General features: G+C 38.1%; 7 protein-coding genes, 3 long non-coding RNA genes and 3 pseudogenes across 12 annotated transcripts; 1 reads left to right on the top strand and 12 right to left on the bottom strand.

Moving 5' to 3' along the window:
* Positions 1-36,258: 36,258 nt before the first annotated feature.
* Positions 36,259-36,819, bottom strand: LOC139132148 (uncharacterized). Its single transcript, XM_070698537.1, has one exon. It carries the CDS (start codon positions 36,817-36,819, stop codon positions 36,259-36,261), a length of 561 nt encoding a protein of 186 aa, XP_070554638.1.
* A 5,934-nt stretch (positions 36,820-42,753) lies between these two features.
* On the bottom strand, positions 42,754-59,107 carry LOC139131111 (uncharacterized). Of its 2 annotated transcripts, none has more exons than XM_070697060.1 (5): positions 58,878-59,107; positions 52,164-52,401; positions 49,048-49,547; positions 46,430-47,039; positions 42,754-45,428 (listed from the first exon to the last, which is right to left on the bottom strand). In XM_070697060.1, exons 2-5 carry the CDS (start codon positions 52,393-52,395, stop codon positions 45,202-45,204), a joined length of 1,569 nt encoding a protein of 522 aa, XP_070553161.1. In that variant the 5' UTR covers positions 52,396-52,401; positions 58,878-59,107; the 3' UTR covers positions 42,754-45,201. The 2 variants fall into 2 exon arrangements, with proteins under 2 accessions (XP_070553161.1, XP_070553159.1); XM_070697058.1 differs by lacking the exon at positions 58,878-59,107 and adding an exon at positions 58,077-58,274.
* Positions 59,108-61,395: 2,288 nt separating this feature from the next.
* On the bottom strand, positions 61,396-71,324 carry LOC139131110 (uncharacterized). Of its 2 annotated transcripts, none has more exons than XM_070697056.1 (5): positions 71,129-71,324; positions 67,763-68,290; positions 66,927-67,506; positions 64,718-64,930; positions 61,396-62,660 (listed from the first exon to the last, which is right to left on the bottom strand). In XM_070697056.1, the coding sequence occupies exons 2-5, from the start codon at positions 68,258-68,260 to the stop codon at positions 62,611-62,613; spliced, it is 1,341 nt and encodes a 446-aa protein (XP_070553157.1). In that variant the 5' UTR covers positions 68,261-68,290; positions 71,129-71,324; the 3' UTR covers positions 61,396-62,610. The 2 variants fall into 2 exon arrangements, with proteins under 2 accessions (XP_070553157.1, XP_070553158.1); XM_070697057.1 differs by having other exon boundaries at positions 71,160-71,324.
* Positions 71,325-74,879: 3,555 nt separating this feature from the next.
* LOC139131109 (TNF receptor-associated factor 2-like) lies at positions 74,880-80,823 on the bottom strand (annotated as a pseudogene).
* A 230-nt stretch (positions 80,824-81,053) lies between these two features.
* Positions 81,054-83,355, bottom strand: LOC139131108 (uncharacterized). Its single transcript, XR_011552051.1, has 3 exons — positions 83,241-83,355; positions 81,503-81,574; positions 81,054-81,155 (listed from the first exon to the last, which is right to left on the bottom strand). It is a non-coding gene; the product is annotated as an uncharacterized lncRNA (long non-coding RNA).
* Positions 83,356-92,908: 9,553 nt separating this feature from the next.
* Positions 92,909-97,087, bottom strand: LOC139131104 (TNF receptor-associated factor 2-like; annotated as a pseudogene).
* A 227-nt stretch (positions 97,088-97,314) lies between these two features.
* Positions 97,315-101,256, bottom strand: LOC139131106 (uncharacterized). The gene is made up of 4 exons (XR_011552049.1): positions 101,104-101,256; positions 100,142-100,303; positions 97,798-97,870; positions 97,315-97,421 (listed from the first exon to the last, which is right to left on the bottom strand). It is a non-coding gene; the product is annotated as an uncharacterized lncRNA (long non-coding RNA).
* An 8,333-nt stretch (positions 101,257-109,589) lies between these two features.
* LOC139131105 (TNF receptor-associated factor 2 pseudogene) lies at positions 109,590-111,171 on the bottom strand (annotated as a pseudogene).
* A 2,923-nt stretch (positions 111,172-114,094) lies between these two features.
* On the bottom strand, positions 114,095-121,245 carry LOC139132147 (TNF receptor-associated factor 4-like). Its single transcript, XM_070698536.1, has 6 exons — positions 120,898-121,245; positions 115,463-115,538; positions 115,028-115,129; positions 114,652-114,813; positions 114,311-114,382; positions 114,095-114,109 (listed from the first exon to the last, which is right to left on the bottom strand). The coding sequence occupies exons 1-6, from the start codon at positions 120,903-120,905 to the stop codon at positions 114,095-114,097; spliced, it is 435 nt and encodes a 144-aa protein (XP_070554637.1). The 5' UTR covers positions 120,906-121,245.
* Positions 121,246-128,038: 6,793 nt separating this feature from the next.
* LOC139132146 (TNF receptor-associated factor 2-like) lies at positions 128,039-128,656 on the bottom strand. Its single transcript, XM_070698535.1, has one exon. The coding sequence runs from the start codon at positions 128,654-128,656 to the stop codon at positions 128,039-128,041; it is 618 nt and encodes a 205-aa protein (XP_070554636.1).
* A 136-nt stretch (positions 128,657-128,792) lies between these two features.
* Positions 128,793-130,685, bottom strand: LOC139132145 (TNF receptor-associated factor 2-like). The gene is made up of 3 exons (XM_070698534.1): positions 130,629-130,685; positions 129,787-129,873; positions 128,793-129,053 (listed from the first exon to the last, which is right to left on the bottom strand). Exons 1-3 carry the CDS (start codon positions 130,683-130,685, stop codon positions 128,793-128,795), a joined length of 405 nt encoding a protein of 134 aa, XP_070554635.1.
* Positions 128,820-134,851, bottom strand: LOC139132144 (TNF receptor-associated factor 2-like). The gene is made up of 7 exons (XM_070698532.1): positions 134,655-134,851; positions 131,467-131,539; positions 131,012-131,113; positions 130,629-130,789; positions 130,085-130,156; positions 129,787-129,873; positions 128,820-129,053 (listed from the first exon to the last, which is right to left on the bottom strand). The coding sequence occupies exons 1-4, from the start codon at positions 134,849-134,851 to the stop codon at positions 130,712-130,714; spliced, it is 450 nt and encodes a 149-aa protein (XP_070554633.1). The 3' UTR covers positions 128,820-129,053; positions 129,787-129,873; positions 130,085-130,156; positions 130,629-130,711.
* Positions 132,673-133,539, top strand: LOC139131107 (uncharacterized). Its single transcript, XR_011552050.1, has 2 exons — positions 132,673-132,889; positions 133,198-133,539. It is a non-coding gene; the product is annotated as an uncharacterized lncRNA (long non-coding RNA).
* Positions 134,852-144,179: the final 9,328 nt, after the last annotated feature.

Raw genomic sequence — 144,179 nt, 5'->3', positions numbered from 1 at the left:
GAAACGCCTCCTTGAAAGGTTTAAGTCAAGGAGATCAGAGCACATTTTTCCTCGCCAGAATTGAGTATAAAGACGTTTTTGTGGAACAGATTTCAGCCTGTTCAGTGCTACAGTTGTCTATGAACCAACAAAATATCCGGTGAGTTTCTATCTTATTGTATATTGAGTTAACAGCTGAATGAGTTTTCCAAGGAACTCTGTTGGCCTTGTGCATACAAGGGCGTCGCCCCTGCAAGGCAAATCTATACGGACAATGACCAAGGACAAAGAACACTCGTACGGACATTGATTGAGTTAATTCATGTTTGATCTAAGACTTATTAGTTTAGTTGCTTTAGTGATTGTATTTTCATGCAACTTTGATTTAGTTATAACTGTTGCAAAGCAGTTAAATTGTTCATGCTCTGTAAGTCAAGGCTGCTTATGCAAATGAGATCTTGTAAACAAAGGTAAGCGTTCAGTCACCGTTAGAGGGCGCTTAATGAGACAGGTCCTATGACTTGACCCACTGATTTGACCTTTGACCCCTGGGTCATTACAGAGTATAAATTTTAGCTTAGTTCTTATTTTTTTGTGTATTTTTCTGATTTATTTTAGTTAATCGTTCCATTACGTTTTTATACGTTCTCTGGAAGATTTGCTTATATTCGAATAAACAACATGATAATTAGATCGGATATTTGCTTCGTCTTATTTATGGAGGAACGCATTACGGAATATCATTCATAGATGACAATTGCGCAGTAGTCGCAGACAAGTCATTTTGAGTCTTAAAGGATTTGTTTGCACGCTACATTTCTCATTAACGGGTATTTCCATTGGACTTGTGATATTCACCTAAGTCAAGCCATGGAAAGTGAATTGTAACAACCAAGGCGTAGTAGCCGTATCAAGAAACAAACAGAAAAAGGTATGGCATTCGCATTGGATACTAAGGAAGCACAGTTACAGAAACTGGCACGGAAGATGAAAAGAAGAAGGGAGAAGATCTCAAAAATGTTAAATGAGGAACAAGGGAGGGCTGCGATCGAGAAGCAGTACACAAAAATGATGGCAAACTGTCAAGAGTTTGTCATTGCAATAGCATTCGTGATACTTTGATCGCCACGCTCCTACAAGTGAAAGACTCGTCCCAAACAGAAAGCCAGTTCCCTGGATTGACATTTCTATCGTCACTGCACGGAAAAACAGAATGAAAGCAGAGAGAGTGTGGAGAAAATCAAGACTAGAGAAACATCGCCAGATTTACAGATCATATCGGACTGATGTCGTGCACCTTGTGGAAGCTGCCAAGAAAAAACCTTACACTGATCTCGTTGACAATAGTACAGGCAACCAAAAACGGTTGTTTCAAATCGTTAGACAATTACTTGGCCATGGTGAGATTCTATACCCTGCCAACTCATGAGAATGATCTGGAACTAGCGAATCGCTTTGCTAAGTCTTATCTTCATCGTGTGAAGTTACTTGTTCACAAGTTTGATACTATACCCACTATTTCAAATGATAAACTTTCAAAGCCTGCCACTGTAGCGAGTGTTGAGTCTAAACTCGATGTTTTAAACCCACAACTGCTGATGAAATATCTAGCATTATCGGTTCTTCACCATTAGCATACTGTTGCTCAGACCCAATTCCCACAAAGATTTTTAAGAACCCTGTTATTGTAAATGCTCTTTTACCACATCTTACTCACATTTTCAACGACTCTTTGCAGTCTGGTTCCGTACCTGATGTATTTAAGTTAGCCGTTGTTAAACCACTCCTTAAAAAGCCATCTCTAAATCAGGAAATTCTCAAAAATTTTCGGCCTGTTTGAAAATTTGTCGTTTTTATGAAAGATTCGAGAACGTATTGTTGCTGACACATTAACTACCTATATTGTCAGCCATCCGTTGGATGAACAATTGCAATCTCCCTACAAGCCAGGAAATAGTACTGAAACCGCTCTTTTAAAGGTAACAAATGATATTTTGCTTGCCCTCGATGATAAGTGTGATGTATTCTTGGCCATAGTTGACCTTTCTGCTACATTTGATACTGTCAACCACACTATTCTATTAAATGGTTTACGAGACCAATTTGGTCTTTCTGGTTATGCACTTAAGTGGTTTGAGTCATATCTTTCAAATCGAAGTCAGTGTGTTCTTATAAATTCCATTCAATCATCATTTCATCCACTTGATACTGGGGTACCTCAGGGATCAGTGTTAGGTGCCATTCTTTTCAATGTTTATACTCTCCGCTCGGTAAATTAGTCGCCATTCATGGATGTCTTTATAGTTTTTATGCTGATGATTCAACATTGCATATGTCTTTCACCAGGGATAATGCCATTAGAATGATTTCAAATCTTGAAAATTGCATTTCAGATGTCAGACTCTGGATGTCTACAAATTTTCTCACTTTAAACGATGATAAAACATAATTTGAACTCGATTCTGGCGAAGCTAAGAGAAAAATATTGGATTCTACGTGCACCTACAGCAATCCGCAACCTCATAACCAAATGTGTGATCTGTAGGAAATATATAGTGAAAGTTTGTGAGCAGAAGATATCAGACCTACCCAAGGACCGCATTACCCTGAAAACCACCGTTCACTCGCACAGGTGTAGATTACTTCGGACCAATGGAGGTCAAACGTGGCCGTGTCACTGAGAAGAGGTATGGGGTGATCTTCACATGCATGGCGATGCATGCGGTACACCTAGAGGTTAGCCTGCTCATTAGACACAGATTCGTGCATCAACGCCATCAGATGATTTATAGCACGAAGAGGCCAAGTTAGGTCCATCACATCAGACAACGGGACTAACTTCGTCGCAGCCAACAAAGAGCTGAAGGAGAGTATCGGGAAATGGAACCAAGAGGCTAGAAGATAGCTGAAACGCCCCATCAACAAGACATCAAATGGGAATTCAACCTCCCAGCATGTTCCCATTTCGGAGGAGTATGGGAGCGTCACATCAGAACCGTAAGGAAAATTATATTTTCCTTGCTCAAAGAACAACCACTTCGTATGACAGACGAAGCACTCCAAACACTATTCTGTGAAGTGGAAGCCATAATAAACAGCCTACCAATCACCAGGCGGTCAGAAGATCCGAACGATCTAGAGGCATTAACACCTAACCATTTGTTGATACTGAAGCCAAAAGAGGCCATGCCACCCGGCTTGATTCAGAAGAATGACAACTATGTATGCCGTCGATGGAGACAAATGTAGTACCTGGCGGATGTATTCTGGAGGAGATGGGTAAAGGAATATCTCGCATTGCTACAAGAGAGACAGAAGTGGCTCGAGATCAGAAGAAACCTCAACATTGGAGACGTGGTGTTGGTCGTTGACAACACAGCGCCGAGGAACTCCTGGTCTATGGCAGAATCACTGAAGTGATGCAAGACAAGAAGGGACTTGTCAGGTTTGCAGAAGTCAAAACCAGAACGACTACTCTACGGTGTCCAGTTGATAAACTGTGTGTGCTCCTGGAGGCCGATGCCGTCGACGATTCACAATTATGACACAACAGCAGCTAAGAGCTTTAATCCTTTATTAACAATATATGAACAGTATATTATTCGCATTTGTTTAGTTAGATTTTAATTTTGACCAGTTTGCATACTGAATTTATAATTGTTCCGAGTACCATTTACACAATTAAGGGACCGGAATGTTACGGCCAAAATTCTCTCTGTTCACTATTTGGAGGAAGAGATTACAGATTCCAATTGATATCAGCGTAAAGTGTGTTGACCCATAACACGTTTTCAAGACTGAGTTTGTTGATACAATCAGTGTTTACCTTTCTATTACACAATGCAATGCATAGGAAGACTCTACGTGGCCTAACAGCCACTAGTGTGGGAAACGCCTCCTTGAAAGGTTTAAGTCAAGGAGATCAGAGCACATTTTTCCTCGCCAGAATTGAGTATAAAGACGTTTTTGTGGAACAGATTTCAGCCTGTTTAGTGCTACAGTTGTCTATGAACCCACAAAATACCCGGTGAGTTTCTATCTTATTGCATATTGAGTTATCAGCTGAATGAGTTTTCCAAGGAACTCTTTTGGCCTTGTGCATACAAGGGCGTCGCGCCCTGCAAGGCAAATCTATACGGACAATGACCAAGGACAAAGGACACTAGTACGGATATTGATTGAGTTAATTCATGTTTGATCTAAGACTTATTAGTTTAGTTGCTTTAGTGATTGTATTTTCATGCAACTTTGATTTAGTTATAACTGTTGCAAAGCAGATAAATTGTTCATGCTCTGGAAGTCAAGGCTGCTTATGCAAATGAGATCTTGTAAACAAAGGTAAGCGTTCAGTCACTGTTAGAGGGCGCTTAATGAGACAGGTCCTATGACTTGACCCACTGATTTGACCTTTGACCCCTGGGTCATTACAGAGTATGAATTTTAGCTTAGTTCTTATTTTTTCTGTATTTTCTGATTCATTTCAGTTAATCGTTCCATTACGTTCTTACATGTTCTCTGGAAGACTTACTTATGTTTGAATAAACCACGTGATGATTAGATCGGATATTTGCTTCGTCTTATTTATGGAGGAACGCATTATGGAATATCATTCATAGATGACAATTGTACAGTAGTCACAGACAAGTCATTTTGAGTCTTAAAGGATTTGTTTGCGAGCTACAGTCAAAGACTGGTGGGAAATTACCACGTGAAAACGTTTGTAATTATGTAAGTCTTTAGATGTATTGACTTTATAGAGAGCTTAGACTAGAGGACTTGAGATCAGACCTTTGACGGTGAACAAAACGGTCGCCATCTTGTAATAAAGTACAAGGTTGTATTAAAATCTACATCTTGGTGTGTCAACTTCAGTTACTGAAAGCATTACGATCCAGACTGGTACCTCAACTCGTAATTCCCCTAACTACGAGCGCGACTAATTGGTATTAGAATCCGGAGTATACTGAAGCAGCACGGCTGTAGGATCCTGAGATCTGGTTGTAGAGTCAACGAGGGGAATGTACGAGAGATGGCAGACCCGGCTGAAGGACCACTGAACCAGCAGCACCAGCGACTGTATGGTGATATGTAGCGGCTCATCAAAGATGCACCGCAGGGGATGAAGGTGAACTATGACCGGAGAGACGAGGGTGGCTTGCAGACATGGACGTCCGAGGTAGGCAATGTGACATTATTAAAGTGGCACTCCCACTTGGTAACATTTTTAAAACACATTTTTTCAATGCCAACGGTCGATATTTGACGTGGCGACTGCGCGCGGATCGCGAGATATCGATAAAACCACGTCATTTCCCGAGTGTATTTTCACATCCCGAAGTTTTACGATCGTTTCTGATTATGACCCAAAATCCCCCGAAGGTTTGTTGTTGTGCTTGACGATTGAGTCTAGAATAAGTACGACCAGCCAACGTCAGCGATGCTTGTGGTTTACCTTCCAGTCGGTTTTGTAATACACGGACTGATTACGTGACGAATGAACTGACAATCATAAGAAGCAGAATTTCGGAATACACCCTCCCATAAAGTGCGACGACAACGTACAAGATGCATGACTTTTCAGTTTTGTTGATTGTATTTTCTGGTATTTTGGAAACCACCATTTTATTAGGATAATACTCTGGAAATGTATGCAAACGAGGCATCTCTCTTTCTTTGAAGTGTTGTTTTATTTTTTTGATGAAGTGCTGAAGTTATATGTGAAGTTATACGTGTGCAGGAGTTTTGGATGTTTTGTTGTTATCTCTCCTCAGTTGGCTAGGAGGCCAGTGCTATTGATCCGTAAGTGATACGATGGTCCTTAGATTTGACCAAATGGCCTGAGGAATTGAGTTTTGGAGATGAAGCGATATTAAGGTTTATCGCGTTTATTTTTGGAGTTTTGAAGTTGTTTGATGATGTTTTTGTGTTGATGTTTTGCTTTTTATGTTTTATGAAGATTTTTGGAGATAGAAAGAGCCCCGCATTTGGCACAGAAGTTGCTATTTGCTACAGTCTAGTGATGCCTATCGGTCGTTACTATGGTTACCCTAAACCTTTGACCGTGATATCAGAATACACCAAGCAAAATTACGTCATCCTTCTCAATGTCCACCACCTTCCAGTTCACTCCCCTTTCAAACAAATTAAAGAAAATTATCATTGATACATGGTAAGATTTTCGAATGATTTTCAGTCGATTTTCCTGAGTCGATTTTCCTGTATTTTATGTAGAGTAGTTGAACTTTGAGTTTGTAATTGATGTATTGTAAGTGATTTTATTGGTATTTCTGTATTTTAGATGTTAGTCTGTCATTTTCAAGGTATACGAATGATGACACTTCATGCTAAATTGTAAAATATATGACTTTTGCGTATTTTAACCACACTGCCTTACAATTAATGTGATTTTTTAAAATTTTAAGTAGATTACAATTGTCAGCTATCGCCATGCTTCGTCACTCGTTTTGACTAGCGAGGACGCTGGTTATTAAAAAGGTGGGAGAGTGTAACGCCCCTCCCTGTAGAGATTTTATCTCGAAGCGTCCCTCACGTGGCCAAGGCGTGTGAAGGTCATTGACTCAGATCGTACGAGAAGCAGATAAGAGATAGTGTGATAGTTTAATTAATTATTGGTTAAGATTTCAATGAGAACAATCGAGAACGGGATATTCCATGGTGTGATCTTATTTAATCTTAAGAAACAATCAAAGACTGGCGGGAAAATTACCACGTGATAACTTTTGTAATTATGTAAGTCTTGAGATGTATTTAACTTTGTAGAGAGCTTAGACTAGAGGACTTGAGATCAGACCTTTGACAGTGAACGACATGGTCGCCATCTTGTAATAAAGTATACGGTTGTGTTACAATCTACATCTTGGTGTGTCAGCTTCAGTTACTGAAAGCATTACGATCCAGACTGGTACCTCAACTCGTAATTCCCCTAACTACGAGCGCGACACAATCACTTCCCCATCAAATCACTGGGTTTGCATTTTTGCCGTTATCAAGCCTTTCAACAATTGGCATCGTACATAGGGCGAGGCAGTCTAGGATCATTTCAGGTGTAAAGCTGTCATAGAAATCCGCATTCTGTCCGCCACATACGTATCCTTGAAGAAAGAAATTGTAAATAAAACAATGGGAACAAATTTTGGGAGAATAGGGTCTTCCAGTTGCTCAAATGTATCAAAAGTGTTAAGTGCTCTGTAGCTGAAAGTTGCAATATTACAAATTACCCATAAAAAGAAGTGAATCTCAAAACATGAAAAGTAGATGAGTTTAAAGACACTGTTCGCGATCCCTGGGATTGCCTTTGTTGTAGTCTGTAAGAGGATTATCTTGGTGATAGCCTTTTGTTTTCCATTGAAATTGTAATCTGCTGAGTAAATTTTCTGATGAGACAATGTGGTGCCAACACAGGCCTTTAACTTTGCTAATTAAAACTGGTCCAACACTACTACAATATCCTGTTCTAACAAATTAGTTCCATCTTGTTAATTATATCACAACATTTGACATGTTGTGTTGAATGTTACGGTAATTGGCACCATTTTACAAGTGGTATAGCCACAAACTGATGACGTCAAATCGCCGTAAACAAACACAGATGTCTTGTAATTGCGGCACTGTGTATTGTGTTTGGGGATTTGACGTCATCAGTTTGTGGCTATACCACTTGTAAAATGATGCCCGGTAATCTGAGGTAAACGATCCGATGTTACCTACAATCGATTTTATGATTTTTTGCAACATATTTCGCACATATTTCACCAAATTATTTTTGTGAGTCACAATTTGGTATGCTGTCACTCATCATTCGAGAAACAGACAGGTTATATTTTGATACAACATCTCCGTATCGACCGTAGAACTTCTTAAATGATTTCACTAATCTACTTTCTGAGAATCCTTGCCTCACTAACTTTTGAGCTAATAGGCTGTGTCTAACTCGAAAGTCCTTATATGAAGGAACATGCCGCCAGTTCAATCAAAATAAGCCACTGGGTATTGCTACACTGTAAGTGAATCAAATTACAGGGAAGTCTAAACTATCAGGGTTTTCTTTGAATCCTTAGTCATACAGATATCCTCCACACGGTAAAATTAGAAAGGAAAGACTCACATTGCACATCACATAATACACAAGGGATATGTATATCCCGGTAAAATGGCTTTTGGCATTTTTGTTGCTGTTCGGGTGATCCAGCGGTTATTAAATATAAATTATGAAAAGACACCGCTATAGTAACTTGTAGCTAATTCATTCAAATCTACTGATTTCATTCATATGCAGTATTAACAACTCTCAAATAAACGTCTCTTCAGACATTTGCTTAAAACAATTCTTTGTTTGAAATATTACTACTAACACAAAAACCTAAGGGACCGTTCAGTTTTACGGCCTGGGGAGCCGGCAAAATCTTGTCGCCGGTGTTCAAAAAATATAGACCCCCCCCCTGCATTTTTCGTGAAATAAAGATGACCCCCCTTTGTCAGACGAAAAAATTTGATGAACCCCCCTCCCGGGCTGAAAAATAACCAAAACCCATATGTCAAATTTACCCGCACGGTTTGGATTTGAACTCCGGTATGCAGAACACTTTGTCCGTGTAGCAGAGATGCCAGTGCACAAACTTCTCAGCCAAATCCATGCAAACGTCTTTTAATTAGGACAACTGTAAGGCAATTTTTAACTTCATTTCCATAGACAACTTATGTCCATCACACTTTTATGCGAATGCCCCTCTTTTGTCTCAGTGCTACCATTCAGGGTCGCGAGCATGTAAATGATCTTTCAAAGATGAGATAGGCACTTAACCAGTTCTACTGTAATATTAGTTGGCTGCCAAATACAGCCCGCTGCCCGCCGGTAAGGAGGGTCGATCATGGCCATGGCATAAAGTGAACTTTATTGTAGGTATTATTTTTTAAAATGTTGTGAACCCCCCTTTCCTACAATTGAAAAAGCGATGACCCCCCTTTCCGGATTCCAAAATTACAATGACCCCCCTGGTATTGCCGGCCCCGGCCGTAAAAATTGAACGCTCCCTAAAGCCCTCGTTAGGTAATTTTGTAAGGCTCATCATAATTGCATCTTATTGTCAACAGGATCTCTTCACAAATTAACAATTAATGTTTAATATGCCACATTTTAATTTCTTTATATGAAACATACATTGTACCCCGATACATTAACAATGCTTTCTCCATAGGCATAGCGACAGGAAAAATAGTCCTACATAGCAAAAGATGCGTTCAATGAATTTTCGTACCTTTCCTAGTTAATCTAGCTGTGGATACGAATCATTGCAGTGATGGTTTGATGTTGGGTGATCCCTCTTTCACTCTCGTCACACAAATACTGAGAAAGAGACCCACTGTAAATCGGAAGTGTGAGAGCGGAGAGTTCTCAGTCACTCCCTCCACACAAATGCTGAGAAACATCCTCTCATTGTAAATTGGAAGGTGTGAAAGCGGAGGGTTCACCCTGTTTTCACAAGATTTTCTAGCTACCATCGGAGTCGCGGGGGGTGTTAGCCAAATTTGCTGTGCGTCAAAAGCAACGCACTGTATCCCCAACCGAAGAAAACAAATGGTTCCTCACGTATACCTGTGGGAGTTTCCATAGGTTAGAATTGGAATTATATATCATGCTACCATGGACGGGAGCTAAATCCACCAATGCTATGTTTTAAGCATTTCTAAAACGGGAACCTAAACGAGCATAGAGGGTTAATGCGGAAGCCAATAGAGGGGAGAGCTTGGAGGAAAATTCTGGGGTTATAAATAAATAAATAAATAAATAAATAAATAAATAAATAAATAAATAAATAAATGGTTGATTTAGTAATAAGTATTTTGCAAAGTTACACAGGTATTAACTTTTTCATCCTCGTTTTCGAAATGCGTCACTGTGCTTTTGGCACTTTGCTATACTTTCACTGTCAATGTAAACTGCTTCACTGGACATCAACCATGACTGAATACAACAATGGGCTGTCAGAGAAATATTTCTTAAATGAAACGGCTGACTTGCTTCAAGTACAAGGCAGCCGATTTGCAAATTTTGCGCTGTACCGTGAATAAAATGCAATGTCAATGAATGTAATACGTGTGTGTGTTGGTGTTAGATACCGCGTGCGTGTTGTCAACTTAACACAAGCTTCAAAAATGCTCTGTCTGGCTTTCTGAATTTTCAACGTTCGATTTGTCAGACGTCCATTTTCGCATTTTAGGCTTACAGTGACGAGAATACCCCAATGAGACGACAGAGACAAATAAATTGATGTAATATAATAGCAATAATCCCCGCCGCAGTCGAGTATACATTCGAGTATGGTACAATTCGCCCGTAACAAAACTTCGTCTTTACCCGCCAGGCGGGGATTATTGCTCAAATATTAGTATGCAGCAGCTGTTGTCATCCATTATCGCTATAGATCATGTAAACCATAGACCCTCTCATTAATAATGGGCGTCCATAAGTAAAGGCAAACGTGAGACTTCCACATGTACGAAACGCACATGAAGCAGGTAACCCAGACGCTGTACATTTCCAGCGATGAGCCACCCACGGTGAACTTTATTAGAGAGCGTTGATTGAAAGTTTTGACATTACTATGCTTTGTTTTTATCATGGTATCAGTCAGTTACAGTCTCTGGAAAGGGAGAAAGATTTAAGATTTCCAATGTGGGCTGTCAAAATGAGATTGCAATACAGAAGTTAGTAAAGTCTTTCAGAAAAAAGGGAAAATGTTCGACTTCTTGACCAAGAGCTCTCTCAACTCTCGAATGCCGCGACTGCAATTTACATATTACATATATACAGAGTGATTGCAATTAAATCAAATGTTGGAAGTTTAGGAGTTGCCACTTGCTCGATTAGTAAGCCAAAGTGGCTTTTCAAAGTTCTGATACAAATCCCGAGAAAGCACAAAGTGTCTAGGGTGACAGTGTTCAACTGTTCTTGCTGTGTTAGGCAGTGTAGAGTATGTACATGCTACTTACATAACTGAAAGTATTTTTGTAATTTATATCTACACAACCATGAAGAAATAAACCGTTCATGCGTATGCGTTGTATATCAGCGGTAAGGGTCACATGAGGACACGTTGCAGCCTGTGATTATCAACAGAACACATAGAAAAAGGTAAATCGGTGGTTTATCCACCGTCTGCGGGCATGCATGGCCAGTTTTAAAAAGTATTTCGATTTTCGGTGCAGGACGCCATTTACAACGAAGCCAAACCCACACAAACAAGGAAAAGTTTGTCGCCGGGCAGTGTTTTGTCATAATATACCAAAAGATGCACCGGGTTGGTACGAGGTGTATAATAATGAGGACAATCTTGACTACATGATAATACCGAGTACAAGATGTAAAATGGCATTAAATCTTTATGAAAAACGTTATTTTATAATCTTGGCTGTTTTTAGTTCTTTAAATGATTGTCAAGCTGTGTATTTATATATGCAGTTTTGATTTTCGCTTGTTGGCAAAGGAACGTTAGGTTGGGAACAGGTTATCTGAACTGATTAATAATGGAAGTCGTGACACGTAAGCTGATAACCAACGGGGACGTTACACCCTTGAGCCCTCGCTAACCCTTAGGCCTACACCCCTAGGAGGATCGGATGGCTGCGTTTTGAACACCATTTCGATGCAGTTTTGACGACAAATGTCACGTGACGTAAATTTCGGTGAAATAACTCTTTTTGAAACACATGGGCAATTGTTCATTTTCACATGCTGCTCTTACGTTGTGGAATGGGCTGCCTGGTTATATTCGTTCTGTATCATGTTCTGAAGTTTTCAACTCTAGACTAAAGACCTACTTTTTGACACTATGTGACACTGTGTAAAGCGGCAGTGAACATTTTGATGGATGCCAGGCGCTATATAAATTTCTTATCGTATCTTATCGTATCATATGGTACACTTTTCTAAAAATGGCTCTGCTATGTACACGTTGCAGCAGCTCTGAGGGTTATATCTGATTGGCAAATTGTCATTACCTAGGTATACATCAACTCCAGGAGTCTGAAACTTTGACTGTAGCGTAGCCTATTGGCTTTTTTGAAATAATTTTACAATGAGTTTCAGCCAACCGATTGGCTGAAACTTTCCGCGAACCCTGCATGATTAACTTTGTGCACAGGGCGGGCATATTGGCAGAGAAAAGCTCTGCTATGCAGCGGCTGCGGGTTGTATATCTGTTTGGCAAATTGTCATCTCTTACGTGTACATCAGGATTCTGAAACTGTAACTATAGCGTAGCTGATAGGCTGTTTTGAAATGATTACAATTAGTTTCAGCTAACCTGTTGGCTAACAGTTTCCGAGACCCAATATTTGAACACGCTCACACGTTTCTTCCCTGCTAAAATTGTGAAATTTTTGCACAATAATGCACAACTTAATTAATTACATACTGTTGTCACAAAATGATAAACAGTTGTAATACGATCAAAAGGGTGTTTCACGGAAACTATATAAAGCTTTTAACCTGAGAGTGCATTGTCATAATGATTTAAAGGATTACAGTTGCTGAATCTTCCTGTTGTTTGCAGTCAGTCAGAACTGGTTTTGGATTACGTCGTGCCTAATGTTTCAAAAATATTTATATTTTAAGGGTTTATGGTAAAACTAAGTGTAAATTAAGGACAAATAGTTTTTGTCCGAAATGTTGTGGGCAAATTTTGTCAATATATTTCTTCATTAAACTGGCCGCTGATACAAAATATGTATGATTACTATGTAGTACTATATATTATAGCCCAAACATGGGACTATGTGCCCGAGGGAAGGTGACCATTTGCCCGACGTAAGGAGGGCAAATGGTCTCCTGTCCCGAGGGTACATAGTCCCATGTTTGGGCTATAATGTTTTTATTACATGCCTCTCTTACACATCTGTCACTCAAAATATTTAGATTTATTGGCAAATGATAATCCAATGCTTTATTTCCATCTTAGACGAAAATCCGTTAAAAAATGGAACGATTTTCATCATCGAATGGCGCAATGATATATTTAAACTACTGTTATGCGGTTTATCAATTTTTTTCTGCAAAATTTTCCAAAACCGGATTTCCTGTGCAAAACATGAAATTTTGACATTTTTACATAAAAAGTTGTCAAGCTAAAAATAGTTCCGGTTCACTTTCAGTCCAATGATGACTATGCGGCCCGCGACGTCATCGACGAGTTACCATTGAATCATATGGAGCGCGCGACGTTCGATATACGAGGCATGTAATAAAGAAATCTGCAGACCGTTTTCTCTGTTTTCAGTGGTCTTCACACATGTGATGGTGAGTATATTCAAATTCCTTTTCAAAGGAATATTTTATACCATTTTCTTGTCCCTTTTTCCATTTGTTTTCATTTATTTTAATGTCTTCCTTTTCTTAATTCCATGAAAGCTTCTTTTAAGTTGGGAAAGACTGACATTTTAATTTTATGCCGATCACATTCTGTCGATATACAATTATGTATTACGGTATGTATTACTCACGCATATTGTTTGATCAAAATGCTAATTTTGATGACGATCTACAGTGACAAAATTCGACTGTTGGTCGGAAAACTAAATTTTATTTGTGACAACAATTGACAGATTATTTTAATACACTGACGATGAATATTTTGAAACACTTTGCGAGTTATATAAGGGGAATCACCCCAACACATATCTCACTTACACATGCTTAATATTATCCCAGTCGAGTGTTACTTGTTCTGGGGGTAACAATCCTGACACCTTTTAAACTGTATACACTGCAGATGGTTACTGAGGTCAACAGTCACTAAACCTTCAGGATGCTGCTTCCTTTGTTTCCAGTCGCATCGCATTATTTTCACTGGGAGTAGCTAGGACTGCTGAGTACAAATATCGTATGACTACCTCGGCGATGTCCACGATATCGTCCGAGGTAGTCATGCGATATTTGACATACACAAGGAATGAGTGGTGCAAGCTACATCTAAACATCCTTAAACGACAATACAGTGTTCTAAAATCTTTTGTGCAGACCGGAATCGGTTGATATCGGCCTACTTTCAAATGGTATGATCCTACTTGCAGAAGTATTGCTTATTCAACGTTTTGCACCTGGAATGTATATATAACCGAACTCAACCAATTATTGCTCAGTAATGAGGTCATGCGCACTGTTTCTTCCAATTTTATTGGCTGTGTATGTTTTACACGTGTACAGTAACCTGTGGACTGGTATAAATGTAAGGCCACGAGGCACATTTATCTTTTTGATCAACGTGTCATAGTGGCAGCATGGCACAGTAAGCATATCCAGATTTTTCTGATATCTCTGATGAAGAGTGACTTGAAGCCTCACAAGCAGCATATCTGAACGAGCTTGCCTTCGAAAGTGTTGATGTCGCAGTGACCAGCTTCCCTTAGGTGAGTCATTAATTAATAATTTCCGCCATTTCCACCGTTTTACACGTACCTTGTTGTTGAACATGCAAGTGAGAATGTATATTAATTATTTGTTTTATTTCATCACAGGATATTCCGAGAGGGCGGTTTGCTGACCCAGTGTCGGACTTCTGCGTACAGGGAGTCGCAAAATTTACATCCTAGAAATATTCGACGCCGTAATAATGTGGGCGCTAAGGACTTATGATAACTCATATTCATAACTCGATTTGCATTATTGGATGGGCAAGTTCGTTCTGGAGGTGAGGAAAGTCGACGGGCACCCGTACCCACCAAAAACTTTACTCTCATTGTTGTTCAAAAGACAAGCCCGGACAAACTTCTTGCCGACAAAGAATTCGTCGGTTTCCGTCAGGTTCTTGATGCAGAGATGAAGAAACTAACAGTAGTATTGAACTAAACAAGAGACAGGCTGAGGCAATATCTGAGCAAATCTATATACTGTGGAAAATGAAACTGCTAGGTGATCATTCCCCCAGAGTTCTTGTTCGCACAATGGTATTCTTCAATGGGAAAAATTTTGTCCTCAGAAGTGGACTTGAATACTATTGCGCGCTTCACTTTGACCAACCTCATATTGCTTTGTATGAACCTGATGGCGACACTCCGTATCTGCAATACGTCGAAGACGTGTAAAAAGCAAATTAGGCGTACTGAAAACACATGAAAGTGCGCCGCAAGGAAGTGAAACATTATGCAAATACCGATAATCCAGTGAGATGTCATGTCCGGCTGTATAAAAATGTTTCGCTGTGCCCACCTTATGGGAAAAAGAATTGATTCTACCTGCAGCCCCTGTGCAAAAACTCGGTGTACAAGATTTAGAGCAGCTGGGATTAATCGCCACTTTACCAACCACAGCTTGACAAGTCTCTGCCTAAACGAAGTTGATGAACAGTTGATTATGGAATGCACAGGACATCGTTCAGCTGGAGGAGAGCATCTTCTTTATTTACAACATTTTTCACAAGTATATTGACTTTTATAATCTCTAAATATGGAGGGCCAATTGCTAAATGTAGAATTTCGATCAGAGAGATTTCACTATTTTCCGATGATCATCGACATCGTTATAAAAGTTTGTCGATTGCCAGATTTTTTATCAGCTTTTTCTAAAAACATCTTCCCACACTAAATATTTGATATCAAAACAAAGGCTAACTTTCATATTATGTCAGGAATAAGTGTCAAAATTTCGATATATTGTGGGAAGGGGTTGAAGACTGAAAAACAGTTATTTTTTATTACTGATTTACTATATTTACTTTTCAAGGAGTTCGTAATTACAAACATTCGAGTTGGCAACAACAGAAGAGGGTGAGTGAGTGCAGCTGCGACCAAAAGCAATCACACAACTGAAAATACAAACGTCAAAGATCGTGAAATGTCCAGTGATGTCAAATCTGGTGTAATTTACTAAAGTTATTTCAATATTAATAAAAGAGATTAAAATACAATTAAATTAACATGTCTGAATGTTTTACTGCGTATTTATTTAGAGGAAGGTCGTTGTATTGTCTCGAGGCGTAGCCGAGGGGCAATATCACGACCGTACCGACAAATGTTCTTTTTCGAGGCATGATGGCAGAAATTTCACGAGATGAAGTCGAGCGAAATTTCTGCTATCATGCTGAGAGGTCACCAGGTTGATATTAACCCTTCCAATATATCAACTCGAAATGAGGTTGCTCTCTAAAATTTCAACCACTAAATTTATTGTTCTATCCATGACGAGTTGTGTATGGTCGATTGGTCTTCTTCATCACCTTGAGTGGTAGGCTGGGAACGACGATTCTTGTACATAGCAGCAAAAGCGTACACAACCACTACAGTAACTGCTACTGCGACACCTATGCTCACCCATGGCGTTTTTCGTACTGTCGCAAAAATGGGAATGAAGACAGAGATCATTTAAGCACGAAACTTCTTGGACTGCTTGTTGTTACTTCGTGTACGTCGTTGCGAACTATTTATTTCGTTTTACTGCCATCTCTTCGAGAACAAACTGGTGTAAATATGTTCACATTTCGGTCAAATGTTTGCGAAACCCTAAAAATACTGGTCACACCACAGAACCAACTGATGTGCATACGTATAAAGTCACCAATATATTTATTATTCCATCCCCCAGCAGGCCACAGGCCTCGGTTGAAAGGTTACTCAATTTTGTTAACGTGAACCTACAGATCGAAGTATCTTGAACGAGTTCCATGAGATTAGATGAATCCTCGATCACTCTGAATGTGGACGCTTCTTTTTCGTAAACACCAATATTTTCACCTGGTATGGCAAGTTGTTTTAATTTTACATTTCGTGTACGTTTGCCGATACCCCACGTAGTAAACCGGAATTATATCATGCACGAGAAAAGATGACACACACAGACTAAAGGAACCCGGTGGGTAATTATTAGTGGTTGAGGAGGTCTGTTACCTGCTAATCTATCGTCTTTGTAGATCGGCGTAGTGGCGTCAAGGTCGTCATCATGGATCATGCTTCTTGTAGAAAACACATCGGAGTTGTTGTTGTTGTTAGTTCCCGTTATCTTCGAAGGAGGACGGGAACTGAGGGCTGAAAAGAAAATTACTTAATTGACGTAGTGCACAAGGTGTTGCCCGTGAACTCCATTGTCACGTTTCCCGTTTGCCGATACCCCACTTAGTAAAACCGGAATTGTATTAGTCCGTGGGCTAGAGGGGGTCTACGTGCACCCCTCCCACAGGATAACAAACCTGTATTTTTCAGAAGCCTTGGGATCCCTAGAATACGAAATGGAATTTTAACAGAAATAATATAGGGATGGAATAGCTGTTATGGTCATGTTTTGAAGGGTACCGCAAAATCACAATTTTGAAACCCAATTGCATTTTCGTCAAATCTGTCTTCTTGTAAGTCATCTGCTGAGCTTTTTTTTAACATAACCTCACTTGTTTGATATCATTAGAGAGGCAATTTATTCCTCTTTAAGATGACATATTGCAACAAGCAATATAATCTACAGTTTTTGTGAAATATGACAAAACCTTACCCCATACCCCAATGTTTAACATTGGAAATTACAGTAAATCTCAAATTCTACCAGTTTTTTTAGCTAGGCATACTAAAAAATGCAATACTTTGTATGAAATTGGTATTATTTGGTACAGGGACATGTCAGAAATATGAAATAGACAGAAAAATTATTGGGACTCTACAGCTGTAACAGTCATATTTTGGAGGGTACCGCAATACCACAGTGTTGCAGATTTGCATGCATTTTTGTTAAACCTGTCTTCCTATCAGTCATCTGCTGAGCTTGTTTTTGTATATAAACTTACTTATTAGGTACCATTAGAAAGGTAATTTATTGTTCTTTAATATTACATATATTGTAACATGCAATATCTTGTACAGTATTCATGAAATATGACCAAAACTTACCCCATACCCCAAAGTTTACATTGACAATTGCAGTCATAGCTAAAATCAAATTCTAACAATTTTTTAGCTATACACAAAAACTCTGGCCATTTTTGCTATTAAATCTGTTTTATTTGGTACAGGGACATGTCAGATATATGAAATAGACTTTTAACAGAAAAAATATTGGGTCTCTACAGCTGTAACAGTCATATTTTGAAGGGTACCGCAATATCACAGTGTTGTAGATTTGCATGCATTTTGTTTAAATCTGTCTTCCTATAAGTCATCTGCTGAGCTTGTTTTTGAATATAATCTAATTTGTTAGACACCATTGGAAAGTTAATTTAATCTTTTTTAAGATAGCATATTGTAACATGCAATATCTTGTACAGTATTCATGAAATATGACCAAAACTTACCCCATACCCCAAAGTTTACATTGACAATTGCAGTCATAGCTAAAATCAAATTCTACCAATTGTTTAGCTAGACACAATCCTTTTGGATCATATTTGGAAGGGTACCCAGGTATCATGGCAAATTTGCCGAAACACATACATTTGCTATATATGGGTTTCCCCCTCCAAAAATGATCCAAATGCCTACTAAATAGTATCATCTTCCCGTTAAAAGTCAATTAAATGCTTGTGACATACTTTTGTACTTTTGTAACAAACAAACAAATCAGATTTCATACAAGAATTGCCTTTTGTATTATGTGTAGCAAAAAATGGTAGAATTTAAGATAAGCCGTAATTTGCGATTTGAACTTTTGGGGTATGGGGTAAAGTTTGACCATATTTCAGGAAAACTATGAAGGCCATTGCATATGACAATATGTCATCTTGAAGACGAATAAATTGCCCTACTAATGATACCCCACAAGCCAGGTTATATTACAAAATGAGCTCATCAGATGACTTACAAGAAGAATAATTTAACAAACAAGGTGCCAGTCTGCGGTACTGCAATTTTGCGTTACCCTTCAAAATATGGCTGTTACAACTATACACTCCAAATATTTTTTTTGTTAAAAGTCTATTTCACATTTCTGACATAACCTAGTACCAAATACAACAGATTTAATACCAAAACAGTGCCCTTTTTATCATGTCTAGCTAAAAATTTTCGGAATTTGATCACGTTAGCTATGACAGTACTTTCTATATAAACAATGGGGTATGGGGTAAGTTTTAGTCATATGTCATAAAAATTATACAAGATATTGCATGTTACTATATTTCATTTTAAAGGCGAGTATATTACCTTTTTAATGATACCTAACATACCATGTTGTATTCAAAAACAAGCTCAGCAGACAACTTACAAGAAGACAGGTTTAACAAAAACTCATGCGAGTCAGCAATATTGTGATTTTGTAGTATACTTCAAAACATGACTGTTACAGCTATAACATCCCAATATTTTTTCTGTTAAAATATTATTTTATATTTCTAACATGTTTCAGTACCAAGTAAAACAGATTTAATACAAAACATTGCTGTTTTTATCGTGTGTAGGTAAAAACTCAGTAGAATTTAACGTTAGCTATGACAGTATCTTTGGATATACACTTTGGGGTATGGGGAAAGTTTTTGTCATATTTCATGAACACTATACAAGATATTGCATATTACAATATGTCACTTAAAACACTACTTAATTACCTTTCTAATGATACCAATCAAGCCAGGTTATAATCAATAACAAGCTCAGCAGACGACTTATAGGAAGACGGATTTAACAAAAACGCATGCGGGTCAGTAATACTGAGATTTTACTGTACCCTTAAAAATATGACTGTTACAGCTATATAATCCCAATATTTTTTCTGTTAAAAGTCTACTTCATATTCTTAACATGTCCCCGTACCAAATAGAACAGATTTAATACAAAACATTGCCCATTTGTTTATGTCTGCGTAAAAAATTGTTAGAATTTGATTTTAGCTATGACTACAATTGTCAATGTAAACTTTGGGGTATGGGGTAAGTTTTGGTCATATTTCATAAAAACTATACAAGATATTGCATGTTACACTATGTCATTTTAAAGACTAGTAAATTATCTTTTCAATGATACCTAACAACTTACATTATATTCAATGAAAAGCTCATCAGATGACTTATAAGAAGAGAGTTTCAACAAAAATGCATGCAATTCCGGAATACGGAGATGATGCCGTACCTTTCAAAATCTGACTGTTACAACTACAGAATTCCAATATTTTTTCTGTTAAAAGTCTATTTCATATATCTGACATATCACTGTACCAAATAAAAAAGATTTAATAGCAAAAATGGCCAGATTTTTTGTGTCTAGCTAAACAGTTGGTAGAATTTGATTTTAGCTATGACTGCAATTTTCAATGTAAACTTTGGGGTATGGGGTAAGTTTTGGTCATATTTCATGAATACTGTAAAAGATAGTGCATGTAACAATATCTTTTTTTTAAGACTAGTAAATTACCTTTCCAATGATAACTAACATGTGTGGTTATCTTTAAAAACAAGCTCAGCAGATGACTGATAGAAAGACAGGTTTAACAAAAATGCATGCAAATCTGCAACACTGTGATATTGAGGTACCCTTCAAAATATGACTGTTACAGCTGTAGAATCCCAATATTTTTTCTGTTAAAAGTCTATTACCTATACAAAATAAAAAAGATTTAATAGCAAAAATGGCCAGATGTTTTGTGTCTAGCTAAACAATTGGTAGAATTTGATTTTAGCTATGACTGCAATTGTCACTATAAACTTTGGGGTATGGGGTAAGTTTTGGCCATATTTCATGAATACTGTACAAGATATTGCATGTTACAATATGTCATTTTAAAGACTAGTAAATTGTAAGTAAATTTCTAATGATACCAAACAAGTTCGATTATATTCGAAAACAAGCTCAGCAGATGACTGATAGAAAGACAGGTTTAACAAAAATGCATGCAAATCTGCAACACTGTGATATTGCGGTAACCTCCAAAATATGACTGTTACAGCTGTAGAGTCCCAATATTTTTTCTGTTAAAAGTCTATTTCATATTTCTGACATGTCCCTGTACCAAATAAAACCAATTTCATATAAAGCATTGCATTTTTTATTATGCCTAGCTAAAAAATTGGTAGAATTTGAGATTTACTGTAATTTGCAATGTTAAACTTTGGGGTATGGGGTAAGTTTTGGTCATATTTCACAAAAATTGTAGAATATATTGCTTGTTGCAATATGTCATCTTAAAGAGGAATAAATTGCCTCTCTAATGATATCAAACAAGTGAGGTTATGTTAAAAAAAAAGCTCAGCAGATGACTTACAAGAAGACAGATTTGACGAAAATGCAATTGGGTTTCAAAATTGTGATTTTGCGGTACCCTTCAAAACATGACCATAACAGCTATTCCATCCCTATATTATTTCTGTTAAAATTCCATTTCGTATTCTAGGGATCCCATGGCTTCTGAAAAATACAGGTTTGTTATCCTGTGGAAGGGGTGCACGTAGACCCCCTCTACCCCACGGCCTATATCATGCACGAGAAAAGATGACACACACAGACTAAAGGAACCCGGTGGGTAATTATTAGTGGTTGAGGAGGTCTGTTACCTGCTAATCTATCGTCTTTGTAGATCGGCGTAGTGGCGTCAAGGTCGTCATCATGGATCATGCTTCTTGAAGAAAACACATCGGAGTTGTTGTTGTTGTTAGTTCCCGTTATCTTCGAAGGAGGACGGGAACTGAGGGCTGAAAAGAAAATTACTTAATTGACGTAGTGCACAAGGTGTTGCCCGTGAACTCCATTGTCACGTTTCCCGTTTGCCGATACCCCACGTAGTAAACCGGAATTGTATCATGCACGAGAAAAGATGACACACACAGACTAAAGGAACCCGGTGGGTAATTATTAGTGGTAGAGGAGGGCTGTTACCTGCTAATCTATCGTTTTTGTAGATCGGCGTAGAGGCGTCAAGGTCATCATCATGGATCATGCTTCTTGTAGAAAACACATCGGAGTTGTTGTTAGTTCCCGGTTTCTTCGAAGGAGGACGGGGACTGAGGGCTGAAAGAAAATTACTTTATTGACGTAGTGCACAAGGTGTTGTCCGCGAATTCCCTTTTCCCGTTTCAATACCGGGCAATGGAAAAGAAGGAACGCTACCACTGGTGTTAACATTCTCTAAAAAGTATCTTTTATCAAACTTTTCAGAAAGTTTAAAAAGTAGTTTGAATTTTATTAGTCGTCGATATCGCAAGGAATAAAGCGCGTCTGTACGTGTAAAGACATATTTATAAAACAACGCATCCAAACTAAGGTCGGAGACATATGTTCCGGCCACAGTGATTGGTGTTTATGGTCCGATAATGTCAGCCTACTGATTGACTGAACGATTTCTCTTAGCTCTCATCACTGTGTAATGTTAACTTTACGGCACTGTGATTAGCTGCCTTAAGTAATGTTCACTGAATCGTACAGAATGACCCTATCAGACAAAAGAACACAGGGCTACCAATCACAGTGTCCTGTGGTGAGCTTTTCATAATAATGAGACATAAGAGAAATGGTCCATCCAATCGGTGCGCAGTAAGTGCACCTTATGAGACCACAAACACTGTTGACTGTGGCCGGTACATACGTCTAGGACATAAATCGTTAGTCATTTCGAAACAAGAGTAAAGTTGACACTCGAGTGGTCAGTGTCGGACAATAAAGGTCTTTTGAAAATGTTCGGTCGTCAAGTTAATTCATTTTACCTGTTGTGCGCGTGTATCTTTTGCAGTGTGCAGAAATATACACAAGCACATGTGTAATCTATCTGTTGTTGCTTATGAATTTAGGACGGTCGAAGTTTGATTTGGCCGATCGCTTTTGACTTTTTTGTATTCGTCAGGTGACTGGGTGCCGTATATTGTGAGTTCGAATCCGATCGAAAATTTATTGTTTTTGAACAATGGTATGAGTTGACCACAAACCTATATCGCAATTTTCTGCCGGCATCCCTATGTCGCAGCTTTCGCTGTAAATATTATGGTCAGAATCACCCTTAAAATAGCACCATACGCCGTCCATTTCCATTGGATTTCGACAATAACTGTGATCACCAATACCTATCGACTGAAGTGCTTCAATGTCATTGACATAAGACAACACGGTTTTGTCTATCATGTCTGTCCACTTTATGCAGGGAAATCCTCCAATGGTCATGTTCACTTTGCCTCGATAGTCAAACCCTCGAGGATCGTAATAACACTCTTCTGTCGAAATAAACGACAAAGGAAAGTGGTTTTTATCAATAGTTAGAAGAGATGTGTTTGCATTTCAGACCCTAAAAATGAAAATAATCTAAACCTTTGCTATTCCCATATATATGTATTAAGGAATGTATGTTAGGTCAACGTTACTGCAAAAGAATCATTACCGTCATCGGAAGGATAAATTTCGCGAAACTTGCTATACAAATAGTAAAACCATTTCATCTCAACGGCGACCAACTACTCCATTTTGAGAAATCATGAAGCGGATGCTTTACTTTTTTCTTTCCTAAATAATTTTCTTGAAAAGATATGTGTCAGCGCAGGTTCACTGACACACGTATCAGGATTTAAAATGAAACTGAAATGTTGCGTAAACATCGGTAAAATGCCGTCTGCTGAAAATTTATATAATATGTCTGGTATTCAATACAGCCTAAGGGATTTGCGAACATTATGCAAACTTTGAAGGTTTAAATACCGTGCATGTATATCAGTGTCCCTGTTGAGCTACCTTCCCGTTTCACACTTTCCTTGAAAAAGTGACAGAAAATTCTTCAGAGCCTTTATAAGAAATTATGAGTTATTCTGATATGTGCCAGAAAAACACACGACGAACTACCTTGTTCACGTTTTTAAATGTCTAATACCTGTTCTCCTATGAATTCTCAAACGTCTTATAAAATCAAGATGGCTGATGTCGTAAATTTTCCTGATGATGATCGCCACCTTCGGAACGTATCATTTTGAACGCTCCGTTCAAATTTAAAATGACATCACGCATTTGGTATCGCATTGAAACGAAAACGAGGCCTCCAAATGTCTTTATTAAAGGACTTAAACAATGAAAATCTTACCAACATGGTGAAATAAAACAGTAAATTTTCTAAAATTCGTTCAAATTAATAGAAATAGCTTTTTTATATTTGGACAGATAACCGTGAGCCCAATGTGCAATGTTCTTGTGCTTAAATGAATTCTACGTTCCGTAATAAGGTTTAGTTTTAAAATAAACATACAGCCGAGCATTTTCGCAAGATTTTGCCTGTAGGACAAGGAAATAGGTGAATCTAATTGACAATATATATACTTTTAAATATCAGACCGCTTGATAATGCATACTTTTAAGGACAGGGAATAGTTCGCGCCTCGAAAATTAAACTTTTGGTGAATCAAAGTTTCGATCATTCTCTTTCAAAATGAAAAAATAAAAATCGTAGGTCATCATGCAAATCTTGGTCTTTAGAGACAAATCGTCCAGTTAATGTTTTCCAATATTTGAAATTCATAATGGCCGCCGTCCCTGTCGTTATCTCTATAGTGTGGGAGAATAAAATTCCTGATGTTCATACAACAAAGTCTGACTCAGTAAAAACATTGTTTACTTCAGAAGCTTCGAAATGAGCCCCATCAATTGGTGGCAAAAGGAATATTGTAAGAATTTGAGAGTCCAAATATTTGTTTTCGACATCAGTAAACACTTGCAGTTCCATAATTTAGATGCTGACCTCCGAGGCGCATTGTACCATAAATACAGATACTGCTTTCAAGTAAATATTCTCTTGTGCCAAAGTTTGTCGTATTGAGAGAGAGAGAGAGAGAGAGAGAGAGAGAGAGAGAGAGAGAGAGAGAGAGAGAGAGAGAGAGAGAGAGAGAGATGTGGGTAATAGGTGGCACCGTATAGGGAGGATTTTAGCAGTAAGGGGCCCTGAGGAACCCCAAGGCATGAAGTGAAAATTTGGCATTGAGGAGCCGTAGGACCTCCTATTTGTTTTGGTTCCTAACTTTGTCCCCCCGCCCAGTCGAAATTAGTAGTTTGGCTGTCGATTGCTCTTTATCTTGAGGCACGGTGAAACAAGGCTACCCATGGGGTGGTTATAACAGATGGCAGTGAGTAGTCGCTGCAGGCGACAGTATTTTGGACTCCTTGCTCAGTGTGTGCCTACAGTATGGCATCCCTGAAGAGCCCTGAGGAGCGCTGAGACATATAAAATCAATTTTGTAGTGAGGTGCCAAAGGCACCGATGTTTATGTATGTTGTGGACCCCTTAGTCAAGTCAAAATTAGCAGTTCGAATTTTAATTACTCCAGATCTGGAGGCAGGGTGAAGCATTGGCCATAGAAGAAAAAGAGATGGCAGTTAGGAGCCACATGCGCTGTATTTTGGACCCCGAACACAGTGTAAATAAGCGATATGAAGAGAGATGAGGCATGAGCAAACAATTTAGCAGTCAAAAGCCACAACCTGTTTGTCTTTCATCATCTAACCGGGACAAAATTGGAATTTTGACTATTGACTCCTCTAAATCTGGAAGCACTAGGACGCACCAGCCGTATGTGAGAAAATATTGACAGATGGCAGTGAGGAGACGCAGGCGCTGGTATTTTGTACCCCTTACTCAGTGTAAATCAACTGTATGGCACCCCTCAGGAGCTCTTAGTAGCACTGAGGCATAAAGAAGAAATTTCACAGTAAGGAGCCATAGACGCCGATGTTTTGGACCTCTTACCCTTTGACTTTGACTCCAAAGCAGAGTAAAAAAGAGAAGTTTGACTATAGATTCCTATATATCTGCAATCACGAGGAGGCACAACCCTATGAGAAGATATTTAACAGACGACTGAGAGAAGCCGCAGGTGCTTGTATTTTGGACCCTTTTGGAAATCGAGTATTGCAAGCCTGAGAAAGCCTGCGGACCTCTTTGGCATGAAAAAATAATTTAGCATTTAGGAGCCGCAGGCACCAATGTCGTGGACCCTAGCTCACTCGAAATTTGTAGTGTGGCTGTCGATTGCACTTTATCTGGAGGCACAGAGAGATTTGGTTTCTAGCAAATGACATACACAGATGGCAATGAGAAGCCGCAAGCTGCAAATATTGTAAAGCCCCGTAACTCGGTTGAAATTAGTGGTATGGCTCCTTTTGAAATCCAACTCTTGAGGCACAGCGTAAGACTTTAGCCCTTTGCTTGGTGACAGTAACAGGCAGTGAGGAGTCAGTCGGATATGAAGGGGATAACGATCCCCTAACATATGGGAAAAATTAAATTATTGCTTAGTTATTGAAGTGCATGTTGATTGACTGATCGGAATGCTTTGTTCCAGATGATGTACACGAGCTTGTCGGAAGTTCATCTACTACACCAAGAGTCCTGCCCTGCTAGAGCATGTTAATGAAAAAGCAGTAACACCCTTTCTCTTTAATTTCAAGGATACGGGTAGAAGTAAACGACTACACATACTGAGCCTCATGTCACATTCAATAGACGTCATGTGTTTGAACACTCTGCAATCTCAACATCAAAAACAAACAACATTTTGAAAGCATCACAATGCCCGGAAAACTATAGAAACCGGGCATGTTAAAGCTAACCTCATGAACTTCAAAGTAAAACTGAGTTCATTTTAAGACCAAGTCATTGACAAGAAAAGTATTGCAAGTCAAGTCCTCGATAAACTGCTTCCCTAAACTTGTTATTCTCCATCCTCGACAACGACGGAACAGGCAATAGAGATAGCATACATTATTAAAGGAAAGGGCTCCCTTTGAATTTCTGACTGTTGTATATCCAGCCAATAAAACCTTTCAGTCGAGGAATGTCTTCAAAGAGCTTCAAATTGAAATATTCAGCATGGTTGCCTTCCATTAAGAAGAAAGCAATCCAAGGGCAAGAAAAGGATTTTATTCTTTAACTCCAATTCCGTCATATTTCGCTAACAATCTATGACGACACTTATAGAGCAGCTCTAGGCAATATTACCAGTAAACTCAGCAATCACAGCAATTACACTGCCACGGTTGTGTCAGTTAAATAATGAAACATTATGCCAGACTGCTATCAGCACCTGACAGACAAGACAACCCTTTTCACCTCTGCAATATCAATCATAATCTTGAATATGGCTGTCTCAATTTAATTTATTCCTGAACGATTTTTTCTGCATCCTGGTCGATTTATCATTTGAGTACATGCAATGAAATTACATGAATATTAATTGTTACTATTTCAGAGTGCTTTCTTAATGCTTCCGAAGAAACAAGATTTAAGGAACAAAACGAGAACAATATAAATCGTTATCCTATCAGTTCAGGTAATGATAAGAAGTATTAAAGCGCAGCACAAATTTCGCTCTTGTATTTGATTTACTCTCAAAGTTAACTGTAAACATGTAGACAATGTATTGTTTGAATCTGTCTATGTATAGTCGTGTAAAAACGAAGTCCTGTCAAGCACCTGGACATACGGAACTTTACACAGTACCAAACAACCTGAACCCCTGAATTCCAGCATATATATTTTTTACATCTTGACACTCACAACAGCGCAAGATGTTTTCCCTTTTACATGTTTTAATATTGGCACCATTGGTTGACACCTTCAGCCTAGGCTGCACTTGAAAGCCCGGTAGTGATTGACTATCAGTTCAATCCGTATTCTTGGAATTAAAGAGGAGTGTTTCTGCTGGTTAATTGACAGGCGCTGGCAGGCAGGACTCTTGTTGATAGGGGAACTGGCAAATAGCTCATTTACATCGTCTGGAACAAAGCATTTAAACCAGCCAATCAACAGACACTTCAATATTTCAGCCATATTTCAATTTTCCCACATGTTGGAGGCCTTTTACTGTTACCGAGCAAAGGGCTGAAGTCTTAAACTGCGACTCAAAGGAATGGATTTAAAATGAAACCATACCACTAATTCCAACCAAGTAAGGGGCCCAGAATATTGGTAGCTGCTTCTCTTCGCTGCCATCTGCCTATGACATACGAGAGAGAGAGAGAGAGAGAGAGAGAGAGAGAGAGAGAGAGAGATGAGTGTGTGTGTGTGTGTAAGGGAGTAGTATGGGAGTCAGTATGGCAAGTGAAATGCCAAGTGGCCAACACAGCGTGATCACAAGACCTGTTATTCAAGAAAATGCTGTCAAATAACTGACAACATGAACGATTTGAAGTCATTTTACGAAAGTCAATATATTCTGTGGTGCTTATCTTTTTCAACATTGGTCTGAAAGGTATTATTTTGAAATCGGTATTTTCTTACCTCCTTCGTGTTCGGGTAATGGTGAGTTCATAAATCGGTCAACGTCAATAACACAGAAGGCGATAGGAGACATTTTACTTGTTCGCGACTCATCTCGCATGATGGGACTTATGCTGCCATCTTTCTCTCTAACAACATCAAGAAAAATGACTCCAGCAGGTGCCTGGCTGATTTTGGTCCAATTGTTATTCATGTTGTCCCATTCCTTTTGAACTAAATAGTCCTCGGAATCTATGCCGATGATAAGATTTAAGCCTGCGAAAACCTCCACCTTCAGAAGATACAGTGGAGAAAAATCTATTGTTACCCATCCAGCATGGTTGCTGTGTTCACGATTATCCAACATCTTCAATCGGTTGTCCGTACCAACACCGAAAAATGAAGCAGGTGGGTAGTGCGCAATGCTGATAACACAACAGGTTTTGTCGAAGGGACCGCTCCAACGCACCACATTGTCTTTAATGCTTGCTACTTCGTAAATGTAATTGTCAGTTCCAATTCCGGTTATTATCTTATACCTATGGTTAACAGTCACGTCAAGAAGTTCGTAATTGCCATCAAAGCGGCCGTACGACATCATTCTTCCAGACTCATTGAAAGATGAAGCGTACAGTTTGTAGTCAGACCCAACCATCAACAGTTCGTAGTTATACTGTGACCTGAGGTCAATGGCGTCCGCATCCCGTTCCACCAATCCTGGTAATTTTGAGAAACCACCTCCTGTTATGAACACAGAAACCACAGTGATAGTTATACTGGATTCATCTAATTTATTTAATATTTAAAACTAAATTTAGTCTCGGACATGCTTTACACAAATACACTGTTTTCTTGTTATGAGACCTATTCTTCATGATGTACTTTTAAGAGCCACAAGTGCTCCAATTATATAATTACTCATAATTGATTCACACAACGAAAATAAATATCATATTATATCAGGGTGTCAGAAAGCACATGCTGGCCGTGGTAGAAATCTGTACCACAAGTGTTCAAATCAGCCGGTCAACCTACACAAATTATTGATGCGAAGACAGAGTGCGTTTACATGGCAGGAAAAACCGATGTTAAATTAATTAATTGGTTAAATACATGCTTATCATATAGCAAAAGCAATGTATGACTTCTTGAACTGCCTTAATAGAGCATCTGCGACACTTTTGGTTTTCTATTTCGCTCCCTATACAACGGCCAAGAGCACATACTACGCATCTTTTGCGTCAACAATGCATGCTTGGTCGCTGAATTTCTGTTCGGGGACGATCGCTGCATATTTGTTTCTACTGTCCCTTTTATCTTGCTGAATGTACGGCGAAGAAACAACTCTTAAATGCTACAGAATAATATAATATAATATAATATAATATAATATAATATAATATAATATAATATAATATAATATAATATAATATAATATAATATAATATAATATAATATAGTAAATCATACCAGTGTAAAGATGGTGCAAATACAGAAATCTGATTGGTCGAGACGCGATAAGAACCGTGGTATATTGGCGATATACCATGACTTGCATACGCGCGAGCTCTCAGCTTGAGCAAAAATCCGTTTATGACGTTCCAAGCAAACATTTTAATATACTGTTATGATGTAATAGAAATAAATCACACCCAGCGAAGGTATACCACTCGATTTTGACCAGTTCACTTCATATATGCAATCGCTATAGCTCGTGCATATATGTCGTGAACTGGTCAAAATCTCGTGGTATACCATCGCTGGGTGTGCTTTATTGCTTAAATAAAATATAATAAAATATAATAAAATATAATATAATATAATATAATATAATATAATATAATATAATATAATATAATATAATATAATATAATATAATATAATATAATATAATATAATATAATATAATATAATATAATATAATATAATATAATATAATATTTCTTCCAATACCACAAGCCATCCGCCTTTTGTTAGAAATCAAAGGAAGAAAGACAATCTCACAGCAATAGTAATTAATATTTATCTTATTCTTTTGGTCTATCTGATACCTTTCTCTTATTAATACCATGATGATCATATTCGGTGATTTAAATCTTACCTGCAAAATCGCATGCAATTGGTTCAATTTAGAAATTTTTACTCTACAAAGCAAAATATTCTGACTGGCGTTCCCAAAGGTAGTATACTTGGGCCTTTATTTTTCATCATTTACATAAACGATTTGCCACTTTATATTGATAATAACATTGACATGTACGAAGATGATTCAGCCATAACTACCAGTGCAAAATGTATTCAAGAAATTGAGACAACTTTGACCTCTGACTTAAATAATGTTTATAATTGGTGTAAGAATAATAGAATGGCCATTAATTGCGACAAGACAAAGACAATGATTGTAACAACGCAACAAAACGTAGACATTTGAATAAACAAACTTTAGACTGTAATCCTGATGAAACGGAATTGCAAGCAGTACACTGCGAAAAGATTCTTGGTACGCCTGTCAAAATCTGTCATGGAAGCAGCACTGTGACAAGATTTTTAAAAAAGTAAATAGTGATATTGCTTTGCTCAAGAGAATAAGACAGTTTTTACCTATGAATATAAGAAAACTTTATTATAATAGCTATATTTTACCACACTTGGATTACTGTTATCATTTATGGGGAGCATCACCGTTTATGAAAGGGTTGCATAAGATTCAGAAACATGCTATCAGAGTGATGTGTCATGGACGGTATGCATATATATTATTTAAAACAATGCATATAATGCCATTACCACAGAGAATAGTTTATAAGAATGTTTGTATGGTTTTTAAATGTTTAAATAATCTTGTACCGCAATATATGACATGTCTTTTTAACGAAATTGATCATAAAAGAGTTACAAGATCTAAGATGCAAAATTGTTAATGGTTCCTGTAACAAATAAAGATTTTTATCGAAAAGGGTTTACTATATATAGTGCCAATCAGTGGAATAATGTCGATTTAAATATAAGATCTAGTAACTCATTGAGCAGTTTTAAAACTGCTTATCTGAAAGCTTATTGGGTATGATTTTTGTGTTTGTGAGTTTTAGTTTTCTTGTCAAATTTGTTTTTGTTATCTAGTGTGATTGTGCATTTTTTTCTCCTGTGTGCAGGTTCACTACTGGCCACTTATTTCTGCGCATTGTATTGTTCTAGCTTTGTTTGTCATGTTTCATGTTGTTCTGCTTTGTATCAGTATGTATGTTCATCTGAGGGCCCAGGGGAAGATAAACATAATTACTGAAGCTTACCAGGCTACCTACGTTAAACAAGGTTTAATAAAACAAAAATAAAAAATTAGGCAAGCCCAAGAATCACACACTCCCAATTTTCCATTATGTAAATACACTGTACTAAAGAGTCATTCTCATGATATACAGGTAGGTACTGTTTTTTTTCGTAAAGAATGATTTCGTAAAATCATAACCAATTACAAATTTATATTCATCATCTGCAACATTCTTCTTGCAATATCTACGCAACCTCGCCTATCTTTTTATATTAAGTTTTTCCCTCTTACAATGTTTAATTTACTTTCAACCGCACATCTGATTCTGGCTACTGCGGATATGACTTGTCTTTCTGGTAAAACATCGATTGTTCGTGAATTTTAATTCGTATATATTATTTTATATTCGTATGCCCCGTTTTGCATCTAAACCTCAACAACCCTTGATATAAATAAATCAAAAAATAATCAGATCTTCCAATTTCCCGAGCCAAGCAGGAATTATGAAAACCACAACTTTTCATTACTATACATACTTGACTTGCAAAGGTTATTTTTCCTTCATTATCTTATCTTTGAAGTATTTTACAAGCTCTGAAAGCGAGTTTGTAATTTTCAATATAAGTCAACTTATACATTTATTTATACAAGTAACAAACACATGCATGTTGTCTTAGCTAGCACATTGCTCTAGGACAGTATGTCTAGATGTATTTGACCTAACACAAGAAATGCTTTTACAAAATATTGATTGAACCCTTTCAATATTTCAGCTCCATATATCCATATGTCAGAAAGGAGTAACTATGAAATCGAAAACTTAATTTCTAATTATATAACGCTATTTTTGTAATACGGCTACATTTTTCACTCGTTTGTTGTGCTACAGCATCTGCCGCCTTACCCCAACTCCCCAACAATAAAATTTCAAACTAAAACATCTGAACAAACTTACTGTAGAGATTCTTTTTTCCAAATAATACCACATGTATTTTCTAGCCAATTTTCCACCTTGTTTAAAAACAACATTTTTTTGTCCAATTTAAGTTCATTTTGAGTTTCCATTTCTCACAATAGTTATATAGAACACTAACAAGATTTTGCTAACCGTAATGTTTGCTGAGCATTTACATCACTTTCCGCTGGCTAATTTGCCTCTTCGTCGTGTAAATTAAACAAAGTAGAGAAGTTAATACTCAAGCAATGTATATCAAGGGCATTTGCCGGCTTCCCTTATATTTATATTTTAATCTCTCTGTATTATGTCATTGATGTCATTTCCTGATTGAAATCTAGTATTGTGCATAATGTTGAATTTTGCGGACTTTTCCCTGCACATTTTTGTGAATAATTTCTAACTTCGCGATATTGATCATAGGCAGCTGGATCACAAGATTTTTGGATCATCAACCATGTTGCCCGTGTATGCTGAACATCACTTTTTAAAATTGAATGGCCTGAACGTTTCCCAGCTACTTCAAGGATAGTGTACACATTTTCAACGCAGCATTTATATGTAACTTATCTTTCACATGTTGTGTTGATAAGAAACTTCGATATACACCCCGTGCTTCCTATTTCCATATGTGACTATCTCTTCAAATACGCACAAATCCTCAAAATGTATCCTAGCGCCTCCCGATGTGTTACAGTTTTAGGTAGCACCAGCCTTGGGGACAGATTACAATTATTATTACCCCTTGTAATAATAATTCCCTGGCAATAATGCTCCCTGGGGAGCAAACAGCAGCTCACATGTGCAGCCAATCAGCGCAGCAGAGCTAAACGTACACATTACAACCACCATCCTACCAGGTGCCCATCACTCCTGGGTGGGGAGAAGCAAGGAGGAATAAAGTGCCTTGCTCAAAGACATAACACCCAAGACATGCTGGGGCTCGAACTCACCGTCCTGTAATTGTGCGTCCACTGCTCTAGCAACTGGCCCATAATGCTTCCTCGCGGCATCATGGGCCGGTGGCCCATTTACATATTCTGGCATTGAAAATTTCATTGAGTGGTTATTTGTTGGTTCGGAATAATAATAGATTTTTTGAACATTACCTGTATCAGTCACTGAGTGTATCATTAATCTATATAGTTATCTGCCTTACTTACCTTTGTTCAAGCCGTCTGGCGACTCAAGGCCATTGCAAAAGGTCTTGTCCGAGTTGTACAACAGTACAAAAGTTACTGCCGAGCATAAAAAGCCACACACAGATAGACCAACCATCCTAAAAAACAACAATGGGTAACAAAAGGTCAAATGCTGCCATCCTCCTTGTCTTTCCATTTAAAAAACTCTGAAGGGCTTGGTAACCACGTATAACATTATAATTCTGAATCCAAACGATGTGTGACGCGTTGATACGTTTATACGTTGTCTACTAGCTAAAACGTGTGTTTAATTAAGTATGTGTATATGTGTATAGATATGCGTTTAAATTTTGAATGGTGCGGTTACGTTGATTGTCCGATTTAATATACAGGGCATGTAGATATCTTAAGTCCACCGCTGTCAGTCACGTTTTGAAAATAATCGGAATGAATGAGTGCATCAACAGATAATTTCGCCATATCTTATGTCAGTATAAAAATCTTATTATTTTCCAGCTGCGTAGTTTCTATGGGCATCGCACTTGTGTAAATGCAATTATTATTGTTGTATGTGTATTTGCGATGCAAGATGTGAATAAGCATTAGCAACATGTCATTTATTTCGGTAAAAGAAATGATAATTGTCAATGATATCCCGCAAATAAACACCCGTGTTTTTCGGGAGTGTTTCATTTAATGTTATTATAAACACTAGAGGTGTTTATTCCTCAGAGAGGACAACGTGTGAGTGCATGCGCCCTCAACGAATGCCGCCATCGATTTTGAGTGAAAGTCAGAGACGATGGATCTCGAAGGCAGAACGAGAATAATTTTTATTTAACATTTCTTAAAACTATGTACCGTGATGCTTCTTTTTGGTTTTCAGTGTGTTTTGGCATATTAACATTTTCCTGACGCCTTATAATGTCGTTTAGACGATGCTGTATGTTCTTGTACTTGCATTACCCGCTATATGTGTGTTTTAAACAAGAGACCTGAATCACACAATGCTTTAGTTAACCTGCAATATATGGCAATCGACTAGAATAAATTATGATGTAAAGTAATTTGTCTCCCAAGATATTCGATCGTTAGTGATATGCAAATTTGAGACTTTGATGGAACAACAGATTGCGCGAACGCTCCTGTGATCAAATTCGCCTGCAAAATAACTAAGAATGTGAGCAGCAGAGGAGCAACTCATTAAGACATCTTGAAACACCAATATCACCATTCTATTCTAAAGTAACAAAAATGATAGTATTAGTTTGAGGAATTGCGTACGTGAAAAAAATCGTGTTACACTCTACTCTGTAAATTTGAAGGAATATTTCTTCTTTAACGCAACTGAAGCTCCGTTTTGTCAGATATATTCACCGATAATTTGCTCTGTCGTGTCGAGATGCCGGACGTTCAACTTGCTTTTACCGCCTTTACGTTTAATGTCCACCGATAATACTGACAGGTGACTGCATGATTTCATTTGCCAACAGTAACGTTTCACAACTTTACACAATGTGTGACAGAACTTCTTGCAAGGCTATTACAATAAATTTCAACGCATTTTAGGGAGAAGAATGAGTAAATTATGATTGTTTTGTAGAACACAACTGACGAAAATATCATCAAAGGTTTCAGATAATGATCCACTAAGAGTTTCCGTGTTTTACAAACGCATATATCAGCATGGTTGTTTAATTTAAATGCAGGAAAAGAGGACTTTGTATACATACCTCAAACGCTGTGAATATTCTTTGTTCTCGTGATTCCTGATCTGTGCACAGCTTTCTCCAACAGATCAGACTGCCAGTACAAATATTGAACATATGGTTTTTAATTTTTTCAATAGAATCACTTGGTCCACTGAATGGGTATCACCGTTACACAACCAACGGCAAATATACGTATCTTTGTAATTTAGGCAGACACATCTGTTGTTGTTTTTGTGATCCACAGACAAAATCTTATATATCTCCATTTTGCCATATTTGACATTTTAATATCTCTTTCCACATTAAATGACCAACAATTGACATGATGAGGTTTGAAGTCAAGCCTCCACCAGTTTGTTGTAAAAATGAGCATCTAGCGAATGCAGGAAGGGTAACACTGTGACAAGTATTGACAACAGAATATTTTACAACCCTTTTCAGAATTAGAGCGCGAAGCTACTTCAGTGAACTGCAATAAAACCGCTTACACTAATTAGTTTCAGCTGCAGCTAGTGACAACATTGTAACGGAGTCAGGTGACTCAACGTCGGCTGTAACTCTGCATGTGGGTAGTCAAAATAAATTAACAGAAACTGCCCAGTCATAACACACTACACTGACACACCAATCTGGTTTGAATAATTTTATTGCAGGAAAACAAAAATACTGGTTAAACAAAAAGTTTCGAATTGTAACAATACAGTACAATAATATCAGCGAGCACATGGGCACCTACTTGCGCATGAGAACTGACAGCTAACACTGCTTTGAAAAACTCGATAATCTTGACTTTGAAAAATAAAAAAAAATCGATGTTTTTCGAAAAATTAAGTACTGTAAAACACATCACCACAAAGATAAACTCACTCTCCTCTCTCTCGCTCTTCCCTCACACACACAAAGTATTTTCCATTTATAGCTTTATGTAAGGTAAGTTTTTGTAATAACATAATCTGTTTTGGCTTACCGGTACATGTAAATTAAAAATTATATCACCAAATAATTTGTATCACGGTAAAACTCGATAGTATCATCTGCACTTATCGTTGTTATCGCTTCATATACTGCTACTGGCACGCTAGCATGTAATAGAGGTCGGTAGTAATCCTATTTAGCATGGCCTTCAGTTTGTTAAAACACTGTTCTGTCGGATTGAACTCTGGCGAATACGTTGGTAAGAAAACAAGTTCAATTCCAAGATCTTGAAGCCAGTTTGTAAGTAGCCTTTGGCCCTCATTTCGATGAATAGGTGCGTTGTCGACAACAACGGTATCTCCCGGCTCCAATACCGGCTGTCCATTACTGTCGTATGCTTCGGCGGCTTCAGTGAAGAATCGAAGATAGTTATTAGTGTCAGATGGACCCCAGATCACATCACAGAACTTTACGCCATCATAACCAATTAACAGACTTACTGAATGATTTCCGCCAGCAGCATATCTTCCAAGCTCAACACATCTTTGTCCACACGGAGAATGTCCATACTTCGACTGTCCTGTGTTAACTTTCACACCACTTTCATCCATAAACTTTATAGTGCGAGCATTTTTAGTTTGCATGTAGTCTAAATACGCTTCCGTGTATGCAATATTTGCTGGTGTATATTTCCCTTGAGGAACGACTGTCATCCTTTTGCGAGTCCATGGACCACCAGAAAGTTTCGTACAAACTGTTCGAGAAACTGTACTGATGCTCACGTCTTTCCCAGAATACTGTCTGAGTTCATCGCGTAGTTCTCATTCAGTTTGATTGAAGGGCGTTCGGTCTTCAAACCCTCGACAAGGTCAATGTCCGGCTGGTCAAGAATTGTAGCACCACGGTGTCTGACTCTCTGACAGTCGCTCAATTCGTTCGTTTGGCAACATTTATCCCAAGTTGCACAAACTGTACTATGATGAACGGACATCTTCTTGGCGACGGGAGTAATGCTACCCCGTGGACATATCCCCGTTTCCTTATCAGCCCCAACTTTTTTCAAGTTCTGTTACAATTTGCATTCGGTATTCCTTACTCAGGTGGTATCCAAGGTTATACCTACAGCCACTGCGCGAACGTCGCACGTTTTCACAGCATTACATTACGTGTTGAAGAATAAAGTTCAACATTAACACCAACAAAACACGTGTTAAAGAAACGCGTGACGTATAATAAAAGATCAACCGACATCCGGAGGTCAAGGGTTAGCATAGGCAAAATATCATATAAATAGGAGGGACCATTTTTCAATACGTACACAAACACACGAAAATAAATATTTTAAGTTATTTCATACAATATTCAATAATATTGACAAACGACATGGACGGCAATCCAGGGAAAATGCATTTTGATATAGTTAGGGCAAAAATTAACTACTCGTATGTTCATGTTCAGCTTCCTGCTGAAAAAATAGAATCGTCCAGTAAAGTTTAGTGCGCGAAAGTCGTGGCCACACGTGGGAAATACCGTACTATTGAGACAGTCCGAAAAACAAACAACATGGAAAGTGCAACCGTAACTCCACGGCGTAAGACAATTGAGGAGTTTTTATCTCTTATCGATCCGGCTTTAATGAAGTATCGAGAAGACTTCCAGCGTTTGGATTTCTTGAACGAATCATCAATGAAATTCTTTCGTTCACGGGACTTTGACAAATTTTCGATGCCAGTTAGTACAGTGCACAAGAGGATGATTTTAAACGCAGTTGCGAAATTGCAGACTCCGAGGTCACATCTGGGAGTTGATCGCCATGATCTTTTCGAGGAAAGAAGTCCGATTGGAGCTAAACCGAGCCAAGAAAACAAGGAAAGTGCGTTGCCAAAGCAACTGTTCAAGTCACCACGGAGTGATCCCAAACAACACAGTAAACGTGAAGCCCTATCCAAGGAGGATGGATTTTTCGACAACTACCATTACAACACACCACAGGAGCTTGCCTTGCAATCGCTTGAAAAGGAAATTGCATTCGTAGAAGCTGAACTTGACAATGCCAAAGGAAAATTTAACAATTTGGAAAACAAGTATAAAGAACCAAGACGCGAACCCGGGCAGAAGAAGTGTCATAATTGTCATTCATACGGCACTCACGATAAACGATCATGTCCCTTTGAAAAGTGTGTGTCACCTGAACAATGTGGTATAGTTGCCGACCACCCAGAGTTCAGAAAGGAATTAAATTCTGCTTCTGATTTAGTGACCAAGTTGACAACAGAGCTGAAGAAAAAGCAAAATGAGTATGATGTGAAGAAGCAAGCATTTAACTCATCTCGCAGGTCTTTTTATTCGTGCATTTATGGTGCATTGGTTAACTCGAACAAGAAGAAGTACTTGTTACGAACTTGCCACGGCCTTGTTCCGAGCACCTATAGTAATAAAAGAGGATGCGGCAATACTGGAAACTCATTACAAGGGAAAGGTGCCAAATGATATCGAGACAGCCAGTTTAACATTCCAAAGCATTATCAACAACTTCAAGCAGAGAAGTAACATTGCCGATAGATACAGCTCCTATGCAAAGCGGGCGTACGATCCTGTTCGTGAGCGACTCAATGCTGCATTTCGCGGAAACAGTGGCCTTAAGCCCAGCCCGAAACTGCCAACACCATCTGTTTCACCAACATCAAGTTTACAGAAACCCTCTCCGATCACAAGCATGCAACATCAAGAAAATCAGCCTGAGGTAGCAATAACTTTGACATCGCCAGCCTCACCTGTTCAAGCTTCACCACTTGCTCAATCGTCAGCTAGCGGGGACAGTTTACAAACTTCTGTGATGTTTCAAAACCCAAGTCCAATGTCATACGGGCATCCAGCATATCCATCCCCGTATTCATGGAATCATGGTATGCAATGCAGTACCACCATGCATCTTACATGCCATATGTGCCACCTGATTACCAGTACAGTGCTGAATTATGGCAACCAGCAATCCACCAACCGTGCATGCCATCAGTGTCGCCGCCTCCGCCGCCGCCGCCACCAACACCGCCACCACCACCACCTCCGAGTAGCAGGGATTAATTTCGAAGTGGACATTTTTGTGGACAGTATTCTAAATTTCGTTCGTAGTGAATCACTTGTTTACGTTGTGTTTTAGACTCAAAATTGTGATTTCAGTTTTCAACGCACACAATCGTTTGCTTTAACCATCGGATTGTTTGCATTTCATAGCGCGTTATAGAACATTGAAATTTGTGTAGCTCGCAAAGGACAATGTCTTGCTTGAGGTAGATTCACATCAAAATTCATTTTTCAAAGTTACGATTATCAAGTTTTTCAAAGCATGTGTTAGCTGCCTGTTCTCATAGGCAAGTAGGTTCCCATTTGCTTGCCAACGTTGTTATATTGATATAGTTTTTGTATGTTTTCCTGCAATAAAATGTTTCAAACCAGATCGGTGTGTCAGTGTAGTGTGTTATAACTGGGCAGTTTCTGTTGCACCCGTGGCTACTTGATACAGACAAAAGTTCTGCTTGTCAAAAGCTAAAACGTGCTCTGTCTTGGGTTGTAAATGAGAGTTTACGATTGGTACCCAGTGTTCAAGATTACAAGATACAATGTAACATTACCATGCACACTGGTCCATGTACAAGTCTTGTTTATTTCAACTTCCCGAGACAAACTGTCTGCATGGGACATACAATGTTGTCGACTTTGCCAGCTGGCTACAGCTGAAACTAATTAGTGTAAGCGGTTTTATTGCAGTTCACTGAAGTAGCTTGGCGCTCTAATAGTGAAAAGAGAATATTGTAAACAGATGTATATAGTCAGCATCTGACGTGGATATCGTTTTCGTATCTATTTACCGTAATTGGTAGAATGCGCCTCGGGGACAGATAATCGGACTCTCACATTTTACAGTACCTTTCTGATATATATACTACTCGTTGGGGGCTCATTTTAAACTCTTGGAGTAAATAAAATTTTACCTGATTAGTTTTGCTAAAATCGAAATAATTTTTCCCTATGGAGTTAACAAAGAAATGACGGCCATTTTCAATTTCGAATATCGCTAAATTTGAAATAATTTGATTCCCTGGTACCAAAATGTACACAGTGATACCCGAATTTTATTTTTTGATTTTGAAAGAAAATGTCCGAAATCTTCCTTGAGAAATGTTTGAGCAAAGATTTAAGTGTTACAATGTCGAGGCGCGCACTACCATAGTGCATAAGTGGCATATAAAGGCATATAATCACTTCCCGATTAAATCACTGGGTTTGCATTTTGGCTGTTATTAAGCCTTTAAACAATTTGCATCGTACATAGGGCGGGGCAGAGTAGGATCATCCCAGGTGTAAAGATGTCATAGAAATTCACATTCTATCAGCCACATACGTATCTTCGAAAAAGGAAATTGGAAATAACACAAATTTGAACTAATTTGGGAGTATGGTTTGAGACACGGAGGCCAAAGCGAAGAAATAGGGTCTAGGCTAGGTAGTGGCTGATCATCGAGATGTTTGTAAGTTCACCGATTTCGCGTAGCCTGGGTTGTAATCACGAGGCAGCAGAACAGCGCCATCAGCAGTCATTGAGCGTGCACGTTTATATATGGCAACGCTTCTCTCGGTTCTACTCTCTGACTGAACAACCTACGAGAAAGAAACATGCCGCCAGTGGATGCAAATTAAGCCACTGGGCGTTACCAATGAATCAAATCACAAGGAAGTCTAAACTATCAAGGTTTTCTTCGAATCCTTCCTCATACAGATATCCTCGACACGGTAAAATTTGCCTACACAATACTGAGATATGTTTAGAAAGGAAAGACTCATTGCGCATCACGTGACATACGGGATATGGATATCCTGGTAAAATGGCTGACGGCAGTTTTATTGCTGTTTTGATGATCCAGCGATTATTAATATAAATTATGAAAAGACAACGCTACAGTAACTTGTAGCTAATTAATTCAAATCTACTGATTTCATTCAAATGTAATATTAACAAATCTCAAGATAGCGTTTCTTCAGACATTTGCCTAAAACAATCCTTGGACAAAGGACTCTACGTTTGGAATTTTATGGCTAACACAAAAACTTAAAGCCCTCGTCAGGGAATTTAGTAAGGCTCATCATAATTTTATCTAGTTGTCAACAGGATCTCTTTACAAATTAATAATTAATATTTAACATGCCACATTTTAATTTCTTTATATGAAACATACATCTTACCCCGATACATTAACAGTGCTTTCTCCATAGCATAGCGATAAGAAAAATAGTCTTACATTGCAAAAGATGCGTTCAATGAATTTTCGTACCTTTCCTAGTTAATCTAGCAGTGAATACGCATCATTACAGTGATGGTTTGATGTTGGGTGGTCCCTCAGTCACTCCCTCCACACAAATACTGCAAAAGAGCCCTGTTGTAAATCGGAAGGTTTGAAAGCGGAGGGGTTCACCTGTTTTCACAAGATTTTCTTAGCCAACATAGTAGTCGGGAGGGGTTGCAAATTTTGCTGTGCGCCAAAAGCATTGCACTGTATCCCCAACCAAAGAAACTGACTGTTCCTCACATATACCTGTGGGAGTTTTCATCACTTAGAATTGGAATTACATCATACCAGTATATTGATGGTGCAAATACAGCCGCGATCTGATTGGTCGAGACGCGAAAAGAACTGTGGTATATTGGCGATATACCACGGCTGGCATGCGCGCTAGCTTTCAGCTTGAGGAAAATTCCTTTTCTGACATTCCACGCCAGAATTTCAATATACTGTTATGATATAATAGCAATAAATCACTCCCAGCGACGGTATACCACTCGATTTTGACCATGTCACTTCATATATGCACTCGCTATCGCTCGTTCATATATGTCGTGAACTGGTCAAAATCTCGTGATATACCATCGCTGGGTGTGCTTTATTGCTTAAACAAATAAAATAAATAATGGAAGGTTTAACAATTAGTATTTTGCAAGGTGTACAGGTGTTGACTTTTTCATCCTTGTTTTAGAAATGCCTCACTGTACTTTGACACTGTACTTTGACACTTTGCCATACTTACACTGTCACTTTTTTCGTCTGCTTCACTGGACATCAACCATGGCCCAAAATACACTGCTGAGCTGACAGAGAAAAGATTTCTTAAATGAAGCAGCTGGCTTGCTTCAAGTACAACGCAGCCAGCCGATTTGCAAATTTTGCGTTGTACCGTGAATGTAATGCAATGTTAATGGATGTAATGCGTGTGTTGTCGTTAGATACCGCGTGCGTGTTGTCAGCGTAAAAAAATTCTCAATCTCGCTCTCTGAATTTTGGACGTTCGATTTCCCAGACGTCCATTTTCTGCATTTGAGGCTTACAGTGACAAGAATACCCAAATGAGACGACAGAAACAAATAAATTGTTATGATAATATAGCAATAATCCCCGCTGCAGTCGAGTATGCATTCGAGTATGGTACAATTCGCTTGTGACAAAACCTCATGTATACCCGCCTAGCGGAGGTTATTGCTTAAATATTAGTATGCAACAACTGTTGTCGTCCATTATGGGTATTATCATGTAAACCATAGACCCTCTCATTAATAATGGGCGTCCATAAGTAAAAGCAAACGTGAGACTTACACATGTACGAAACGCATGAAGCAGATAACCCAGACGCTGTATATTTCCAGCGATGAGCCACCATGGTGAACTTTATTAAAGAGCTTTGATTGAAAGTTTTGACATTACTATGCTTTGTTTTTACCATGGTATCAGTCAGTTACAGTCTCTGGAAAGGGAGAAAGATTTAAGACTTTCCTACATGGGCTGTCAAAATATTGCAATGCAGAAGTCTGTGAAGTCTTTGAAGTCTTTCAAAGAAGAATTAATGTTCGACTGCTTGACCAAGAGCTCTCTCAACTCTCGAATGCCGTGACTGCAATTTACATATTACATATACACAGAGTGATTGCAACTAAATCAAATCTTGCAAGTTTCGGAGTTCACACTTGCTCGATTAGTAGACCAAAGTGGCTTTCAAAGTTCTGATACAAATCCCGAAAAAACACAAAGTGTCTACCATGACAGTGTTCAATTTTTCGCTATAGGGCAGTGTAGAATATTAACATGTTACTTACAAAACTGTAAGTATTTTTTTGTAATTTATAGCTACACAGCCTTAAAGAAATAAACCGACAGTCGCATTTATGCGTTGTATGTCACCGGTAAAGGGTCACTTGAGGACACGTTGCAGCCTGTGATTATCAACAGAACACGTGGAACACGGTATATCGGTAGTTTTACCACCGTCTGCGGCCATGCATGCATGGCCCGTGTTAAAAAGTGTTTCGATTTTCGGTGTAGGACGCCACTTATAACAAAGCCAAAAACCATGCAAACAAACAAACAAAATAAAGAGAAAGAAAAGTTTGTCGCCGGGCAGTGTGTTTTGTCATAATACACTAACAGAGTGCACCCTGTTAGTACCAGGTGTATAATAATGAGGACAACATTTGACTGTATGATAATACCGTGTACACGATGTGAAATGACATTAAAGCTTTCTGAAAAATTATTTGATAAATCTTGGCTGTTTTCAGTTCTTCTAAATGATTGTCAAGCTGTGTATTTATATATGCAGTTTTGATTTGCGCTTGTTGGCAAAGGAACGTTAGGTTGGGAACAGGTTATCTGAACTGATTAATAATGGAAGTCGTGACACGTAAGCTGATAACCAACGGGGACGTTACACCCTTGAGCCCTCGCTAACCCTTAGGCCTACACCCCTAGGAGGATCGGATGGCTGCGTTTTGAACACCATTTCGATGCAGTTTTGACGACAAATGTCACGTGACGTAAATTTCGGTGAAATAACTCTTTTTGAAACACATTGGCGAATTCACATGCTGCTCTTACGTTGTGGAATGGGCTGCCTGGTTATATTCGTTCTGTATCATGTTCTGAAGTTTTCAACTCTAAAGACCTACTTTTTGACACTATGTGACACTGTGTAAAGCGGCAGTGAACATTTTGATGGATGCCAGGCGCTATATAAATTTCTTATCGTATCTTATCGTATCATATGGTACACTTTTCTAAAAATGGCTCTGATATGTACTCGCTGCAGCGGTTACGACGGTTATATCTGATTGGCAAATCGTCATTACATGTACCTACATGTACATCAAGTTCAATTCAGGAGTCTGAAACTAGGACTATAGCGTGGCTGATTGGCTGTTTGGAAATGATTACGGAATAAGTTTAAGCCAATCAATTGGCTGAAAGTTTCCGAGACCCTGCATAACTAGCTTTGTGTACAAGGCGGGCATATTGACAGAGAATGAGAAGTGTCTGCTAAAATCATACATCCAGACAATGCTGAGGCAATGCTTGGATCACTCGGTCCTGCTACTCCCGGGGGCATGTGGTCGACTAGACACGCTCCCGATTCATTTCTTTCCCTTCATACAGGAATGTTAAGCCTTTAACGTGTAATTGACCGTTGGTAATGGTAGTTGTAACTTCTTCACCAGTCCTAGTGCAGTTGCAGAGACAGTGTCCGTTTTTATAATGTATGCTCGTCAGATTTTAATAAGACTCGCGGGAATATTTCGCCATCGTTTTTCAAAGCGCTAGCTTTTGTAAAGCAAGCCAAATTGGCTGTGGGAACGAAACAATAAACGGGAAAACCGGCGAAATTGGAAACGCTAGGACATATCATCCACGGGGTTGGGTGGTCACCCCTTGTGTAGCCTTTCTTGTACTGTTTATTGTTGAAATTTGACAGTTATAAAAAGTGTATATATATTAGTTTGATGTATGATACAAAAATACCTAGGATATCAAAAGTTCCAGCTATATACAATATGAATTTGGATTCTACTGCACAAAAGCCACGTTTCTGCAAACATACTAAGCGAATCTTGATAGGGAGAGAAGTCACGACAGATGTTCTAAAGCCGATACAAGTAAATAAGAATCTTCTGTCTTGATCACACGTCAGAAAATAAAATTAGATTTTACAAATTTGGTCTCATTCGATGGCACGATGACAACTTGGTCCTCCCGGTGCGGCGATTGTGGCAACCCCAATCAGTCTCCGTCCTCGCATTCGAACATCACCTCACAGTGCGTTATGTCTACAGAGTTTCTGACTGGATCCCCGTTGGTTCTGACGGCTCCGCCCAACGTCTGCGAGCGGATCGCGGTGGACCTCGGCACGATGAACTCCTCGCTGCGTCGATGATCTGTTAACACCATGCTGTGATGCGACCGCTTAGAATTGTCAGCTTTGGCTTGGGGTCCTTTCTTGCTCGAGCCTACACAATACAAAGTAATAATTTTATGTATCACATACCCAATAGTAAAGCAAATGCCTTGAATGAGTATGTAAATATTTATGTTCTAACAGTATAGATAGTTGTCAAACGAGCGTTCTGTTGTTTTAAATCGGGTATTTAGTTTTCTGTCTATAGCTTGTTGCAGAATATTTCTAAATACTACTTGTATGGCTATCAAGGTCTGGGATCAATCTCATCGAAACAAGAGCACAACAAGCTAGAATGCATAACAGTTATAGTGAGCAAAAAAACCCCAATATCGTTATTCAAATGCACTTTCCATGCGGAAACTTCGTCTTGTTGCCTTCGACCTCATATATTCGGTCAACGGTGACCACGTGGTTTCCATTCTCAGCTCAGATTGTATACGTATACTTATGGCGTTAATATTCAATTATAATTGTCAGATCTTAAGGGTCACAGAACAAACTGAGATCTGGTACAAAACGAGATTTTCCAGTGGTACTATGGCACCAATACAGCCATAATTATCTTCATGTCATTATAATCACACTGAGGATGTCAAACTGTAGTTCAAAATTCACATGTGCTTTTCGTGAAAACACATGTGTTGTTAGTGAAAAATGTGGCATTTGTTGAATTCTGTTGAGGAAATAACACACGAAGGTGTATGTTTGATATACCCGTTTCACGTTTACGGAAAACGGAAAAGATTTCACGGTGTGTATATTAGTAAAAACCCGGATCAAACCATGTCTTTCTTAACGTGCATTTCCCGAGACATGGCTCTGATCTAATAAAATCCTCGTGAGTTGTGAACTTTTTATTTTCCTTCTAAATATAACAAACTAGACTGGAAGATCCGTCGCTTGAGGGCGCTCTCTATCCCCCTCCTCCTCCAGCGCCCTAGGCCTCGAGCGACGGGTCTCCCAGCCCACAATATAACCAGCTGCAAAATTTTGAGTATTTACGCGTTGGATATCGAATGTACGAAGACAAGATGTTTTTTTTTGCCTTACCTGGGTTATCAATGGCGCTGTCTGGTCTCATGATGGCCATCATAACGCCTTCTGCTGCCTCTTTCACAGAGGTCACATCGCTCTTACAGAGTACGTTCACCATATTGACCAGTCCCACAGTCTCGATGATCGCGGCCCTGTTGCCATGCAACTTCAGCAACGCCCTCAGCAGACAGGTGGCAAACTTCTTCTCCGCAGCTCGTCCCCTCTGCATGAACTGCAGCAGCAAGGGCGTGACTCCCCCGGTCACCAGGATGGACTTGTTGTCGTCGTTTCTGGCTAGGTTGATCAAACTCTTCATTACCTCAACGGCGGCGAAGTTCCCTGCGGATGACCTGCCCTTCAGGGTCGCCGAAGTCAAAGCAGATTTTAGGATTCCTAGAATGTGCTCCATCACATGGTCGCTCGCTTTCAGAAAGTCAAGTTCAGTGTCGTCGGCGATGTATGATAAAATAAATAGTCCAAGCATGCATATCTCTTTGTCATGCGTGTGAGTGTACGGTTCCAGTTTCTCGACCGCGTTTTCATCCTTGAAAAGTCTCAAGTTCTTAATCGTTTTCGAGCAGTTGTGTAAGATGTTCAAAGACGATATCACCAGTTGGCGCTCATTCTGTTTAGAGAGATGGAAACAACGGTGACTGTTGCGAAGTGTAAGTGACTTGCGAAGAAATCGGGGTGAGTGAGAGAGAGAGAGAGAGAGAGAGAGAGAGAGAGAGAGAGAGAGAGAAAGAGAAAGAGAGAGGGGGGGGGGTATCGAAATACCAGGGCCAACAAATGACCCATCAAGTGAATGAATTTCTCAGTCGAAATGAAAAGTAAATAACCAATATCCGATTGTTATTTATCAAGCCCAATCTTTATCATGTATTGAGAGGAGTGAATTCCCCCCCCCCCCGGTTTTATCTGAATGTTACCCCGACTTGAGGTGTACTGCCAGCGTGAATTCCCCCATGTGAGAGAGCCATACATATTAATCATGCCACGCGACTATAGGCATACTCCTTGTGTCTACTATTAAGGTATGTTCGCAGAATGTCGTGCACGTGTGTGCGTCTCAACACATTCTGATCAACAGGTTGACAAGACGAAACATGCCTGGCAGATATAATGTATATTCGTGTCTATAATTAATGCGTGATTCGTGAATTTTGCGGTTCAGCGATGTATTTCAAATACATGTGTCAACATACAGACTTAGAACGCGTTTCGGGTCAGAAATTCAGGCTTTAAAATTTTAGCAATTCTCTTTTGTGGCTCATTTTAAAGCTCCTAATGAAAGAAAAGTTTTCCGTCTTAGTTTTTCGAAAGTAAAAAAAAAAAAAATATTTTGCCCATATATACTTAACACAGGGATGGTGGCCATTTTGAATTTCAAATATCAAGAATCGTAGGTAATTTGTCTCTCTAGTACCAAATTTTGCATGGTGACCCCTGGTTTTTATTCTTGCTTTGGTAAGAGAATAGTAAAAAGTTTCATTGACGGAAGTTTGAGCAAAAGTTTAAGTCTTTCACCTTCGAGGCGAATATTACCTTAATTGTTAAAATGAATTATTTTGCTTTCTATTACTTGTGTCACAACGACCGACCTTTCCAAACTGTCTTATACATTCCATTCCTTCACTGTACATAAGGCGGCCATTCTCTTATTTCAACGATTCCGTTAAACTTTGATGAATTTACCTCACCGTTTGATCCGGAAATGTGATCAGAGTCAAGGTAGAATGCACCTCGGGGACAAATATTTGGATTCTAAATTTTCCAGAAATTCTTTGCTGATCTACCTCTTGTTGGAACTAATTAAAAGCTCTTGGAGTAAGAACACCTTTCAGGCTTAGATTTTCGAAAGTCGAAAATTTTATTTTTCCCACAGAGTTAACATGGGGATGGCAGTCATTTTGAATTTCAAATATCAGTAAATGTTAGGTGATTGCATTGTGTCTCTGGAGACAAACTGCACACGGTGACCCCTGATTTTTATTCTTGATTTTGGCGAGTGAATGGTTGAAAGTTTCATCAAGGAAAATTTTAAGCAAAACTTTAAGTCCTTCGCTTTCGACGTGCGTACTTATTACTTAGTGGTAATGTCCATTGGGTATTTCAGCTGTAACCCAATAGAGTTATCTGTTGTCAGAATGTCATATTCAGGTGGGCAGAGGTTTAGCCGAAGGGTGATTAGCGCTACCAACGTTGCTGGGTGATTTAGTGCCGTGGCGAAGAATTCAATAAATTAAATTGTCAAGTGTCATGGATCGATACAAACCTAACTGTTGTTGGTACAACTGCTTTCGTTGGGTAATTATTTGTACTTTCTTCTTGAATGATACTGCTTTCAGCTATTCTTGAAATTTTTAACAAAATTATGTGTTTGTATCAATGGCTTCACGTCGCTTACCATCACAACATACTCATACTGACACCAATGTCAAGAACCTAGGAACTGTAGGTTGACCCTCTCGCTTTAAAAAACAAGGGTCACTCCCCGCCAGGGCCACTGATCCCTACCTATCAAAGGCAGAAGAAACTGCCTAGCCCTTAGGGTACAGATAGTGACAAGAAAGCAGTTTAAAAGCTGGACTTTGAACTAACTGTTAGCAACACTTACTGTTAGCAACACTTACCATAGTACTGTATTTCTGTAAGCCATACCGTTCTAGATTTGTGAACATCAGATGTAGCATGCCGCATTTCCCAAGCTCTTTACAAAGCGACAAACTAACGTCAGAGTAGTCCCAACAAGTATTTTGAACAAAGTGTATCGACTGCCAGATTCGGTCTGTCTTTTCCTCTATTTCCAGAAGGCCTGCTAGGAAGTAAGTCAACTCGCGACCTCCGCCCGAACTGGCCAGGTAATCGCCAAATTGGCGGCGCGTTTGTTCGCTCTTGGTGCTGTGGAACGGCATGTAAATGAACGTGGCAATGCTTCGTGTAGTGTCCCAAATGTCACTGCTTTCGCCGCTCTTCATGGCCTCAATGACCGTCATCATGCTCCTCACCGTGTCGCGTTGTCTGATGTCACCGGTGAGACCGGACTTCACCACCCTGTTCATGAGCGACGCTGGTGACTGATTCTTAACCTGGGAGATGTCTTCGGGATTTACTGAACTCGTGCTGTGTTTTGCTGAGTAAGAAATAACACAGAATTGGTGAATTGGTGAAATCACAAAAACGATAAAGATAGTATTGGGACACACTGTCTCGTTGCCAATTTTGTGACGTATTGACATTTCTACCTCTCTAGCTAAGTCCGCCTGGTATGTCATACCTTCTCGTATGGGATTGTGCACTCGCTTGGAGGGGCCAAATATACTAAAACACAAACACACTGCAATGACAGGTTTCATGTACACCGTGTCTGTGTATTCGTGATTACACTCATAACATATAAACACACAGCCGACACTTTTCCGTCTTTTTTCCTAGATGTTTACCGAAATCACGTGACAACCCAGTAATGTCAACAATGGCGGTTGTGTGAATATTATCAAGCTAAAAATATTCTATCAGACATTCGACGATCTCGAACAAGTTATTTATTGCCAATTTCTTTGTTCGTGCAACTGAAATATAGATAGCAGTGTTATCGCACAGCTGGCATCGCAGTTATTTTCTTTTGTGTATGTTTAAAATCACAGAAATCACAATGGCCAGCTTACACACGTCTGCATGCTGTATATGCCATACCCTCAACTGGCAGCGGTGACGTTTACATGCATGATGTAATTGGAGCAATACCATTGTTATATCACCATTAATAGTCACCAGGTAAAGACAAATTTAGCATACAACTTATACTTTTAAGTTCCGTGAACTACAAAAAAAAGAGGAACACGTAACTAAAGGCAGAAGTATTTAAAATTCTTTGCTTTGAGTTCTCACGCGCCTATGTATTAGAGGTTTTCATGAAAAAAGCTGTGCATATTTGAATAGGACTTTTACAGTGTCGCTTTTCTGCTTACAAATAGTCATTTATAATTTTTTGTAAAACGTATTTACAACGTCTGCAGCTCGCAAATGTCACACTTTAGTGTAAGTTATATGAAGGTGGGAAAGGAATTTCTGCTGTGATTCTTGAAATTGGGCACCAGTCTTATATATGAACGTTATCAAGTAAGTATAAAACTTGCTCGAGGAATTTTTTCTCTCTGTGTTAATTGATCAGCTTTTACCTTTTTCAAAATTTTGAGTGAATGCCAAACAGAGAAATGAACTACTCTGGCCTGACCGAACAAAACTTGGACACAGGAAATTGAAACTGTCAGGTTATGAAACTGGCGGATAAGGCATTTATATAGTCTCATCAAAACATAAATGGTTATGAAATATGAAAGTCAGTTTAGTATTTGGTCGGGCTTGAGCTTCCTTTTGGCAATAAATGTGTCAAGTGTGAGCCACAGCCATTCAGTCACTTTCCATGTACAAGCTGAAAGGAAACGCAACCCTATCGAACCTGTTTAGTGATTTTTCAAATATTGCAGAACGAAACTGAAGCTCAACCCTGATCAAATACCAAACTGATTTTATTAATAATGTTCGTAAGTCATAATTTATATATTTTCCGGAGACCACAGACGCCTGATCGGCCTGAGGTTGTGATGTTTCAGTTGAAACGCGTGTTATAATTGCGTTTTTCTCCACAACTAAAGCCTGAGTAACTTTAATTTCCAGAATTGGACTTTGATAGCAGCAATCGCTGTCAACCAACTTTGTTCCGGGAGGCAAACTACTTTACTCGGTCAGCCGACTAAAACAAAAAGTGATCCAGGGTCGAGCACACACGTGATGCAGGCTATACGTCACGAAACATCGATTTGAGAAGCCACTTTGTCGTAAAGGAAGAATGTGTCTAAATGGACCATCGTGACTCCGAAACAAAAAGTAATATGCAGCGTGTTAAAAAAAGAACAGAAAGGGAATGGTAATTTCAAACAAATTGCCGACGGTTTATTTCCATTTCGAGTTGCGGATGTTATACATTATCTCCTGAAAGCATAACTCCGAACCTGAAACCTTAGCGGTGCAGAAGTCAAACGCTACGTGATCTCATTTGCTTAACGTGAAATGATTGCAAACACAGCACATCGAAGTCTACAGACTTGTTTTTATACAAAATCCGCATCTTTAGTCACTGAAAATCCCCCAAAACAACTTGAAAAAAACCCCCCCAAAACCAAAAACCTCTTCGAGCTCTGCGATCTCATTCGATGAGAATTGGAGCAATCTTTTAGCGATACTTTGGAACGCGCTGTTAAAATGTTACTGTATGGTTGCGTGACCTAAGGTGTTAAATAGTTGCGTGACGTCAGCAATGGCGAACTTTTGCAGTGCCTTACGGTATATATGACAGTTTGGTTTAACCTGTCGGCCTGGCCCATGATGGCGCTCTGAGTAGCCATTCGCGCCATGTTAATCATTGCACGCCCACGGAGTGCACCTTCCTTCCATTAATTAGTGTTTGGTTCCTACATGACGTTCAACTGAATCAACATAAACCTTCAACTTGTGTTACAAAAGAGAAACTTGTAATTCAAATGAGTCACAGAGAACGACCGGGTCATCAAATGTAAATTAAACAAATTATTTGCGCTCATTGCTTCACAATGCGACTCATTGGTGCGGGGTGCACGTGCAAAATACGTTGATCATGACGTAGCCTTGATTATGTTAATTTGTTCCAACATTTGACAGTTCACTTCACTGTAGCTTAGGGTATCCGTATCAAACCAGAGGGACTTACCATCATCACTGGAGTACTCCGAGTCAAAACTAGAGAACTGATCATAGTTGTTTTCTGTTGTCGGTGTGCTTTGCTGATGTGACGTCTGTTCACCTACGTTGTCCTCAGCACCCACGGAATCGTCGAGTTCCACCCCGTCCAGATCGGCGCTGGTGATAACACTTCGACTCCTCGGCAACATGACCTTCTCATGATTCGAGTGCCTTCGGAGACGTGGGCCCGCCTCAGCCATGATGACCTGCAACGGCAGTGGAGCTAGGAATAAATGATACGCATGTAAACCTACCAGAACGACAACGGTTTATTCGGTCGTGGTGTAAAAACTCAGGTAATTTCCTTGCCCTAAGGTCATCGACGCGATTGAGGTCACCCCTAGGTGGCTACTTAACCATTTGCGCCGCGCTTCCCGCTCGCGCACACATAGGTACGTCCATCACCGCGACCGCCCGGCCTTCCGCTTTGTGCAGTTAATATATTGAAATGAAGTCTGAAACCATTACAGATCCCAGTTGTCAGGATCTCTCTAGTGTGTTAAAAAAACAACGCGAGCATGTGTTTGGCGGGAAATTGAGAGCCAATAGACTATCCTGTGCGATGACACTTAAAGCTGCATCCGCAAAAAATGGCTGGGGGGAAGGGTTGGGGGGCTGGAGGAATTCAAGGAGGATTCGAAAATTTTTTGGTAGTAGAGGGGGGACTTGAAAGTTTTGCTATACTGTAGGGGGGACTTGGAAATTTTTTTGGTTCCCTTTTTCGTTTTACATTTTCCAATTCCAAGTTTTTGTAGGTAATTCAATGAAAAATGAATACCATTTTTATGTCATCCAATTGTTGTAATGTTAGTAATAATTTAAAAAATCTAGAACCATTTTGCCACATTTCATTACTTTTATCTCGAAAAAATCTAATCATGTGTGATTTGTTGTAAAAAACCAAACTTGAGCGTAGTAACAGGGCAGAAGCTGCAACTGTTGATGATTTTTGCAATATTTCTATGCAATTTATCAACTACAGTTTCTTGCTGTCTCCCTACAGCATGCTCAAACACACAATATTCAGTTTGTCGACAAAACCTGTATAAATATGTATTAAGTGATAATGTAATTAGAGTCCAGACTGACAGTCAGTTGTCAGTGATACAAATGCATGGTACACATACACAGGCTGTGATAGCAAGCTGAATACTGAACAGTTCAACATGCTGTAGGGAGTAGAACAAGAACACAGTTGTATAAACTGAAAAAAATATTGCCAAAATTATCAAAGTTAATACAGCTACTCCCTACGGGCAGTGTCACTGTCAGGTACCGCCCTGCTACTGCAGTGTCACTGTCACTGCATACCTGAGCAGTGACAGAGATAGCTCTGACTCTGATGTACATGGTAGTTGAAGAAAGAGTTTGGGTCAAATGACGCTCATGACAGTGAAACATACTTGTACACAAGATCAGGCCAGAGAGTAACACATGGAAGACAAGGAGACTTGAAAAATTATCGGGAATTTTTGAATTCTGGCATATGAGAATAATCAAATATTAAAGAAAAAAGATGGGGTCAACATGCTTGATTTTCTAAATTTTCACATTCTTGTCATAAAATAATACAAAAGTAAAACTTTGAATAGTAAAGACTAAATGAAAAAATATGTGACTAAAGTTGCCATTATTACACCCAAAATTTCAGAGATTAAAACATTAATCCGATGGAATATATTTTAACCTTCCAGTATTGTCAATTTGAGTAGCATCTAATCCATATATGTCTTGTAGTTTTGAAAAAAATTTTTGGTAGGTCACTGTGCAATATGGCAATTAGCCAGAATTCACAATTTGCCTACTCTCTCATGATCGTCATTTTGTGTGCTCTTCGGCAGGAGCAATTGACCTGGCCAGAGTTGGATTAACTCAAGTTGGCTTAGACCGATAAATCCAAAAAGTTCACCGATGCGTTAAAATGAATCAATTTAAGAACTTGCCTTAGGAATATTACTTTACAAACTGCTAATAAGTAGTGTTGAACACCTGCGAGCGGAACGGCGCAATACGTGTTTATTTTTTCTGCGCGTACATCCTTTACAAATATGCGGGCTTGTGATAGTTGGGGGGACTTGAAAAATTTTGATCATATAGAGGGGGCATTTGAAATTTTTTTAGGGTATTGAGGGGGGATCTGAAAAAAAATTAGATTTCAATCACGATTCCTCTAGCCCCCCTAATCGTTATTTGTGAACGCATCCTAAGCCTACCATGACTTGGAATAAAGTTCAACCATGTCAAGATGAGAGTGAACGATGGCCATATATGCTACCTCCATGGTGCTAGTAACAAACAACAAACAAACAACAGACCGTAGAAGCTCTTGTTTTTGGGATAACTAATCAGGTGATAGACACTGGCCACTGACGTCACTATCACATCACTGGCCCTGAAATGGCGAGAAGTATAGCAAGTAGTTTAAATAAATCAGTGTAGGTTTGAAATGATAAGGAGGGAGTGATTACTACCCCAGCAGTTGACAATATCTGTAATGAAATCAGCGAACAATTTGCATACATAATGTTTATTTCTCAGGTTTGCCTTGAAAAGTCTTCTCCAAAAGCTTCCAACTTTTATAAATATATTTGTAGTTTGGTTTTTTTCCAAATGACAGCGAAAATCTGCTCTCATAATTTTTTGGAGCACATGCCAAATTTATTTTTAGCCATTCCATCAGGATAACCAATTGTGAGCACTTTTGCCGGTGTCGTTAAAATCAAACATGTCTCCCATATCAAGAAACCTATTGCACGTTGATTTTGTCTCTTGGTGTACTCCAATTAAGAATTTCTTGGCCGTCGCAGACATTTTTCTACTTTTATTTGTTCATCTCCCCTGAAAAGGGCTAACATTACGAGTTGTTTGGCAGTAATAGTGATTTGCAGCCAATTTCGCGGTATGACTAGGGGCACTTAAAGGGATACAGTCGTTGGAACTGCGCTCAAAGGGCATATGGGACCCATACGACCAATGTAAACACTGTATCCAAGGTACGATGTGATTGATGAAAGTAAAAACATTTCTATCATAATAAACATCGTATAATTTAAATATTGCGGCTATGATGATAAGGTACATCCAGATATCTTGCACGAAATACATTGTTTGTAAACAAGAAACTCGCACATGCTCAGTTCCGACGACGGTTTCCCTTTCCCCTTTAAGTCACAAAGTTTGATATTATGTGTTCAATTTAATCAGAGAAATAATTTGGAGGGCATGGTCACATTGTACACTTGATGAATTGGAATCGTATTTGAAATAAAACACGATGGGAACTAGTTTGGGATAATTGGATCTCCATCTTTTTCAAATTTCTTGAAAGTCTCGGGTGCCCTATAGCTGAATGTTGCAATATTACAAAATACTCGTGAAAACAAGTGTGTAACTTTAAAAGGAAGGCAGATGAGCTTACATTCGCAGATTAAACAGACATTACTTCACCATCCAATTATCCCAAATTAGTTCCGATCATGTGATAAATAGTCTTGGGATCAATGTCTGCATTTCATGGGCGGCTTAAAATTTGCAGACCCTCACACCATAAATAAAGCAAGAGAAAAACGCAAAAAGACCTGAAGAGTCCCAAACAGAAATATTTTCAAACAAGAGCACAAATGCCGCTTTAAAAACGTGATGACATGACGATTGGAACTAATTTTGAATAATTGGATGGTGAAGTAAGGTCGGTTGAATCTGCTAATGTAAGCTAATCTGCTTTTCTTTTTAAGTTATACACTTATTTTTATGAGTAATTTGTAATATTACAATATTCAGCTATAGGACACCTAACACTTTTTTCAGAAATGTGAAAAATATGAAGATCCAATTTTCCCAAATTAGAATCGTGTTGGAAGTTCAAATGCATTTGTTAATTCAAGACTAATAAATGGTTCACAGTTCAGAGCTAGCGTTTGTTTAGATCCAGTCATGAAGTGGTATTTAGTCTAGCATGGGAAATTTGGTTCAGTTTGGTATATGCCCTCCCCCAAATTGTTTCCTACAACCCGACTCTTAATTTCAAATATACGCATCCTAAATGTGTTTAGCATATATCATATTGCCAATTCCTACCTGTTTCTCTGGGTAGTAGATCAGTAACTCTTATTGATGATTTTTTCAATATTTTTGTGAATGTCAACCATAATTTATTGTTCTTCTCACAGCATTCAGCTTGTTAACTCAGCTTCAACGTACAGACTACATGGCTGTTGTTGACAAGTGAATTCTGGTCCAGACCAGAATACAAATGTAAACATCAACAGTGCACGTGCTTTTTACACATACAGACGCTTTGTTGACAAGCTATAATTAGTGGATGTTTCAACGTACTTGTGGAAGCAGAACAAGAACTTGCAATTGACGTACAGAATAAAAATAATGACAAAATTATGAAAAGTTAGAGTTACTGGCCAAATAAGTAATAGTAAAAGCCATCAACCTATCTACCATATTTATAGAAGCCCTATCATCGGAAACAAATTCAGCATTGATCAATTGATATGACCTGGCACTTTACTTGTCGGGTCAGTGCTTTAAATAAGGCTACCTCCGTGAATGACTGCACCGCGACTCCAACCTCAACTCAATCGCCGTGAGGTCTACAAAGCAAATAGATCGCACGCTGAGTGTACAGGCTGGTACAGAAACGGAAAACTATTATATGTAATTATTTATGTGTGCGTATGTGATTTACATAAATCTAAACAAGTCTTGATATGATATCTTCAAGATTAGCTTGTACTAGTTCTAGGTCATTTATCTGACACTCTTATTTCTATTTTTAGACAAGGAAAATTCCTGTTCTTTCTCGGTTTACATGTTTTGTGAGTGAGGCCCGCTCGTGTCCAGCGAGATGGTCGGGTATGTACGTTCTACAACCACCGCCACCAAAATCAAAATACACAAACCGCTCTGTGCATATTGTCTGTGCGCGGTTCTACTGAAGGACTGGGAACTTAAAATAGAATCCAGACAAAGAGACGTTAGCTTTCTGCACTGTCACCGAACGCTTTCACTGAATACTAATTTGCAATGCATCTGTTCTGTGGAGGGACCGTGTAAAATCACTTCCCTGAGCGCAAATTAAGACACAGTGTAGCGCATAGAGTTTTAAACCATTTCCTTGTCGGGTCAGTACGTGAATTGACGAGGCTGAACTTGAGGTGTTCCCCCACGTAACCACACTGTGTGAATCTCAGCCCCTTGCTACCGTCCCCTCCCTGCCCGAGATCTAGTGGCAGGCCCGGTAGCATTAGCGACAGTGGCAGCGACAGCCCGAACGCCAAACATGACCCGGCCCTCTTACATAGAACGCAGTGAACTGTGTAAAAGGATAGGGGATCACTTTCACTGCAAGTTCTCGTCGTAGTAAGCCTGATACACACACACGTACACGCATATACACATTGAACATGTACATACGTACACACACATAAACACAAGACCCCAGTATACTGCCGTTGTGCTTGCTCAGTACCCCCGGATTAACGGTCTGGCAACGGAGAACAAACCAAATTAAACCACCTGTAGGAGCTATCATAAGCTGCACTTCCGCATAATGGAGTTGGACTTCTCCTTAAATATATAAACCAAAATACCATACTTACTAGCTGCTTGAGGCGAAACTCCATTTCTTCGCAATTACCAAAGATTGCCAGGCAAAGTTCAACTTACTACGTGTACAGAATAATATTCTGTGTACCTACAGCATTTTACTTTCTTAACCTCTACACTTTCCGCGAGGTAACAACAAAGCAGGAAGTAGAAATTCAGTGGGCGCATCTGACACAGTCGTAAGCTTATGACACATCTCTGAAAAAGCTGTTCGAAAAAATGTCGTAAAACCTTTGTTTTCTGTTCGTATACCTACACCTACCTTCGTCGGAGCGACTCGCCTTCGGATAACGTGTATTGCTCAACCGATTTTGACTGACAGAGTACCTGACGTGAAAAAGGATCCAGCCCTCGATGAGACCCTGACCTCCAGAACAGACTAGCATATATACAGTATCAGCCCTACTATCACGTACTGTCACGTGGTCTACGCAATGTGAGCGCCTACATATAGTGGTCCCATCGATGAAACCCCCTCACCACACGCTGAAAAAAACACACTCTCCGGATGTGCGTATATTTGCACGTCTGTTAGCTGTTCCTTCCACAAACAAAACAGTGTCTTACCGACCGGCACTTCTTACAGATATAGAGCCAAGTTAACATAACACAGTCAACGATATACGATGAGAGAAGAAATAGACTTCATATCGGCCATTTGAGAAGTTGGTCGTAGTGTCGAACTTATGTAAGAGAACCGTCACAGACTGTCGTTGAAGTTTAAAAACATAATTCGAACAATGAATATGCTGTAAGATATAGTTTAGAATGGCTGGCATGAACACATTCTGAAAATGTAAGGAGACTTTGCGGTTGAGCCCAAAAGTGTACTGTAACCGGCATGCCGACTGCTATAAGTATGTCTGTTAACGGAAAGCACAAATAAAGTTTAACTCAAAGTATACTCTTGTTGAAGAAACGTGTGTTGTCATTGCGAACATCATTGTCACAGTGACGTAATCATTGTTTGCGCGCCGGTGTCATTGATAGGTCGCCATACCAAGTGTAGCAATCACAACAACGATACAACACTCAGAACAAGCTGACTGTATGGCATACTTACGGGCGTGCTGTATATAGCTGGTTCTCTGTGCAAGTGAGGTCGGGGAGATTCGACACATGTACTTCAGTTCAGAATAAAGGCACGCAAAGGAATATGAAGTGTGTAGGGTATCGGGATTCCTAAGATTTCGACAACAGGTGTTTGAACCGGACGAGAACTGTACCATTGCTTCGCTCGGAGTGAGCGTCCAGACATGGTACCAGAACGGGGTATGAATCAAAGCTTGCGGCGAACCGTAACGAGTTCAACACGGTGTGTGAATCGAGTGAGGGCGTGCTCATTAATAACAATGGACAGCAGTTGTTATCAGTGTGAACGAATGCATTTGGCGACCGACAAAGATTGTGCCATATGTGGGTAACAGTTAAGCCTCTGAGGTCAATACCGTACTCTCTCCGTTACACCAGAACACATGGAGCTTACACTATATGGACTTAGATAGTCTTGTTGCTATTCAAGGAAAGCCATCGTAATTGGATTTTCGGTTTCAACGACGCAATATTAAATTTTTCTGCTGGACGAGAACTTGTGTGTGTGTGTGTGTGTGTGTGTGTGTGTGTGAGAGAGAGAGACAGAGAGAGAGAGACAGAGAGAGAGAGAGACAGAGAGAGAGACAGAGAGAGACAGAGGGTATTATATTATGCAATCTGTATCTGTTTTTGTGTCTCCTGCAGTTTAGATGGAAATTGTAGACTGGGCCACGGCGATATTCCTCCTAATCCTGTTATTTGCATTTGAAGTAATATATAATATATGTGGAAGTAAAAGATTGTGTTGTCATTGAATGGTTTCAAAGTTCATTACAAATAGTATACATAAAGATATTTTGTGAGGAAGGATAAGTCAGAAATAAACAGGTGTAAACGATACACTGGTCAGCTTTTTACTTCTGACTTGTAGAATGATTGCATTGTTATGGCAGCATTTATTCAACCATACCGAGTTCAACGGGAGTGTGTTTCAGTACACCGTGATTCTTCGATTGGGAAAGAGGGTTGCACTTCTACGTGCAATACGAATTGGAAGTCGATGTTGATGTACTGGTATGGATTATGATGACTTCCGTCAGACATAGGCAACATTTATTTAACTCGCCACATTGCACCGTGAACAATACAGACCATGGACTTGTCCTCTGTTTAATGATGTTTGCTGTTGATATCTCAAGTGCATGTTCTAATAGCTCAGTGTTAATCCCCAAATCACCGTTTCTGGTACCGATGTCGTGATGTTGTTTCCGTCCTTCATTATGCCTATAGCACTTTGGACACGGCCTGTCTAAATAGGTAATTTAAACGACCAATCTCCCCGAGAGGCATTCCAATTTTCCAGCAGCATTCGCATAATTGTTCTGCGTTTAAATGGAGAGTATGGGGAGTCACTTATCGTGGAATTTCTTAATCTAAGCATCATCTTCATGCAGCCAGAAGTAATTTTTTCCCTGTTTTCATCAGTTAACTTCTTGGACTCGTGGGAAAGAATGCATCCTCCGTTGGGAACTCATATTAAAATGAACCAGTAGAGTTGAACTATTTTTCTGATGATCACCGGGATAACTCGTCGAAACTTCGAAGTGAAGAATAGTCATGGCTTGTACTCAAATACAGGTGCTTGTATACATACATACATACATACATACATACATACATACATACATACATACATACATACATACATACGTACATACGTACGTACGTGCGTGCGTGCGTGCGTATGTATGTATGTATGTATGTATGTATGTATGTATGTATGTATGTATGTATGTATGTATGTATGTATGTATGTATGTATGTATGTATGTATGTATGTATGTATGTACGTATGTATGTACGTATGCATGTATGTATGTATGTATGTATGTATGTATGTATGTATGTATGTATGTACGTACGTACGTACGTATGTATGTATGTATGTATGTATGTATGTATGTATGTATGTATGTATGTATGTATGTATTTATGTAAAAACACGTACGTATTATCAATAATATGAAAACCGTAATATGTTGCCATAATAATGTCGGCATTAAGCATTGGACTTCTTATACACCATAAATTCTTTCGATCTTGTATTATCACAGCAATGTAGGAATCAAAAGCTAGTAAATGATAAGAATACAGTTGCTCTCAATGTTGGATTTGGCGATCGGAGAAGTGATTTGATACATCGTTCCAGTCGATTCAAATTGCCTCATGAATGGGAGATAGTTCAACATAATGTTGAACATCAGCCCCCCTCCGAAAATCCTACATTATGCATTGCAGAAACTATGTCTCCACTTTGCACAGTCTCTACTTCAGTGGCACACCTTAGTCACGTGAACAGCACCATTGTGAATATTTTCAGACCTTAGATCTGCAAGTGTCCTTGACGAATCCCTTCAATGTACTATTAGTTACCTCCCCCCCCTCATCATGATGTCGTCACGTGCGTGGTCGCCAGTCACCCTGGAATAGGATGTACATCAGAATATATCATCAGCTTTGATTGAAGACCAGAACTACACCAGTCTTCATAGTTTCTCTTTGGCAATCACCTTTTATTCAAACAACTTTTTGTACAACTGGCTAGCAGACCAGCTGCTACCAGCCAAACAAGTTGAGGTATAAGAACTTGAACTTACAAAAAAACACAACGTTACGACACAAGAGCTGAATACGTTACTGTTACTTTTGGCGTCTATAAAGAAAAGTTTGATCTTAAAAATCACCAAGTACGTCCTGTGTCGTTATCCCCATGATGTCAGACAACGAGAATTATTTGGTAATAGTTTGAGACTGTGGTGTTGTTAAGCAAATAGAACTTCCCAATAACGAATGAAATATTCAACATACAAGCACGCTATATTATCACAGCGTTCAATAATTGTGTCATGGAATTCTGATTTTATATTTCATGCCCTGCTTAATATCACACACTATATATGTCTTCTTTCATAAAAACACTTTTAAAAATATATTTTCAATATTCACATTATGAAATATTTCGGTCGTCACGACTATGGTAAAACAATAATTCACGAAAATTTTTTATCTTGAATCCCGATAATGCTTTAGTTTCCCGTCCTCTGTGCTATACAGCTGGCATTTATTCGAGAGAGATTTAGAGAATTTGGTGTCTTGTACGAGAGTCCTTAAATGTACGTACGTAGGCCATTCTTGAATTTCTTTATACTGTAGTGAGTGGCTTTCTGCACACAACTTTTTCCTCTCATTATATGAAATATACCGTATTGATTCTTCTATCGTTGAAGCGTCTCATGCATAATCAGATGAAACACGTTTTAAACGGAAGTTCTTCTCTTAATGAATTCGTCTGTTAGTTAGTAGGGTAAACGAAATCGTAATATGTTTATGATATTGAGTTTTGTTTTCATCATTTAATCGGAAAATCTTTTCAGTTTCGTTAAGGTAAAAACAATATGGAAGTAGTGTCGTTCGTCCTTCATCAAATTGGTTTTGGCAACTAATTCACTGATTCGTACAACCCTTGTGACGCATATAACTACGGTCCCCTTACACAAATATCAAGCCCAGGAAGCTCTATATGGTACCTATGTTTTGCCGTTTTTTAAGAAATGGTGTCTCCTTGAAAAGTAACACTAAATAAACCATTTCAGAGAAAGCGTGCTGTCAGCATGGTGATCAGCATCGCGATGATTGACATCGAGGGATGGCGTAACAGTGTTGGTTGTATTTGGTCAGAGTTCCCCGTGGTTTGGCTGAAAGCGTCAGGTTTCTCTGTAAGGCGGTGGCATTGTAGATGATTTGGAGTACGTATCTGAAAAAAAAATCAATTTGACAGTTAACCACTGGTTGTATATCCGCCAGACACTTATTTTAACTCTGTACCTAACAGGCATCCTGCCCCATACATGGTGGTAGAGTAATATCTGGGTAGCAAATGTCCATGGCGAACCGCCCCAACACTAAATAAACGCATCGGAATATGGAGAGGAAAAAATCACACAAACGGAAAGATAATCTGACTGATGATAACGTTATGGCAGACAGATAGACCAAACGTCTGTACGCTTGTTGAGAGTTAGGGACACGGACAGAGGAGAGAAGTCAAACAGACAAGAAAGACACTGAACAACAAGTAGATATAGATGGATCATTGATAAGACTGCAGTGAGATGGATCAGACATACAGATAGACATGTATGTACGTACATATATATATATACATACATACATACGTACATACGTACGTACATTCATAAATACAGACATACACACGAATATGTACGTACATACATACATACATACATACTACATACATACATACATACATACATACATGCATGCATGCATGCATGCATACATGCATGCATACATACATACATACATACATACATACATACATACATACATACATACATACATACATACATACATACATACATACATACATACATACATACATACATACATACATACATACCATACATACATACATACATACATACATACGAGAGAGAGAACATGGGCGACAAGACACAAAGCTACCAAGGAAAGCATAAGGGTGATAAGGGACTGGTCAGTTTCTTCGGCTGGGGGGGGGGGCGGTGGTATTATTTTTGCCGACTTCAAAAAGTGGCTGACCCCCGGACTTTCGAAAACAGGGTGATCCCCGTGCGACAAAGGTAAAACAAAAGGCGGAACATAAATTGAATAATTCAGTGTATGTATATATATATATATATATATATTATATATATATATATATATATATATATATATATATATATATATATATATATACATTTCCATCTTGACAGTCAACAATTTTTAACCCTGATGAAGTGGGATTAAGCCCACGAAACGTCGGACAATAAAATTAGTTTGTAGTGAAGAACACTGTGTCCTAGAGTTGGTGCTGCTTGACCTATCCTGTCAATATATATATATATATATATATATATATATATATATATATATATATATATATATATATATAATTTTGGGGGTATATTTTAAGTTGTCATGTCAGTTGTGAGATAGAAACTTAAAAGTGAATACAGTATTTTGAATGAGCTGTGAATGTACTCTCGTTTCATGCATAACCAGATGTCCAGCAGAGAAAAATGTGATTGTGAAATATGAGTGCATGTTGCTTTCTAATACTGAATTCTCATGGAGGAAACAGAAAAGTTTCAGGAACTTGTCGTGCTTTTTCATATGATCTGCAGATTTCATAATGATTTGTACATTTTGCAAAACTGACTTTCAATTTACAGACATCAAGATATTTCTGACATATATCTCTGATATATTAATTTACTGCGCCCGAAGGGCGCGCCGAAAAAATTTAAAGATACATACATATATATATAATATATATATATATATATATATATATATATATATATATATATATATATATATATATATATGTGTGTGTGTGTGTGTGTGTGTGTGTGTGTGTGTGTGTGTGTGTGTGTCTGATATATTAAAGTTTTGCACTAGGACGGGGCTCTGAAAAATATTTCTTATTATTATTTAAGTTACGAAAAATGCAACTGAATGATTAAATTTGTGACTGGCACAATGCATTTTACGCAAGTATGAGCCGTGTCGAAATTCAAAAACACACTGACTTGGAATCCATCCCCCCCCCCCCCCGAAGAAGAAGTTGACCAGTCCCTAAACCAAATTTTACAAATTTCCACAAAAACGCTGATCACAGACACAAACACACAGAGCAGTGCAGTGTAACGCAGACCTCTGACACTTGCGCAGTGTCTTTAAAGTCTTTACAGAACACAATAGTAATATATGCTTATCCCACATACTTAGCTTATACTAATGGACGTGTGAGTAAGAAAAACCAACCTGGTTGTTGGCCGCATCTACTACAAGTAAAATTGTTTATGGTTAAGGTATTATTATGGCCATTCACGACGTATCCTCCGTAGACATTTTGAGTTCTTATTTGCAGGCTCCCTGTCAAACTTGCTCCGGCTACTTGTCCATATGTATCGGTACTGCGATGCCTTTCCTTGCCGTTGGACGTGTTTCTCCCATGCCGACCACATCCTCCTTTTCCTAGAATAAAAAAAAACAGTGAATGCAATTGGATGTATGCAAACTTATTGTAAACCCTGCAAATTCCATCCGTTTTCAATTTTCACAAAATTATCTAATGGCAGATATTTTAAACATAATTAAATTTGCTAGTTTATTTTATTATGGTTTATTTGATCGAGAAATGGGGAATGGAGAAGTAGCGGCGTCACGAATCACTGAGCATAACTATAAAATGTGTAGCATCTTTAGCATAATGGATAAAAATCAATGTATTGAAACGATGTGTTTGTGATTGTATACAGGAGATGTTTGGAGAGAGTCACACAGAATCAGTCTGGTCCCCTGCCCCATTTCTAACGCTGGCTGCGCTGCTCATGAAAGCAGCGCAGCCAGCGGAAGAAATGGGGCAGGGGACCAGTCTAACCACGGTCCCTCCACAAAACGGTCAAGAAACGCTTTTGTTCAAAGGTGCTAATCACCTACACAGTTGCAACAGTCCGCGTTGCGGTGGACGGAGGAAGCGAATGACGTCATAGGCATGTAAGCGTCTTGTTTCAGCGGCGTCTTGTGATACGGTCCCGCTCTGGTATCCTATGATATTCAGTCAATCAATCTACTTCATTTTCATCTTTCTGCACTATTTCGCATGTATTTGAAGACTTTTGTGTCTACGTGAGAAGATGAGTAAAACAGTTTCTTAAAGATCTAGGTCACTATCGAGAAATCTTGGATAGTATTTTACGGCTGAGTTCAGCCATGAGGTGATCTTGACCGACGCCATGCATTTCGGAAACACTGTGAATTTTACTCTCCCGTTTGTTTTTTCACCTTTCATCAAAAAAGTAAGTCATGCACCTCCTAACAAGGCAAAGACTTCGAAAAAATAGGGAATCGTGTTGTGTTCTTATTTTGAAACCTAATTCGACAAGAAAGCTCATCTTTTTTGCCGCGTTTGTATTTTCAACTGAAGACAAAATGGCGTCATTTGGGATCGACGAGTCGTATCTGCATTACATAGGAAAATCCTGAAATGTCCTCCTTAACTCCCTTTTGATATCGATTTAACATGATAATTCCTCAGTTCCAAACTTTGAGAGTTCGATTTGAAATTTTAATCGTTCTCAACAAAATTCAATACACAAAATCAAGGAACTCTTACGATGACCTTGTTTTTGCAAAGTGCTCCCATCGGCCGTGCGTCGACCCATTGAGAGTTGGTTATTATGGTTATATGTAGTGCAATGTTTTTTCCCCTTTTTTTCTCCTTTATCGATCGTTCAGAGGTGTCAAGTAGCGTCCCTATCGGAATCTGTTCTTTCCTATAAACGCATGTTACTGCCGAACCCAATGTTTTGATTTGTCGACCTTTCGAAGTCTCAGACCGCCAAATTTATGGAACCTAGAAACCCTATCAAGTGTCGATATGTTTTGATGACACAACCTCCCCATGCCTGGGCGCCCAACTCTCTGTCATGGATTTTCATCTTCCAAAATGAAGTTCCAATCAACATGGGAGTTGTCAAAATTGACGAAATCGTCTCCGAACTTGTACATAATGTCCCTCACGCTGCGTCACTCCACGTGATCTCTCTCGGAAGACGCATAGATGTAAATACTCTCTGATCTTTTAGACGCATGCGCATACAATAATCAGAATGCATTTTGGGAGAATTAAGTTTCTGCTTACGATAATTTTATGCACGTAACTGTTAACACCTTCCGCCACGCGCATGATAATCAGGGATTATCCCCATCAGTAAAATCAACAGACAGCCCAATCGAAACCCGGACTATAACAAAAGAAAGTAGTGGCGTTTCTTGACCGTTTTGTGGAGGGACCGTGGTCTAACACAGAATGTAAAAAAAACCGCAACACGCGTCCAGAAGCTATAACAAATATATCACTGGTTTTCTATCGAATGCTGTTGCTTTAGTTGTAAGTTTTGGTTTCAGATATTGCAGTCATATGTTCTAGTAAATCATCAAGAGTTTAAAATTAGTGTGGCTACTTTACCTGGTGGAGTGTTCTCTGAACACGCCAAAAGCTTGTCTACGAGACTGTTTACCATCGCAGGCAGATCACCTTCACCACTTTTTAAAATTTGTAAAATAATTCGGCAAGTCGCCTGTAATATCTCCTTTCTGTTTTTCTCGGTCGACGCCAATTCATAAAGAAGCTCGATGACGCATGCCCTCTCGGCGTGATCCCCTTGTTCCAGAATTGGAAGAAGCGCAGAGAGAATGTTCGTGTCAGTCAACGTCAAATTAGATTCTCCATTCCGAGCCACCTTGCAGAGTCCTGAGATGATGTCAATGACGGTTAAGTTCGGTTCTCCCGATCGGACGTGATGGCTGGACTCAAAGGCGCCCTTCAGACGGACAATGATGTGCTCAGCTAGCTTTTCCGGGATGTCCGGTGATGCGTCTTGGTAAACGTATGCCAAGGTGAACAGGGACAACATGGCCATGTCTAGATCTGTACATTCCATAAACCAGCGCAGTCGATTGGCAGCTCGAAGATCGCGGAAACTGCTCTCGTTTCCAGCGACTCGAGAACAGCTGAGTAAGAGCCATAGGACCGAGGTGCAACGAGGCTACGAAGGCAAAATAAAAATACTGTTATAATTGAACCAACCAACCAACCAGCCATCAGCCAACGAACAACGAGTCAAATAACTTTGTAACAGACTGAATGACCGACCCACTTAATGAGACATTTCATTCCATCCGACAACCCGACCAAACTGCACTTGTTTGTGCGTCAAATATTCATCAATGTGCTTACATGGTACAGCATCGAAATACTCTATGTATCTATAGCAATGACAATGAAAGAATCTGCTTCCTTACCTTATTTGGATTTTGAGCAGTTGTGTACTCCTCAGCGTCTTTCAGTAAGTCGCTGAGAAGCCCAGCTCGTCCAAACTGCAAGCACAACTCGGGGCTCAGAGTAGCATATTCGCTGCACGTACAGCAGAGAATACCAATCGCTAACACCTCTGCATTTGAAGGACTCTGCTTCTTCATCAGCGCTGTAAGAATGTTTGCAAGTACTGTACCGCCACCAAGCATCGCAAGTGTTTCCGCAAGAGACGCTCGACTTTTGTAATCTCCTGCGCTGATAATGGATTTGTACAAGGTTTCAGTGACCTTTTTTGCCGCTGTGATTTTATTGCTGGTGGCTCTCAACTCTCCTAGCAGTAATGCCATTGACGACTTGTTGCCATCAATACCCCATGCCCCGAACTCTTCATACAGCCCTGCATTCCTTAAGTCAATACTCGTAATGTTCCGCCGACTACTGGCTGATGTGATGTGTCTAAGACGCACAGTGACACCCGTAGCCATTATTTCTGATCACTCATGTGTGGATATATTCTGAAAAGATTTGTAGATATAACAGTCAGGAGTTAAAGAACCAGTGAAAAAACACCCAATGAGAGTCAACGAACTTTTTTGAAAATTGTTTTCTCAATTTTCCTGTGAAATGTGAAAAACATTATTTTGTGAGATATTAAAGTGTACACAAAACAAATATTCAGCAATCCATCGAGTTGCAGCAAAGCCTTTAAAGTGGGATTTGTTGTTCAGTAGAGAGATCATCAACTCAACATAACTCCTGGCAAGCGTCAGCGGTGAGAAAACTAGTGATAATGGCAACGTTCTCCCATTTTGCTCATAATTGGCGTAGGTACACGGGTCACGGTGTGTGGCTTGTGAACAGCTAGATTATTTGACTCCAAACTGATCATATTTCCTGAGCTGTATCAGATGTGAATGCGATTAGATAGGGCATGTGTGACCATCGCCAGCTTTGTCATAATGTAAACAAATCTGAAGATGAGTATGTCAAGAAGACCGGGGGGCTCATCTTAAAATGCTCAGACGGTCAAGGACATTTTACGCCATGACCAAGCAATATGTCACAGGAGATACCATGTCGCAAATTTTCATTTGAACAAACCTGAATGAGCTTAATATGTGGGAACCTGTAGACTGTTTAAATTCAACTGGAAGGAGAATAAAACTGTTTGACTTAAACAGATGACAAAAAAATCAACATTGCTACTTTTGTCAACGCTGAAACAGACCTTGGTGAAACACTAATTGAATTATGCGAACAGAATTACATAGAAAATCTGACCACTTGCATTTTTGAGAATTTAGATATGTTGTATTATGGTGTCAGCTTATTTATAATTTGCATATTAAGAGCATTCAAACCTTGGCATATAAAACTTGAAGGACATTACCAAAGATTTTCTACATAATGTGATGATACGATGATATGGCAGCAGTGACAAAAATTAGCATCGCCATTTCATCTAATTTGCTAATTTTTAAACTTTCAACAATTTTTGAAGCTATACGCGAAAGATATTTCTTGTGACGTTGATTATAGCAAATTTCAGTGAAGTTCAAAACTCGTGGCTAACTGAATGTCAGACAAAAGTATCAATGTATAGACTATCCAAACACATACTTCAACACGTTGGCATTTTCAGCTAACATCTGGTCATTAAAAGCGACAGACATTTCTGTACACACACATTATATATATTATATATATATATATATATATATATATATATATATATATATATATATATATATATATATATATATATATATGCCCAAGTTCAGAAGTTGCCATAAAGCCATTATGGTGAATAACCGGGAGGGCACATGTATACATGTGTGTGTATATATATATATATATATATATATATATTATATATATATATATATATATATATATATATATAATATATATATTATAGATAAGTGGTCTGTGTTTGTGTGTCTGTGTCTGTGTGTCTGTGTCTGTGGAAGATGCGATATTATTGTAAGTCCACGTAACTGGATCAGAGTTCAAATGAATGCCATCGTTCTGTTGCACGGCTTGGTGTAATTAGGTCGGCGCAACGCAGTCTGTTTGCTTTAAGGGAGGGTCCTGACCTGGTAAACACCCTAGGCTCGCGGAGCTAGATGTGTGCCAGAAGCGCAGAAGCATAATAACACTGTTTTGTCGCTTAACAGCAACCGAAACTGCTGTGTCCTTACTTTGTGTGTCTTTCAAGACTCTGAAATAACTGAAATATTGTGAACTTCAGCCGACTATCACGCCAATAGTGTTGTGTTCGCGTAGCAACATATAGAGATCGCAAAAACACAAGTGGCTGTGAGAGCCAGCGACTTCCGCCTACCCACGAGCGAGATTTGGAAGCTGCATAATAGTAATCGCGTATTATCGATACCTGCAACGCTAGGAGTTGCCTAACCCAATGGGCTTATAAATCACCATGCGTTCAATTAACGCCTATACACAGTAGAGATATTTGAAGGCGTGAAAGGAGCATAAAAATATACAAACGAGAGAGTGAGCGCAAGATGAAGGCCATGGTAGTACATGTACAACGCCTCTTTCGTTTATAGATGTTTTCTCAACGAATTTTGCAAACTACCCGACTGGCTCAGAACACATGTTTTTAAGTGTATCGTCGATTGATCCAATCCCAAAATGTCTCACAATTCTTCCAATGTACAATGTACGTATGACGTAAGTTGCTTACCTTGTGTGGCATTGAACTATAAAGTGGCATTCACCCTCCACTACATTCTTATCACAAAATGTACAGAATGTGCAGTGGTTTCATTTCTACATAGCGAAAGAGCTGAACTGGTTCCAACACAGGAGAAGCTTTAACAACTAATTCAATGTCCATTCAAACATTAAATTCAGGACGCGTGTGCGAGTCTACCATGGATCTGTGGTATGTATATTATCTACCTTCCTCGCGAATAAACATTAGCATGGAGTTGTGTACTTATGTCATAACCAGTGCAACTGATCGGACAATATAAGTGCATGTATTCCTCAGTGCGTAAGGACGGGTTTTTGCTTACTATGATCATGGAGGTAACCCCATGCTAGTAGGAGCTCGCTGATGACCTTACAATTTTACTTCCTTGTTCACCTTCCATTGAAGCCGTGCTCATGAACGTAAATTTAAGGTCACCGTCACGACCATTTGACTTTCAATATCTGCCTTAAAGTCCCGACAGTGGATTCAAGCTTGGGGAAACTATAATGACCTCGTTGTTTGCCGGAATTCAAGCCTGCTACTTGTACATGTAGGTGTGTTTACAATACAATGACACACCACCACATAAGATCGTCACATGCCCACTCACATGCTCAAAGGACACTCTTACCTTTAAGTCTAGTCGTACATGTAGTATTTACTTTGCCGCGTCACAATTTCTGCATTGTGTATCCACTGGCACAATTCTCTTTAGTTATTCACCATGGCAAAGTTGGACATTTTGCCGTCATGAATGAGAAATCCAAGTGTTTCGGCGAGGGCGAACGACTATCTGCGGGACTGTATTACATGTCTGACGTCACGTTACCAGGGTACCTGGAGGGGATTTCCCAGTCTTGCCGCCAACTTGCAACTTGTTCAAATATGTTTTCGTTCCGTTCTTCAAAGTATGGTACGGTCAAAATCAGCCTTACACTACTTGCAAATAGCAATGGACAAACTTTATTGTACTTGTTTTGCCTTGTGTTAAGGATGTACGAGCGGTAAAACTGAGTAGTAATGTCATTTCTCTAAATTGTCAATATTTGGACTTTTCTTTGTAAGTATAATCAAAACGCGTGATAAAATATGGGGGTTAGGGTTAGCAATGTTTCGTACACTTCTTAGAAGCTGCTGTCTAGTCTGCATAGACTTTTTTATGTAAAGGTGGTTCATTAATGATATAACATGTAGTGATACAGGCACAAATTGGAGGCTAGTTCATACCGCCCTCTATCGGACACGTACATGCATACTCAACTTCACGTGTGTGGATCCCCATCCTGTCAAATAAGTTAAGCCTGCAGTGAAGGATGAAGCAGATCTGCATTTATGGCGTTACCATGGTTTTATAAATGATTCAGGAGTTCTATTTTAAAAGCCAGAAAATGAGGAATTTATGACCAAGTATATACAGTATTTTTGTCAGAGTTTAGTTTTTACCCTGTATTTGCCACCTCTGAGTATAACATGCACTCCTTTGACATTCCATATTCCATATAGGAATAGGACAAATTATATCTAGACACAAGTCGTCGACAAAGAGAAATAGTTATGTTTACGTGTAGTTTGCCTACTCTTTAGGTACCGTTCAGTTTTTACAGCCGGGGGGGGGGCCGGCAAAATCCAGGGGGGGGGTCATCATAATTTTGGAATCCGCAAAGGGGGGTCATCGCTTTTTCACTGGTAGGAAAGGGGGGGTCACCACATTTTCAAAACATAATACCAACAATAAAGTTCACTTTCTGCCATGGCCATCATCGACCCTATTTACCGGCGGCCGCCTTCGGCGGCCCACTACAATAAATATACATTATGTATTACCCATGACCCTCTTAACGGGCAGACGCCTTTGGCGGCCCACTCCAATTAGGTTTACTTCATGCAATGGCCATGACTGACCCTCTTTACCGGCGGGCCGCCTGCGGCGGCCCACTACAATAAATTGACTTTATGTAATACCCCACAGCAATCTTACCGTAAAATTCCCAATTGAAGCCGCGGCTTGTATTAGAAACATTTTTGAGGGACCCCTGGGATCACGCACTGAATAATGGTAATGGCCGCGCGCCTTCAGCGGCCCTGTCCAGTAAAGTCTACTTTATGCAATAGCCATGATCGACCCTCTTTACCGGCAGGCCACCTTTGGTGGCCCACTAGAATAAAGTTGACTTTACGTAATGGCCCATGACCCTCTTAACCGGAGGGCTGCCTTTGGCGAACCACTCCAATAAAGTTTACTTTATACAATGTCCATGGACATGAGTTGTCTATGGAAATGAAGTTAAAAATTGCCTTACAGTCGTCCTAATTAACAGACGTTTCAATGGATGTGGCTGAGAAGTTTGTGCACTGGCTCATCTTGCTACACAACAAGCGCGTACGGAGTTCAAATCCAAACCATGCGGGTAAATTTGACATATGGGTTTTGGTTATTTTTCAGGGGGGGGTCATCAATTTTTTTCGTCTGACAAAGGGGGGGTCATCTTTTTTTCACAAAAAATGCAGGGGGGGTCTATATTTTTTTGAACACCGGCGACAAGATTTTGCCGCCCCCCCCCAGGCCGTAAAAACTGAACGCTCCCTTATTGACTCGGGACAGTTGGAATATGCATCCTTAAAATTTGTAAATAGGTGTTAGCTAAAATGTACTATTGAAATACTGGCTGTACACGTGTACACGTGGAATGTTGACGTGGAAGTTTCGGGTACCTGGAAAATGTCCCGCGGAAAAGTACTTTCACCCTTTAACGACACCCGGAACGTGTTCATGAGTCACAGCTCAGATGACGACTACCACAATGGAGTGGTGATCTACAGATGATAGGCGTAATCAAGGGGAACCCCCTTGTTGACATATAAAGCATGACATCATTGCGTGTGACAAATATGCAGCAAACACGCCATGTCATGATCAGTGTGACTGTGCAATGATTTCTCGCTATTCGTGATTCAGAGTGGAATTTTTATTTTTACGACAAATACATGTCCTGATAGACACACTGCACGTGTATAGATGTTTACAATTCTTTTATTACTGCGCCACCGATGTTGGATCCAACTAGGAGTAAATGTGTCACCCGACTACAGTTTGTGCCTCAGCTTTTTTGAATTTGTTTGAATACTCGGGAAAGGCAGTACACTGTAGCAGCACACTAAACTCCAAGTACTTTGATACGTGAAAGAAAAGTCAGAGGTTCACAAGATGATACCGAGCTAACTTACAGAGGGCAGCCATGGCTCATGACAGTATATTGCCACCCACTCTGAAATTAAAGACTAGCAGTCATCGTATATGTTCTAGAGATTTTTTATTGATTATTTGGCAAGAAATTTTGACAGAACAAATAATAAAATAGCTGAAATCACCACAGGCAATGTTGTGTATTGACGTCAATACTAGTCACTGTGAATGGTGATAATAATTTAAAAAGAAATGCATATGAAATCGAAAAAAACAGGAAAAAGCAGGAAAACAAAATTAATGTATCAATCATCAAATAGCACTGTAAATATATATCAATGACAACGTTGTTTCATACAGTCCCCTAACTTGGTTTGTAGTTTTAATTTTGTCTGTTTCTGTCATGCTTCGAACATAGATCACATAGTATCTCTTTCTATGCCATAAAGATTCATAGTGTCTATCTGCAACAAACACGATTGGAACTAATTTGGGATATTGGATGGTGAAGTAATGTCCTTTAAATCGCAAAAGTAAGCTTATCCGCTTTTCTTTTTCTGTTATTGAGACATTCAGCTATAGGGCACCTAACATTTTTGAGAAATTTGAAAAATATGAAGATCCAATTATCCCAAATTAGTTCCAACCATGTTAACAGCAAAACTATGATTGACGACATACAAACATATACTAATACATAATACAAATATACACGCAGCGACAGTAATGTTAAATTATGTAAATGCATATAATCGCATCTTCTCGTGCGCGACAATTCTGATGCATGCGGCAGCTGTAGTTACCTCATGATGACAATCGCCACACGACGCTAAACCAAGTTTAGCGCTATGCTAATAATACTTTGCTCTGCTAATGTGATTTTAGGAAGTTTGAATATATTTAAAATAACCATATATATATATATATATATATATATATATATATATATATATATATATATATATATATATAACACAATTACTTCAAGTGCAAAGTAATAATATATGTTACGTAAGTTTCTTAAGTATCATGCATATATATAATAACACAAAATAATAAGTTACTTCAAGTACAAAGTAATAATATCAATTACTTAAGTTTCATGCATCCTGCAATCATCAGACAGGATTGCAGCATGCATGAAACTTAAGTAACAGATATTGTTACTTTGTACTTGAAGTAATTTGTGTTATTATTTAAAACGCTCTGCTTTAGCATCGAGCACCAAATCCCCCCTCTCTCTATGTAAAAAGTGTTTATATAATATGATAAGGTGACAAACTGACAGATTCTCCTCAACAAAGTGTAAATATAATGAAGTACAAAAATTTTAGCAAATCAGTAAAAGGCGAAACATATAAAATGACTGTAAATGTGTACTCGAAAAAAGCACATAAAATGAAAGATACGTATAATTACTTTGTATAATTACTGCAGTATATCATGTTAAGGCTGTATACGCCTTGTAAGTGAAAGACTTAAAGTTTTGCCCAAAATTTCCTCAACGAAACTTTGAACCATCTTCTTTTATTAAATCAATAATAACAATCGGGGGAGGGGCATCGTGCAAAGTTTGGTACTAGAGAAACAAATTTCCTAATATTTATCGATATTTCACATTCAAAATGGCCGCCATCCCTGTCAGTGTGTTAACTCGGTGGGGAAAATAATATTTCCGACTATGGAAAAATGAGACGATGAAGATTTTCCTTGCTCCAACAGCTTTAAAATGAGCCCCCACAAGCGGTAGACCGGAAAAGTATTGAACAAATTTGTGAGTTCGAATATCTCTACCAGAGGTGCAATCTACTTAAACGTCAATACATAGTTGGCTTACAAAATACTACTTATAAAATGAAATATTAATTATAATTATAAAAAGATTAAATATAAGCGTTAAAGTGAAACCATGATTTAAAATTTAAATACATTTTACTGACGAATTAAAAAAGTTCCACCATTATTAAGGAACGTTTTCAGCGAGACTATCAGATTACGGCGTGATATACCAATTTTGTTCTACGTAAGTATACTGACGACATTAAATGGTATGGAAAGCCATGACTGACTTTAGTGGTCTAATATCATGTTGCTGGGCATTTAATATGTTGTGCTGGACATTCAATATGTTGTGCTTGGCATTCAATATGTTGTTAACCCCAATCTAATACTGAAGGCTCACAGCAATAGCTTTACACCCAAATTACTCAATATTCTGGAACAAGAACTGCACTGATCTTACAGGGCGATAACCAGCGGTTGTTTTTGTTCAAATGTCAGGTTAAGAGCAAGTTTCCGTAATTTAAACCAGTTGTCTTGGCAACCTGAGAACACTTCCATTTACTTATATACTTTGGAATTCCGGGAAGGCCAAATGTACCGACATCTTATGCATTGTTTAAAGCTCCATTTATGTCGACGCTTGGAACCATGCCGTGGGAACAGAGAGTTACAGGAAACTTCACTTGTTTAACACACAAAAGAAACCAACTTGCCGAACACATGAACAACTCAAACAAACCACCGGCTGTCTCCCTATAATTTGAGTTTACTAAATTAGCTCAAGTCTGATACATCTAAAAAGATCTTTATGAATGCAACGTCATCTTTTACATACGCATGACGTGGACTATCCAACATCGGTAATGGCAAAAGAGGGGACATCCACTGGCAATATTCAAATCCTTCTGTGGTCTCTTAAAAGAGGTGGACGTAGGATCAGGTCTGAACGCATCGATGACGTGTTCTCTGTTGTTCTGGTCCAGCCACATGAAGGTGACCTTCTGTCTGAATGGCCAGCGAAGAAGAGCATCAAAGGATCCCTTCATGATAACAAAGAACAGTGACACGTGGTTACCCTTCCCCATACCATCTCCATTCAGGTAAACTCGAGCACACATTTTGTAACCATAACGACTTGTATAGAAACATGGAGAGTAGATGGATGTAGTTCGTCCGCTCATTGCATCGTTGCGTTTACGAGTGAAGTCGGAGATCTTCCAAACCAAGACTCCGTCATACGAAGACATTTCTAAAGCTTGAATTCTGATATCCTGTTCGGCCAAGGCGACATCTTTGGTAGCGATGATTCTGTCTTGAGCTTTTATTTTCCTTTCGAAACTTTCAATGATCTCTTTGTCTTTTGAGTGTTTCTTCTGCAATGACTGTACCATGTCTGTTATCTGTTCTAGCTGAGTATTGAGAACAGCGATAACGCCTTCACTGGTGGACACTTTGGTGCCGAGAATTACGAACGAATTTTTCAGTTCCCCTAGAAGATGTTCCAGTTTTTCTAATGTGCTCCTGTGTTCTTGGCATACACTTTTATTGTGATTGTTATTGTCATTCTTCAAGGTCACCACTTCCTTCACAAACTGCTCAAGCTTCTTCCTTTCATCCTCTATTTCAGAAATCTTATTTCCTTGATGTTCAACGGCCGATTTCAGTTGTCTTACATCTTTGGAATCGCTATCCATTGTTTTATCATTCCAAGAAATGGAATAATGTGTTTGCATCAACATGAGAAGATGGTTTCCCAAGGAACCTCGTCTATGGTCCGCCATTTTCTTCTTCGGCACCTTGTAAAAGTGAGGTCAGAGAAACATGCATGACTGTCTAGAGCACAGTGGAGGTCCGAGTGCGACTGACCTTAATACCCTGTCGAGTATCGTCCATGCGTTTAATGAAGATGTTGAACTATACTATATACATATGTGTTTATAATGGTTGTTTTCTTCGTCCATTAGAAAAGAACATATTTGAGCGAGAAAACAATTATTGCTCCTACGATTCTTTTAGCAAAGTTACAGTGATTGTGAGCGAAATTTTCTTCTCAATTCTACGAACAAGCGAACCCTTACTAGTTATATTGCTAGTAATGATTTGGAGTCTAGATTGTAACAAGGCACAATGGCATTACATAAGGGAGCTTTCAGTAATTACAGGGAGGGGGTGGGCCGGGGGAATTTCGCGCCACACCTGTACCGTAAAATGTGACTCTCCCCCTATTCTCCTGTCTAAGATGTGACCTCCCCCCTGTCCGACATTCTAAAACTTGACCCTCCCCCCAACCACTGCGGTATTCTCCCCAGGAATAACTGAAAGAGTATCAGCTAATTTACATAACAATTGGTTCAATTGTTATGTTAGGGACAAATTACAGAGGGGAAGGCTGGTGTTTTTTGAGGGACAGTCACAATTTATCACGCAAGAATTTTTGAAGAGATATGGTATTTTATACATTTGAGGGAGGGTCACCATATTTTGTGCAACTATAAGAAGGCAAGATGTGGCTGATTTAGTGCTTTATCCAAAAATATCAAATCATAATACATGGAGTCCATCAGGCAAATTATTGACAATTTTCCCCCACAAAACATGCTATATCTGTATATTATATATGTTTGATAATGTATTTAAATGTACTTTGCTTGAATTGGGAAGTAAAATGTGCATTTGTGTACAAGAAATTGATTTCTGAATTTCATCTAAAAAGTTGGTTCACTATCCATGGTGTCTATGATGAAACTATGAATAGTTTTTTCCAATTCAAAAATAGGTAAATCTGTGCATTTATGTATGCTTGATTATTTACATTATTGTTCTTGATTAGACTAAAGTGGTTACAAGTCCATGGTTGTGCAAGAAATTTGATTTTGGAATTTCACCAAAATGTCGATTCACTATGCTTGGGGGTCTATGATGAAAATAGGAATAATTTTTTTTCAGTACAAAATTAGATAAATCTGTGCATTTATGTATGCTGGATTATTTACATTATTGTTCTTGATTAGACTAGAGTGGTTACAAGTCCATGGTTGTGCAAGAAATTTGATTTTGGAATTTCACCGAAATGTCGATTCACTATGCATGGGGGTCTATGATGAAAATAGGAATAATTTTTTTCCAGTACAAAATTAGATAAATCTGTGCATTTATGAAAGCTGGATTATTTACACTATTGTTCTTGATTAGACTAGAGTGGTTACAAGTCCATGGTTGTGCAAGAATTTGATTTCGGAATTTCACCGAAATGTCAATTCACTATGCATGGGGGTCTATGATGAAAATAGGAATAATTTTTTTCCAGTACAAAATTAGATAAATCTGTGCATTTATGTATGCTGGATTATTTACATTATTGTTCTTGATTAGACTAGAGTGGTTACAAGTCCATGGTTGTGCAAGAAATTTGATTTTGGAATTTCACCGAAATGTCGATTCACTATGCATGGGGTCTATGATGAAAATAGGAATAATATTTTTCCAGTACAAAATTAGATAAATCTGTGCATGTATATGCGCTTGATTATTTATATTAATGTTTTTGATTAAACTAGAGTGGTTATAAGTCCATGGTTGTGCAAGAAATTTGATTTTGGAATTTCACTGAAAAGTTGATTTACTGTACATGGTAGTCTATGAGAGAACTATGCACAATTTTTTCCAATATAAAACTGACAATATTTTTGCATTTATGTACATTTGATAATTGATATACACTTTTCCACCTGTTGCATATGTTTTTGTCTCTTGTCTTTTATCAGTTTTAACTGTTCAAGGTGTTTAATGTAGGATACCACTGCATCTTCTTTGCTTGTGAAACTTGTGGATAATGTGTACGTATTTTGTTGGTGATTTCCTATTCAGGAAATATCACACGGACAATCAAAGTTTTGGCCATAAAATCAGCTTCTGTCAAAAGTGACCCTCCCCCAAGATAGGTTTATAAAAAGTGACCCTCCCCCTTGAACTGTTTTCTAAGAGTGACCCTCCCCCCCCCATTCCCCCGGCCCACGCCGCCTGTAATTACTGAAAGCTCCCTAACAAAATTCTTGGCATTTCCGCATGCTCCCAGTGGTTAATGACCCTAAATTATGCACAACAAAATGCTCTAAATGTAAAACAATTGCAGCACGGAAGTATTTATACGCAACGATCCCCCCCCCAAAAAAGAAAAAAAAATCAAAACAAAACCAAATCCCAAAACCCCAAAAACAAATTGGCCAAAGTAGAAGCAGTGATTCGAGAAACAATTGAATTCTTCTTCTTGGCCTTATATGATATTAAGTGTAAATATTATAACATCTTAAAATTGTAATTAACTGTAAGAGATATTAGACACTACAATATGATGCGTGAGCATGTCAAGGGCACTTACCATTGCAGTGCACCCAACTTCATGAAATTCACAGTGTTCTAATTTTCTTTCACAGTCGCCCTTATGAGGATCTACATGTTGATTTATCTACATATAGAAAGATAGAAAAGGCTTCATGATTAGCAAACTGATAGGGGTATACGAAGGATAAAAGGACCTTTGACCGCTTGAAAGCGTCTTCCGCCGCAATCTTTTCTAAGTTTTCAGTTTCCTTTTATTTCGAAATCAGGGAAAATTCAAAGCTTTGGTAATATCGCTTGGCAAACCAGCCGAATGAAACGTCACATCATACCTGTTGTCGGGGTATTTTTCTTTCACAGAATTGACATTTTACTGGATATCTGGGACACTGACTGAAGTGAATCTGCAAAGAAAAGTATTGGTTGTAATTATACTCATTAGAATTCGTACTTTAAATTCCAGAGTCACACGTTGTAGAGTATAGAACATAATTGCTAATTCACACTTAGTTTTGATCTATCTTAACTTTATTCCGAAGAGCGACGAAGTGCGTAATAATGCATGTACTTGTGAAAGAATGAGTTTCTTTCTGAGTAGCGGTGTGTGCACCAGGCAGCAATGCAGGATGACGAATACAGACGAACCCTTCAAGTTGTTACGATATTTGCAGCACAGCCCGATTAAAATCAGATGTAGAGACATATCCGTCTGTTTACGTTATGATGTTTTGGTCTGGTTTTTTTGCGGTCTTGAGGTAAAGACCGTGGAAATAAAAACCACAACACAATAGCATAAAACACAAATGTATCTCTACATCGGGATTTAATCAGATTGATTGCAACACATGCGTAACAAATCGCCTTACCTCCTGCTCCGCGTGAGTGATTTCCTCTATATAGTGGGGACAAGCCAACACTCGCATTGGACATTGCATCTCAAGATGCTCGGCTAGATTTTCCCGCAGGAATTTGTCGTTGCAGCCCCTTTTGATGCAAGATATCATTTCAAAGGGACAAATTCTAACGTGCTACAGGCGATAAAAAAATTTAATCTCATGTTAAAAATCCTTGCTTTTCAACGATATCATTACTTTAGGAAATATGATTTTCACATCATCAGATTCGTTAATCATTCGAAGAAAAAAGAGTAAAAAAGTAAAGTTTAAGTTGTCATGTGTGTCATGGAAGTAAATGTTAATTAACTCACTTTGGCAAGTGCGCAAAACACTGGACAATTTTGAATGATACTTACATTTTCATAGTCCCTGAAGAATCCAGTCCATCCACATCCTTTGTTCAGACATCGAACTCTCTGTTCGTTGAGTTCTCGTCGAATTGCTCTGTCGTTGTACATCTGCAGAATAGAATGCGTGAAAAATCCTCAACGTAAGATCCCATTGTTTATCAAGAGTAATATACAGCCTCTTCATGGCTAGTTTAAGTGTAAATATCTCCACTGTTAATATTGTTGAGAAAGTCAAAGCCCTCACTTGAATCCTGTTTTCCGCAACTACAAAGCATACTGATCACAAATCGAACGGTCTGCGCGCCGTTGAAGTACAAATTACTTCTGTACACTCTTTACGGATTAGAGAAAAAGTTCGTTTGTGATATTATCAAATAATACCTGCAAATACTCATTCTTTCTTTTCTTGAATGTCTTTAACATACGAACAATATTGCAAAGCATGTTGTCATTACCTCATCAAAGCTGATCAGAGAATCCAGTAACCTTCTTCTTTACAAGCGATACAGACGTTGCTGGAACCTTCCCTAGATGGTGAAATATGAGAATCATTAACTGCCTTCTTAAAAGACGTTAGGACCATAGTTTTCTCTTAAAGCATTCACTCCAAGCATGCTGGTTTTATTTACACCTACCTCTCGAATAGAAGTTTATTTGATAACTTGGAAATTCCTAGTTTTATCGGTTCCCAGGTTAAAGAATATTAATTAGCTCACGCATAAAATATGTATGACCACCAAAAGTGATAGCCTCCTCCTGATTTTACATTTATATGTAATTGAAATTTTTCATGTACACTCTTCCTGTTAATATTCCACACCCTAAATTTATGTCCCACCCGCTCATCCATTTTAGGTTTGCTGATGTAATTTTTGATGAGTCATCACAGTCAACATTTGAGTATTAAACTACAGGAAAAAAATAGAGGCCTCAAATGTCCAATTAGTGAACGGTTCCATATCGGAGGAATATTTAGAGGTTATTACCCAATATCGCCTGTTCCTGTGTCGTATCAGCATGAGTGTCATTTGTGCTGCGTCAGACACGAGACGAAGTCGAGTGTCTGACGCAGCACAAATGACACGAATGCTGATACGACACAAGGAACAGGCGATATTGGGTAATAACCGATTTATCATATACCCATGCCTATAATTTTAGGGAATTTTCATTAATAGAACGAAAAACCTTAAATTTTGAGGCTTTACTTTATTACGCCTTGCGCATAAGTATCAGAATGTTTATGTGAACAGGCTTCATTCATAAAGTATTCGACGAAGATGTCAACAATCACGCGCGACATCGCTGCAAGTCGTCCATATCTCAATGAAACCCAATAAGAAAGACACCGGGATACAAAACTCGTCATACAGCAGGAATATTTTAAGGTGCAATATGCTATTACAACTGTACCCGATCAAAAACTGCTCAGCTTTTAAATCTATCCTGATTTCGATCGTCGTACGGCGCGGAGAGGTCGCCATTTTGTTAGTTTACCCTTAGAGTTGCCATGTCAACAGTCGTCGCACGTGCGCGACATCGCTGTCACGCCACGCGCTCACTAACTGTTCGGTGGAGACCGTGCACAGTGCCGGCGCCGTGCGAACGGCAGAATGTTTGCTAGAACTTGACCAAAATAATACCATGGGAAAAACTTCAAGACTCAACGTGATATTCCCGTATTTTGCAACCAGAAATACTAGTGTTCCTCGAAGCCCTTCAAGTTTTTACGTCGGCGACATCGCTTCGCAGGCGGGGAGCGGCAGCCATTTTGTTGTTTACGTTGTTTACCAACAAACTGCTGATGTAGTTCGGGAAAGCTCTAAAACTGATGACGTTCATCGTGCATATCTCGACGTTTACCGTGAAATATCACGGCTGATATTTTACGGCGAACGTCACTAGGATGTAGCAATATGGGCATGGGTATATGATAATCACACATATAAGGACCACAACTGGCCGGGGTTTTGTAATCATCAAATTTAGTGTTCACGGTCTGAACGCAATGAAAACCCATGTTACAATATAGCCATTTATGCGTGGGCACAAAGACACATACATTTAGCAAAGACAAAACAGATTCAGATAACAACTTTCATATGAAATAGTTCATAAAACTATACTCATACACTGTTACGGTAACAACGAGTTTATGTATTTATCTGTCCACGAATATAACTCAAAACTTACATATCTTCAAAGCACTTCCTGCAGTACCTGTGCCCGCAGGAGGTCTGGACGGGTTTACACAAGACGTCATAACATTTATGGCATAAGAACTTTTCACTCGGTGAATTTACCGATAAGATTTTCGGACAGCCTGCCATGAGTAATATTACTTCTTCAAATCGAAATGACCGTATAATATACGACATCAGAGTTTTTATTCAGTCAGTAATGCAGGGTCAGCAAAATACAAGTCTACGTTGGTTCTTCGTAATACAGTCTCTAATCATATTATCATTTTAATTTGCGATTTATTGTCTTTTTTATCAAAATATGTTTTATGGTTCTTATGATACATGTTTATATATCTTAAAAAACAGAAAATTCTTTGTCCACGGTTACAGTGACGTCAAAAATTAAATAGCAAAAGAACCACTGTTAGCATGTGTAAACATGTCAGGGTAACAGTGACCCGGACAGTGACCCAGTATAGCTGTACATTACTCTACACTGTAGACTTGGTTCAAGTCTGTGAGTTGTGAATGTTGTAGTGGGTGAACGCGATGATTTGCGTCGAGCTGTGTCCATGTGAAAAGCGTGAGTGGGGTGAACGCAATGAGCATGGCGAGCGCTATACAGGGGTTTCTCCCGGAATCCCGGCAGAAACTAACTCACTACTGCGCAGACTCAAAGGTAACGCGTTCAATCGCTAGTAAAATCTGGCCTGGCCTGCCGAATTCCAAATAGTGTTGTATGAAAGAGGAGAAACACTAGAGAAACTATTACAAATGACTTATTTTTTAAAAAAATCACCGACCTGAACTAAGTCTATCTACACTGCTAAACGTACTGCTAATGCCCTGATTGCCTTGTCTTTCATATTTTTGAAAACTAGTTTATTTATTTTCTTTTCGGTTGGGGATTGTCGCCGAGCTACAGGATGTTGGTAGTTGAGGAAGAACAGCTGTTCGTGGCGGCAAGAGGTATTTTTGTTACATCCATGGTGGCGATGAGTTTCCAAAAAGTCAACAGTTACGGTGAATGATCTTTTAATTTTATTCACAGCACTCACCACCACGAATAGCCGCGCTTCTAAGTTTCTAATCTTGGCCAAGAAACCAAACCGACCCTTACATCGATCTTCCAATGTTCCGATTTTATCTTCCGATGCTGTTAAAATGTCGGCGTTGTCAGTCGTTCAGGTCATTGAAGTAAGGTTAAGCTTGTCATGCGTTAGGCAATCTGATACCAGTACTCAGAGTTTTTGTCAAGCGATCAATTGTTTCTGGTGCAAGTTCAGTGTGGACCAAAAACCCAAGGCATTTGAGATAATGAAATTGCGACCTCACTTTGGAATATGAAGTTTCACCGGGAGTTTGGAAACAGCATTTTTTTGTAAGCCCGCCGTTGATGGTATTTGTTGATCTGGTAGGGAGCAACTTGTGTGTACATTTTCCCATGAACGCAAAATTTGAATACAAGGCTGGGGCATTCTATAGTCAACTTGTTATATTCAATTTTAAAAGTATTTCGGTATTTTTAATTTGAAAGGCTGGAATAAGTCACTATGGACTGAATGAGTTTGATAATCAATTTACTGATAAAACTGATTAGTTGTTTTGAAAGTTTTATGAAAAGCGACGACTCATCAAGAGCCTCTGAGCTTTGAGTATGCCTAGCAATGATGAGTCAGCAGTCCCATGACCAACTTCGACCGCCGTGACTTAATCTTTCAATCACACGTTGAGTTGCGTATTTAATCCCGAGTCATTATGAGATTTTCATATTCAGTATTGAAAAGCAAAAGTAAATACTTGGCACGTTAAAAGAGTTGGACTTTTCCAGAATTTTCAAGTTTATGAGAGTGTCCAAAATAACAACGCAAACGTATTAAGTTAAATAAACCAAACAAAGGCAACAACGCATTATAATTCCATCATATCTGCCATCGTTTCAATATTTTCACTCATCCACTTGATGTTAGCCAATATATATCCGTCTTAACAGATAAGCACAGACTTGTAATAAGCTTGCATATGTAATCGCGCCTGCAGAAATGAATGATAGCTTTCACTTTACACCAGATTCTTGGTTGTCTGAAAAAAGAAAAGTCTTTCTTTCGACCACGCTGTGCAACCCTATGTAATTATTGCCAAGTGCTTATACGTACGATAACAGAGAAAACGTCTGTTTTTTCTCTTACTAAACAAAAATACACAATCAGAATCCATTGCCTCTGTATATCAATAAATTATTTCGCGGGTGTACACAGAAAGCGTGCATTGTACATACACCATAACCACTTACGCAATTCTAAAAAGGGAAAAAAACACAGCAACTTTCAACGCATTCATTATTTTTTGTTCAATAAGAAAGATTTTTCCTTATTTTCCTCCCTGGGCACTCGACGCAAATGTGTACTTTTTTTCTGTTGGATCTGTCAGCTGCATTCGACACCATTGACCATGACATACTGATTTCCCACTACCTCATCATACCTCAAGAACAGATACCAATCAATATCCATATTAGGTAGCACTTCAGAACCTCAACACCTGAATTTTGGAGTACCGCAGGGCTCTGTGTTAGGACCACTGTTATTCTGCATCTATATTTCTCCACTTGCTAAGCTCATCAGACATCACAATATGGATTTTCATCAATACGCCGATGACAACCAATTATACCAATTCTTCTTACGGCCCGACACATCATCAGCAGTGAGGAAGATGGAAATAGCCATTCAGGAAATTAAATCGTGGATGACTCAAAACAAACTTCAACTAAATGATGGTAAAACAGATGTCCTACTCATTCGATTCCAATTTGCCGGAACACTTCTTCCCATCGACTCTATCAACACTGGATCATCTGTCGCTCAGCTTTTAAGTTCAGCCCGTAATATCGGAGTGACTTTTGATGATCGACTCACCTTCAGGAAGCAATTTGCAACCACATGCATAGCCATCTACTATCATCTCAGGAAAATTGGTCACATCCGTCAATATCTCATGAAAGAAGCCTGTATGATAGTCGTGCATGCCTTCATCTCACCAAAATTAGACTACTGTAACGCTCTCCTGTTTGGACTACCTTCTAAGGACATCAAGCCACTCCAACATGCCCAAAACACTGCAGCTAGGATTGTGTCAAGGATAAGAAAATCTGACCACGTCACCTCTACACTTAAGGAACTTCACTGGTTACCGGTACAATACAAGATCCAATACAAAATTCTCCTGATTACAAGGCATCAAATGGCACTGCTCCTGTGTACTTATCGGATCTGCTTCTCATCAAACCTTCACCTCGCTTACTTCGATCAAATGAAAAAAATTCTTCATGTGCCACGGTGTAACCTGCAAACGTATGGGAAACGCTCCTGCTCAAGATGTGCTACCGATTTGTGGAACAGTTTCCGTTGGAACTTTGCCAGTCGCCTAAATTGATCACCTTTAAAAGGGGCTTGAAATCGCATCTCTTTGAGAGAGCTTTTTGATTTTTGAGTTCTTGTTCAGCTCCTCAGGACATTACCTCGTAATGGATTTTGGCGCTATATAAATAAATGCTTTTGATTGATTGATTGATTGATTGATTGATTGATTGATTGATTGAAATGATGTTGATATACAAGGTATAAACCTAGCCGACACAATTCATTATGTAAAGCATAATTGACAAATGAATTCCGTTAACGATGAGAATGCAGTTATGAACAATTAGATAAAACATGACGCACGCACAGTGCCCACTGACATGTTGAACACGAGGATTTTTGTTCATGACTTTTGGAGAGCAACATGAAACTGCATTTCAGAGGCAGACAATATTTTATAAAGGGACTTTTGCCTACTTCAGAGGGAAAAAGTCAGTAGCCTCAAGTGATAAATCGCCACTTTATGCAGGGCCGCGTCATCTTTTTCGCATTTTTCATGATCAACGTAACGTTCCGAGTATAGCTAAATCTGTCAGCGACCGATTGCATGACGTAGTCTACTAAACATGACAAATTCTTAACTTTTTTTCATTATTCAAACATCATTTTATTGTATGTATTTGTATAAATTAACTAATATGACTGTAATTATCGAATGCATACTCTATACCAAAAACCATCTGCAGTTTTGAAAACGACACGTCATGTATTCGATTCACGAAAGTACGATGATATGACACGATATCTTTTAAATAAAAGACTATATTAGCATTTCTATTAACAACGTCAAACTCGTTACATTTACACACCGTCCCTCCACCCACGGACGGTGATTTACATTGATAGAGAAACTTAGTTTCTTTTCAAAAGTAGTGCAAGTGGTAGTGCATTCTGAGTCTTCAATATCTCAGTTTACCACTTTTACAGTTTAACTTTTATTAAAATATAACTGTTATTAGGCCAAAAAAAATTGATTTGTTTCTGGTCAGCGCGCGCATATCTTCAAAGTGTGCGCGTCAACTCTTTTTTTCCTGTTTTTCATTTGCCCCTATGGAGAAAAGGGGAAAATGTATCAAATTCCACCAAAAATAAAAAAAAAAATGAAAAAAAAAAATTGCGTCACCGCATCATTTTTGCCACATGTCAATGACCAGAAACAAACCTATTATTTTTTTTGCCTTAACATATAATCTATTCAGTATGTAACCCTTTTCCTGCCAGACAGTAATAACTGTATCACTTCCCCATCAGCCAAGTAAAAAAAAAAGCGGTATTGAGCCAAAACATGACGTATTTTCACACACTTGGCTTGGTATGTTATAGCATCCTTTGTCCAAAAAAAATCAACTTTACAGTATTATGTTTTCAACAGCCCTCAAATGTACAGTATTATGTTAAAATACATCATATGGAATACGTTGTGTTTCATTAATTTTAACCATCTTGACCTGGTGGTGAAATATGGACTTGGCAGGAAGTCAAATGCCATTTTCTTAAAAGTTGATAATCTGTTTTAAGCAAAAAGTACATCAACAAATACCTATAGTGAAATGCACAGCGATAAGTAGTTTCAAATTAACACGAGTCAATATACAAGTATTCTTAATATATCACTTTAAATTTTCAATAGACATGATTACAGTAACTATGCCAGCACTACATTAAGCTATGTTTCGTACACTTCTAAAGAAGCTGCTGTCTAGTCTGCATAGATTTTTCATGAAAGGTGGTTCATAAATGATATGCATGTAGTTATGATTTGATTTTGATACAGGCAGATATTGGAGGCTAGTTCATGCCGCCCTCTTTCGGACACGCACAACTTCACGTGTAAAGATCCCATCCTGTCAAATACGTTAAGCCTGTAGTGAAGGATGAAGCAGATCTGCATTTATGGCGTTACCATGGTTTTATAAATGATTCAGGAGTTCTATTTTAAAAGCCAGAAAATGAGGAATTTATGACCAAGTATATACAGTATTTTTGTCAGAGTTTAGTTTTTACCCTGTATTTGCCACCTCTGAGTATAACATGCACTCCTTTGACATTCCATATTCCATATAGGAATAGGACAAATTATATCTAGACACAAGTCGTCGACAAAGAGAAATAGTTATGTTTAACGTGTAGTTTGCCTAACCCTTATTGACTCGGGACAGATGGAATCTACATCTTGAAATTTGTGACTAGGTGACAGCTAAAATGTAACATTATAATACTAGCTGCATGTACACGTGTACACGTGGAATGTTGACCTGGAAGGTTCAGGTACTTGGAAAATGTTCCTTGGAAAACTACTTTCACCCTTCAACGACACCAGGTACGTGTTCATGAGTCACAGCTCAGATAACCACCACAATGGAGTGGTGATCTGCAGATGATAGGCGTTTTCAAGGGGAACCCCTTGTTGACATATAAAGCATGACATCATCGCGTGTGATAAATATATAGTAAACACGCCATGTCAGTGTGACTGTGCATTGGTTTCTCGTTATTGCTATTAACTCAATGAGGAAAATAATATTTCTGATTTTCCAAAACTCAGACGATGAAAATTTTTCTTGCTCCAACAGCGTTAAAATGAGCCCCACAAGCGGTAGACTGGAAAAGTATTGAACAAATTTGAGGGTTCGAATATCTCTACCAGAGGCTCAATCTACTCTAACGTCAATACATAGTTGGCTTTCAAAATATTACTGATAAAATCAAATATTAATTATAATTATAAAAAATTAACTACAAGCGTTAAAGTGAAACTAAGCATGATTTAAATTTTAAATAAATTTTACTGACGAATTGAACGTTATCAGCTAGACTATCAGATTACGGCGTGATATACTAATCTTGTTCTAAGTAAGTATACTGACGACATTAAATGTTGTTTGTCTGTCTCAATCTCTTTATACCACATGCCTTGGCTCTCGGTCCACACTGAACTTGCATCACCTTTTGCTGACGACATTGATGAGAAAAAATGCCTATTAACCAGGACACGACTGACCGCTTGAAAAAAACTGTGAGTGGCGTCAGCTTGCCTTGCCGTAGTATTATACAGCATGGCGGGCCTGACCTTTTTGCTCAATGCCTGGCAACGCTGACATGCAATAATAATAATAATAATGATAAAATACCTCTATGTTGCCACAAACAACTACAAAAAACTCCTGTACTTGGGCGACTTTCAACGACCGAACGTACGTAAAATCAAACAAAGAAAACAAGTTTTGAAAATATAACGACAAGACAAACAGCAGTGTAATTGCATACGGGAAAAGCTTGTACCAGGTCAGGTAGGTGACCCCGATATATCTGCATATGATACCAGCGGTTCTTTGTTATGTTAATTTGTGGCGTCCTTGTTTTCTGTGGATTCATGAATAATCTCTTTTGAAATGTGCAATTATGTATTTTATGAACAATTACAAGAAAAATCTTAATACAGAATAGAGAATAAATATATACCAGGTGATGAAAATGAAAATATGATGGGAGAATGTAAAGATTGTATCATAAAAGACCCACAATGACGTATTTTGCTGATCCTGCATTCTTATTGCTGACTCAATGAAAACTACTGCATTTTATGTGCCGACTGATCGGAATCGTATGTTATATGATTATTTCGACTCGGAGAGGTAATACTAGCCATGGCAGGCCTCCCGAAAATTTGTTAGTAAATTTGCCAAGTGAAAAATTCTTATGCCAGAAATGTCATGACGTCTTGTGTGAACCCGTCCAGACCTCCTGCGGGCACAGGTACTGCATGAAATTTATGCTTTGAAGACATGTAAGTTTGATTGAAAAGATAATTTGTTCGTTGTTTATCGTAACAGTGTATGGATATAGTTTAATGAACTATTACATGGTATATGGTCTTCGCTAATTCTCATTATGTCAATATGATCGCATGGGTTCACACGGGTTTTCATTGCGTTCAGGTCGAGAATATGACAATTACCAGACACATTGTTGTCCATATATTTTTTAATATTCCTTCAATATTCTGATATAAAAAACCATATGCAAATAGGATACAGTGTATGTAAATTTGCCACCTCTGAGTATGCACCACTTGGATATTCCATATCGGAATAAAGAGCCGTAGGACAAATTATATCAAAGTACAAGTCGTCGACAACGAGAATAGTATGTTAAACGTGTAGTTTTCCTACCAAGTAGTTATTATAGACCCCTTTAATATTGACAGGGGACGGTTGGAATATACATCTTAAAATTTGTGAATAGGTGACAGCTAAAATGTAACATCGTAATATTGGCTGTACAGGCGCGCACGCGAATATTGACGTGGAAGGTTCAGGTACTTGGAAAATTTTCCTTGGAAAACTACTTTCACCCTTCACGACACCTGGAACGTGTTCATGAGTCACAGCTCAGATGACCGACTACCACAATGGAGTGGTGATCTGCAGATGATAGGCGTATTCAAGGGGAATCCCCTTGTTGACATATAAAGCATGACATCATTGAGTGTGACAACTATATAGCAAACACGCCATGTCAGTGTGACTGTGCAATTGGTTTCTCGCTATCTCGTGATTCCGAGTGGAATTGTATTTTCACAACGAAACATATGTCCTGATAGACACACTACACGTGTATAGACTTTCACAATTCTTTTATTACTGCACCGCCGATGTTTGATCCAACAAGAGTAAATGTATCACCCGACTACAGTTTGTGGTCCAGCTTTTTTGAAACTTGTTCACTACTCAGCAAAGGCAGTACACTGACACAAGGCAGAAAATCACAGATATTTATAATACAAAGAGGTATATTGATAGCAGCACACTAAACTTTGAAGTACTTTGGTACCTGAAGGACAATTCAGGTTCACAAAATAATAACCGAGCCAATTTAAAGAGGACAGCCGTGGCTCATGACAGCATATTGCGACTCACTGTGAAATAAAACACAAGCAGTCATCGTATAGATGTTTTTATTGATTATTTGGCAAGGAATTGTGACAGAACAAATAATAAAATAGCTGAAATCACAACAGGCAAAGTTGTGTATTGACGTCTCTACCAGTCACTTTGAATGATGATAATAAAAAGAACTGCATATAAACTCGAATAAAACAGAAAAAAAACCAGGAAAACAAAATTAATGTATCGATCATCAAATAGTACTGTAAATATATATCAATGATAACATTGTTACATACAGTCTACTAACTTGGTTTGTAGTTTTTTTAATTTTGTGAAAGGTATATTTCTGTCATGCTTCGAACATAAGTCACATAGTATCTCCCTGTATATCATAAAGATTCATTGTCTATCTGCAACAGCAAAAGTATGATTGACTACATTAAAACATATCCTTATACACAATACAAATATAAACGCAGTGATAGTAATGTTAAATTATGTAAATGCATATAATCGCATCTTCTCGTGCGCGACAATTCTGATGCATGCGGCAGCTGTAGTTACCTCATGATGACAATCGCCACACGACGCTAAACCGAGTTTATCGCTATGTTAATAATACTTTGCTATGCTCATCTGATTTAAAGCAGTTTGAATATATTTTAAAATAACCATATATATATATATATATATATATATATATATATATATATATATATATTAATACACAAATTAATTCAAGTACAAAGTACTAATATATGTTACTTAAGTTTCTTAAGTATCATGCATATATATAATAACACAAAATAATAAGTTACTTCAAGTACAAAGTAATAATATCTATTACTTAAGTTTCATGCATCCTGCAATCATCAGACAGGATTGCAGCATGCATGAAACTTAAGTAACAGATATTGTTACTTTGTACTTGAAGTAATTTGTGTTATTATTTAAAACGCTCTGCTTTCCGCATCGATCACTGTAATCCCCCTCTCTCTCTATGTATGTAAAAGTGTTTATATCATAAGCTGTAAATGACACACTGACAGATTCTCCTCAACAAAATGTAAATATAATGAAGTACAAAAATTTTAGCAAATCAGTAAAAGGCGAAACATATAAAATGACTGTAAATGTGTACTCGAAAAAAGCACATAAAATGAAAGATACGTTTCCTCAACGAAACTTTGAATCATCTTCTTTATTTAATCAATAATAACAATCGGGCGGGGGGGGGGGACATCGTGCAAAGTTTTATACTAGAGAAACAAATTTCCTAATATTTATCGATATTTCACATTCAAAATGGCCGCCATCCCTGTCAGGGTGTTAACTCTATGACGAAAATAATATTCTGATTTTCAGGCGATGAAATTTTTCCTTGCTCCAACAGCTTTATAATGAGCCCCTACAAGCGGTAGACTGGAAAAGTATTGAACAAATTTGAGGGTTCGAATATCTGTACCTTAGGCTAAATCTACTCTAACGTCAATACATAGTTGGCTTTCAAAATATTACTGATAAAATTAAATATTAAATATAAAAAATTAAATATAAGAGTAAAAGGGAACTATCCAAGATTTCAAATTTAGATAAATTTTACTGACGAATTAAAAAAGTTCCACCATTATTGAGAAACGTTTTCAGCTAGACTATCAGATTACGGCGTGATATACCAATCTTGTTCTACGTAAGTATACTGACGACATTAATTGTTGTTTATCTTGCTTAGATTGAAATTTTGTAAATTTGTAGAAAGTTCAGTAATAAAGTTATAAATTTAAAAATATCATAACCTTTGTAATGATAATAACGAAAGGAGCACGTTTTGCCACATAAACAGTTAAAAGCAAACGGCTAATGCATATTTAAGTTTTTTAACCTCTTTGTCCTTAATTCACAATTGTGATTAGTTCCTAAATCTACCATATATGCGATTTTTATTTGTCCAAAGTCCTCCTAATATGATGAGTTTGGCAAAATATACAAGTAACGTGTAGATAGTTAGGCATGTAAGGCCAATAAACAGCTAAATATTGTTATATTATTAAGATTAATTCTGCAGTTAGAAATGGAAAATGGCAAATACAACTCCACCGTTCAGTTTCTTTAATGATCATTGTCAAGGACATGTGTGTGAAAATATAGCTAGTTTCACTCACTTCTCCTTAAAAAGACACGATAGCTCATCACGGGACTGAAAATGTACTTTTAAGTACATTTTGTTATCAAAAAGCAAACAGTTAATCAATCAATTAAACAATCAACACACCATTACTACCGTTGAAATATGTAATTCTGAACAAATGTTATTTAACCTATCTCTGTATTTGAGTTTAACAAAACATAACTCTCATTTCGATTGCTATTAAACTGTAACCACTAACTTATTTTTAACTTTAGGGCTAGGAATCATGCACGTTGACCCAGTCTAAAACTGAAGGCTCACAACAGATCCAACCTGTTCAATAATTTCAATAGGCATCTTAATACCTTGCAATCCTCTCGTTTAAAATGTAGCTTTACACCCAATTACTCAATAGTCTGAACTAAGGAACTGCACTGATCTTACAGGGCGATAACCGGTGGTTGTTTTTGTTCAAATGTCAGGTTTAGAGTAAGTTTCCGTAATTTCAAACTGTTGCCTTGGCAACCTGTGAACGATTCCATTTAATATATACCTTAGGAATTCTGGGAAGGCCAAATATACCGACATCTTTATCGTTGTTTAAAGCTCGATTTATATCCCACGCTTGGAACCATGCTGTGGGAACATAGAGTCATAGGACACTTCACATATTTAACAGATAAAAGAAACCAACTTGCCGAACACATGTGAACAACTGAAACAAACCGCCGGCTATCTCCCTATAATTTGAGTTCACTTCCTTAGCTCAAATCAGAAATATCTACAAAGATCTTAATGAATGCGACGTCATCTTTCAGGTAGGCATGACGTGGACTATCTAACATCGCTAATGGCAAAAAGAGGGGACATCCACTGGCAATGTTCAAATCGTTCTGTGGTCTTTGAAAAGAAGTCGAAGTAGGATCAGGTCTGAATGCATCGATGACGTGTTCTCTGTTGTTCTGGTCCAGCCACATGAAGGTGACCTTCTGTCTGAATGGCCAGCGAAGAAGAGCATCAAAGGGTCCCTTCATGATGACAAAGAACAGTGACACGTGATTACCCTTGCCCATCCCATCTCCATTCAGGTAAACTCGAGCACACATCTTGTAACCATGGCGACTTGTATAGAAACATGGAGAGTAGATGGATGTAGTTCGTCCGCTGATTGCATCGTTTCGTTTACGAGTGAAGTCGGAGATCTTCCAAACCAAGACATCCGTCATACGAAGACATTTCTAAAGCTTGAATTCTGATATCCTGTTCGGCCAAGGCGACATCTTTGGTAGCGATGATTCTGTCTTGAGCTTTTATTTTCCTTTCGAAACTTTCAATGATCTCTTTGTCTTTTGCGTGTTTCTTCTGCAAAGCCTGCACCATGTCTGTTGTCTGTTCTAGCTGAGTATTTAGAACAGCGATAACGCCTTCACTGGTGGACACTTTGGTGCCGAGAGCTACGAACGAATTTTTCAGTTCCTTTAGAAGATGTTCCAGTTTTTCTATTGTGCTCCTGTGTTCTTGGCATACACTTTTATTGTTATTGTCATTCCTCAAGGTTACTTCTTCCTTCACAGTCTGCTCAAGCTTCTTCCTTCCATCTTCAATTTCAGAAATCTTATTTCCTTGACATTCAACGGTCGATTTCAGTTGTCTTACATCTCGGGAATCGCTATCCATTGTTTTTATCATTCCAAGAAATGGAATAATGGTTTGCATCAACACGAGAAGGTGGTTTCCCAAGGAACTGCGTCTATGGTCCGCCATTTTCGTCTTCGGCACCTTTAAAAGGTAAGTTTTAAGATATATGTTTAGACACACATTTCTGACGGCCCGGAGCACGATAGCGGTCAGTGTGACAGACCCTGCTACCCTGTAAAATCACCTTACCTGCGTTTAATGATGATGTCGTAGCTATACTCTATACATGTGAAAATAATACGAATGCATTCAAAACTGTGATTCCTCCATTCATTTGGAAAGAACATATCTGGGCTAGAGAAAAACAAAATCCTTGCTAGTTCCTCAGATATTTTATTTTGTAACCAAAATCTCCTCAAGTTACAGTCTTACTGATGACTTGGAGTCCAGATTTTACAAACTGTCCTTGATAATAGAAGCATTACATTTACAGGCAGTATCGACAGAATGCATCCTTTGTATATCAACATGCTCCCAGAGGAAAACAAAAGCAACTGTAAAAATATATACGAAAAAAAACAACCTAACAGTAAAACAATTTCAATGCGGAAGTTTATATTTGCCGCAATTTCAACAGAACAAATCCAAATCGGTGAATGCAAGAAGCGGCGATTCAGAGGAACAATTTAATTATTCTTGTTGGCCTCATATTCTTATAAGTGTTAATATTATAACATCTTAAATGTTATTAATTGTAATAGTTATTAGAAAACATAATACATCGCTGCAAGTGTATCTATGTATGACCGGAACTTACCATTGCAGTGCAACCGACTTCCCGAAATTCACAGTGTTCTAATTTTCTTTCACAGTCGCCCTTGTCAGGGTCTACATGTTGGCTTATCTACATCGGAGAGAAAGAAAAAAGTTCATAATTAGCAACTGATAGGGCCCGGGTATACGGAGGATAAAAAGGCCATTGACCTCTGGAAAGAGTCTTCCGCTGCCTTGTTTTCTAAGGTTTCATTTCTTTTTATTTCAAATTCAGGGAATGTACTGAAAACTTTTCTTGGCAAACGTGAAGAACAAAACGCCATGTCTTACCTGTTGTCGGGGTATTTTTCTTTCGCAAAATTGGCATTGTACTGGATATCTCGGACACTGACTGAAGTGACTCTGCAATTAAGTATTGGTTATAATTATATCATTAAGTGCACTCTAATACTCATTGGTATTGGTATTTTAAATTTCAGAGTCATAAGTTGTAGAGTATAACACATAATTGCCAATTTACACTTAGTATTGATCTTTACTTTCACTAAGAAGAGCCATAATGTTTCCTGTTCTTGTGAAAGGATGAGTTCTTTCAGAGTGGATGTGTGCACGAGGCTGCGATGCAGAATGACGAATACAAACACACCCTTGTTACGACATTTGCAGCACAACCCGACGAGAATCCAATGTATATGATGTGTCTGTCTTTTTACGTTATCATGTTATGGTCTCTTATTTTGCAGTCTTGAGGGGAAAACCGCAGAAATAAAGACCACAACACGATAGCATAAAAGACCCATACATCTCTACTTCGGAATTTCATCAGATTGAATGCATGCGTACGCCTTACCTCCTGCTCCGCGTGAGTGATTTCCTCTTTACAGTGGGGACAAGCTAACACTCGCATGATACACTGCTTCTCAAGATGTTCGGCTAGATGTTCCCTCATGAATTTATCGTTGCAGCCTCTTTTGATGCAAGATATCATCTCAAAAGGACAACTTCTGTTGTGCTACCGGTGATAAAAGCATTTAATCTTCTGTCAAGGATTCGTACTGTTTAAACGATATCATTACTTTAGCAAAAATGTGATTTTCACACCATCAGATTCGTTAACCTTTCGAACAAAACTGTAAAAAGCTCAAGTTTATGTTGTCATGTGTGGCATGGAAGTAATCTGAAATGTTCATTAATTCACTTTGGAGATTGCGCAAAAAATCGACATGAATGATACTCACATCTTCATAGTCCTTGAAGAATCCAGTCCATCCACAATCTTTGTTCAGACATCGCACTCTCTGTTCGTTGAGTTCTCTTCGAATTGCTCTGTCGTTGTACATCTGCAGAATAGAATGTTTGAAAAATCCTCAAAGTAAGATCCCATTGTATATCAAGAGTAATAGACAACCTCTTCGTGGCAAGTTTAAGTGTAAATATCTCCATTGTTAATATTGTTGAGAGAGTCAAAGTCCTCACGTAAATCCTGTTGTCAGCGACTACAATGCATACTGATAACAAATCAAACGGTCAGCATTGACGAGCAAATTACTTGACGTCCAAACATTCTTTGCGGATTAGAGAAAAACAGCTCGTTTGTAACATTATCAAAGTTACTGTTACATCCGCATTATCAAAATAATACCTGTATATTCCCATTCTTTCGTTTCTTGGCTGTCAGCCACTTACGAACAATATTACAAAGGATTTTGTCATTACCTCATCAAAGCTGATCAGAGAATCCAGTACACCTTCTTCTTTACAGGCGATACAGACATTGCTGGAACCTTCCCTGGATGGTGAAATGTGATAATCAGTGTCTTGAAAGATGTTAGGACCACAATTGTTCTTGAAATCATTCACTAAAGGCATGCCTGTTCTATCGCAAGTTCCCTCTCGAAATGAAGTTTATGTGATTACTTCCTTACTGTTAGCCATTACCAGAGTAAAGAATATTAACTTGCTCACGCATAAAACAAATGTGACCACCAAAAGTAGCCTCCTCCATAATTTCACATTACTTGAAATGGAACTTCTGCTTTATTTTCATGTACAATCTTCCTTTTAATATTCCCTGACCTAAATTAACGTTCCACCCGCACTAGTAGTTAAGGTTTTGCTCATTTAGTTTTTGGTGTCATCACTTGTCAAAATTTCAGTGTGAAACTACAGGAAAAAATAATGGCCTCATGTATTATATAAGGGAATGGTTCCATATCGAAATATAAAAGGAATATTTAAAAATATGTAGGCAACAACTTGGGGTATTTTTTAATTGTTAAATTTAGTGCTCACGATCTGAGCGAAACGAAAACCCGCGTTACAGTATATCAGGCGATCAGTTTTATCACAGTGACCATGCAATCCTTCCTATTGATATAACAAAGGTCGTTTTAGCATGGACACAATACATCGACATTTAGCAAGGACAAAAACAGATTCAGAGAACAACTTTCCTATTAAATAGTTCATACAACTATATCCATATCGTGACGCTGTCACGGTAACCACGAGGGAGTTGACCTGAACTTTCTATTGGACCACTAAATACCTGAAAACTTACATATCTTCAAAGCACTCCCTGCAGTATCTGTGCCCGCAGGAGGTCTGGACTGCTTCACACAGGACGTTATGACATTTCTGGCATAAGAATTTTATACTGGGTGAATTTACCAGTAAACTTTTTGGGAGGCCCGCCATGGATAGTGTTACTTCTCCCAGTCTCAATAATCGCATAATATACATCTAAGGATTTTTCGTTCAGTCAGCTAATAAAAAACGCTGGGACAGCACAACACGTCAGTGTGGGTCGTTAACTTTCTAATAAACATTCTTTAAGAAGCTAGTTGTTGCCTTTGTTCTATTAGGATATAACTTTAATCATTCTTGTATATAAGTTTATATCTTTAGAATAGATGATTCATTGGTCTATTGAAAACAGTGACATAAAAATTAACATATCAAAGAACCGCTGTGAGCATGTGTAAACATGTCAGGGTCACCGTGACCCAGTATAATCTTTCAATTGACCTTTGCATTACTCTTACGTGCTAAATGCACTCCTAACACACCTGATAGCCTTGTCTTTCATATTTTTCAAAACTATTTTATTTATTTGCTTTTACGTTTGTTCGGTTGGGGAAAGTCGCCCAGGGACAGGAGGTTTGTTGGCTGTGGAAGCACAGCTGTTCGAGGTGGCATAGAAGGTATTTTTGTTACCTCAAAGGTGAATTATCTTTCGAAGACCTTTTAGTCACAGCACTCACCACCACGTATAGCTGCGCTTTCAAAGCTAGTCTTTTAGTTTTAGACTGTCGCCTCTACCGCTTTGTTTCGCGTACTAGTGGCTCGCGCCTTCGGCACTCGGCCTCGCGCCTTTGGCGCTCGATCGCCTGCGTTGGATTGCTACCGGTCAAAAGGAGGCACGAGGGACTGTCGACTGAGGACCCAGATCTTCCAATGTTCCGATTTTAGCTTCCAATGCTATATTCACATGTCGGCGTTGTCATTCATCACGTCACTGACGCAAAAGGTCAAGCCTGTCATACGCAAGGCACTTTGATACTTTGCAAGCGATCAACTGTTTCCTTCCGGATGGGAAGTTCAGAGATAATGATAAGCGCTTGAGACCTCATTTTTGAAAATGAAGTTTTTAGCGGGAGTTTGGAAGCACCACATTTCGGTAAGCCCACCGTTCATGGTATTTGTTGATCTGATCGGGAACAACATGCGCGCGTCGTACATTCTGCTATGAACACAAACATTTGGTACATGACTAACCTGTTCCATAGTATTATATTCAAGATTTATAGTTTTTCCGCGTTATTTGGAAATTTGAAAGGCTGGAATGAGTCACTATGGACTGAATGAACTATAGAATCAATTCACTGATTAAACTGATTAGTTGTTGTGGAAAGTTTATGGAAAGCGACGACTCATGATGAGCGTGAATAAAAAGTGTCACTGATCTTTGAAAATGTCCAGCAAATGATGAGTCAGCAGTTCCATGCCCTACTTTTACCGCGGTAACCTAATCTTTCAATAACACGTGAACAAGACTTACATGTTGCTTTTCTGTAAAATTTGAATACTGTCCATAACTTCAACATTATTTCTTCTGTTTTTATGGAATCTGAGGTACGTTAGGTGTAGTAGTTATTTGTTTATTATTGTGACATGCAGCTCCCTGAGTCGCCCAGCCAATGGACTTATGAGTCACCGTTACCTAAAACATGTACAGGTACTAAAAGAGTCAGAGGAAAATAACGTTAATCGCAAAGGTTGTCCGTTCGCTTATAAAATGCATTTTAACGAACCATTCAAGTTGTCTGACAGGTCCAGTAAAAAGGTAATAAAGATTTTATTCATTTGACATTTCCGCAGATAGCTTCGAGAATAGGACAAAGATACCGTTGTCGCAATTCAAAATAATTAGAACACGACCATCACAAAGTGTTCATATATTTTACAAACACCCTGTCAAAATATCCAAAAATGTGCAGACTACTGGTCCCTCTTACTTATAATGAAAGTAATATTTTGGAGTCAGTATTTTGATAATTTTCTCCTGGGTGCTACACAGTATACGGCACCTAACACTTTTTGAGAAATATGAAAAATATGAAAATCCAATTATCCCAAATTAGTTCAAATCGCGTTAGTATATAATGATCGCAACGGAGAACATTGATTGTTAATCCGCCACTTATCATCTTTGCCAGGTTATGTGGTCTCTGATGTCACCACTGGTGGCTAAGCACGGGTGCATTGTGCATACACGCATGGACAACCCAATTTACATTTTATGACATCAATTTGATACCAAAGTGATTATATTGAAAGGCGCAAGGGATATTATTCCGTAGAAAAAGAAGACAAACTCAAACAAAAAGTAAAATCACTCGTTCAGAGAGGTAAAACGACATGGATCTTTGTAAAGTGGATTTAAAGTGGATACAGATCGAAGGAGGTCTGGTTTTCATTCCATACTCAGAGTTAGATAGTGATCTAGGAGTCCATACTTACTCTATCATCTCTTCAAAACACTGCCTACAGTATCTATGTCCACAGGATGTCTGTACTGCCTCACGTAATACGCGCTGACATTTTTTGCACAAATACTTTTCAGTGAGGCGATCTTGAAATAGGTGCTTTGAGTAACCTGCCATGATGAATCTGTTTAAGTTTAATACTGTGAATCACAGATATAGGAGCAGTATTTTTGTTAGAGATAGTAATACACTCAACATCACATGTTCATGATTTCATAAGCAAGTAATTATTCGAGAGCGCCCTCGGTGTCCATCGTCGCCTATGCAAGCACGTTTTTCTTACTTGACTCACTCATGTTTTACATTGTACACTTTATGGTCTATGGGCGAGGTACCATTACCCCGCCCAATGGAGGGTGTTACATAAAGGTATTTAGAGAAAGAGAGAGATTATCTAATATCTAGTCATCGAAATCAGCTGGTGCAAGTCAAATGTCGTTGCAACTACCGTGCTGTTCAGGTGCCGCCTACTAAGCTGTTCGTGCAAAAAGGTGTTCGTGCGAAGTTTTTCAGCGGGCGGACAAATTTCAAAACTAATCAGCGGGTGGGGAGAAAAAATCTATATTTACTGTGGGCGGGGAAGAAATTTCACTAAATTCAGTGGGCGGGAGAAAATTTTTGACAGTGGGCACCGGAAGATACGTAGAGGGAGGGGAAAGCGGCGTGGTCGATAGAACTTGAGGGGAGATTTAGCGCCTAACTTAGAGGGGAGCAATGTTCTAAGCTATACTGCCAGCTGCTTGCACGGTTTGCGTTGATCTGGGTTGCCTAGTAGGCATCTAGTTGGCAATGGAAATTTCAGTAGTGGGGAGAGGGCATAGGGGAGCTTGAAATGTTGTGGGGAGTGGGGAGCGGGCAGACTATAGATACTGGAGGGCAGCGGGCATCAAAATTCAGTGGGAGGGCATATTTTCCGTGTATGCCAGTGGGAGGGCAGTTACGAACAGCTCTACTTTCTCCTCCAAATTTTGGGTCAAGGTCAAAAATACGAAAAATCGGTATATAAGCCTTCAAAACATGTTTTGTGATGATTTTGCGAAATTCATGAAATTTACCTGTTGGCGGCACCTGGCTGTTTTAGGGGGCTTATACAGCGAGGAGACGGGATAAAACCAGCCTTAAGAAAGGTATAGATGAAAGTCAAGTACGCAAAATTAGGATACAAACTTTATGATAATAACATGATCGAGGTCAAAGGTCGAGGTCACCTAAAAAAGATGGATGCAATTTTGTTTTTTTCCATAATTATCACCTGAAAGTTGCCGTTTGCCGAAACATGATTCGAGTTCTTTTACTGCAAATGTGACAAGTCTTAAAGGAGAAGATAGCTAGCTATCCATGTGATAAGGTACAGCCGTACATTTTATCGGCATGATCTCACGTAAAATGAGAAATGACTATGCATTTAATAACGATTTTGTATCGTATAAAGTGAACCTGACAATCAGAGCTCAACAGGTGGTACGACTTTTCAGCCTTGCTTTTCGATATTATTTATATTTTAGACAAAAATAATTGCTTAGGCATTACAATTGATGTTCTTCCAGAGTTTGCTCGCATGTCATTTATCAATGTGAAAGTGGTGCCAAATATTGAAAATTAATTTACGTGACCGTTCCTATTGCTGTTTGATTTTATTGCTGTGCCTGCGTGAAATGAATATCACACAATAGGGTTGATAATACAGCCGAATTATTCCAATTTCATTTGATGTAGTCTCTTCACGTAAAATATGGTGAAGTGCTTTACTCTTTTCGTGTTTGTTTTCAAGAAGTATTGACTGCTGGTTTTCGTCGATCATGGCCGTGGAAGGCTTTCTAGACAGGCAAATTCCCCAGATGGCCCTATTCAATTCAATGCGTCGACTGGACGTCCGTATTGAGGTATGTAAAAGTACACAGGTATGGTATATTAGTTTGTGGACTCTTGTCAGCAGTAATGGCCAACTATGCATGGGTAAATTGTTAATAAAAGCATGACCAACCACGAGGTATTGTGAATACATTTTAGGCGTCCGACATTTGATATCGATTTTTTATCGAAAAGGTGTAAGGAACATTACTTACCCGAAAGATGAAAAAAACCAGAGAGAGCACAAATGATAACGTGGTATGAGGTATTTGAGAGCTGGAACGAAATCTAACGGAAAAGCGAAACGACGTTGAAAGTTGTTGATGATGGATCACTGATTATGGATGTATTTCAATTGAAACAGTTGAATGCTTGTAGAACTGTCTCGTTAGAAGTGTGCATTTGTTGGGGTCATATGAGGGGCACTTAGGTAGGCGTCAACCATCGACTCTAGAGAAAATCTATGCGCCAACCAAATCCACTCGAGCTCATAGCATGGAAAAGTCTAGAATTTGCTTACAAGTGTCCCATTCAACACCTTTTTTCAGACTTGTCCTTGATACAATAGCGAGCAAAACAGCAGTTGGTAACATTTATCAAGGTGGTTTGGGAATGCCAGACCATTTTTGACATTTAAAAAGCTCAGAAGAAAACCTAGTTCGACAGTTTCTGTGACGATGAGGTTTCACATCCATGGTCACTTTTCCTGAAAATATAAATCCAAAGAAGTGCGTGGGATAGAGGTACTTTTGAAATGTAAATTTGATATTCGTGATGTACCTTTATCTTATCTGAATTACAAAATAGTATGCTTAAGACATGGGACAATTGACGAGAGATGCTGAAGAACTTGAGATAAGCATTTTGTAAAACAGTACATGTGTATGTGGAGTAATTGTCATATTTTAATAACAGGGAAATATGTGTTTGTTTTTGTAGAGAATTTTATAGCTTTGGACTCTTTTATATTGGTCAATTATTTTGATGGAGCTGGGAATGTTCAGAACTGTGAAATTGTTGGAAATTGACCCTCATAAAGGTGGTCGGGCATAATACATGCACTGCCAAAACTTTTAAAGGATATCATTGATATGACACAATTTGATGTAGAAAATGAAAATGATAATGTGTGCATTGTTTGGATTCTTTTTAAGGGTGTGGATTTGGCCGATCAGTTTTGACTTTGATGTCTTCGCTAGGTGGCTTGATGCCGTACGTTGTGAGTTCGAATCATATCGAAAATTTACTGTATTCTTTTCTCTTTGATACCGTAAAAGACAGCTATGACAGAAGAGGCTAAGTTAGTTATCATTTTTCTCTTGAAAAAGAATCTTTTACTCAAAAACAAATGACAGAGAGAGAGAGAGAGAGAGAGAGAGAGAGGAGAGAGAGAGAGAGAGAGAGAGAGGAGAAGAGAGAGAGAGAGAGAGAGAGAGAGAGAGAGAGACAGTTTCCGTTTCTGTTGCATCAATAAGAATGAAACACATCTTATCATTTGCCTTTGCAATATACGTGACTGTATCAACGCATCAAATGTTGTTTTCTCACATATAGTTCTCACAGAGAAAACAGTATACAATCAGCTTTTTGCCATACTTTGTGTAAGCTTGCGTTTTGCAAAACATACTTTGAATTTGCAAACATCCGGATATCTCTTAAAAGCTACATCTGTGATATATTAAATTTAGGCGCCCGAAAGATGCGGCGTAAACTGCCGCTTAATGATGCAATTCGTTGCCAGAATGATGTAATGTACGTGATTGAGTCGGTATCTCACAATTGAAAAATACTGATCCCATTGAACATTTCGAAATCATGGCTCCCTGCGTCTCACAAAAATAATAAGGGTGAACTCAACAAATCCACTGCCCCTTAGGCCAAAGAAACTGACCAGCACCTAAGTGATACTCATAGTAAATTATAAAATTCTTCTACCCAGCTATGGCAACACGACAATACAATAAAAGCATATTTAGCAAATGAAATTTCTTCAACAAGCAAGATGTAGACACATTTCTATAGTATACATGGGCATGGAAATTATCTCAAGCACGGATTCTTTATCAATCAGTACGGTCATGCAATTGATGCTCTTTCATGAGTTTTTAATGCCAAAGAAGCAACAAGTCGCCCACGACTGTCGACTCTGATGTCATTTAAAGTACGGGCAATGCATCTTCCGCTAAAGATGAGCGAGCATCTTGTCCTGTGAAGGTTTGCTTCAGATGAACTGCGCCAAAAAGAATAACATTTCAACCAGTGCCTGTTGTTCGCCATTCCATTCTATTTCATTCCATTCCATCCTATGGTGTACTCAGATGTGAAAGAATGATGTCTGTTTGACATTACAATCGACTGTTTTTATACAAGTAGGAACAAGATCGACGCCTGCAGGAATTAAGATTTCACAGGATATGGCAGATAACTTATAAACTCAACATATATAGCTCTCTTGGGCTCATGAACATGCCTCGTTTCGTTTCATGCTGAAAGTTATCACCATAGGCTGGGAAACCTACATTACAGACAACGAGCACACGTGGTTCTGTACTTGTTGACAAATTATTCGCATGGCGGCGAAAGTTCATGTATAACTTTTTTGAACGCTTGAAAGCAAGTTGCAATGGTCTTATTTTAGCAGTACTTAACTCAGATGCGTATTTTTACTCGCCTGCTTTTAAAAAGTACAGAGATCTACTTTATATTTTATAGTCTTTTCCATTGAGCATTATCTTTTTTGTGATGTGTGTAACCTCTGTCCGGTCTTTTATAATCCTTTTTGTCCGTGTTTTTTTTCTTGTTTTTAACTGATATGGATGATGTTTTTTTATCCTGAAATAAAGCTAATAATAATAATATAATAATTATGCCTTTCGATGTAGTCGTGTCTAATGTACATTTGGCGGTGTTACTGCAGAACAATAGATTTCACCGGTGGACAAAACATGTCTTCCTTTCCAAATTCGAAGAAGATCAGACATCCTGCTTCACTCAGTGATATTCTACCCGCTCCGATTCAGCGTCACGTTATTGTCGCTTCGGTCACTCATAACAATGAAAGTTAACGTAGAATGCGCCTCGGGGACAGATATTTGGAAACTCAAACTTTTATATTTCTTTTGTGATCTACCATTTGTGGGTGTTCACTTTAAAGTTCTTGGTGTAAGAAAACTTTTTATTACTCTTAGTTTTTCCACAATCGAAAATTTTATTTTTCTCCACAGAGTTAACACAGTGATGGCGGCCATTTTGAATTCCAAATGTCGGTCAATCTTGGGATATTTGTTTCTTCAGTTTCAAATTTGCACGGTTACCCCAATTTTTATTCCTGACCTTGAAAGAGAATGATTGAAAAAATTCATTTAGGAAAGTTTGAGCGAAAGTCTTTCACTTTCGAGGCGTATACTACCTTAAGAGCGCCGCCAGTGATGAGGAATAGAGGACTTACCAGCAGCTCCTCGTCATGTCTTTCCCTACAGTCAGCGGTTCACTTGATTTTCACACCGAGGCAAGGGGAAATTTGACTATGGCTTTGTACCATATGTTCTTGTATACATGTAAGTGGTATACATCAGACGCTTCGGTTTTAAATGTTCTCAACCTGTTTCAAATATTGCCAAGTGTACAGAGGAAGAATACACTTTTTTACATACACAATAACGTATGTGGTAAAGGATATACAAGCTGGCCAGGGGATGCCACCACTTCTGTTGAAAGACTGTTTCTTCGATCGAAGGTTACGGACGTATTGTTTTTTACCCCTGGTATATGCAGCCTATAGTGAGAATGTAAGTTTTGCCAGAAGCAGGTACTGCATGTAGTCCCAGTATATTGTCTTCGTAAGCCGGGTTCATTAGAGGTAATAGCAAATGGAAAAAAGAAGAATTAAGTTGAATATTACGATACAACGGCATCGATTAGCTCCATTTCTCTATCACTTTTACCTTCACCAGGGTTAATAACCGGAAATATTATAAACCATGAAACAGAATCTAGCAACAGCCGCAGAAAAGTAAATGTAACGAATGTTGTCCTTTGTTGTGAACTTAAAAGATTACATGTACTAACGACGGGAATATATCATTATAAAAGCTTTTAGAGATACAAAAATATATTTTAAAGAAATCGACAATGCTATCAATGTAAATATTCGAAAAAACACAAAAAACATCAGTACCAAAACATCACAGTTGTGTTGCAACAGTAATTTAAATTTCAAAGTATCAAAACAAATATAGACATCGAGAGAAATACCACAATGACAGTTTGTCTCATTAATTTATACTGTTGGCATGTTAGTCAGTCAAAAACGTATAGTCTAAGCACCTATTCATGAATATGAGGCGTGGTCTCGTTAGAAGAATGTATGTGATAAAGGTACTTTGATGTTGATCATCATTATATTGGTCAATATTGAAAGTAAAATTTCATGTAATATTTTAGGATATGTCATCCTGCAAAGTGATTATCAAAACATTTATATTGCCTAAGAGCAGCAGTTTCACTTCTCACCGTTGCATAATTTTAAACAGTAATGCCCTTTTTATTTACATCTGTACAGGAGGCGGATTATGGCAAGAATAACTGAGATATCTAACTTAGAGCGAAGTATGGAGAAATTTGAGCAACACACTGTGATGACATTTCAATTTCATGCAAGGGTGGCTATCTTCTAAACACTGGTCAAGCTTCTGAATTTTTGAAAGAAGAGATGCGTGTAACATCCCTTTGTAAATATTACTGAGACCGTATTTCAATCAAGCCTTTTAATCCTTTAAAGTGATGGTCCCGCCCAACGGACTGAACGGACAGACTGACTGGCTGATAGATAAACATCTTAGCTAAGGCCGCATTAAAACATTGGTGGGGGGGGGGGGAGGGGGGCTGGAGAAATTCAGAGTTGGGATTCGAAAATTTTAGGAGTAGGGGGACTTGAAAGTTTTGCTCTGCCTATAGGGGGACCTGATAATATTTGGCTCCAACAGTTTGATGTCGTCCAATGGTTCTAATGTTAGTAATAATAGCGAATTTGCTAAATGCATGGACGAAACGAAACGGAAGGAACGATACACACCTTATGATTGGCTAGACGCTGCAATGTTCGTTCTTTTCGTGTGCAATCCTTGTTGTGATTGGCTGACCGAAAACGACCACAGAGTTTCGTTCCTTTCGTTCACATTCTTTTTCTTGATTGGCTGAACGAAAGTGACGAAATATTTGCATATTCATTTTGTCTGTATTGAAGGGCAAGCTGCATACCAAAATGCTGGCGCCTCGCTCTCATTATATGTTCACCGTGTAATTCCGCCCGCCTTCGAAATGCAAGGAAGAAAACTGAGCACGCATTGAAATACTTTCATGACACGAGCTGAATGGAGGTCATCGTGAATGAACTCTGTTCAATCTGTGTTCACTGTTACTCCTTGTATTTCAATGACGGGAGTTATTACATGGTGAATATATAATAATAGCGAGGCGCAAAAAGTTTGAGAAACGACAATAGCTCATTTTTTCCATCAGAAAAAAATTAATATGCAAATATTTCGTCACTTTCGTTCAGCCAATCAAGAAAAAAGAATGTGAACGAAAGGAGCAAAAACTGTTTCGTCGTTTTCGTTCAGCCAATCAGAACAAAGGATTGCATACGAAAAGAACGAACATTGCAGCGTCTAGCCAATCATAGGGCGTGTGTCGTTCATTTCATTTCATTTCGTCTATGTATTTAGCAAGTTTGCTACGTAAACAAAATCTAGAATCGTTTTGTCGCATTTACTGACTTTAATCTTGAAAATATCTAAACATGTATGAATGCCAGTAAATTTCGTAAAAACAACAAGTTAGCCTTGTAATGGGACAGGAGCTGCAATTGTTGATAATTTTTTCAATACTTCTATGAACACAGTTTCTTGATGTCTCTCTGCAGCATGCTGAAAAACACAATATACAGTTTGTCAACAAAGCCCGTTTGTCTAAATATTGGTGATAATTGAATTAGAGTTCAGACCGAAATTTTTTGTCAATGATTTAAATGCTCTGTACACGTATAGGCTGTGTTGGCAAGCTGAATACTGGACAGCTCAAAATGCTACATAGCGAGTAGAACCAGAGCACAATTGTATAAACTGAACAAAAATATTGTTAAAATAAATTAATACAGCTACTGCCCTGCTACTGCATACTGGAAGTGACAGTGGTAGCTCTGACTCTGATGTAGTTTAAGAAGGTTTCAGTCATAGGACACTGAATTGACAGTGAACACAAGATCCGGCCAGAGAGCAACACATAGAAGACTAGGGGACTAACAGTTACCATGGATTTTTGAATTCTGGCATATGAGAACAATCAAATATTAGAGAAAAAAGATGGGGTCACCATGCTTGATCTTATTCAAATGTACGATGAAAAATCACAGTTTTTTTAATCACTTAAAATCAAGGAATATATAAAACCATTCATTTCAAATTCTTGCAGTGAATGAAATTTTAACATCTCATCGTACAATAACACAAAACTTTGAACAGTAAAGACTCTAATTTAAATGAAAAATGTGTGACTAAATGGAATCATTTATTTTTTTACCAAATTTGCCATTATTACACCCAAAATTTCAGAGATTAAAACATTGATTTGATGGAATATTTTAACTTTTGTAAAACATTTATAAGTAGCATCTAAATTGTATATGTCTTATATTTTTAAAATAAACAAGTCGGTAGGTCACTGTGCTCAGTTTTTTACAATTTGGTAAAATGTAGCCAGGAATACACAATTTTCATACTCTCTCATGATTGTCATTTTATGTGCTTTTCAGCTGGTGCCATTGACCTGGCCAGAGTTGGACAAACTCAAGTCAGCTTAGACTGATAAATCCAAAAAGTCCGCTGATGCATTTAAAATGATACCTGTTCTCCATCGAGCTGGTTTCAATATACAGCAAACGAAAATTTTTACAAAGTATAATGTAGTCCGCCAAATTTGATACTCATTTGCATAATTTAGCATGAAAATACCGAAAGGTTATTGAATGGACACGTGACTAATTTGCATGGTTATTTCACGGCTTATGACATTCTTCCTTCAAGCTGTAAGTAGGTTTTTAGCGGTTGGACAAGGAGTTCATTGTTAGCATTTCGTAATATTATGGAAAATAATAAAATGTAGGAAGTAGGATCAATATAATATACAATTAATACTGCCAAAATTGAATTTTGAATAGAAATTATTTTTCTCGTATACACATTACTGAGAGACAGTACCAACTTTATGTGGTGGTGCATTACATAATAATCTGCAGTACATATACAGTAATCTCTCTTCTGGTCCCCTGCCGTTAAAAATGCTTGTTCCCTTAATATACTCTTCCTGTTGTCACCCGTTAGTTTTGGCGCTATCTATTCCTTCCACTGCGTAAAGAGAACCGGTAGTAAACTTACTACAATGACATGGGTGCCCGTCTGATTCGACTGGACCGGGGTTGTTTAAACTGCTCACGCTGGAAATGGGATAAATCAGGGCCGTCACTTTCGAGGTCGCTGCAGTGATTACTGACGGTAATCTTCAAGAAGGCTGTATCATCCTTCATATATGCATGACGTGTACTGTCTATCTGTGAAAGCGGCATGAACAGAGGGCATCCACTTGAAATGTTCAAATCGTTCTTTGGTCTTTGAAAAGAAGTTGAAGTGGGATCAGGTCTGAATGCATCGATGACGTGTTCTCTGTTGTTCTGGTCCAGCCATATGAAGGTGACCTTCTGTCTGAATGGCCAGTCAAGAAGGGCATCAAAGGGTCCCTTCATGATGACAAAAAAACAGTGACACGTGATTACCCTTCCCTATTCCGTCTCCATTCAGGCAAACTCGAGCACACATCTTGTAACCATGACGACTTGTATAGAAACACGGAGAGTAGATGGATTTAGTTCGTCCGCTCATTGCATCGTTTCGTTTACGAGTGAAGTCGGAGATCTTCCAAAGCAAAAACTCCGTCATACGAAGACATTTCTAAAGCTTGAATTCTGATATCCTGTTCAAGGTAAGTTTTAATATACATGTTCAGGCACACATGTCTGATAGTCTGGAACACGATATAGGTCAGTGTGGCAGACCTTATTACCCTTTAAAGTCACCTTGCTTGCGTTTAACGATGATGTCGTAGCTAAAGTTTACGTGTTTTAAAACATCAGAAATGTATTTTGCCAAGGCTGCGTTCATAAAACAGTTAGGGGGACTGGAGAAATTGAGAGGGATTCAGAAATTTTTGGACAGTAGAGGAGGGAACTTGAAAGTTTTGCTCTGCTAGGGGGACTTGAAAATATGTTGGTTCCCTTGTTTTACGTTCCAAGTTTGATGGGTAATTCAAAGAAAATTTAATAACATTTTAATGTCATCCATTTTTCTAATGTTAGTAATAATTAAGAAGATCTATAACATTTTGTCGCATTTCATTACTTTTATTTCAAAAAAATCTAAAAATTACGAAAAACCAAGTATATAGGCCTAATATCGAGGCAGAAGCTGCAACTAATGATAATGTTTTTGATATTTCTATGCACTTATCAAATACAGTTTCTTGCTGTCTCCTTACAACATGCTGAAACACACAATATTGAGTTTGTCGACTAAAGCCTGCATATATGAATATTTGGGTGATAATTGAATTAAAGTCCAGACAGAAAGTCATTTGTCGATGATAAAATGCATGGTACACATACACAGGCTGTGTTGGCAGATCAACAAGCTGTAGGAAGTAGGAAAAGAACGCAGTTGTATAAACTGAACAAAATTATTGTCAAAATTATCAAAGTTAATACAGCTACGGGCAGTGTCACTATCACTGCATACCGGCGGTGATAGAGATAGCTCTGACCATAAATTAGTTGAAGAAGATGTGATGCTCATGACAGTGAAACATGCTTGCACACTGAAGATCAGACCAGAAAACAACACATGGAAGACCAGGAGACTTGAAAGTTATCAGGGATTTTTGAATTCTGTCATACGAGAATAATCAAATATTTAAGAAAAAGATGGGAGGTACCATCCTTGATTTTCCAAATTTTCACATTTTCATCGAAAAAAAATATATATGCTTGTTTATTTCGAACTACATTCGTCCATATAAATTACACAAAGGAAATACAGATACTGTGATACAAAAAACATAACTGGCGTTGGATATACTATCCATATATAAATATCATTCACTAACCATGAAAGATCGACTTTCTCCACAGGTTACGCAAGTCAGAACTGTAAAACAGTACATCATTAACCATTCTTACAATTGTATTTTCACTGTAAGATATTCTTTTCATCAGACTATACATTTGCTTTCGTAAAAGAGCATCAAAACTATCAATCCTATTAGAAACAAACATAGAGCTTGCACTACTGCGTCTCTCATAGCCCAGAAAAATGCGAGCTGCATTATTGTAACCAACTTTCACTTTTTTCAAGACACCAGCAGTATAATTAACCCACAGATTACCACCATATAATTGATAACAATATGCTTTGAAAAGATTACACTTTACATTCACAGAACATAAAGAAAATTTCCTCAAGAGCATATTTGCAGATACATATAATGCTCTCTTTTGACGCTCAATATCTTCATTATCACTAAACCGATCCGTCAACAAATACCCAGGATCCTTTTTCTTTACTACAAATGTAATTTTCACACGATTTAGATCAACAGATGGAGTTTATACAATCTGAGTGCGTTTTGAAATGACAAACATGCATTGCGTTTTCTTCGTATTAAACGTCATGTCATGCAGGTCGCCATAGTGGCTACATATGTCAAGCAGTTTTTAAGTTCCCTTGACAGAAGGGCTGATCAAACAGATATCATAAGCATACATTAAGTGATTTATGAAAACACCACCTATGTTACATCCCACTTTTGAATTAACTAGTCTTGTACTCAGATGATCAACATAGACATGGAAAAGCTTCGGAGATAAAACTCCGCCCCGCTTAACTAACACCATTGACTACGTAAACTGTCAGATAGGCAATTGGCCCAACGAATAAAATATTCTGAGTTCTGTACCAGATAAGGAGAAACCTTACGAAAAATTGGTACATTTCTAGAGATCAGTTTTTTAAACAGTGTCCAGTGATTAACTCGATCGAATGCTTTAGAAACATCCATACACGTAATAATAACATTGCTACCACGTTTTCTATACTAATTAATGATTTCTTTCAAAACGTATGCACACATGTCAGTAGAATGAGAAGGCTTAAAACCAAATTGGTGGTGTGATTAATGAAGATGGCAATCAATCTTGCCCAAAATAACAAATTGCATGACTTTCGAAGCAATTGTTGACAATGCAATTGGCCGATAATTGTTTTTGTCAGTAATGTTACTATTTCCGTCTTTAATAATTGGGACTAAAATAGTAGCAGAGAATCTATGAGGACAAAGACCATGAGAAAGCATGGCAGTAAAACACATACTCAAAAGTATATACACCTTTTTGCTGGCAAAAGTAAAGTGCTCAGGCGAGAGGAAATCAGGCCCTGCCGATTTCCCCAATTGTAATTTACTAATAGCATTTTTAACATCAGTGGGAGATATAAAAATAGTATCATCCATTTTGCAACCATCAATACTATCAAAAAAGTCAAACGAATCAATTCAAGAATTTGCCTTAGGAGTATGCCTCTGTAAACTGCTAATAAGAGGAAGTGTTGAACACCTGCCAGTAGAACTGCCCAAACATGTTTATTTTTTCTTTGCGCGCATCCTAATATTGATTTTTGATCATATAGCCGGGGGACTTGAAAATATTTTAGGGTATTGAGGGGGATCTGAAAAAAAAGGATTTCAATCGCGATTCCTCCAGGCCCCCCCCCCCCCACTCAACCGTTGTTTGTGAACGCAGTCTAAAAGGAAAGTCTTACAATATTTCAGGTTCAAATATTATGAATTCTTAACATGTAATTACTAATAAATATTCTTTGAGAACTTTTTAAAACTGCATCATTGAGAAATTTTAATAAAATGCGTCATGTCCCAAGATCTTACCATTTCAGTGCATCCAACTTCACGGAACTCACAGAATTCTAGTTTTCTTTCACAGTCGCCATTGTGAGGGTCTACATGTCATTTACCTATATTGAAGGAAAGAAATGTTTCATAGTTAGCAAAACAGATCCACAAGGAATTCAAAAAGCGAGCAGACTTTTGACCTCTTCAAAGCGTCGTCAACTTGCATATATTTTCTGAGTTTTCATTTCTTGTTTTGATATCACTTCGAGAATGGTATGTACAGATAACTTTCAATCAAGGTAGAACGAAACTCCTTGTCCTACCTGTTGTCGTGGTATTCTTCTTTCACAGAATTGACATTGTACTGGATAACTGGGACATTGACTGAAATGACTCTGCAATAAGGTAGTATTTTGATTACATTTAATGTCTATTGTTGTTCATATTTTAATAGCAGTATCGAACTATCGATAGGAAAATAGGCATAACGAGTTATCTTATTTACATTAAACTGTGCAGTAATCTTCATCTGCAGTCGGAAGATCGAGGGTCTGTGTAAAGTGTGTTGAGGTTGTACTCTCACAGTTTTTGTTCACAACTATATGTGACAGTTTAGGGTTGTGGAATACATACGAAATAATATTATTGCGTAACAGCGCCTTACCTCTGACTCTACTTTAGTAGTTTCCTGGCCACAGTGGGGACAGTTTAACACCCGCATGGGACAGTCCTTCTGAAGATGTTCGATTAACTGTGCCCGCGGGAAAGTATTGTCGCAGCCACTTTTGATGCATGATATCATCTCAAAGGGGCAGGTTGTAACGTGCTACAGGTGAGATCAAGCAATGAAGTTCAGGTTTTCAAAAGCAGACGGGCCATTATGAGACATGGCTGAAAAGCGCAATTTGATTTTGTATTTTAAATAAAGTGCTTTGAAATGTTCATCATCATAATATAACAAATTAATACTCTGACAATAGCAATTAAATTCTTTCCTGTTTGAATAAATTTGATATCCATTAACGTCTAAATATACTTACATCACCATACTCTTTGAAGCGCCCAGTCCATGTACATCTTTCGTTAAGGCATCTCACTTTATGTTCGTTGAGTTCTCTCCGAATGGCTCTGTCTATGTACATCTGCAGGATGACACATTGATAATTTATCTCCGAAGTTAGATTCAAAAATTCTTCGTAGACTATGCATCAGTTTCATAGTATGCCTACATATATCCAGGATGTATTATTACTACAATCGACAACTCCTAAAGTCCATACTTCCAACTGTTTGTCAGAATTTACAATAAATGCTGGTCACACACAGGATGTGTTACAGAGCGAGTCAAATTCGTTTCAACGTCAGCCTGCTGTGTGATAGAACATGAAACTATGCTTGGCATGATCAAAATAATATATTCTGTCCCTCTTTCTTTAAGCTGCTTATCAGACATATTACAGAAAATTTGCCCATACCTCATCAAAACTGATCGGAGAATCCAGTTCACCTTCTTCTTTACAACCGATACATATATTATTTCCAGAACCTTCCCTGGGTGTTGGAATAGGAGAATCATTAGTTACTTTCTGAACGCTCTTATCATGATGATGGACACTCCAAGTGATTTCACCATCATTTTACTATTCCATTAAAATCTTTGATTGTTTTTTTATTTGCTCTTTCGCGCATGACTAAAAAGTACGCATTGCCACAGCCAACATTATTTTACTCTTTAGTGTAACCAACATGTTATTTAATATGTAACAGTATGTCTTTCGTTTACATGTTCAGCATTCTTGGCACATGGATTTATTCACAAAATTTACGGACGAGAATACATGCTTATGATAATGTTTCTTCGTGTGTCTCATGGAATGGGGATCTATATGCGGACTAAATCATAAAAATGTTACCAAAATAATTTGCACATTGTCAGGGAGGTCTCACTTTGACGTGAACTTTGCTTATATTATGATGTTTCATAAAAGTCAAAAAAGTCAAAAAGTCAAAATGTCGCGTACTTTTTAACTTTCACTCATTTATTATCTTCTGTCCAGTTTGCAATAAGTCAAGCGGTCACAAACAAAACAATAAATTGAAAACGATGTGTCCTTCTTGGTTGTTTTACCTGAGGTCCATAATCTCTTTCTTTTGCGACTTTGATTGTGTTATGAGTACCTGAATTTAGTTCGTGTTGCTGTGCTTTATGTGTTTGTCGTATTAAGTACCGAGTAATACAACTTTGACCCATGGATTTTGGATATGGGATAGGTGTTATTGCTATTGAGCAGTATGAGATGGTCTAATCATGAATGATATCCAAGTTTAGAGGATGATATGATGAGTTACACGTTACTAGATGTGAACTGAACGTGCTCACAAGGTTTATAACAGGTTCATTACATAGTAGTAGCTTCTCAGAACAATCAGGTATCTGTCAGATCATTATATGTCGCAGGTTTCATCAACTTTCGCACAGTACTCTCGGAGTTAAATCACTAATAACAAAACTTGACACTGCTCAATGCTTTATGAGACAATTAGATATCTATCAGATCAACATATGTAGCACGTTTTATCAAATTCAAATTCGGAGTTATATCACGAAGTCCGTTAAATATGCAAGTGAACCCTCAATTCACTTGATACTGCACAGTGCTTCACGTGACAATTAGATATTTATCAGATTAATATCTGTAGCAGACATCACCGAACTTAATGCCATAATTTCTGAGTTATATCACTAATTGCAAAGTTCATTAAATATGCAAATGAACACTTAATTAACTTCGCACTACTAAATGCTTCGGAGCACACTTAAATATCTGGTGGATCAGTAACTTCAGTAGATTCTATCAAATTTGGTGCAGTTATTTCGGAGTTATGTAACTAATCACAAAACTTCACTAAATATGCAAATGGACTGTTTATTAACTTGACACTCCTAAATTATTCTCAGTACAATTAGATATCTATCAGATCAATATTTGTAACACTTATCATCAAATTCAGTGCAGGAATTTCGGAGATATTTAACAAATTACAAAAAAATCCATAAAATATGCAAATGAGCAGACAATTGACATGACACTCACAATATCATCATAATGTTCCTGAGATTGTCATCAGTGAAAAGTTTTGTTAAGTTTTGTTCAGTATGTCTTGATATATGTCGACGCTGTCATTACTGTCTCCATAGGAAATCATTATATGAAAAACATTTTCATAACTTCATTAATATGCAAGCCACACTAACCAAAATCTAATCAGTTCTTGCCATTAGCATATGGTACCTGTCTACCAACTCTGACTTGAATCCACAGTCTTTCTTGAGTTATCGTATAAACAGACAGACAGAGACAGAGACACACTCACACATACTCACGGGCAGACAGACAAACATCACTGACGTGTGTGAACACGTGAGCTAAAAATTTAAATACTCACTGTATATGAGAGGTATGTGCAGGCGAAGAAGGGGCAAATCCTCGCAGTATGTATCATCCATGTGTATTGTACGATCCAAACTCAATACGCCATTTTAAAAAGCTTACAATATAGGTTTACTTTATCTTATATATTTTAAGATCAATTAAGGTTCGGGCATTCTATTGATTATATTCCGTCGTAGGAGTATCCAAAATAAGATAAACGCAATAAAATATGAAAAAAATTAAAGTGAAATACCCTTTAACTTGCATATTGTTTGTATCGGAATACATTTATTCAGACGACCACGCGTGTTTTTGGGAGGACATGTAGATTCTTTCGATTATGTCTTCAGCATTATCGAACATTATAATAAGCCGATAAATGCAAATTAAGAAGACAGAGCACACCAGACACAGAAAACAACATTTATACTTGATCAATAGAATTTTATGCTCATAAAGGTGTGTACTTATATTGTCGACCAATGTCACAGTGACCGACCATACACATGTATACTCATTATCTCCTATACGACTGAAAACTACATAATCATATCACTAAAGTGTGAGTAAAAAGTTATATAATTATAATTGCAAAGCATCTCTGGCAGTATCTATGGCCACAGGATTCTGGACGGGCTTATTCAAGATAATTGTGACGTTTTCGACATAAGAATTTTCAGTTAGCAAATTCAGTAGCAATGTTTTCGGGAAGCTTGCCATGGTCGTCGAAGCAACTGTCCTTCTGGACTACTTGCGAATTTTATATCGATTGCATAAGACAGTGGAATGTAACATGTTTTAATTTAAACAACAACTACAAAAAGTTGTAATGGTTGTCCTGAATCACCATTATCGAGCAGTAATTTAGCAGAGTACATTGTAGTGGAAAAGTTTTAAACGCAATGAAATGTTTTGAAACTACTCAGTATTCATTCGTATTTTATTATTCCTGTGAGTAGACGACAACAGAAGATTCTTTGCGGTTCGGTGATTCTGATCCAGCATATTCTCATTGTATTATGCCACATGAATCATGGGTATGTAGACTGACATTCCATCGTCAGCACAACGTACCGTTTTGTGCTCAGTGCAAATTTCACTTTATATGCTATTTATAGTTTGACTCTACCAACAAGCTTTGTGTGAATGGCATATTTTTACACTGGTCAGAACAACCATTGTATCTGAATCGTAGACTGATTAAATCAGTCTACGACATTCAGATACTAATCAAGTTGTTAAGGAATACTAGAATGACAAAGTCGATCTGTCATTGGTAAAAACATTCTCTCGTCTGGTCCTAGTGCATGGCCGACGTTGGCCTACTTGACTTCTCGACATGATTCAATCATGGCGCTTTTTGTTTTGCCCGGCGCAACACTTAGGTATTCACAGAAACAGCAAATACGTTGCCGTACATTCAACACCTTCTAATGATAGAGGTTGTGTTTTGCCCACATCATCACATGGAAATACCGTAATCATGCCACTATGAATTACGTCTGGACTCACGACGTCCATGCTTTGATTAACTACAGACCGAGTTCGAGTCCCCTTCCAACTCTATACTGGCTATGGTCTACAGACCAGAAATGTGCAACATTTGATTGAGTGATAGTCAAAATCGCATTGTAACGCCTGCTCTAGCTCCATCATACCATGGATGTAAAAAATATATGATCATACACACTACGGAGAACAGAAGGTGGCTACCTTTGAGCCTTGATGTCGTTCCCTCGGCCACAACTTTCCCCGGCGATGACTAAAGGACTGCTGCTATCGCTCGCTTGTAGTAGTACCTCCCATGCATGCTGATATTCTTCTGACACATTCAAACAGGACGTAAAATCACGGTCCCTCCACAAAATGATCTAACCCCGGATTCAACTTACCAATCGATTAAATACCTCGCAACATCAACGTGGTGTGCTAGTCCCTTGTCACTCTTTATCTTCTTCCATCTATCAATCTGACCAAAAATGTTTATTTTGCCGGCGTTTCTTGCTGCTTTCCTCCGTTTTTTCGTGGAGTCGGTAAGGAAAGATCGCCCAGAGCGCTTCACTATCGCTGCCATGTCCACACACGTGCACACCACGCCACACTTTCGCGAACTTTATCATACACCCAATACGCATGCGTGCATAATCAAAGTCTTGAAATGACGTTTCAAATTCTGCGCCGTACCCCCGGAACAGGACGCAGTTCTGTACGTACCAAAACTGCAATTTATTCGATAATTAAATCTGATTACTCTAATTAGAGTCACCTCCGCGTTCCGGTTAGTGGTCGAATCTTCAAGTGGAATGGCTACCGATTTTTCGGGAAGGGTCCACCGCCGAAATGTAAACGTTTAAAACTGTTAATTCTGATCCATATTGCAACTTTAATATATCATAGACTTGAAAAGATAAGCACGTGATAGCTAATGCAGTGCCAGTGTAAGAGTTCACAGGAATGCTGGATATGTTTGCCATCACTTTCCACTGTATTTTTTCGTAAACGGAAGGTCATGGAAGTAATAATTTACATTGTATCTCCAGAAAATCATAGCGTGATTTTAAAACATCAACAAAATTTTACTTAGAGTTAGAAATTGTCAAGTAAATGTAGTAAAGTTTTTCTTCATTTGCAATTGCCAGATAGCTTCGAGAATAGGACTAAGATACTGTTGTCGCAATTCAAAATAATTAGAACACTACCATCACAAAGTGTTCATATATTTTACAAAAACCCTGTCAAAATATTCAAAAATGTGCAGACTACTGTTCCCTTACACTTATAATGAAAGTAATATTTTGGAGTCAATATTTTGAATATTTTCTCTAAGGTGCTACACAGTAACAATCGTTTACACTTGACTTGTACAGGCAGTAACTCTCTAAAGTTCATGGATAGTCTCCGTACTCGGATTGTAAACACGGCCAAGTATGTGTGTGACGTGCATTGTAAGAGAGAAACGGCCCGGGTAGGTTCTATGTGATGGTGATGTACATAAACAACCAATACCTGCCATCCCTTCTTCGATACTATTGAATATTATAACCTTCGAAAATATGTCATCATAACAACTGATATGGGTCATCATCGGATTGTGATTCATAATATGCAAGAGTACGTTGCAATAAAATGGCCGCAACGGAGAACATTAATTATTGGTCAGTCACATCATATTTGCAATGCTATGTGGTCTCTGCTGTCACCATAGTGGCCATCCACGGGTAAATTGTGCATATTAGCATGACCAACTACGTGGTAGATTTATAACATCAATTTGAAACTAACATATTTATATTGAAGGCGCATGGACATTCGCTAGAAAAAGAAGACAAACTCAAACAAAAAGTGAAAACTCTCGTTCAGAGAAATAAAAAGACAATGACCTTTGTATAGTGGATTTAAATTTGATACAGATCGAAGGAGGTCTCGTTTTCATTCCATACTCTGAGTTAGAGAGTGATCTAGAAGTCCATACTTACTCTATCATCTCTTCAAAGCACTGCCTACAGTATCGATGTCCACAGGATGTCTGTACTGCCTCACGTAATATGCGCTGACATTTTTGCACAAGTACTTTTCAGTAGAGCGATCCTGAATAGGAACTCTGAGTAGCCTGCCATGATGAATCTGTAGAAGTTTAATACTGTGAATCACAGAATGGAACACTCTTTTTATAAGTAATTCACGCAACATCCACGTGACATTATGCATGGATGTATTCGAGATTGTTCTATATAGCGCCCTCTGTCTATACTAGGGTCCAACTAGTCCTTTTTCAAAATGACTTATGATTTATGTCACTATACACATGTACTGACCAGAGTGATAAGTGTAAGGTCCGCTTTCAGCTCGCTGATTGGCTGTACCTTTTTCTTAGGTCTCATTACCATGTAATTTTCATCTCATGGCACTGTGTTATCCTCGTTCTGTAGTGTTCACTGCCTCGCAATGGAGTGTCCCATGTACTTCCTGGATACCGCTGCATGGTAACCAGTTATTTAAAGTGTTTATATTTGCACCTGGTACGTGGTTCGATCACAAAAACAAACACACTACCCTCTAGGCCGAAGCAGCTGACCAGCACCTAAGTGATACTCATAGCATTATAAATTCTTCTACCAAACTTTGGCAATACGACACAACACTTTGTACGTGTTCGGCAAATGACACACAGCAAGATGTAGACATCTATTTCTATAGTATACGTTGGCATGGAAATTATTTCAGGCACGGATTCATAATCAATCAGTACTGTTACTTTGCTTTAATACTTCCAAATCTTAATTTTTGCAACTGATCGACTCTTTCATGAGCCAATGCCAAAGAAGCTACCATTCGCCCACTTTTTACATACACAATAATGTATGTGGTAGAGGATATACAAGCTGGGTAGGCACCACTTCTGTTGAAAGACTGTTTCGTCGTTCGCAGGTTAAAGAGGTATTATTTTTTCTCCTGGTATATGCAACCGTATAGCGAGAGTGTAAGTTTTGCCAGAAGCAGGCACATTGTCTGTGTACGCCGGGTTTATTAGAGTTAATAGCGAAGCGAAAAAAGAAGCGATTCAGTTGAATATTACGATACAACGGTATCGATTAGCGCCATTTCTCTATCACTTTTACCTTCACCAGGGTTAATAACCGGAAATATAATTAACCATAAAACATAATCTACCAACAACCGCAGGAGAAAGAATGGTGCTAAAGAAATATTATAGACGTCAGCCAGTCTAGGAGAGGAGCTGACTTCTAATAAGAGAGGAGGTGCTCTTCAAAACCTTATTTTCAGATTTCCATGAACAAACACAGGAAAATGCTGGTCGCTTTCTCCACATTAAAGTCAATACTTACTCTATCATCTCTTCAAAGCACTGCCTGCAGTATCGATGTCCACAGGATGTCTGTACTGCCTCACGTAATACTCCCTGACATTTGCTACACACAAATTTATCAGCAGGATGGTCATTAAATAAGTGTTTCGGGTAGCCCGCCATGGTGCTGGGAAATTTAAGTCTGTTAGGTGCTGTTTTACCGGTGCAAATATCATAATCGGAACAAAACTCCAAACTCTAAAGGTATCTTTCGCAATTTTAATAGAAATTGCACAAGACAAACAATGCACCATGAAACTTTATCGGTCATAGCCCTTGATTGTAACCACTTATGCAACGTGTACCGTGTATGACCTGCGCGCTACGCATCGACAGAATGACGTCGACCTGCCTCAAAGGTCACAAAGGTCACTGCATCACACGTAACGTCACGGGGTAGCCATATATATCAGCTGGCATACTTCCAAGCTTTAATAATAGCGTAGAGCCTTCACTCCAGCTCCTTCACTCGCAGGCAAGGAAAGGAACATGCTCGTAAAATATATAAAATGGATCATATGTTTGCAAATTACGCTAACAGATACAGCTGCTTTGATGTAAGAATTATATTGTTCGTAGGGCGGGTTTTTGCACAATAAAATTTTTCCGACTTTATTTCCAGATTTGCCTTGGCAGTGTGACAGATATGCACTATAACTTTATGTATACTTGGATTGTCACTCGGAAATTATTTATTGTATGGGACTTCTCGTTAAAGTGTATTGGTTCAGGTTCAGTTTGGTTGTTATTTCTGATAAGTGGAAAACGGTTCTGTGTACGTTTGTACAGTGTCACCGGTTTGTCCTAATATTTACAAAGATCAGAAATATTCAAAAATATGTACGATACATACACATGGACTGTCATCAGCGGGCAATGTTTTGTTATCTCTTATTAACGGGGAGTGTGTAGCGATCGAAGGAAAACATTCAAATAATGAATATTAGACACTGATATCCCTGTTGTTGTGGTCGCACTATATATACAGGTGCATTTTTGAAGGAAAAATGACTTGCATATCAGTAGGAACTTTCATCACTTAGCGAAAGTTCGAGGATGATGTGAACGTACATTATATTGGACTTTGGAACGGAAAAAAATCTTGGTCAAAAGTAATCAAACAAAAGTAATAGAGATCTGGAAAAAACCACACCTGTCAGGACACTGGGTGATGTGAAATGATGTGAACTGTGTACGATGATGATAGTATTTTTAACCTTGCAAGAAGCGGTGGAAGGCGCTGTTTATATGCTAAATATTGAATCGATAATTTATTTTTGAATGTTGAGGAGATGAGATGCAGTTTTTTATCAACATAGACTCAAGATACTCAGGATGGTTTTCTTGGATTGCGACTTGTTTTACTGATTTAAATATACTTTTGATTGAAATATTGACACTGAAATGTTTGGCAAACCGTGTTCCAATGATTGATCTAACTTTGGACAAGTTGTTCCTGAATCGGAGATGTAAAGACGTCGTCTTGGCTTCTCCAAATATTGTTCATAAAGCCGGTCGCAAGTTATAAGATAAATTATGGTTCTACTTTTGCATAGAATTTAGCTTTTATTTTGAAATTGAAGTTACGTGATTTAATATATGAATATAAATGTTAGTAGAAAATTCACAGACATTTTAAAGCCTCTTGTTGAGCTGTATCAATTGTGGTTGGGCACATTTAGAAGCAGGTTCTAAATTGTGTGATGAGGGAATTTACGGTGCAGAGAGTGAGAACGACACTGACTCTCGTTTGGCGTGTAACAACGAATAAACTTTATTGCATGAAAGAGGCGCGAAAGTCGCCTCAACATGTCAATCAACTATGACCTGAATAACTTGCAACATTTTGTCTAACCTCAGTCTAAGGCAGTTTTGAATCTCCACATCAATCAATCCTTAGTTGTCTCGACATCAATCAATCCTTAGTTGTTTCCTTCATTTCGCCATGTAGCAACAAATCTCGAAGGTGCTTTACTACGTTAGTAGGCATTGATAGGAGCAATGGCAATAGCTTGTTGACATACCTTTGATTTATGTAGACTGTTGAGAATTGCGTGAACAAACGTTTAATGGTTATGGCGATAAGCTGCAGTGGCTATAGGAGTACCTGTCATTCACGGCTACGTAATGTAGTCAGTGGACCAATGGCGTGGAAAGCTGAAAGTGTAAAATAGCTTAGTGGTATGACAGGTTAATATAAATTTCGGCTAAATGTGTATCAACTTTGCATATACAAGATGTAACTTTGTACAATTAGATGTGTTGTCAAAAAAGTAAGGGTACGTCTAGAAGCAGGTCTAAAAAGAAGAGTACGACGCAGAGCTATAGGGGGAGAATAAAAATTAATCTGTGCAAGTACATCAGATATGTTGTAATTAGAGTTTACAATTACAGGAATTTAGTATCTAAAAATGCTCGTCTGCACTCCAATTTGGGCAGCTGAAAGTTTTTACAAAGGTTGTTGTACATTTCATTAGAATATGGTTGTGAGGATCGGTAGCAAAGATGTTTTATGATTTTTTTCCGAGGCTCTCTCCAGTTTCACAATCAAGTACGTTTGGTGAGGAGACCATACTTGAGAACAACATTCTAGATGGCTTCTGATGCATCAGTGAGTCATTCATCAATGACAACAACACTTTAGTCCAAGATTGTAAAACTTTATTGATCACAATAGAAATACTTCATCACTACAAGAAGATTTCATACACGAAACACCTGTTCATCTATTTCGGGTTACACTTGTTTAATTTTGCTCAATCTGTCAACAATCAAGATGAATACAGATGACTGATCTAAAATCTTTTTATACGTCTGATATACCAGTGGAAAGTTAATCCTTTTTAATTTTTGCAATATTCGAATATTGTTACTTTGATTTATTTTCATTAAACCAAATTTGATTGGTATAACACAGTAAGCATTATTCCAGCCTGGTTAAATTGTATAAATTGCACCTGTTCGTTTTTGGTTTGACATTGTATTCAACTTAAAGTACCAAGTGCCAAATTAAAATATTAGCTACTTACTCTTATTTGTAATGATAGAATTTAGATTTAAAATGAAATTCTATCAGCACCCTAAAATACAAGAATTGACAGTTGTAAGAAAATAAAATGTGCTCCTGCATTTTTTTCCTCATAATTCTGTAAAGATAGTTTTAGAATACGATTGTGCGAAATTTTGGTAATTTTCATCTATCAGCATATTCATTCTAAATCATCATCAGTAACTGTTAGGCTTCTTTTCTGTTCATAATAGGGACTTTGCCTTCTTGAAATCATGCTTTGAATATTTTAACATGTAATTTGTGAAAAGTTTTTAAGGAACCTACAGTTCATGGATCTATGTAATCCATGTTAATAGGGCAAGCCCTATTCAAATTGAGGAAATATAGGTAGTGTCTATGGAAGGAGTTTGACAACACGATTTGTAAAGGTTTGTGAAAATATCGATTTTTCATCACGGTAACTGTCACTGGTTTTGTTCCCACATTTTCGGGAGATTGTAAATGTAAGATGAATAAGGTAAATATATCGAAAGGTTCACCAAGTTGGGATAACAACTCTAAAACAGAAAGCTTTGTTTCAGATATGATTCCACCCTAAATACTTTATCTGCTCATATTTATCGGAGTAGTCTTTTACCCTCTGGTAAATAAATTCGGTTACCTGTAAATTTTACTCGTCCTTACTTGTAAGTCTTCATTACCCGACATAGATCTCATGATGATATCGCATGGTGACGTCACACACTTAGTTTAAAATTTAAGTGGAAAAACGACATAAACACCTTATGATGCTGTGCGTTTCATACCATATGATAACTTCAAACGATATCAATGCACAATGAATACATATCTTTCAAAATTTTAAACCTGTTAATAACAAATTTAAATTATCTATGAAATATAAATATTTTACAAATAACTACATAATAAAATGCACACGATATATTTAATTGAATATCAACATCACAATAAATCGATTTTTGTAATTTTCATAAGTTACAAAACTAAACTTATGAGTATTGCACTGGCTAAATTGTTCGGTAAATTGGTCACTTTACTAATAAACCTTAGTCTTGGTCAATAATTTACACTCAAAATCGGTCAACTTGTCCTTGTTAATACACATTTTGTAAATACATAATTTGTAAAATAATGTCATCAAAATATAAAATTTAACAGTTCTTCATTTACAGATAGTTTGACGGAAATAAATAATCACGAAAGTTTGTACGATAAAATTAAGTACCATTCAAGGTAAATAAATAATTTACTAAGTTTAAGAAACAGACAGAAAATGAGAGTAATAATAGGGTCATCTTGAACGATAGCTTATTGCTGGTACCAGGCGTCCGAAATGGGTAAGCGTACCCTGCCAGCACCACCCGTCAACATTGACCCAAAGTGACAAAATTTAGTGGAATTCTGTAAAGCAGCCACCATGCGGGTAAAAATAAATGCTTTAATGAAAATAAGATTGTAATATAAACGACAACAACAACAACAACAATAATAATAATCATAATAATAATAATAATAATAATATAAAATTATTTCGGCTTACTTACACACGTGTAAATTTGGTGCTATTGAACTGTTTTAGTGAAGACCAGGTCAACGTTAATATGGAAAAACATCGACAAAAAATGTATTTATACTTTAACCAATGCGAATTCGTTAACTACTGGCTCTTCTGACTCTAAATGTTTGAAGTAAAAGGAAGAACTTTGTTTCGAACTTTATAAGCTTTCTAATGACGGGAATATATCATTATTAAAGCTTTTAGAGATAAACACGATTGGAACTAATTTGGGATAATCGGATGGTGAAGTGAGGTCGTTTTGATCTGTAAATATAGGCTCATCTGCATTTCTTTTTAAATTGCACACTTGTTTCTATGAATCGCAACATTCAGCAATATAGCACCTAACATTTTTGAGAAATTTGAAAAATATGAAGATCCAATTAGCCCAAATTAGTTCCAATCGTGTTGATACCAAATATATTCATAGAAAGACGAAATGCTATCAATGTAGATATTTGAAACAACACCGAAATATCAGTACAAAAACATCACACTTGTGCTCTAGCACAGGTGAATTTCGGTCTCAAAACAAATATAAATATCCGACACAATACCACAGCGACAGTTTGTTCTCATTTGCTTCATATTGTTGGCATTTCAGTCAGTAAAAACTCATAAGCACCTATACATAAATATGAGGCGTTGTCTAATCAGAAGTAAGAATGTATGTGATAAAGGTAGCTTGATGCTGATCATCGTTATATTGATCAATATTGAAAGTAAGATTTTACGTAATATTCTTGGATAGTCATCTTGCAAAGTGATCGTCAAAACATTTATATTGATGTTTACCTCAGCCTAAAGCAGCAGTTTGACTTCTCAACATTGTATAATTTTAAAACAGTAATGCCACTCTTTATATTTATCTGTAAAAGGAGCGGATTATGGCAAGAATAACTGAGACATTCCAACTTTAGAGTGAAGTATGGAGGAATATGAACAACGCACTGTGATAACGATTTGAATCACACGCTAGGGTGGCTGTCTTCCAAGCACTTGTCATCCATCTGAATATTTGAAAGAAAAGATGCATGTTACATCCTTTGTAAATATTACTGAGACTGTATTTCAATAAAGCCTTTTGATCCTTTAAATGAACTGACTGACTGACTAACCTCTTAGCTAACGAAATATAAAATATACAAAAAACACATAAATTCAATTCAAATCAGAAACATCCACAAATATTTTAATGAATGCGACGTCATCCTTTACGTAAGCATGACGTGGACTATCCAACATCGGTAATGGCAGAAAGAGGGGACATCCGCTGGCAATATTCAAATCGTTCTGTGGTCTCTTAAAAGAAGTCGAAGTAGGATCAGGTCTGAATGCATCGATGACGTGTTCTCTGTTGTTCTGGTCCAGCCACATGAAGGTGACCTTCTGTCTGAATGGCCAGCGAAGAAGAGCATCAAAGGGTCCCTTCATGATGACAAAGAACAGTGACACGTGATTACCCTTGCCCATCCCATCTCCATTCAGGTAAACTCGAGCACACATTTTGTAACCGTGGCGACTCGTATAGAAACATGGAGAGTAGATGGATGTAGTTCGTCCGCTCATTGCATCGTTTCGTTTACGAGTGAAGTCGGAGATCTTCCAAACCAAGACTCCGTCATACGAAGACATTTCTAAAGCTTGAATTCTGATATCCTGTTCGGCCAAGGCGACATCTTTGGTAGCGATGATTCTGTCTTGAGCTTTTATTTTCCTTTCGAAACTTTCAATGATCTCTTTGTCTTTTGTGTGTTTCTTCTGCAGTGACTGTACCATGTCTGTTGTCTGTTCTAGCTGGTTATTGAGAACAGCGATAACGCCTTCACTAGTGGACACTTTGGTGCCGAGAGTACGAACGAATCTTTCAGCTCCTTTAGAAGATGTTCCAGTTTTTCTATTGTGCCCCTGTGTTCTATGCACACACTTTATTGTGATTGTCATTCTTCAAGGTCACCAATTCCTTCACAGTCTGCTCAAGATTCTTCCTTTCATCTTCAATTTCAGAAATCTTATTTCCTTGACGTTCAACGGCCGATTTCAATTCTCGCACATCTTTGGAATCGCTATCAATTGTTTGTATCATTCCCAGGAATGGAATAAAGGTTTGCATCAACATGAGGAGATGGTTTCCCAGGGAACCGTGTCTATGATCCGCCATATTCTTCTTAGGCACCTTGAGAAGGTAAGTTCAGACACAAATGTATGACAGTCCGGAGCACGATAGTGGTTAGTGTAACTGACCTTCTTACCCTTGCAAGTCACCATGCGTTTGACGATTATGTTGAAGCTAAAATCTATATTGGGTGAAATACTAGAAATGTATTCAAAACTGCAATTTTCCTCTATCTATTTCAGAAGAACATATTGAAGCAAGATAAAAATAAAATTATTGCTCCTCAGAACCATTTTGGCAGAGCTACAGCTGCGGTGAGCGAAACTTCTTTTTCGGTTTTTACGAACCAGCAAATTTCTCTCATGTTAGTGATGACTTGAAGTCTAGCTTTAACAAACTGTGTACAGTAACAGAGTCGTTACATATAACAAATCATACCGTTTTTACATGCTTCGAGAGGGGAAATGATAACTGTGTAAAGCTAAATGCAGTAAAAGAAAAACAAAACTGTAATGCAGAAGTATAAATTTGTCACAATACAAAAAAACTAAAACAAAAAAAAACACACCAAAAAACCCCAAAACACAAATCCAAATCAGGTTAGGTAGAAGCAGTGATTCAGAGGAACAATTTAATTATTCTTCTTGACCTTATCTTCTTGAAAGTGTTAACATTCTAACATCTTTAAAAATGTAATTAATTGTGATAGTTATTAGAGAACATAATACCACGGTCCCTCCACAAAAGGGACCGTGATGATACATAGCTATGAGTGTATGTCACGGAGACTTACCATTGCAGTGCAACCGACTTCCCGAAATTCACAGTGTACTAGTTTTCTTTCACAGTCGCCATTTTGAGGGTCTACATGTTGATCTATCTATATTGGCAAAAAAGAAAAGGTCTTATGATAAGCAAACAGAGTTATGGGGGTATACGACATGGATAAAAGACCTTTGACCTCTGGAATGAATCTTCCGCCGTGGTCATGTTTGCTGACTTTTCATTTTACTTTCATATCAAATTCAGGGAAATTCAAAGCGTTGGAAATTTCTGTTAACAAACATGGAGAAAGGAACGCCATGTCGTACCTGTTGTCGTTGCAATTTTCTTTCGCAGAATTGGCATTGTTCTGGATAACTGGGACACTGACTGAAGTGACTCTGCAAAAAGGTATTGGTTATATGTGCATTATTACGTACATTCTAATACATATTGGTATTCGTATTTTAAATTTTAGAATCACAAGCTGCAGTGTATAAAACATGATTGCTTATTCACACTTAGTCAGCACACTGATCTTAATTTTCATTCCGAAGAGTGGCGCATTGCGGGATTATTTCTGTACTTGTAAAGGGATGAGATTCCTTCAGAGGGGATTTGTGCACAAGACTGCAGAATGACAAACACAAACTAAGTAATGTTATAATATTTGCAGCACAATCTGATTGTAATCCGATGTAAAGATGGGGCTGTCATTTACGCTATCGTGCTGTGGTCTCTTTTTTTTGCTGTCCAGAGGGAGGACCGAGGAAAAAAGATCACAGCACGATAGCATGAAAGTGTGACTCATCTCTTCATCGGAATTGAATTAGATTGATTGCAACACAGCGCATGCGTATAAAATCGCCTTACCTCCTGCTCCGCGTGAGTGATTTCCTCTTTACAGTGAGGACAAGCTAACACTCGCATGGGACACTGCTTCTCAAGATGTTCCGCTAGATTTTCCCGCAGAATTTGTCGTTGCAGCCACTTTTGATGCAAGATATCATCTCAAAGGGACAAATTGTAACGTGCTACAGGTGACAAAAATGTAATATCTTGTCAAAATTTTTACTTTTTAACGATATCATTACTTCAGCAAAATCAGATTTTCACACCGTCATATACCTTTCGAAAAAGATAGGAAAATTACGTTAAAGTTGTCTTCATGTGTGTCATGGAAGTAAGTGAAATGTTAATTACTTCACTTTGGCAAGTGCGCAAAACACTGGCCAATTTTGAATGATTATACTTACATTTTCATAGTCCCTGAAGAATCCAGTCCATCCACATCCTTTGTTCAGGCATCGCACTCTCTGTTCGTTGAGTTCTCTTCGTATTGCTCTGTCGTTGTACATCTGCAGAACAGAATGTTTGAAAAATCCTTAAAGTAAGATCCTATTGTATTTCAAGAGTAAGATACAGCCTCTTCGTGGCAAGCTTCAGTGTAAGAATCGCCATCGTTAATATTGTTGTGAAAGTCAAAGCCTTCACGTGAATCCTGTTGTTAGCAACTACAGTTCACACTGATCACAAAGCAAACGGTGTGCGTTGTATATCACTTGATGTCGCAACATTCTTTACTGAGTGGCAAAAAAGTTCGCTGGTGACTTTATCAAAATTATACCTGTAGATTCCGTTTTTCTCGTTTCTTGGCTGTCAGCTACATATACGAACAATATAACAAAGAATGACTGAATGTTGTTATTACCTCATCAAAGCTGATCAAAGAATCCAGTACACCTTCTCTTTCACAGGCGATACAGACATTGCTGGAACCTTCCCTGGATGGTGAAATATGAGAATCATTAGTTGTCTGCTTGATCGATGTTAGGACCACAACTTCCCCTTAAATCAATTCAGGCATGAAACTTACCTCTAGAATCGAAGTTTATGTAATTAGTTTCTTCAGTTCTCACAGAGAATAAAGAATATTGATATCTTCACGCATAAAAAAGTGTGACTACCAAAGAGGCAGCCTCCTTTATAATTTTTTACAGTAATTGAAACTCCTGCTTCAGTTTCACGTACAATCTTCCTTTTAATATTGCACACCCTAAATTAATGTCCCACCAGCTCATCTATTTTTAGGTTTTGCATATTATTTGTCATCACTGTCAAATTTACATACACTGTATCCTATTTGTATATGGTTCCATATCAGAATATTGAAGGAGTATTCAAAAATATATGGACAACAACGGGGTTTCGTAATTGTCAAATTCAGTATTATCAACCTGAACGCATTAACCCGTGTTAACCCATGCAATCCTTCATATTGACATAATGCGAATTAGTGAAGACCATTTCAGATTTAGAGAACAACTTTCCCATGAAATAGTTCATATAAACTATATCCATGCACTGTTACGGTAACCACTAGTTTATGGATTTATCTTTTCCACCAATGTAACTGAAAACCTACATAATTTCAAAGCATTTCATGCAGTACCTGTGCCCGCAGTAGGTTTGGACGGGTTCACACAAGACGTTATGACATTTACGGCATAAGAATTTTTCATTTGGTGAATTTACTAACAAATTTTTCGGGAGGCCCGCCATGGCTAGTGTTACCTCTCCGAGTCGAAATGATCTTATAACATATTTCCAATCAGTCAGCACATAAAATGCAGTAGTTTCCATTGAGTCAGCAAAAAGAATGCAGGATCAGCAAAATACGTCATTGTGGGTCTTTTGTGATACATTCTTTACATTCTTCCATCAAATTTTCATTTTAATCAGGTGGTATATATTTATTCTCTATTGTATATTAAGATATTTTTAATTGTTCATAAAATACATTTGAACATTTTTAAAAGAGATTATTCATGATTCCACACTGAGAAAAATAGGACGCCACAAATTAACATAACAAAAGAACAGCTGGTATCGTGTGCAGACATGTCGGGGTCATCTACGTGACCCGGTAGAACGTTTTCCTAGTATGTAATACACTGCTGTTCGCGTAGGCCTTGCCTTCACATTTTCAAAACTAGTTTTCTTTGTTTGATTTTACGTTCGTTCGGTTGTGGAATGTCGCCAGGCACAGGAGTTTTTGGTAGATGTTCGTGGCAGCATAGAGGGATTATTATTTGCATGTCGGCGTTGCCAGGCATTGAGCTCAAACTACAAAGGTCAGTTCCGTCATGCTATATAATACTACGGCAAGGCAAGCTGACTCCACTCACATTTTTTCAAGCGGGTCAGTCGTGTCCTGGTGAGTAGGCATTTTTCTCATCAGTGTCGTCAACAACAGGTAATGCAAGTTTAGTATGGACCGAAAGCCAAGGCATGTGAGATAATCAGATTGAGACTTCATCTACAGGATAGACGGAGATCAGCCTTCAGTGAGAAGTTAATCGAACTCTCTCTGGTCTCTTCACATACCCCGTATCTCCTAAGGTGATCACTAATTCACTATTTTTCCTTTACTGATACATAGAAAACTTACGTAAGCACATCTTCAAGGCACCTCCTGCAATACCTATGCCCACAGGCTGTCTGGACCGGTTCACGTAAGACATTCTTGCATTTTTGGCATAAGAATTTTTCACTAGGAGAGATTAGAAGCAGCATTTTCGGTAAGTCTGCCATTGCCTGTATTAGTTCTTCTGCATGATCGAAGAAGCATACGCTGTACGTTCTCCAATGCACACAAATATCGAAATGCATCATTTTTATTTAAGTATTTCATTAGGCTATAGCATCATTGTCTTTTCCTTCACGGTTGGAATTAGTCACTCGAACTGAATGATCAACAGAATAAATTCGCCAATTCTAACAATTATCGTCGTGGAAAACTTCTGAGAGTGTAACTCTACGTGATAGGTTAAAAAATTGCGGAAATCCCCTTGGGTATCAACTCCACGTTATAAAGAATTCATGAAACAGCAGTTCTAAAGTAAGCGCCTGCTTTGAACACGTGAACGGAAATAGTGAGTCAGCATATGACCTACTTTGACCTACTTGATATCTCAATTCATATGTATGCAAAATAGTGTTAGTGACGTGTTTTTGCCTGAAACATCGAAATACTTGAGTACTCGGCACGAAAAGTGAACAATGTACCAATCGCCCAAACTACATGTATCTTTATCAATATTAAAATCAACTTATATGAGTCATTATGAATTGAGACTAATCATTAGCCTACATTAGCATTACCTAGTTTTATTATTAGTCACTTTTATGTGGGTGACTAATAACTGTAAAATTATTGTTATTTCCTTTTGAACTTGTAGGTAACATGTGGTTTCATGTGAGCTGAGATAGAGACTAAAGACTATTAACGTACGTGATCATGTATTATAACCTCTTCTAAAAGTATTTTAAAATACCTGATAAATTATTTTAATTCATTTGAAATGTTAGAGTTGTTCCAATAATTTTGTTACTTAACAGCTTGAAATTTTAATCAAAGTAAAACATATTGAAGCTTTTTGGGGCCGTGGCGTTTGATGAAGCACTCACAAGCATTGCGGATTGCGATGGCAGCAACCGTGGTTTGGTTATAGAAAAATCCTTATCGCACTGCAGTGACGTATGCGTATCAGTATCCCGCAGCGCGAATACAAAGGGAATATTGTTGAATTAATATCGAGAATGAACAAATGATATCACGAGTAATGATGAATAACAATGATGATATAGAAAAATGACCCATAAACTAATGGGCCATTTTCTAAAATGATGACTCTAGGTCAATTATGGCTTGCAGATATCGCAAACCATGCATGAGTAAGCTTAAATGGGAAAAGGCTTTTAACAATCTCTACCAGAAGAAACGAGTGGGCAGTCTCTCTGAAGGGAACGAAATTGTCACTAATTGTTGACAGACTGGCAAAGAAATAGACGGAGACACTTTTCATTCTGCAGGCAGCCTGCCAGGCTCATACTTACTTTATCATCTCTCCAAAGCACTGCCTACAGTATCGATGTCCACAGAATGTCTGTACTGCCTCACGTAATACGCCATGGCATGTATTACACAGATACTTTTCAGGAAGTTGTTCCTGAAATAGATCTCTTGCATAGCCTGACATGGCTTTTACCAGCTGATGTTTTAATACTGGGAACAGCGTTAACGGAACGTTCATTTTATAGACGATATATACGCAAAACCCTGTGATTATTACATCAGAATTCTAGATTGTTCGATATATGGTAATTTCCAACTGGAACCCAGGCTTGGTTCAAGTTTTTGATTTGTGAATGTTTAAGTGGGGTGAACGCGATGATTTGTGTTCTGTTTTCATTTGAAATGTGTGAGTGGGGTGAAGGCGATGGGTGCACGCTATACAGGGGAATCTCTCCCAGAATCAGAAACCACCTCACTACTGCGGAGACTCACAGGTAACGCGTTCAACCCTAGAAAAACCTGGCCTGGGCTGTCAAATTCCAAATATGTTTGTGTGAAATAGGCGAGACACAAGAATATTACGAGTGATTTTATTTCTTAAAAATTCATCGACTTGAACCAAGTCTACGTGGGACCTAGAAAAGACTTACATGGATCATATTTTAGAATGTATTGACAGTAGGCTTGACACTGGAGACTTGTTGTGCGTTTAGTAGCTTGGTAGTTACTTACTACGGCCCTGTGTAGCAGGCAGAGTTACGAATTTTGTCAGACATAGGCCTGCGTCGGCGTCACATAGCTAACACAAGTTACTTGTAAGATGGTGTCACAACTGAAAGAAAAACACAGTGTGATCAACATTGTCTCATACAATCGCATGACCGGCCTCACGCTAGAGGCATGACCTTTACAAGTACATGTTTTACATTGTTCGATGAGCATCAACAATGGATAAACAGTTATGTCACCACAAAGGCTATATTGGATGTTCCTTGAGACCGCACAAATGGTCTTACTAGCGGCAACAGCTTATGGTAAAGACTGAGAAAAGCATGTACTGCTTAGCAGAAACTTTTAGAGATGTCAACTACAAATCTCGCTCTGATGTGAGAAATGCAGGACCATACAGGTACCACTATAAAGGGATCAGTCTACCTTATGCTGTTTACATGCTACGAACATTCTGAAGCGTTCTCTAAACGTTACTTGTTCTCACGATAGTATTACGTAGTGAGATATGCCCAAAGGCCGGAAGTAGTTTTATATTTTGAAGTATCATTGATAACATTGTTGAGTGTCAAAAAGTGTGTTCTGACGTCATCTGAAAACTTGTTTTGAACTAAGGGGGTCGTATTTTTAAGCTTTGGCTATTTATGTACTGGAACCTTCAGGCATAGTCAGGTTAATATGTTGAACAATGCAATCCTTCCTTTTGATATGATTACATCAGCTAAGGCTATTTCTTCGCGGGAACAAATACACGAACAATTGGCAAGGACAAAACAGATTCAAGGAACAATACAGTAAGATTTCGATCTGGTTCGAACCCACAACGTACAGCATCCAGTCACCTAGCCGAGACGCTACAGTCAAAACCGCTTGGCCAAATCCTCATGAAATAGTTCATAAAACTATATCCATACGCTTTTACGGTAACCACGAGTTCATAAATTTATCTTTTCCACATTTCCCCTAATACAACTGAAAACTTTCGTATCTTCAAAGCATTTCTTACAGTACCTGTGCCAGCAGGAGGTATGGACGGGTTCCAACATTTTGGCATAGGAATTTACATTTGGAGAATTTACCAATACGAATTTCGGGAGACTGTCAAGGATATATTCACTTCTCACAGTCGAATGATAGTATGACATACGACATAAGAGTTTTCACTCGTTCAGCTAAAAATGCAAGGTCAGGGTTTTTTGAAGTGTCAACTCTAAATTGTTGGCTCCGGAACGGAAATAATGAGTCAGCAGTATACATACTTTGATGTACTTGATCACTCAAATCATGCGCTATAGCGTTAGTGACGTGACTTTTCAGCACGACAAGTGAAAAAAATACCACCGCCTAAACGACATGTATCTTACCTCATGTAGGTGTTTGATGTCAATGACTCTGTCTAAACAAACAACGTAAACAGGTGTTTCAAAGCATAGACAGTCTACTGTGTATGGTCAAAGCTTAGGAGTTGCTCAGCTTTAAAAAGCGTTATAATACTGTTGTTATAAATGTGGAGTACGTAATGTTCATAATAATCCCTATCTAAATACACACAAGATGTGAGACGGTTGGTCTTCTGACTAATATATTGAAATTAATATTTTTGCGGCAATGTTTAATAGTTTTTCTCAGAAAACTAATGCTTCATATCAACAGTGTAAGTACTCGTAAAAAGTTTGACTTATTTAATGCAAACGCTCTCTTCAGTGTGTTTATAGGCACAGGATTCTGCTTCAATGTGTGTTACCTGCATAATTACGCCTAAATTTCGATGTCCGATAAAAACGTGGTTGGGGGGGGGGGGGGGGGGGGGTAAGCGGATTGACACCATAGAAATTCCTATTCCACAAATTTGGTATAGCCCAATAACTTGATATTGGAGAAACGTTCACGTCAGATTTAAATTGAATGGATAAACGTTTTAAAAAGCAGACTGTTGACCTATAATGCACCCGACCATTATATTTGGATGTACTCTCATACTTATTTTGATCAGCCCGGAGTATTTTACTCATTAACATACTGTCCTGTTGTACTTTCAACAAAATTGAAAATTCGGAGGGAAAAGTGAAAGTTGTTCGCAACTCTCTTTCTTATCATATGAACAGTTTCTTACAAGCCCATTACTTTTGCTCTCTTCTCCATCTCTAAGATTTCCGCTGACCCATTCCAATTATAACAGTTCCCGATTGCCCCATCCGCCATATGGGTGCAACATCCCTATTGACACGCCACTTTCCCTAGTTGGAATCCTACCCTTGGTTTATTTCAAAAATTGCCCGCTGGGAATTTCCGTGCCCACCGATGATAAAAAATACCCATCCGTCAACAAAACAGCTCATTAGTACCCTTGTCGTAAAATGCCTTGTCGGACGCCCATGTGTATGACCCTTTGCTTTCCCATCGTAACTTCATTAAAACATAACGATTTAGTCCATGACTTGCATGTAGGGCGAGTTAGTTGCATTTGAAAGGATGAAGCGAGATTCTCCTTATACGAGCTACAAGCACCTTTCGAACGATTTTACAAACTTATGAACGTACTTGCAGTGGGAAATAAAGCGGAATATCATCTTAGAAGTGTGGGAACTTTGAATTTGTTGAGTAGTATCATTCTTCTACATATACATCGATTCAATGACCAATTAAATGTATTCCTAGCATTTTAGTATTGTGTGTGACGTAGATTGTAACTGGTGACAGAATAAAAGTCTGTCAGAAGAACAGGCCGAATATCAAGTTAGGTTTTTATAGTAAGGATGATGACTCTGACCTTGCACAACGAGGATGTCTGGCCATAAATCATTAATTTGTAATATTACCTGGAAATTCAGCGACACAACATCACGATTGAACATGTCAAAACATTTTGACATATAATGATATCGCCTGATATTTGAAAATTTAGAGGCAGGACATGTTTAAAAACTGCGTGAAACTATTTTTTTATACTGCTAAATATTTGTCGACATGGTCTTAGCAGTTCCTTGCTCATTCTGAAGTTATTTTAAAGTTATGTCCCATTTTGATAGATTTAAGTCAAAGAGTGACCGCCCCGATTTCAATTGTTGTACATCCGCATCAGTGGCTTTCTCTTGACACAATTTTACACGATCATATCGGAGAATGTCCGCAGTTGGTGTTAAAAAGGTAAAACGCAGTCAGGATACTCTATAGAAGTGAAGTACAGGGCCATGGATGTCCCCGAGGCCTTGCTAGAGAAAGGCAATGTTGCAAGCGATAACGTAGTAACTGACCGATAACGTATCAAACCCGATACCGTATGTACTAAAAAATTACCGATGATGTATCAACAAACGATAACGTAGTAACGAACCGATTACGTAGTAATTTTTCCTAACAATCAACAAATTTACCGATAACGTATCAATGAACGGACTAACTCAACTAACGGACTACTAGCGGACCAACTCAACTGATAACGTAGAAATGTCAACCAATACTGCATCAAAACAACCAATAACGTATCAATTAACTGATAACGTATCTGATCAATCGATTCATGGGAATAGATTCATGGGAATATATCTATCCAAGATCGATCGATCAATCAACTGATCAATCGATAGTATCGACCGATTGATCGATCGATACATTGACCTAACAATCGATCGATCTTCCTATCGATTGAATAACAGAATGAATTGCTCGATTGATAGAACGATTGATATGTGTCAATCGATCGATAGGTTGATAGATAGATAGATAGATAGATAGGTTGATAGATAGATAGATAGATAGATAGATAGATAGATAGATAGATAGATAGATAGATAGATAGATAGATAGATAGATAGATAGATAGATAGGTTGATAGATAGATAGATAGATAGATAGATAGATAGATCGATAGATAGATAGATAGATAGATAGATAGATAGATAGATAGATAGATAGATAGATAGATAGATAGATAGATAGATAGATCGATAGCGTATCAATCAACTCATAATGTTGCCAAGGGAACAATAACCTATCAAATCAACCGATGACGTATCAAATCAACCAATAATGTATCAAATCAACCAATAACGTAGCCAAGTCAAAGAATAAAGATTCAAATCAACTGATAATGCATCAAGTCAACCAATAAAATATCAATCAACCGATAAAGTATTAATAAATGGAAACTAACTGAATAAAAATGAATGTTGTATGTTTCGTTTTTTTATGATCAATCAGTTACACCTTCAGAGTTATACATACTTGAAGTATACTTTTTTCGGGTTATTACCCAGATATCTCGAAGCGAATTCCAATTTTGGAAACTTAGTTAATAAGTATTCCTGCAGGGTGAATTCAAGATACAACAAATATGAGAGTGTCTTTATCGACACACTTTCTAAAATGGGAGAACTTGGAAAAAAATTTTCAACTTGACCGATTATAAAATTTCGTTACTTAAAATTTCAGTATATCAAAATGACAATAGGTCTCTACGATGTAACTCTCATCCTAGGACTGAATTACAGGTAAAGCTGGACTCATTGTATTGAGTTCCATATAGTCAAGTTAATTAATTTTGCAAGTTACTCCTGTAAGCAAGCCAAGTCAACAGATTTAGTAGAAAACATAATGTTTTTTCTTTCTTTTTATCCTTTCAATCGCGATTCACGTCAAGTCACATCTTACGATCACGAAGACATCGCAAAATTATTGAGTGGACGTACATAGTATAGTGCTGATAGAAATAAAGAAAAAGAAAAAAACCAGATATGAACTGAAAATGCTCACGTGTTTTATTATATATTGCAGTTATGTGTAAATTTGAACCTTTGCCACATGTTTGAAACTTCATTTAAAGTATTATGATCAACATAATGAACAATGTTCATCGCAGATTGATTCTAAAAGGCCATGAAGTATACGAATATGTAATTCGCTGAAATAAAAATATTAAATTACTTTGACTGCTGTCATTGTATCACCACTTTATATAGCAAGTGTAATTACCTTTGGCCAAGTCCTTCAAGTCATATATACCAAACTGTGAAAGCTCATTAGATATGCAAATTACTGATTAGCTCAAAATGCAAATTAGGAATTGGCTGAAGAAAAAATGCTTAATGACTTTCAATAATGTTGTATCATAGTATCTTCATTATGCGTAGCAAGTTTTGTTAATTTTGGTCAATTCAGATATATATCCCTAATTAGCAAAGTTCATTAAATATGCAAATTAGGAATTGGCTGAAGTTAAAATGCTTAATGACTTTCAATAATGTTGTATCATAGTATCTTCAATGTACATGACAAGTTTCATCAACTTTGGTCAAGTTAATTCAGGTATATATCACTAATTAGCAAAGTTCATTAAATATGCAAATTAGGAATTGGCTGAATAGAAAATGCTTAATGACTTTCAAGAATATTGTATTATAGTGTCTTTAATGTACATAGCAAGTTTCATCAATTTTGATCAAGTCAATTCAGATATATATCCCTAATTAGGAAAATTCATTTAATATGCAAATTAGGAATTGGCTGAAGTAAAATGTCTTTTGACTTTCAATAATGCTATATCATAGTAGCTTCAATATATAGTAAGTTTCATCTACTTTGGTCCAGTGAATTCAGATATATTTCCCTAATTAGGAAAGTTTATTAAATATTCAAATTAGCAACTATCTTTCATGTCACCCCTATTGGTTCCCATTGCTGATATATCTTGGTGTGATCAATATTGTAGTAAATCTCATCAAATTGTGTGCAGTCGTTCTCAATGTATAGCCGTTTTTTCTAAAATCATTAATTATGCAAATGAGCAAAAAGTAAGCAAGCCACACCCACAAAATCTAATAAGTTCTTGCCAATTGAAAACTGAATCTATGTAGTAGATTTGATTCTGATCTGATGAGCCGTTTTTTAAGATATCGGGCGCACAGACAGACAGACATCGCTGCGACATTTGCCCACGTGTGTGAACACGTGAGCTAAAAACGCTTACCAGATTTTACACATACATTTAAATTAGGTTCCTGTATGTTAATCACTGATATACTTACCTTTTTCAAATACACCCGGTGAAGATTTTCAACAACATGGAAAATCGTCAATTGTACGAATACATAATTAACATTCTTTGGTTAATTACTAATACGCAGTTATTTCTATAGGTGACGTATCCAATATGTGTGTGCGAAATTTGCGATGTTGGCTATCGGTGATTGCGGCATTGTAATTGGTCTGTTAGAGCAAGAAAACAGTCCCGAAGTAAAAAGGACGTTCGCTTTGGAGCTGGTCCGATTACGTTGTTAAAAAACCAAATGTTTTGTGATAATCACATTATATACAAAGCACAGTATTCCCACGACTCGCCTTTACGAACGAATAACTTGATCTCAATGTTGCTACACTACTGGAAGTAGTTTGGAAAGTTGTTTCTAAATCTTGTTATTACAAGCATATACTTTCTAACTGATCATAGCCGATACAGTTTTCTTTCTCGTAGGGTTCTCTGTGTAAACCAAAAGCCGCTCATTCAGCCTTTGTTTTATCAGTCGTTATACACATGGGTTTCATTAAGAGCCGGCAGCCGGTAAAACTGACGGGTTACTCTTACGATTTCTCCGGCTACTTTTTTGGAAAATGTGATTCTTTCATCGCTAATGTATTTTTTACCTTCTGAAATGGTTCGGAAAAGTATCACAAGCTGTGTTATCAAACTATTCACAGGGTTTTATGTGACACAAAGTTTAGTAGACGAACACCGCGATCGCCGTGTAACACGTCTCGCGTGTATTGCCTGCGTAAAAATTGCAATGGACAATTCTATTGGGTACTTTAATTGCTGATCCCTATGTGGTTACCTTATATCTGCCAAGGAAAACGTGCGTATTACACCTGTCGGCCCTCATAAGCTCCATTCAAAATGACCGAAACAGAGGGAGAAGCGATGGCGAGGTCAAGCTTGGCTATACAATCTTGGGTTTTTAAAGCGCACCAAGGAGTAGAGAAGAGTATACGTAATAACGTGGGTTTAAACTGTTTTCGAAGGTAATGGCCTGATTTTTTCTTACGAAAAAACTTCTCGATTTATAACAGTTTGAATTTTAGTAGGCCGACGTGCGTTGCACTGCCATAGGCGTCAATTTGTACGTACAGCTGCAGTTATGATATTTACTGCTTTAACGTCGCCCTGAGTGGTTTAAAATACGAGCAGACCTTTGGTCTCAATTCAGAAATGATCGTCAGGTTAAATCCATCATATGAGCTTCTGAACGTACTGAACTTTCATATCCCATATCCATGTTCTTACTTTGTTTCTATTAGTAAAATATGGTCATCATAATCATCTTTAATCATTATTGATAAATAAATCATCATTTTTTTTGTCTCTACAGTCAAACGCCTTTTGGCAGGTATCGCAAGCTGGTAGATAGATACAATATCTCTCTTCGACAAATGACCACTGATGGCATCGGTGACATGGGGCCTTAGTTAGTGACCACTACCTATCTGACTTACAGATTGATATATGGCGGGTGCCACATTTGGGGCAGGATGGGCTTACTATTTTCGAAACACCTGACATCACTTCTTGGTCTTTTGGCCAGAGGTCCATATATCTTTCTTTCATGAATTTGACTTTGTTTGTGTACCGTCTATTTATTGTCTGTTCTGGCTGTTTTGTGTCTATGTTTACAAACTATTGTCTTACAAATTCTGACCTAGTGTTATTGGATTATGGATTGGTATGATTACGATTATTTCACCTCCTAAATGGTATTAATGTTCTTCATTTACCTATTTTGATACCCAGCATCAGGGTTCTTAATTTAAAGCACAACATAGTACAATAATGAAAAGTTTATCGCTTTCTGTGTTTAAATATCACAGTGTTTTATCCAGGATGACATCAACGGGGGAATTTACCCCTTTACCAGAAAATTTAGGGGGGTTCACCTGTTCATATGTTCTGCTTGAATCTCTAAGGTGTGACTGGCACCATTTCATGAGGGGATGATCCCCCTTGACAAATTACTGTAGTGTGCCAACATGTCATCAGACGTGGAATCCCCGATCCCCCTGTCTAGATGAAACAGTGTATTATGTCATCTACAATATCAAATTTATATCATTAATATAATGAATTATTATAGTTTACCTCCTAAAAGCAAATAGAGGTTCTTAACATACCGATTTTCATACCACACATCAACGTACTTTACTGAGCAATATTGTCAAATTATTTCTAGATGTTAGTTTTCTTTCTTCAAAATATATTCAACATTAGCCTTACTGCAGGGGTTTCACTAAGTTTTGAAGTAAGGGGCTTAAATAAAAATGTAGGCGGCTTGCAGCTGCGTGCCACGACCGCCAAGCATCGTACGGGGAGAGTGCGGTAGGGCTGTCCCTCCTCCCGGCCGAAGGCTGGAAGCCCTGGAAAATCAGCTACAAATTCACTTTTTAAAGCTCACAGTCACTTGAAGTATTTTCAGGTGTATTGTCAGCAGTGTTCCTGGACAATCTGTGTTTATATCATTTCCTGGGAGATTAAAAAATGATCAATTATAAATAAAAATGATAAAATTGGGTAATGTTGAATATATTTGAAGAAAGAAAACTAAAATCTAGAAATATTTTGACAATATTGCTCTCCACATTTTGAGTAACCCAACCTTGTAACTTTCAATATTTTGAGTAACTCCTTCATATTCCTCCGACCCCAAGGCCGTAAATAAAGATGGCTCCCTAAAGAGATGATTCTTGCTAGGAGAACATCCCGCGTGAGACTTTTTATCTTTCCTTGGACTAACAGCGGAGAATACTAATAACCGTATGGACATTTAAGTGGATACTTACTTCACAATCACTTC

The sequence above is a fragment of the Ptychodera flava genome, chromosome 4 (assembly GCF_041260155.1).
Source record: "Ptychodera flava strain L36383 chromosome 4, AS_Pfla_20210202, whole genome shotgun sequence".
Taxonomy (NCBI): Eukaryota; Metazoa; Hemichordata; class Enteropneusta; family Ptychoderidae; genus Ptychodera; species Ptychodera flava.
This window is presented reverse-complemented; position numbering and strand designations above follow the sequence as displayed.

Coding starts and splice junctions, on each gene's coding strand:
- LOC139132148 (XM_070698537.1), bottom strand. CDS start 36,819: ATGACAGTCGTTCCTCAAGGGAAATATACACCAGCAAATATTGCATAC.
- LOC139131111 (XM_070697060.1), bottom strand. CDS start 52,395: ATGGCTGAGGCGGGCCCACGTCTCCGAAGGCACTCGAATCATGAGAAG. Junction 49,548..52,163: donor GGAGTACTCCAGTGATGATG/GTAAGTCCCTCT, acceptor TTTCTTACTCAG/CAAAACACAGCACGAGTTCA. Junction 45,429..46,429: donor CAGCGCCATTGATAACCCAG/GTAAGGCAAAAA, acceptor TGTATTGTGTAG/GCTCGAGCAAGAAAGGACCC.
- LOC139131110 (XM_070697056.1), bottom strand. CDS start 68,260: ATGGCTACGGGTGTCACTGTGCGTCTTAGACACATCACATCAGCCAGT. Junction 67,507..67,762: donor CTGCTCAAAATCCAAATAAG/GTAAGGAAGCAG, acceptor TTGCCTTCGTAG/CCTCGTTGCACCTCGGTCCT. Junction 62,661..64,717: donor TAGATGCGGCCAACAACCAG/GTTGGTTTTTCT, acceptor TTTTTTTTTCAG/ATACGTACTCCAAATCATCT.
- LOC139132147 (XM_070698536.1), bottom strand. Junction 114,814..115,027: donor GCTTCAAAGAGTATGGTGAT/GTAAGTATATTT, acceptor TCTCACCTGTAG/CACGTTACAACCTGCCCCTT. Junction 114,383..114,651: donor CTACTAAAGTAGAGTCAGAG/GTAAGGCGCTGT, acceptor ACCTTATTGCAG/AGTCATTTCAGTCAATGTCC.
- LOC139132146 (XM_070698535.1), bottom strand. CDS start 128,656: ATGGTACAGTCACTGCAGAAGAAACACACAAAAGACAAAGAGATCATT.
- LOC139132145 (XM_070698534.1), bottom strand. CDS start 130,685: ATGCGAGTGTTAGCTTGTCCTCACTGTAAAGAGGAAATCACTCACGCG. Junction 129,874..130,628: donor TCACTCACGCGGAGCAGGAG/GTAAGGCGATTT, acceptor TTGCCAATATAG/ATAGATCAACATGTAGACCC. Junction 129,054..129,786: donor AAGTCGGTTGCACTGCAATG/GTAAGTCTCCGT, acceptor TACCTTCTCAAG/GTGCCTAAGAAGAATATGGC.
- LOC139132144 (XM_070698532.1), bottom strand. CDS start 134,851: ATGAACGTTCCGTTAACGCTGTTCCCAGTATTAAAACATCAGCTGGTA. Junction 131,540..134,654: donor TGCTTTGGAGAGATGATAAA/GTAAGTATGAGC, acceptor TTCACCATCCAG/GGAAGGTTCCAGCAATGTCT. Junction 130,790..131,011: donor TCTTCAGGGACTATGAAAAT/GTAAGTATAATC, acceptor TGTCACCTGTAG/CACGTTACAATTTGTCCCTT.